The sequence below is a fragment of the Sceloporus occidentalis genome, unplaced genomic scaffold, assembly GCF_023333645.1.
Source record: "Sceloporus occidentalis isolate IW3139 unplaced genomic scaffold, rSceOcc1.0.p SCAF_2, whole genome shotgun sequence".
Lineage (NCBI taxonomy): Eukaryota > Metazoa > Chordata > Lepidosauria > Squamata > Phrynosomatidae > Sceloporus > Sceloporus occidentalis.
The window spans coordinates 161,628,383-161,772,561 of record NW_028316982.1 but is presented as its reverse complement, the minus strand read 5'-3'; the positions used below and the strand labels follow the sequence as shown (position 1 = coordinate 161,772,561).

At 40.1% G+C, this 144,179-nt stretch overlaps 2 protein-coding genes across 5 annotated transcripts; both read left to right on the top strand.

The window, feature by feature from the left end:
* Positions 1-59,203: 59,203 nt before the first annotated feature.
* Positions 59,204-68,439, top strand: LOC149319201 (arginine and glutamate-rich protein 1-like). 3 transcript variants are annotated; one of them, XR_016280159.1, is made up of 5 exons: positions 59,212-59,735; positions 63,166-63,391; positions 65,194-65,251; positions 65,682-65,765; positions 67,648-67,739. XR_016280159.1 is itself a non-coding variant. In XM_089511255.1 (4 exons), exons 1-3 carry the CDS (start codon positions 59,356-59,358, stop codon positions 65,278-65,280), a joined length of 693 nt encoding a protein of 230 aa, XP_089367381.1. In that variant the 5' UTR covers positions 59,204-59,355; the 3' UTR covers positions 65,281-65,305; positions 65,682-65,766. The 3 variants fall into 3 exon arrangements, 2 of the variants coding, with proteins under 2 accessions (XP_089367381.1, XP_089367380.1); XM_089511255.1 differs by lacking the exon at positions 67,648-67,739 and having other exon boundaries at positions 59,204-59,735; positions 65,194-65,305; positions 65,682-65,766; XM_089511254.1 differs by lacking the exon at positions 65,194-65,251 and having other exon boundaries at positions 59,264-59,735; positions 67,648-68,439.
* An 8,998-nt stretch (positions 68,440-77,437) lies between these two features.
* On the top strand, positions 77,438-141,494 carry LOC149319200 (ephrin-B2-like). Of its 2 annotated transcripts, XM_089511252.1 has the most exons (5): positions 77,438-78,165; positions 111,063-111,346; positions 135,189-135,281; positions 136,092-136,205; positions 137,717-141,494. In XM_089511252.1, exons 1-5 carry the CDS (start codon positions 78,011-78,013, stop codon positions 138,097-138,099), a joined length of 1,029 nt encoding a protein of 342 aa, XP_089367378.1. In that variant the 5' UTR covers positions 77,438-78,010; the 3' UTR covers positions 138,100-141,494. The 2 variants fall into 2 exon arrangements, with proteins under 2 accessions (XP_089367378.1, XP_089367379.1); XM_089511253.1 differs by lacking the exon at positions 136,092-136,205.
* The last annotated feature ends 2,685 nt before the right edge of the window (positions 141,495-144,179 follow it).

Below are 144,179 nucleotides of genomic sequence, written 5' to 3'. Positions count from 1 at the left end.
GGTCCGGAATAGATCCCCCACATAAGGGAAGGGCGCCTTGTACAGCCTCTTTGACTGGATAAGATTATAACAGTGCTCTTAACTCTGCAAACCAATTCACTGGCTACCAGTTCATTTCCAAACATAATTCATAATGTTTGCTGTGTTCTATGACATCCTATAAACCTTGGATCCAGATGATGTAAAAGACAGTGTCTTGCAATATGAGTCTAGCTGAGTTTTAAGATCCTTGGAGGAGGGATTTTCTCAGCCCCACCATCACCACATTTGCTTTCCTTTCTGTTTATCCTCATCTCTGAGTGTTAATTAGGATGTATGTGTTGTGTGTTTATCATCATCATCATCATCATCATCAATTAACGGCTTTTGGAAAACTTTTTAACACTGCTGGCTAGGATCCACTTGGGCAGCTATTTGTGACTGATTCATATTCATGAACCTCACGTATTCACTAGTTTAGGGGATGTGGAGAGACCGTGAAATTCCCCCCAATCCCTACTTACCACTGCAAGCAACCGGGTCCGTTGCTATCAACTGGGAAGCAGCAAAACTGTAAAGCTTACTTACTGGAGACAGGGGCTGGGTGAATGAACACATCGTGAACAATACTGACCTTCTCAATCATTTCCAAGGTCCTGAAGACCCTTTTCTCTATGTCTGCTCTAGCTGCTGTAGCCAGCTTGACCATGCAAATGCTGTCTATTATCTATTTGTATAATAATAATAATAATAATAATAAGTTTTATTTATATTGTCCCACCTCTCGCAACGGATCGAAGCGGGATTACAGTCAAATTATGCAATCAACAATAATTCTAATAACAATTATTTAAAATCACAATATAAACCATATGCTATCTAAAAACATTTAATACAGTATAAAATCTCATTGACAACCTGAGGTAGACTCCTGATCAGGAGGTAGTATTTTTCTGAGGTCTATAAAAGATCAGGGGGAAATACTTTGGGATCAAGAATATATCCAGTTTTATTTTTGTGACAGAAGCATCAAAATATTTCTGCTGCTGAGGTATAAAGATCTTTCACATATATTTGCACTGCTGATTCTTTGATAAACACTGTATAATACAGCCTCGGAAAATCAAAAGATTCAATTGGAATAAAGCAAAAATAAATGCAAATAATGTTGTCACCTCACACCATCTTTAAACAAGAATATGTCTGAAATCACAAAGAGTGTGGCGCACCAAAGACAATGCCCTTTGCTAGCTACAGCCTAACTATTTCCTTCCTGAGGCCCCATTTCCTTTCTGACACCAGAGTTCTTTCTCAGAGTCCTGATTGGATTTTGCAGACTGTCATGTACTGAATTCTCATGTCACTGAACTTTGTTTTGCATCTCCTGGTTCACAGACCATTTATGAAACTCCATCATATTGAAATGCTCACTGGAAAACAGGAAGGCTAAAGTTCATTTTGAAATCTTAGCTGTTGCAGTGTTCTTTATGCTCACATGCTCATATAGATTTAAGATGTGCAGTAGTAACTTTCCATGTTCTGTCCACTACTGTTGATAAGGAAGTAGATAGACAAAAGGCATGTCTAAAATACTACATTTGATCATAGGCTAACAGAAATGGTGATTTGTGTAACACAGAATGTACTTGACTGATCTTTTCAGTGTTGTAAACAGCATCCATGGTAAAACACAAGGCTAATCCAGATTCCTTTCCATTCTCTTTGTATTTTTAATTTCCTTGTATTTCACTTCCAAATGTAACGTATCAGTACAGAAATCTTGCAGAGAATTTCATATTCATTATATTACCTGTACCAAGTTTTGATTCCTCCTCCAACCTCTCTTTTCCAGTTCACCTTCTGCCCTCTTAATTATTATTTTGCATTTGATGGAAGAAATAATCTATGGGAATGCACCACTGCATGTTTCCTCTCCAGTACTATACCTAGGGGAGTTTTTTACCATCAAAGGTCCCGGGAACTCCACTTGCAGGGACTGGTCCCAGTTTCACATCAAAGAAAATTCCAGCAGTGCTAGATTTGATTTACAAGCAATCTCAGATGAGGCATCTTTTGTCCCACACTCCAGGATCAGTAACAGCTTCACTCTGATATTCCATCTCTTTGTATCCTTCTATCACCTGCCCATCCATGCCTCAGATTCATTAGCTATGTTTTGGTGTGATGTGTAAATTGAGCCATTTACTTATTTTAACCTTATTAGTTTACAGTTTCCAACTTTCACGTGGATTCTTTGAGCAGAGTTAAATTTGCCACATGTACCGCATTTGTTTATAAGCTATTTATGGACACTGTTTAATCTATATATGGTTTGGGGAATAACCAGAGGAAGAACTTCATCAGCTGAAAAAGATAATCCAGGATGTTGCTGCCCTTGGCAGTGACCCAAGGAAATCCTTTCGCCTCAGCCCACAGACTTTCTCCAGTAAGAGACCAAATCAGGAAAGATCATTTGATTTGTTTCCCATTGTAGTTCTTTTTAATAAAATAAAACAAAACAGAGCTATTTAATTCATTTTTAAATTTAATAATTTGATATTATTTTAATACTATATTTAATATTAGATTATTATATCCCATAGTTATGTAAATATATTATTTAAATAAACAGCCTGGCTTGGTTGATAGTTCTCATAAAACAGCCTTTACAGAGTGCCTTGCAATGCTCAATACCATCTTAAAAATGCTTATTAATGTTTGCAACAGCCCCATTAAATTGGTCAGTTTTAGGGTCAAACTAGATGATGTGTTTAGTGCATGTTTGGAAGGAACGCTTTTTCATGTGGCAAAAGACACTATTATCTAGTTATTACCCTTATATTGGGTGTGCTGTGGTTGAAGTATCTGGCTTGAGGCCACCTTGTAGTTTAAGTGTAATTTGAATCATTTCCCCCATTAACATTACTCAACAATAAACTGGTGTATTTGTGTTCTGATCAGTCAATATGTTTGGAATTCCTAGATTTATTGCAATGTGATTGAAAAAAGCATTCTAAAATGTCTGCAATTTGCCTATGGATTTGGGGATTAAATATTAATATGGATTCCCGCCAGATTGTATTTTACCTTATATTTCTGCATTTATAATTATATGTTCTGTAATATAAAGGGATGTGGTGGCTCAGTGATTAAAATGCTGACTTTGCAAGATCAGCAGGTTGGCAGTTCAAGGCCCAAGTGCCGTGTGACAGAATGATCTCTTGTCACTAGTCCTAGCTTCTGCCAACCTAGTAGTTTGAAAGCATGTAAAAGTGCAAGCAGATAAATGGGTACCACTTAGGTGGGAAGGTAACAGAGTTCTGTGCACTCATGCTGGCCACATGACAGTGCTGGCTCTTCGGCTTAGTAACAGAGATGAGCATTGTCCCCTACACTCAGACCCGACTAGACAACCTTGTGAAAGGGGAAACCTTTACCTTTATCTTTATTCTGTAACTTTACTTTTATGGAAACAAATGGAATTGTATAATATAATATTTTATAATATTCATTTACTTTTTAACGTCCTGTTGCAAATCAAAAGACTGTAGATTATGTGCAATAAAATTTGGTTTTAGTTGTTAAAATACAGTAATGTGTGGGTGTTGCTCACCTAGCTTCATTGGCTACCACTAGGAATGAATCTGTGGATTTTCTTGAATCAGAAATTAAGGCTCAGTAACTTTACAAAGAATCTGTTTCTGGTGATAGTGATAAAGTGTCTATTCTTTACAATTGTGCTATAAAGTAACACAATTGCCCTAAAATCTGTTACTAGCATTTTCAATGGCACACTGTGTGCTCATGCTGTTTCAGAGCTCTTCACATTTGTAACTCACTCTCTTGCACTCAGTTGAATTCAGAGGGTAACCTACAAGGGTCCCAGCACATATGCATTGCCATCTGCTAGTTCACCATTTGTTAACAGTCAGCTGATCCAAGTAAAGACAGCTGTTGCCTTTTTAGTTTCTCTTTGAAGCCCTGATTATAAAGTTTGCCATGATGAACCTCTGCACTTCAATTTTCACCACTACACCACTCTCCATGATGCTACTTAATTTACTTAGTGGCTACGTAGCCATGTGGCATAAATTGCAATTTGGAAAGGTAACCACAATCCTCTCACAACTCCCTCTCTTCATATCCACACAGGGAGGGGGTTACCTCGCATCTGCATCTGATCCAGCATGAAAGAAAATCAGATTTACAGAGAGGGAATGTTAACAGCTCCTCTTTATAGAACTGTTCCACCCCTATGAGCTTAGGAAAATTACTTTTGGGACTACAGCTCTAGGAATCTCCCAGCCAACATGGCCACTAGCTATGGTAGTTAGAAAGAATTCTAGGAACTGTAGTCCAAAAAGTATCTTATCCAATATCTGCTCCCTAGCACTTCAAGCCCTTAGGCAGGTATGTGCAGTTTTTGTATGGGTATTTTGTTGTTTTGCTTTTTAAACAGAAAGGGTGGACATATTTAAAGGTCTTTATGTACACATATAGATAAATACTAAAGATAATGTAATAGTGTACTTTTTCTTTTAAACATTCAGGTGTGTGGTAAAGATTATCAGAAGCCAAAATATGTTTTGAATCCAAGGCCCAGTTTATATTCAGACATCAAACAGAAGCAGAGAGCTCAGTCCTTTCTTGTGGTCACCTCTATATCCCTACCATATTATGTGCAGTTATAATGGTTGTCACACTGACAAAGAAAAACAAACTGCATGAGAAGTGTTTAGCTGTTGCAAACGCATACCTGTCTTCCCAAGCACATTAATATTGGTTCATCCAAAGGTGAGTATCCTTTGAAAAATAGCTTTGGGAAACAGCAGCAGTTAAACAAAGGAAGGAAGGAAGGAAGGAAGGAAGGAAGAAAGAAAGAAAGAAAGAAAGAAGAGAGAGAGATGACTACTGCAAGCAGCCAATGCAAAAAAATGGAATAAAGTAGAATATGTTAAAAGAAAAAAGTTGGATTCCTTGAGAAGCTATTCATTTTATTAAAGCAATTGCCATAAGGACTGTAAGTGAAAGATAGAACGGGAAGATGTACTACTACACATGTAGTTCCTGCCAACTAAAATTGTGGGTCAAACCTGAATAAAAAATCTGTTTTCTACAGGACTAAGAAGATGACAGATGAGAATAAATTGGGTTCAAAGGAGACTACTATGACTTTGTAAAGTGACAATTTGTCAACATGCATGTCTCATAAATCTGTTAAAAACAGGAAAACGGTGTTGCAATAAATTAATTACTACAGGAGATGAATGTTTTGACTATCTAAAACCACAGTCATACAAAACAATTATTTAGAAATTTTGAAAAACAAATTTTCAGAAGATGATACAGCTTACATCACCTTCACCCCTTTTGAATTGTGGACTGTTCATTCCTTTTTCCTCCCCCCAAATCCTGAGAGTAAATCTTCTGTTTTTCAATGAACTGGAAACACATTATCACCAGAATACTGTTAGGCTCAACTCGAAAAGACCCATTGATTCAATTGTTGAATGATGAGTCAATACATAGGCAAATCCAATTGATTCAATTTGATCTACCATTTCAGGACTAACAAATGGGATTTAGACCTACTTCTGTCCTAATATCCATATACAGATATGCCTGATTTCTTTGACTCGAACAAGGTCAGCATTTCCATCATATTAAGATAATGCATTATTAGCACTAGACTGGAGTTAGAATGGTATAATACTAATATTATATTTATCATCTTTTCCATGCTACATGGAGCCCATGGTGATCTGTAGCACAATCTTATATCCATCTATTCAGAAATAAGTCCCATTGAGTTCATTGGGACTTATCACCAGGCAAAATAAATATAACTTACAGCCTAAAGGTTCCAAGATCTCCACCACCCAGTCTCTAAGTAAAAATGTTTCCCCACAATTTCCCATCTTATTTGCTGACTTTAGATTTTAACAAATACTAGATTTAGATTTTACTAAATACTGTGTGGTAGGTAAAATTCCCCAACAGTTTGAAGAAACATGGGGGAATGGGGAGACCTCACCATTACATCATCTCCTTTTCTCCCCTCAATATTTCTTTGTTTATTCCCCCCCCCCCCAAAAAAAAAACCCAGTAATCTTTTATCCCCCCCTCAGTGCTCCAGAACTAGTGTTGTTTTGGGGCACTTTGGAAAAGTGGATGATAAGAACCTTGAAAATGGAAGATAATACTAAGCAAAATTGTCCTTGAGAAGAAGGAAGGGCATTCTCAAATGAAAGGATGCCACTGCCCAAATGTATTCTCTCTAAGAAATCTCTTCTAAGAAATATTTGTTCAGGCAATAACATGACACTGCTGTATCACAAGATGACTACTTCCCTTCAGATCATGACCTGAAAGTGTACTGAAAAGGCACATTTACAATGGAAATATAAAAGTCTGCTATGGCAGCATCTGCATGGCAGGAAAAAAAATATGAAGTTTGACACTGTTTTATCTGTCATGGCTCCATCCTATGGAATTTGAGATGTGTAGTTTGTTGTGGCACCAGAGCTCTCTGACAGACAAGGCTAAATATCCCAGAAATCCATAGCATTTAGCCATGGCAGGTAAAGCAATGACAAACTGCATTATTTCTGCAATGCAGATGCAGCCTAAGTCTACTGAGAGGCCTGTGTAATTGAAGTTAACAGCACTTACTCACAAGTAAGTATGTCTAGGATTGCACTCTTAAGAATGGCATGGCTAATCTCAATGGTGACACCTTCTCCTTGAAAATCTTTTTTTACTTAGCATTCTTTCACCTGGAAATTCTTTGCTGGAAGAAATGAGATGTAGTCTGTGAGATGGTCAGGTGAAAGCCAAGAGGTCTTCGTAAACAAGTGGTTTGGAGAAAGCAGGTGGACTGCTGCGTGCCTTGAAAACAACCAACTGGTCCAATTTCATTTGAACAATGTTTGTATTTTTCTCCCTATTGAGATGGCTGGAGGTACAGCTGCCCTGTATTTGTTTCCTTGCACCCAGCTTTTGGTAAAGTTGACCCTAACAAATAACACATGAAGCAAGCCGTATACTGAGTGCTTTTAAAAGGGAGGGAAAATTATATACCGGGGCTAAATGGAACAATAATCTTTCCTAATGCCATGTGCTCTGGGCCTGCTATTGTCCGTCTGGGAAGACCACAGCTGCAGAGCATAAAGCTTTGCTCCCTCCTCAGTGTGAGGTGGATTCCAGCAGCTGTGCCAGCCACTAACTGGGACTGAAGGAAATAGAGACCCGAGCACTAACAATGCAAGAACTGCAAGGCAACCCATTGCATTAGCATGAGAATGGAGGGTGCCAAACTCAGAGTATATATCTTCTTTTGACGGACTGACTATAAAGTTGCTCAAGAATTTTATTTGTCAAGTGGAGTCGAATTGCCAGAGCAGCATGTTTCCTTAGACAAATATTGACTGGAGCCCTTTGGGGAGGTTTTTTGAGGGGAATTTTCTCTTGCTGCAATATGGTAATAACCTCCTTGGTACTTTTTCACACATTTGTTCTCACTGTTGGCACTGGGAAGCCCTCATTGTTTTTGTCAGTGCCATGGGAGTGATGACATGGATTGCTCCCCCCTCCCCTCGCTTTTATAAACTGACAGGGTGTACTTCCTTGCTTAAAAGTTCTCATGAAAAGGGTTTTTATGTCTACAGAATTCTTGGACTTCCCTTCGCCCCTTCATTGTTTTCTAGTGTGTGAATTCAGGGCCTAATCCTTCTTGGTTTAAAACATATCCAAGACTTGCATTTTGCAAATGTTTTGCTACCTAAAGAACGAACTAAATGGCAACACACTACAAAGTAAGCCCTAAATATCCTCACCACTACTAACACCATCCTGATGCTGGAGCCCATACTTTAGAAAGTCTTGCTGCACCAGTCAGACACCAATTTCCTAACTTCAGCTAATAAGCTTATTGTGCAGATCATTTTACCCTGCTGCTTGGCATGGTTGACTCTCCATCTGGGCAACTACATGCCTCCCTCTTTTATTCCCAATGATGGAAAATAGTGCCAAACTCCAGTTCTCATTAGCCCTCATATCATTGGCTTTGTTTCCTAGAGCTGATGAGAGCTGCAGTCTAACAAAATCTGTGGGGGGAGGGGGCTTGATTCCTACCTTTGCTTGTGACCCACTGACTGTAATGGCAAGAATTCAGGTAGCGAAAGAGGGTGTAGCTGCACAGTAGAACTGAAACAGTTTGACACCACTTTAACATCTGTGACTCTATTTTACAGAATCCTGGGATTTATAATTTGGTGAGGCACCAGAGCTCTCTGACAGGCCAGACTGAATACTTCACTAAACTATAAAGCCCTGGATTCTGTAGGATAAGTCATGGCAGTCAAAGTGGAATCAAACTGCTTTAAACATGCAGTGTGTCTGCGCCCATATTCAGTGGTAAGCTCACTTTCTGCTTGTGTAGAATTCAGAGTCATAGCTGTGTTAGTCTGGAATATCAGTATACAAAGGGATCTTGTAGCATCTTTGGGACCAAGTACATTATTACACAAAGCTTTTAAACTGTGATTACACTAGGAAAGAAGTCGCTTTGGTGAAATTTATCACATGACAATGCCTCTGATCCATAGCTGCTCTGTCCCCAACCCATCCCTTTTCATTGACAGGGAAAACCTGGCAAGCTCACAAGTCCACAGGTGCAAAATGTCATTCCCAGGGCAATTGTGTAATTGTCAATGACATGGTGTCAGTGTCCCCTCCTCTTCCCTGTTCCCCTCCCCTCACTATTCCCGGGCACCCTGATTATCTTCATTTATTTCTATTTCTTTTCTTTCTTTTAAAACTTTAATCATGGTAGCAGAGCTCCAGAATTGCACAAAAAAGTAGAAAATACAGTAATAATAAAAATAATCTAAAGGTGGGAGGCTGAGTTAAGGGAGTGTCAGGAAAAGAGCATGATGGAGGCACCAGCTCAGTCGTGTGATTGGGAAGAGGTGCAGTGATGGCTTCTCTATTTGGATATGTTCCCATGTTTTTAAAACTAGCAAAAACAGGACTGACAGGGGAGCTCTAGTGAAGTTTAGCATGATCTTATGCTATGCTCACCTATGCAGGATCTTAGGCAATGAGCTTTGTTGTTGTTGTTGTTGTTGTGTGCTATCAATTTGTTTCTCACATATGGTGACCCTAAAGGAAACCGATCATGGTATTTTCTTGGCAAGTTTCTTCAGAAGATGTTTGCCATTGCCATCCTCTGAGACTGAGAGAGTGTGACTTGCCCAGTAGGTTTACATGACTGAGCCAGGATTCGAACCCTGGTTTTCAGAGTCATAGTCCAGTGCTCAAACCACTACATCGTTCTGCCTTTGCAAATGAAATGTACATCAAAGTAAACCTGTAAAGGATAATTTTGCATTCATAAGCACAGACTTTTCAAATGGGAAAGGATGAGAGCAGAAAACAAAACAAAACAAAATTTATGTAATAAAGTAGCTCTAGGTTATTATTATTTTTTATAGTAAGCCCTTCTAAGACAGTGTGCAAGGTTTTTAAAAATGTGGATGAAAAAAGAGACACAAAATATTGCTTTCGAAAATATTACAGATAACAGCTAAGTAAGCAATTATTTGCACAGCATGGTGAATGCTCCTCTGGCTTTCCTTGTAACATTAGAGGCTATGATCTCTTTGGCTGCCATGGGGCTCTGAGATCACAAGAGGAACTGGTGAGACTTTGGATAGGCAGCTGAATGCTAAGATACCTGAGGGAAATTTCAAATTCTCTGCTCTTAGGTCTAAGAGCAGTGTTTGGCAAACTAAATAACTGGCAGATTTCAGAAAGATTAATTAAAAAGGAAAAAAATATATCTAGTAGATAGTTTTATTGCAAAATTTCAACATTTTAAAGATTTCCTTGAACAATTATAATGTGATGTTCTACAAAGCCACTTGTTTTTATATTGTTTACAATCTTTCAGAATTTCATATCTTTTCTTTAACAGGAAAATATAATTCCAAATATTCTATTTCAGACATCTGATCTCTATGTCCTCTGCAGCAGGTTTTAAATCATAACAACTTGTAAGATTAGATTTTTTTGGTTTCATAACTTTGCTAGTTTTAAACACTCCATAAAAATGTTGAAACAGCAGCTCCTATTACCCCACAAGTCTAGATGGTCAACACTAGAAGTAACCAAGGCATGTTTAGGAGAGATCCTTGCTGAGGCACTGCACTCTCACTGACTTGTGTTGCAGTGTAACAGTAGCTTTTCTTTTGAAGTAGAAAAGCTGTAAACTTATTTAAACATGTGCATCACTTATGGAATTTACATGGTACTCAAGTAGAACATAAAAGGAAAGAGGAGGAAAAAACAGGAATACACCAAGCTGTGATTTTATAATGCATTTGTGGCTTTTTATTTCATCAGTAAAGGATAAGTGCAGAAACCTGAACACAATGCAAAATAGTTATACTTTTTAAAGGAACATGGGTGCAGGCTTTTGTATAGAGCTGTTGGGAATGTTTCCTACTCTGGGGAATGTTAAATCTTCTGGAATATGTTTTTGTATTATAAAGGTCCATAAACATATGCATTTTCTAAACACAAGTAGACTTTGTGCAAGACAAGGAGAGGTAAATTGTGATCCTCCAGATTTTATGGGAATGCAACTCCCATCAATCCAAGCTAGCATAGCCAACAATGAGAGGTCATGGGAGTTGCTGTCAAATATCTGAAGGCCTACTCTTAGTATAAGAAGTTATGTAAATGCCATACATAGTTGTCAACTTTGTGAACCACAGACATTAGTATTTCACATTGCACTTCTGTTATGTTCCAGGCCCCAACAACTGCAATTTCCTAGATGGCATCCCTGCAGTGAAATAGTGCCAATTCATTGTGTCAAAAACCCTTCTCCACTCACTTCACCCTCAGTAACCATGGCCTATAAATCCACATGGAGATCACTATCCTGTGATACAGACAGTTTCCAGGCAATGATTATAGTAATCGCAACCATTCTGTGGAGAAACTAATTTAATGAAGAAACTGAACTTTAGATGCATATGTCTTTTGACATATATGGCTACATAGACATTGACCTATATGGCATTTTCTACACAGGAAAAAAAGAGATTCTCATAGGAAATTCATGCTGAGTCTCTTATTGTGCTAGCATCTGAAGCTTGGAAAAGTTAGTTTAACTGCAGAATTTGATTTTGCAAGCTTTAGATTGTTCAAGATACTCTGTCCAAAATTATAGCACTATAAACACTTAAACACATTAATCAATGTGGACTTTGGTGCAGAAAGATACATTACCACTGACTGGATTTGTGTTCTTTCACTCTCCTTTAGTATGACACATATTTACCTGTTCTGTAATAACACTGCATCATACCTTTATCCTTGTCATTGGATGCTGGCCATTAAGAGAGAGACTTGGCATGGATGAAATTCATACTTTTGGTGGCAGCCTTTTTTTAAGCACTACAACTAGAGAGCTAGAGTGGTATAGTAGTGAATGTCAGATTGGATTCACAGAAAGCCATGTTTGATTTCTTGTTCAACTGGCAACCTCATAGATAACCTTACCATAGTTGCAATCTTTCAGCCACACTTACCTCACAAGGTCAATGCAAGAATAAAATAGCAGAAGATAAAATAGGTGTTAGGCTCCATGGAAAAAGAGTGAGATAAAATGTCGTTGCCAAAAAGACAAATAAATGGGTCCTAGAACAGATCAGGCCTGGACTCTCTCTGGAAGTAAAGAGGACAAAACAGAGGCTGCCATATTTTGGCCATACTTAGGCATGACTCATTAGAAAATAACAATAATGCTAGGAAAGTTAGAAAGCAATAGAAAGAGAAGAAGACTTCATGTCAGATGGATAAACTCAATCAGGGAGGACAAGAGCCTTAATTTGCAGGACCTAAGCAAAGCAGTGGAGTATTGGATTTTTTGGAGATGTCTCATATGCCATGAGTTGGGGTCAACTTGAGGGCAGCTAACAACAACAACAAAATAATGAAATAAAAACATAGTTGTGCTGTCAGTGACAGGCAATTTCACATGAGAGAACCAAACACATTCATAGGAAGAGAATTCACACAATGAATAACTTGATAAGTGCTTGTGTATGCACTTTAACAAGCAAGTATATGAGTTAAAGTTCTGTTCCCATTTTTATTAACAATGAAAAATATTCCCCATCTCAGTTCAGTACATGAAAGATCACTTAAAATCACTAATTCTGAACACTTTGATCTCTATTATTTTTAAATCTTTGCATTAGAATTGTATTTTCAGAAAATCAATATATAGAAGGGCCTTCATGTTACCAACAATGAGCTGTGAAGGAAAAGTTTTACTGGCATGACATTTGCTCTCAACAGCAATTTGAGGTACTAAGGGGTAAAAGAACAAAGATCTGCTATGTCTTTTATCAAAAAGCTATTTTGAAGGTTGATATAAAGTTGAAATTTTTTTAGGCCATATAATCATTAAGTTGAAATATTTAGTGGCATTATATTTGGGTTATCTTTTGATAGGAACTTGCAATGTCTCAGAGGTGACAGGTGCTGCAGAATTCAGTCAATAATTAAAAAGTTATTTCTCATTTTTCAGGAAAAAAGGTCAAAAAGTGATAACTTTTATTAACATTCAACTGATTAAGCAATATGGAGGTTGTAATTTAACATCCTGTCCAAATGCTTTAAGGGTTTAACAATTGCAGTATGTTGAATCTTTTACCATTCAGCCCTTGAAACACTTAATCTGTAACTAACAAATGATCAGAAATGTTCCCTATACCAATGAATTGAATGAATCTTTGTCCTATAGACAAAGTAAATTACCCTTTTTATTGGACTATGATGCTCCATAGCAATAATAGTGTCACTAATTATTGCTACTGCTAATACGTTTCTGTCTTTCCCATAGAATCGTTGCAAGTAGAATGAAGGTTGAAGGGAGAAGACAGGCTGATAACTACTACTTTACACTTTTTCAGATTAATATCACTAATATTTAATGTTGAATGTTTAATATTTGAGATTACATTTCTACAGCTAGCCTAACTGTCCAAAAGCAGTTATGTATCACAAAAGAATATGGTGTTGAACATACAAAACTATGTTGGACCACTTTTTGGCCATTTGATACTTTGAAAGTTGTAACTAACCAGATTAGTGGGTTCACTGTCTAAAACATTACACAATGCTGGATTTGGAACAGAAGAATCAGGGTGGGATAATAATGGATTGGTGAAAATGTCCCATTTTTCCTTTAGAAATCTAGAGATGTTATGACTTTTCTATCCCTTGTGGATTACCATTTTGATGCAGATATTTTTATTTTATGCAGATGTTGTTATCCCGCCCATACCAATAACATCCAGGGAAAGGATACAGTGTGGATGTATCCCATTGTTATCTCCCTTGGGTATTATCTCAATTATGGAAGGCTTTGTACTACAGTGCAGAAGTGTAAAGGAACTAGAGAGCCAGCAAAGATGTCCTTCGAACTGACGCTTCCATAGGAACAAGAGTCCCCCCCCCCCTTCCTGGTTTTCAGACAGCCCTTGATCTGACCAACGACTTTCATGCACTTTACCTTCTTCCAGATGAGCAGCTAGCCAGGCACTTGATTGATAGCCCTGATAACACCATCTCTGACTTTAGCATAGTCCTCTACAGTACAGTCCTGAGGATAATGTCTGAGAACTAGCCAGAAATCCAGGTAATTACTGTTAATAGTTCCAGTACTGGTGCTAAAGTCTCTACTGCACATTAACATTCAAAACATGGGATCCATTCACACTACACAGTTATAGTGCTATTGTTCCACTTTAATGGCCATGGGACAATATCACACTACTCTGTTATAGTGCTATTATTCCACCTTAACCGCTATGGTTGCCTCCTGTGGAATCCTGGGATTTGCAGTTTAAGAAAGGGCATTTAGAATTCTCAGCCAGAGAGCTCTTAGGTTTCAGTAAACTACAATCCCCAAAATTCCATTGGAGGCAGCCATACCAGTTAAAGTGGAATAGTAGCACTGTAATAATTCCATCCTATGGAATCCTGGGATTGGGTGTTTAAGGAGAGGCTAGTACTATGATTCCTCTAACTGCCATGGCTACATCCTGTGGAATCCTGAGGTTTGAAGTTTGAAGAGGTATTTGAGTGCCCTGGCTGAAAATCCAAAATTATAAAATCATGTATTATGAATGGGCCCATGGTGTTCAGGCTTTAGGATGAAAAAGCTCTGCCATTAATCAAAATAAAGCAACAAATCAGGCAGAGACAGGGAATAGTAGGAGAAACATAGCCTGAGCCGGGGGGACCTAGAAACAGTGGTACACGCTCTGGTAACCTCTCGGTTGGATTTATGCAATGCGCTCTACATGGGGCAACCCTTGTACCATACCCGGAAGCTGCAATTAGTGCAAAATATGGCAGCAAGACTGGTCACTAACATACCTAGGACCAGTCATATAACACCGGTCTTAAAAGACCTACATTGGCTGCCTATTCGCTTCCGGGCGCAATACAAGGTGTTGGTTATAACCTATAAAGCCCTAAATGGCGTGGGCCCAGAGTACTTAAAGGACCGCCCCTCTCCGTACAATCAGATCCACCGGGCAGCACTTGTTAAGAGTTCCAGAGGCTAGATTAGTTAATACCACCAGAAGGGTCTTTTCCACCTCGGCCCCTACCCTCTGGAACTCGCTGCCCATTGAGCTCCGTTCAGCAACCTCCCTGGTCCAATTTTAGAAGGGGCTGAAAACATTCTTCTTCAAACAGGCTTACCCCTGATTCTTTGCCCTGAGAGCCCCCTCTCCCCCCCCCCCCTCTGTTAGTAGTTTGTGATTTGGCACAAGTTCTTTTATTGTTTTAATTGCATTGTTTTTAATCTATATTGGATGTATGTTGTTATTGTTGTTAACCGCCCTGATGTTTCGAAGGGCGGTATATAAATAAAGTTTTATTATTATTATTATTATTATTATTATTATTTATTGTTCTACAGAGCCCACTAGCCATTCCCTTATCTTGAAGGATAAGGCTTGTCTGTCCTGTTCATACCCATCCAACCCTACTGCAATTAGTGTGTTGTCTTTAGATGTGGTGGAGAAGCCTATCGCATTGCCAATTGTCACTTCAGCTGTAGATGGAGTGGAAGGGAGAGACATCTAGCCTTTGCTTCAGGCAGCATAATGTCTAGGACTACCTTTGGCAGGAAATACTAGTGTGATAATGAAAAACATTATTACTCAATGAAGTATGAAAAACTATTCTCAGAGGTGGCTTTAGTTCTGTCAACCTGACTGCTTCAAGCATTAAAAAAAACAACCTGATACAGTCTTCTTATGGGTTCAATACTGTAAAACTGGCACAGTCCTCTCATGATGGATGAAGTAGCCATCTAATACAGCATGAATTATTTGCAAACATATATGCATATGTATATATGTGTTTTCGTATATGAACAGGGTACTGCTAGAACAGAATATAAAGAAAGAGAATGGTTTCCAATTGTCAAAGGGGTCAGACAAGGCTGCATTCTATCACTCCACTTGTTCAGCTTGTATGCATAAAACATGATATGGAGAGCAGGTTTAGATTTAGGGGAAGGTGGAGTGAAGACTGGAGAAAGGAATATCAGCAATCTAAGATATGTGGATGACACTATACTACTAGCAGAACAATTACTAAAGAAAGTCAAAGAGGAAAAGTGCTAAGGCAGGCTTAATACTGAACATTAAGAAACCAGAAATAATGACAGTGGAAATTTTACATAAATTCAATTTGATGAAGATGTTGAAGAAATCAAAATAGTAAAAGAGTTCCTATACCTTGAATCAATTGTTGATCAGAATAGAGATTGCAGTCAAGAAATCAGATGAAGACCAAGACTAGGAGGAGCAGCTATGAAACAAGACATAAAACTGAACACTAAAGTTAAGATATTACAGGCAATTGTATTTCTCATTAACATGTATGGATGTGAGAGGCGAATGGTGAAAAAGGCTATCAACTCATTCGAGATGTACTGCTGAAGAAGAGTGCTGAGGATACCATGGGTAGCCAAAAAGATAAACAAACGGGTCTTTAAACAGATCAAGCCTGAATTCTCACTGGAAGCCAAGACTAAATTGAGACTGTCATACTTTGGACACATCATGAGAAGACAAGACACACTAGAAAAGGCAATAATGCTAAGGAAAATGGAGAGTGGTAGAAAGAGAGGAAGACCTCATGCAAGCTGGATAGACTCAATCAAGGAAGCCACAGCCTTAAGCCTGCAGGACCTGAGCAGAGCAGTTGATGATGGGGGTCTTAGAGGTATTTCTCTCACAGGGTCACGAGTCAAAGTCGACTCAAAGACAATTAACAATAAATATATGTTTGCTTGTGTATATGTGTGTGTGTATTTGCATACTCACATACAAATATATGTGTCTATGTGTATATATATATATATGCCATACATTTATAATGGATTCACACTGTATTACATGGCTACCTTGTTTGCCACAAGAGGACAGTACCAGGTCTACTTGAGAAGGCTGTTCCAGTTTTTCTTTTGGAATGCTTGACACACATAATCTCATATATATATATATATATATATATATATATATATATATGATTCAGACTGTATTACATGGCTATTTTGTTCATCACAAGAGTACCATACCAGTTCTATCTGTGATGTAAAATAAAAGCCATCAAATTTGAATTACAAATCCTTCTTTCTCCATTTCTGTTCCCAATTAACAATAGTCACATATTCATATCAATTATGCAGGAGAAATTGTGCAGATGATTTTAGCTTCATGGGTGCAAAATGGTCCAAACTATTAGAGCAAGTTGAAAATGTCCTTTATGCTCTTCAAATAGAAAGCACAATATTTCATGTAGATAGATTCAGGGAGGTTTTTTTTAAAAAATATTGTGTTGCACGATAAATGAGAACCAATATCTCTATCTTGCTAAGAAGCCAAAGCTCCATAATAGGTTCTTGATGTTGTACATGCCATAATTCAGATTGACTCAGCAGTATTTTGACTGCAATAAATATTCAGGAAAAACTGCTTGCGGCTTTATAAAAGGATACAGATTGACTTTGTCTAGACACTGGGAACACAGTTACAAAGCATGGCAGTGGCAGACTTTGTTAACCTGGCTGGATTTCCACCGTAATATTATAAATTTTAAATTGTTTTAATTTTATTGACAGTTTGTTTTTTGTTTTTTAAAAAATAATTTTCATATATATAGTAATTTTTTCCAATCTGCATTAGTGTTAATATTTGTAAGCCACCTTGAGTCCCAATCTTGGGAAGAGGAAGAGGAGGAGGCGGAATGAGCAGACAGTGCTCACAAATCCATTTTTTTTCTCCTCAGTAGCATCAAGCTAATTGTTAGACTTGCTGAAAACATAAGGAGACTGAACATTCTGCCACGTAAAAAAATTCTTTATTTATTATTACCACCTTTCCAATTAAGTTGCAAAATTATGTTAAATCCTTCTGTAGAAAAGACCCAACCCACCTACAATTAACTATGGGGTAGCAGAATAATATTGTTTCTATTATTGAATCTTTGGCAAGTAAGGCTGGATAGTCACATCTAGCAGAACAAAGTAATAGAATTTTGCAGAACCCACTGGACAGTAAAAGGGGAAACGCCATTTCTGTTTAATGGTCCACAATGGGCCTTGGGCTTTTTTTTTTAACCTCATTATAGAAGGTTAGCACACCAGAGAGAGCACTGACACGATTATTTTCCATTTGGAGGAGTTTTTATTATTTGTTTGTTTGTTTTTAATGTAGAAGAACACTCAAAATTGGTACGTCTCTTGACTGTAGTCCTGTTGCGTTGCATGTGCAGATATGCCCAAAGCTTGAGCATTTGAATGTACACAGTTAGAAAAAGGAATACATTTTAACACTTTTAAACATCTGTTTTCAAGTGAAATAAAGAAGCTAAATTGAATTTAATAATCCCTCTTCCTTCCTCTTCTTTTGAACAGATTAGACAATACAACAGGACATGTGGTTCTGATCTTGCTTGGTATTTCAAAATGCAGACAAATTCATTATCTGTGGTTCAGGTTCCTGAATAAATCATACTTACTCATTGTGGTGTATGTGTGTGTGTTGGGGGGGATCTGTCAAAACATCTCCATATTATAGTTAAGATTGACATGAATATAATATGTAAAAACAACAGGAACAAAAAAAACCTAAATAAATTTTGATAATTTGAAAATTCAGTACTGACTGACCAAACTTGGAGCATTCTAAAGTCCTATCTCAGACAGAACTGGTCCTTTTGGATATGATATACCCAATATTTTTATTGTTTGTTTGTTTGTTTGTTTACTATGAATAGAAGTTGGTTCTTGATTTACACCTTGAAATGGAGTTTTACAAAGTAGTCTGGTACCTAAAAATCAAAAGCAACCATACTGGTCTATTTTTAAAAAAGAAAAAAGAATGCAAAATCCATAACTTAACAATATCTTTATTAAGATCAGTAAAAGTAGCAAACTTTGATGAATCTTGATGAATCTGATTACTTCATGAAGATCAATAGGCAGTTAAATTGCACTCAAACTTACAAAAAAAGTTAGATAGGGATCCTACCCCCTCAGTTAAAATCATTACTAAAATCATGATTCGGGAAGCCAAATTGTTGGGTTATGTGAATTCACGAGTAGCTGATTTTCTTTGGAATCCTTTCCCATAGATACCATTTTTAAAAAAAATATCCTTGCAAAGTTTCATAAACTGGATTTTCCTCCCCCCAGGATACCAATAGTTTCAGGATTAGCTTCCATATTAGAACCAATAGCATTTTATTTGGGTTCATTTTTAACTCCAATTGTCCCATCTTTGCTCTCACACATTAAAGATATCAGACAATTCATTCAGAGTACTGAAAATTTACAAAAAGATGATAAGACATGTCTTGTTACTCTGTGAATGCCTTATGCACTTTTATTCCATATATGGAAGTGAGATCAGTTATAGAAATATTCTTGAAGCCTGATCAGATCCTCATCCACCCACACATTTCTTGTTAGATTGGTTAGATATCATTTTGGAGAAAAATATTTTCAATTTGTCTCAGACTTTTGTTTTACAAATTAAAGGGATAGCAATGGACAATCTGGTCATACCAAGTATAGCTAAGTTATACATGAAAAATTTGGAAGATTCTGTTCTCCTCAATTCAGCTACAAATCTCTTTAAATGGGTTTTTAAGTATACTGGGCCCTTTGTATCCAATGGTGTTTGGTTCTAGGATCTAGGTTCTAGGATTTCTTTGAGAACTCCTGGAGTCCCAGCAGACCAAAGAGGGTCAATGCTGTCCCCATCTTCAAAAAGGGAGAAATAAGAGACCCCATACAATTACTGCCCTGTCAGCCTGACATCAAGACCAGGAAAGATTCTAGAACAGTTCATTAAACAGAAGGTCTGTAAGCATATAGAAAGGAATGCCATAATCGCAAAACCTCAACATGTTTTTTCCCAAAAACAAGTCATGCCAGATTCAACTTGCCAAATTCTCTCTCTCTCTCTCTTTCTCTTTCTCTCTCGGTAAAATTACCAACTTGGTAGATGAAGGGAATGCTGTGGATCTAGCATATCTTGATTTTAGGAAGGCCTTCATCAGCTTCCCTCACAATATTCTGACAAACAAGCTTGTAAAATGTGGGCTAGGCAGCTGTTAGGTGGATTTATAATTAGTTTGACTGGCCAAATCCAGAGAGTGATCAGCAATGGGTCCTTTTCATCCTAGAGAGAGTCTCTTCCAGCTCTGTAATTTAATGATTCTATGACTCTGTCTCCTGTGGATCTCAAAATCCAAGGATGATCAAATTCCATTATATACAGTGGTATAGTAAAATGGTGTCCCTTAAATAAAATGGCAAAATCAAGGCTTCCTTTTTGGATTTAAATGCATATATATATTGCCATGCTGTTGATAGTTGAATCCATGGATTCAACCATTGACAATATTTTTCCTGTGGGACTTAAATATGCATGAGCCTCTATTTTCATGTGTGTGTGTGGAGGGGGGGGGGTCCAGAATGGGTCTCCCATGAAAACGGAGAGCCAACTGTAGTTGCAAATACAATGGATCACATATTATGTCAATTTTTTTTAATAAAAAGAAAATATATTATCATGCACCCATAGGTCACATCACAAGCACAAAGGCAGTGCTGGGGTGAGGTGGGGGAGAAATGGCTGATTTTCCAAAAACTAATGAAGGATGGTAACCCCCTCTCTGCCATCCCCCTCGGCCACAGTCCCTCTCCTCCAGAAAGATGCGATTCAGATCCTTCATTCCCACTTGTTGAACACACTTCAGAATCGATTCTTTTCAAAAGAAACTGCAAAGAACTAGTGTCATGAAAGAGGAGTTTTTTGCGTTTGCCTCGCTTCATCACGATTGAAGCCGATCTCAGTAGGATCGAAACTGGTTTCAAGTGGGAGTCAGGCACATATAGCCCTATCAGAAATTCACTTTAAAATCATAATGGGTATGAGCCCCTGATTTCTTAACTCTTGTCAGCTGTTTGCCTCAGATTAGGCCACAACTGCAGTATTTATGCATCCACATAAAACCATTCCAGTTTCAAGCAGTTCCCCATAAGACTTACTAACTATCCTCTTTCCTGCCATCTTCATATTGTTTACATAAGGTTTACTTTGCCATTCAGGATCTTATACCCACTACCTATGTAACTCAGAAACTTCATTTGGACCAACACATGGGATGAAAAAGAAACTTTGTGACATAAACACTAAGCGAGCCCACTAACTTTCCACCTAAATCACTTCATTCTATACTAAGCACCAGGCAACAATACCTTTTCTCCCTTATTCAGACCAGAACTGTGTTTAATTAGGCATTTAGAAAGAGACTTAATTTCAAAGTGCTTTGTACAAATGTGTTTTCTGGCAGCTCAGTGATCTGAAACACCAATTAGTTTCAATTCACAGCCATTATCTACCCTTCATTAAGAGTGTTCAATTTGGATGCCTAGTTTTCTTCCATGTCAGGCAAGGGCAACAGGGAATTCCCTCCCACTCTCTCATTCTCAGAAACCCTTGGTAATGTAGGTTAATCTTGCCTTCCCCTACCTGATGGTGGAATTTTACAATATGTCCTTTGATCTTGGCCATTATACTTCCTGTTGTCTGTTTTATATCTTTAAAAGAGGGAGATCCCTGAGTACTTTCTCTGCATTAAACAGGGCTGAAGTCCAAAGAGCTTGGGAAAGTTTCCTCTTGAGATGACTGCTTCCAGAATCCATAGCCAGTGTGGACACTGGTTATCTTCTACTTGCCAATAGTTTGCTTACTTTGTAATCTGCTTTCCTGACTAGTCCTATGTAATGCAGTGTTTGGTAAATTGACCATAATGTACTTTCATGAGAAGAGGGGAGAAAGAATATTTCAGTTCACATTGGTTCTAGTTGTGCATGATTATAGAAAAAGCTGCTACCTGAATGTATTCAGCAATGTTTATTATCCCCATAATTAGTTATAAGGGATATGAAAATGGATTACTGCAGTGTTTATCCAATAATAAATTTATTTTTATTTGTTTTTTTAAAGCCATTTCCAAAAATGAAGGCAAATAGGGTAAATTGGTATATAACACTGAAGTGCTTGTCTCTGTTGGCGGACTGAGGAAAATAAAGATGGGTTAGCTTTTTTCACTGTGAGGTGGTTTCTTGTGCTGCCATTATAAGGTTGTTTTCCAAACTGTATACAGTGGCTAATGAATGCATAATGAAAAATCAGCATATGTTTTGTATGATACAGTAAAGCTCTTGACTGCATTGATCATGAAAAGCTGTGGAACTCTCTCAAAGATGCAAGAGTGCCACTACACTTGATAGTTCTGATGAGAAAGCTATACTCAAGAGGCCACCATTAGAACAGAATATGAAGAAACAGAATGGTTTCCAATTGGCAAGAAGGTCGGGTAAGACTGCATCTTATCACTCTACTTGTTCAACATGTACACAGAAAACATCATATGAAAAATGAGACCACCTGTCTCGCCAGGATGGCCTGGTTGCCATGAGGGAGGCTTGCCGGTCACGCTGTCCATGGCTCGAGAAGCACCAGAAAACCATGTGCGGGGCGGCCCAAGCCAGGATTGGCCAGCGGTGGATAAAAGGGAGGGACTTCCACCCCTGCTGGTAGGGATTACATGCCCCAGAAGGCAGCGGGGACAGAAGTACCTCACAATTGGGCAGTGTCATCACTGTGCGCCGCTCGGGATTGGTGGGGAGGCCAGGAGGCGGGTCCTCTGCCCTATCCCATCAATCAGGGGTTGATGGATGACAGATCCAGACCTCATGCATGGTAGCCAACCCTACGCTTTGGTTGTTGTGTTAAATAAAGTTGTGGCCTTTTCCCTTCCAATTGCTGTGTGTTGTATTTATTCTGCAGCGATTCCCCTCTAAGGCAAGCAGGATTAGACTTAGAAAAAGGAAGAATGAAGATAGGAGGAAGAACCATCAACAATCTAAGATATGCAGATGACACCACATTACTAGCAGAAAATATCATGGACTTGGAACATTTCTGAGAAAGGTCAAAGAAGAAAGTACAAAGGCAGGCTTGACACTGAACATAAAGAAAATAAAAACAATGACCACAGAGGCCTTACATAAATTCAAACTAGACAATGAGGAAATCAAAATAGTTAAATATTTCTTGTACCTTGCATCAAACACTGAGCCAAACAGAGTCTACAGTCAAGAGATAAGAAGACTAGATATGGGAAGGGCAGCCATGAAAGAGCTACACAAAATCCTAAAGAGTAAAGATACACAACTGAGCACTAAAGTTGGAATAGACCAGGACATCATATTCCCCATCACTATATATGGATATGAGAGCTGGACAGTGAAAAAAGCAGATAAAAAGAAAATCAACTCATTTGAGATGTGATGCTGGAGAAGAGTGCTGAGGATACCGTGGACAGCCAAAAAATAAAATAAAATAAAATCCTTGAACAGATCAAGCTTGAAATATCCCTAGAAGCCAAGATGATCAAATTGAGGCTGTCATACTTTGGCCACATCATGAGAAATCACAACTAATTAGAAAAGACAATAATGCTGGGAAAGGCTGAGGGTACTAGAAAGAGAAAAAGACCACATGGTAGGTAAATAGACTCAATTAGGGAGGGCATGGGCATGAGTCCACAAAACTTAAGCAGCACAGTGGAGGACAGAGGGTCTTGGAAATGTTTCAAGCACATGCCGCAATATTGATTCAAGGGCTGTTAAAAACAAGAGCAATGCATGCATCTTTTGGCTTTGTGAGAAATTTTGTAGCAGTCAACAATTTTATACTTTGCTTTTACCCATCATGTCATTAGATTATTTTTGTAAGTTTTTTAGCTTTTTATTGTTCTCTTAACAGTAGCATGTGTAAAAAAGAAATATTCAGTTTCAGAAATAAAGGCATGAAAAAGTGTTCTCTCATCTCCTGGTGTTACTGGATTTCAAGTATCCTAGGATGGAATCAGCTCCACATAGCATAGCCAAGGTTTAAGGCTAATGTGAGTCTAACATTATCTGAAAGGCCACACGTTTCATAACACTCTAATTTAGAGTTAACTTTTGGAGTGCGGTCTTTAGATAGGAATCTTTATTACCTTGGCTTTAACTTATCTTTGAAATTCAGTGTTTATTTAAAAAAAAAATATTGCAGTTCCAGAATTTTAAAAGATTGTACAATTATTTCATGCTGGGCAATGACTATTCTGCCTTGTGAAAATTAAGCACGTGGCTATTGCAGGTTCAAGGGTCTGATCATCTTTGAAGGCATTTTAAGGCTAGGCTTCACAAACCTCTGACACCACCAGAATAACTCAAGCTTATCAGCTACTGTCTTCAGCAAAGGGTTGTCAGCAAAAGGCCACAATCGTGCCACAGAGCCAATATTGTTTTGAAATATCTGTATCCATATTGCCAAAGTAAATGTGGCCTGTTGCATTTTTTTCCTAAAAACATATGAGAAAGAAATAACTGTGTCTAGTCAAAACTGTTTACAAGACAAACAAACCATTTACTGCTTTCCACATGATGCAAAACACATCAGTGTCTGGTTCTGATATGAACAATACATGGAGGAAGTTAATGGAACTGGAACAAGGAAATTACTACAACTCAGCACTTCATAAAAAGTGTAATTTATCACTAATTAAAAAATGGAAACTTTTCTGATAAGTGAACAAAAGGAAACATAGACCTTGAATTGCTGCATCAGGATAAATCAGTTCTGTCAGGTTAATATAGCTCCAAAAGCCAAACCTTCTAAAATTACAGGAGCTGTAATTTCACTCTGCATTTTTGCCTGGAACACAACCAGTAAGAGTCTCGTTCTTTAATGGGCCCTGACAAGACAAGCATGACATCACCTCTTAAAGTGACAGCTTTATTCATTTTACCATTGTATAGTATCGATTTCACATCCAGAAAGTAGGCCACTGAACACTTTACATGCACCACACAGAGAAAGCACTTTCCAAAGATGGAATTATCTTTTCCCCCTTTCATACCTATTCCCTATATCTCAATAACAGAGCATTCCATATTTTCAAGTGTAAAAAAACCCAACATCGCACACAAATGAAAATCAACAGCATTCTGTTTTTCCAAAACATACACTACAATCAACCTGTGAGGATAGTCATATGAACATCATCAGGGGTTCAGCGAAGCTACTGTGGGTTTCAGAGGACTGCTGAAGGTGTATGAGCCTATCCTCAGAATAGGTGCAGAACCTTGATTTGCATCTTTGAAGTCTAGAATAAAACTTAATGAGATTTCATCTTAGCCCTGATTTAGAAGTTACTGGGTACCATTGCAAAGGGGAGGTGATATCTTCAGTGGCGTCACTAGGATTGGCATCACCTGGTGTGGCATCACATGGTGTCACCCCACAACACCAACTTCCTCCCATACTATACCATACAAAATCCTTAGTAATGTTTTGTGTATTAATGTTACTCATAAATTGTAATTTCTGTATATGACTGAATGTAATGGCAACAGGTACATAGTTTTATATGAGTGAAAATTTGGTAAGAGGAGGTTTTTTTTAAAGAGAATTTTAAAAGATCAAAAAAGTGGAACTTCAAGTTACTCAAGGGGTGGCAATGTGCACAAAACCAAAGCAACACACCTGTAGGTGCATGCCACCATTGAATAATATGGGGTGTGGCAATCTGTAGATGGTCCAATCTGCAGATCATTGCCTGCTTACACAGTAGAACTGTTTACAATTTTTTCAGACTGCATGATTAAACCCTTAAATGCTACCAGAGGTAAGTAACAGCTGCAATATCTTTGACAGGAGCTGACCCCAGAAATTTGGGGAGCTGATGAACATTATGAACAATTGATGAACAGTATGATAACAAAAATCTCAAAGAAAGATTGGATTAATGATAATGAGAAATGTTTTAAAAGTTTCGAAGTCAAGAGCTTGGATGTTTTTGTGGCATTTTATTTGGTCCTAATAATGGTATTGACCAACTGTGGAGTTTTCTTCTGTTTTATTTTTTAGGCTTGGGGCTATATTATACATACTTCCATTTACTTAAGGTATAGATAATAGATTTTGACTTTATAGCACAGGTAATCTCTTCATTCCATGTGAAATCATTAGTGTGCATTTCTCCTTTAAACACATATGACCATTAGTGCCAAGGCAAATGTAGAAAAATTAATACAAATTCAAAAAACACTAAGCATATAGCCCCAAAGCAACCCGTAGGCTTTAAAATGAAGACATTTCCAATTCTGCCATCCTCCCAGTCAAGTGTGGTCAAGATGGCCAATGTTCTTAATGAGAAAGAACAATCAAACACAAAACATAGAAACTGCAACAGAAACTGCTTTTCTCTTAACCTACTGGAAAGGACAAGACTCAACCACCTCTTCTCTTCTCCCTGCTAAGTTAATGGAGTGCAGGCTGCTTTGACCTCAATTAGTACTCATGGATGTAAACCTAGGACAAACGATGAAAGTGAGAAGAGAAGAAAGAAACTGGGACATTTTTAAAGCAGATGAAATAATGTGATGACAGGGAATTAATACCGACTGTCCCTGTCAAATCAGGACATTTGGAAGGTGTGCTATGGGATGAAATGGACTGCCCCTTTGTGCTCGCTCGGGGGCAGCATCAGAGCATGACATTTAGGCGCTGCACACTCTGATGCCAACCCCAAGCTGGTGTCATGCCACCTGCCCAACCAGACAGTGGGCAGCTTTGCAACACTCCGGTAGCAGGGCATTTATACGCCGTATGTCACAGGAGTGCATAAGTAAATCTGCGGCAGCAGCAGAAAAGGCTGCTTTTTGCGAGCTCAAAAAGGAGAGGCAATTTGCTGCCTCTTTTTGGGCCAGCAAAAGGCAGATCGGGGCCAAGGTGCAGTTGCTATGGGCTTGAAGCTGCCCCTTCAGGGCCATCTGTTTCGGCCCTAAATTTCAAGAACAAGAAATCTGTCTACACTATGTGTAAATTCACTGCATTGATGCATGTTGGAGGAAAGATGATAAAGGGGTTGAACAAATGGGCATGAAGGGGTGGCTTGAAGCCACCCTGCCCAAGATGCCTTGGGGTTGTGGCAAGCACACACCGCAGCCCCAATCTGCCGGGAACCTGGCCCAAATAGGAGCAGAAAACATCTGGTCCTATTTGGGCTGGGTTTAAGGCACCCCAATGCAGCTCAAGGGTGGCTTCTGGTTGACTGGGCAGCTTCAAGAATTCTTGGGGGTGTGTAGTGTCTAAACACCACACCCCCAAGCCACAGGGAAGCCAGCTTTTAGAGCTAGCCTGTGCCAGCCCAAAGAAACATTGTGTTCAGATTATATAAATGTTTTTAATGGATCTATAAAGAAATAATAGCAGTGATTACCACTATATGCATCACTGTGATTCATCTAGAACGTGGGTGGGCAACCTCAAGCAGTCTGTGAGGTGTTGCTCAAAAGATCCATTCTGACCCAAACCTAAGCCTGGAGATCTGGCCACAACAAACAATAACAATAGAATCCACTTCTGTTTTTGCTTTTTCAACTTAAGATTTGGTTGCAGAGCAGGGGAATCCAGCATGCTGTAGCAGTTTGAGTGTTGGACTGTGAATCTTGGGATCAGGGTTCAAATACCTGGTGAGCTATGAAAACCCACTGGGTGGATTTTGGCAAGTCATACCCTCTCAGCCTCAGATGAAGGCAAAAGCAAACCCCCTCTGAATAAATCTTGCTATGAAAAGTCTGTGATAGGTTCACCTTAAGATCACCATAACTTTGGGATGACTTGAAGGCACACAACAACAACAGTAGAGCAAGAGTGATGTCCTCCACCAGATTTGAAGTGAAAAATATGGTGGAGAAATTCATTTGTTTCAAATGATATTTTGGGAGGTTATGGGGGGCCACTGGGGGAGTACAGCCATAAAAGCTTGAGGGTGCATGCTAGGGATTTAATTCTTCACTGAGGGGCAGTGCACACCAGCCTTAAAGGCCAGGCTGGGGACAGAGTTGGGGCATGGTGTCCACATGATGCATACCCAAACTCTTTCCCTAGGACAGGGTGTCTGGCACTGCGTCTGCATGACGCAGCACCAAAAGAGCCATGGCTATCATGCCCTTTCCAGGACACAAAAAGGAGCCCGTTTTAGTAGCTCCTTTTCGCACTCTGCAAAGGCCAGATTGGGACTGTAGTGTGCAATTGCCACAGCCCCTACACAGAGAAAATGGAGGCAGCTGCAGGCTGCCCCTTAGGAGCAGTCTGCACAGCCCCTGAGTGTCTTCTCAAGGGAAGCAATGACTAATTTTTATAATTTTCTTCTTGTTGTTAGAATATCTCTGAACCTACACAGTTTTTGAAGCCTATTCACTTTTTTTTTTTGGGGGGGGGGGTGTTCTGTGCAAAATTCACACGTGGTTCTGCTCATTTTCTGCCCAGGAAGCAGCAGTTTTGTGCAAAACAACCTCATGCAAATTTTGCACAGAGTAAGTTCCAAACTGCGGTGAGGGAGGAAGGGGACACCCGCCTAGCCAGCCAGATCAGCCGAATCAACCCTGGCGATCAATGGGGTGACAGATGTCTCAGCCAGATCGCCCTCACATCCATTGAAGGATGTGTACCGTTCTTCAGTCAAGGGTAAAATTGTGATGTGTATATTTGTTATGTGGAACTAGATTCTGAAAAATGGTCACAATGCCAACTGGAGGAATATGCTATGGGAATGAGGAAAACTAATATATGCAGTGTGTCACATCACTTACTTTTACATTTAAAAGGTTTAAGTAAAAGAAGAACTCAGAGTCATCTTTGCAGTAATGTAATTTAAATATTCTTTAAGTAGCATGTGTTTAAGTAAAGATAAATAAATCATGGAATTGACAAAATGGTTACTTTACTAGCACAACTGAGTCCTCAGTTTTCTTTTCAGTTACTTAAAAAATCTAAATGGAATCACAAGGAGGGAATGGTGAGGGAACAGTTCTTAAATAGAAGTGAGTGAGTACCAAACTGTTATTCCAGATTTTAATAATCCTTTACAATGCAGCTCTCAGAGCAACGGAGGCAGTTTCCTGAGAATGGTACATCTATGCAGCTGCTGCCAGTATATCTTTCACTCACATCTAATGAGTCTATGTGATGTACCTCCCGCATGTGGGTGGGATGGGGGCAGGGGTGGGACAACACATTTCAATGCATCTTGGATCGTGTTTGATGCTCATTTTTAAAATGGCTTTTAAGTTTCCCCTTCTTTACAAATACTTGTGTTGCTATAGTTTCTTGACCCTTACTCAACAGAACAGCCTTTTCCACTCTTCCTTACCAGGATGCAAAACATTTGATCTCCTTTGCCTCCTTGCTTGCTCATAGTCTAAAAAATTGCAGACACAATCAAGAAATGTCTTCTCAAGTGTTTTGTTAAACTGAAGAGCTGAGCACAAAACTTTCTGTTCACTTAAGGAAAGGAATCAATTGGTGTGGGCTCCTGGGCTATGTGCCTTTGTAAAGCATTTGAAGTGCCCTGTCCTCCAGTGTGTGCTTTCGCAAAATGTGTTTCTTTTCTGAAACCAATAAGCACATACTAAGGATGTGAACCAGAGCCTGAAAAATTTCTTTGTTACTGCTATAATCCCAGTAGTCTTGGGCATGCTAGCTAGGGGATTCTGGAGTCCCTAGTCTAAAAAGCTAACTCTTCCAAGCTCTGGTGTGAACATCAGGTCAGTCTGGAAATAGCTGGCTCAAGGAAGTAACTAGTAGGAGCAGCCGCGTAAACACCAGATCATCAAACAAATGAAGTGCATAACTTAGTAACAGCCCAATGGACTGAAAACTGAAAATGAGAAATTAATTGAGTTTCTCCCTTCACAATGAAATAATCTTGCAACCAAACTAAATTAGAGTAAGAAAAAACGCTTGTAATTGCTAGTGTGATCTGACATTTCCTTATTTCTCCCTTTTCAGCGGTGGTGGAAGCTTCTCTGATTTCTGATGCATATTTACTCTTTCACAGTCACTTCATTAAAGTACACTTGTCCCTCCGCATTCACTGATAGACATTGATCACAGAATTGTGCTGGAGGAGATACAAATGCCTAGTGGAGTGTTTTCTCTAGGAATCTCTAGGTCCTTCAGTGTGACTTTTGGTTAAAGCTGACCATAGAGTTGCACTGGGGGACCTAGATATTCCTAAAGAGAACATATAATAAAATCCATGAATAATCATATCTGTAAAAGTCAAAGCTGCAAATGTGGAGGGACAAATGTATTTTAAATCCAGCAGGGACTACGGCTGGAAAAGGACAGATATGGGAGCTATTTTCAGAAACTATCCCTTCTTCCTCAAGCTTTGTCACTCTCACTCTTTTCCAGAGGCCACAGGGCAAAGATAAAGGATAATGTGGTATCCCTCTACCCCTTTTCCAAGTATAGATGCCAGCATGATTGCTAGCTTCATCTTACTTTAACAGGTTTGTCCATACTAGTGTTAGAAAAGTGTGGTCTGAAGCTGCATGTAGTCCCCAAGGCCATGTTTAGCCCTTCAGAGCCCTCCAGCAGCCAAAAAATAAAAATTTTAAAATTTTAAAAATGGGGAAGAGCAGGGTGCTGGCAAGCCCAGTTCCCCTGGCAGAACAATATAGTCCCCTAACTCCCAACAGTTGCCCATCCCTGGCCTGAACATTCTCATACATGATGACTGGCATTGTGTGTTTGGGATGGAAAAATATTCAAAGATGTTCACAAATCTGTTGAAAAACATGGGTTTTGACTGTTAAGGAACCCTTATGAGAAGACTCCTGTACTGAAGAAAACCTTTGCCGTTCATGACTTATTGTGCACAAAATTTGCATGTGGTTATTTTATTTTATTTTATTTTATATTACTGAAAAGAGAAGGTTGGGGGCAGTAAAGGGCATTTCTGCATAACAGGCAGAACTAGTATTGCCTGTACAGAAAATACTTTCCCTAAGAATATCGGTGATAAAGATTAACATTCTTCCAAAAATGCTTCCTCTGTTCCCAAATATGCCAGTACTAACAAAAGATAAACCATTTAAAGACTAGCAGAGAGATCTATTAAAATATATATGGCAAGTAAAAAGTGTGTGAGAATGACACTAAAAAGGGACCTCAAACTTTGGATACAACATTGAGTTAAGGACTTGGGGGAAGGGGGGAATGTAGCAAAAAGTTTTGAAATTTACATTGTCTAATAATCTAAAGGAAAACTTTTATAAAATAATGTTTAGATGGCATTTGACATCAGAGAAATTATTGTTGTAAAAATATAATTATTGTTATAGAAATATAACAATTTTCTATAGCAATTTCTGAGATATATGCAAGAAAAGGGAGAAATGAAAACATTGCTAGGTTTTGAAATTTAAAAGTTTCTGTATATTTAGGAGTACAGGAACAAACCAATTTGGATATTTAAGTTAAGTGGGAAAGTAACTAAATGATACACATAAGCCAAAGGCTAGGAAGTGAGAAGTCAGTTTTAAATTTTATGTGTGCTTTTGGTGTTTTGTTTTTGTTTTGTTTTGCTTACAGGACAGGAAGAGTTGCTAGAGGTTTGGGCATGTGTGTAGATGAACTACATACTATCACCCTCAGGGAAAGGCTATGGCAAGCTGCCCTGTACAAAGCTTATTAAGGAAACCTCCATGATAGGTTCACCTTAGGGTTGCCATAAATCAGAAATGACTTGAAGGCACATAACACACACACACACACACATACACTGGATATGTGTGCAGTTATATTTTTGCATATGTTTTTGTCTTCTGCATTGTATACATCGTTGATTCATACGTGAAAATTAATAAATAGACTAAAGCTAATAATTTTTTAAAGAAAAATAAGAAAATGCTTTTCCTGCACAGAAAATGTTTTCTATGCAATTCCACCATGTGTAAATTGTGTGCACAATACCCCCCCCCCCCCAATTATAGCATTTTCTGCTCGGGAAACAGCATTTTCTCCACAGGAAATAATGCTTCCGCATAGAAATGTTATTTTCTGTACAGAAAATGGTGTTTTCTGAGCAAAACAATCATGTGCGGATTTTGTGTAGAATAAGCCCTGAACTGCAAATAGGTTTCATTTTTTTTTCCCTTTAGGGTGGGTGTACAGTCAACACTCCGTGCATCTGATGAAGTGGTTTGCAGTTCACAAAAGCTGGTGCTAAATAACACTTGTTAATGTTTAAGGGTAGATATTGTTATTTTTGCTGCAATAGACTAAGGCGCGTTACAGACGCGCCTATAGTGCGTGTTAGGGTTAGGAAGGGGCATATTAGGGTTCAAAAGGAGCGTCACTTCCTGATGCCCCTAACCCTAGTACGGACTGAGTCCATACAAAATGGTGGCACCCTATGCACACGGACGCCACCATGAGGATGTCACCACCGTGCCGCCTCCAAATGGGGTGGCACGGAAGTGACGTCCTCGCACCGTGCAAGGGTGCCTGGGGTGCTCTTTCGGCAGCCCCAGAAGGAGCTCCATTTCGGAGCTCCTTCCACAATTTGCATCGCTGGCGCAGCCTGTACACAGCTGCACCAGCGACGCAAATGAGAAAGGGGCCAATTGGCCCCTTTTTCCGTGTCCCCGCCGCAGTCGGGTGTCCTTGGGGCATGAAGCCCCAAGGACACCCCTTTCCAGGCTGTGGGGAAGCGGCCTTTTGCCGCTTCCCTGCAGCCTGGAAAGTGGCAGATCGGGGCCTCAGAGGCTGCCTCTGTGGCAGCTGAGGCCCCGATCCATCGGGGAAAGGGCCGGATACAAGCTGCCCCAAACGGGCGGTCTGTAATGCACCTAACACAGCTACCTCCTCGAAAACTTTGAAATGTATTGCTTGGGGTAAGAAAAAAAAATCAAATGAAGACCCAATCCAATATGAAGATGAATTATTCCCCTCTCCTTGAACACCATGCTTGCACCGCTATTTGACATAAATTGTTTTTACATCTTCACTCTTTTAGCTTCTGTTTTATTTCCTTGTTAAAGAGTTTACACTGTAGAGGTATTTCTCTCTTATGTACATTTAATCTGTGTAACATTTGTCGACCTCACCAAAGCCTTCGACACTGTGAGTAGAAAAGGTCTGTGGCAGATCCTGGAATGACTAGGATGCCCCCCCCCCAAAAAAAAAAAAAATTCCTCAAAACGATCATCCTGCTACATGAAGGCCAGCAAGCTCAAATCAGATATGGCGATGCTCTCTCAGAGCCCTTTCTAATAACTAACGGTGTGAAACAAGGTTGTGTTCTCACTCCAACTCTATTTACAATCTTCTTCAGCATGATGCTCCAAAGGGCTACGGCAGATCTCAAAGAAGAAGATGGCAGTTATATACGCTACCATACTGATGGTAGGCTGTTTAACTTAAGCCGCCTGAGGGCCCGCACTAAGACTCTAAACTAACTAGTCCATGAGCAGCTTTTTGCTGACAATGCTGCCCTCGTTGCCCATATGGAAGCAGCTCTGCAGCGCCTCACATCTTGCTTTGCTACTTCTGCAGAGCTCTTTGGACTGGAAGTCAGTCTGAAGAAAACGGAAGTCCTCTACCAGCCAGCACCACAGGAAGAACACTACCATCCCCACATCACTGTAGGAACATCTGTGCTTAAGTCCATCCAGCAGTTCACCTACCTGGGAAGCATCATCTCCTCAGATGCCAAGATTGATAAAGAGATCGATCACAGATTAGCAAAGACATATAGTGCATTTGGAAGGCTTCACAAAAGAGTCTGGAGTAACAAACACTTGAGGCGAAGCACAAAAATCAGTGTGTATAGAGACATTGTACTGTCTAGTCTCCTCTATTGGTCTGAAACATGGCTCACCTATCGCCAGCACCTACGACTCCTTGAACGCTTTCATCAGCGCTGTTTACGCACAATTCTAAATATACACTGGACTGACTATGTGACAAATGTTGCTGTCCTTGAGCAAGCAGGGATCACCAGCATTGAGGCCATGCTACTGAAGACACAGCTGCGCTGGGCAGGACACGTTTCTAGGATGAAGGACCATCGCCTCCCAAAAATAGTATTCTACTGTGAACTCGCCACGGGCCAGTGTAAGAGGAGCACCCCAAAGAAGAGATACAAGGACTCCCTGAAACAACATCTCAGGCTTGGCCAAATTGATCACCAACAATGGTCTGCCCTGGCCTCGCATCGGGAGGCATGGAGAGGCATTATCCATGATGCTGCAGCTTTTTTCGAAAGCTCCCGCCGAACGAGTCTCAAAGAGAAATGACAACGCAGAAAGAACCGCAACCCAGAAACATCACCCAAAGAGACTTTCCGCTGTGCTTTCTGCAACCGGACCTGTTTGTCCCAGATTGGCCTTTTTAGTCACCAACGCGCTTGTACAAAGCACGGGATGAGTCCTTCCTGAATCTTCGTTTGCGAAGCAAAGCCAGAGAGAGAGAGAGAGAGACATTTAATTTTGTAGGACATGCATGTGAGTAGAATGCTCAAATGTCTGTACCCCACTTCCAAGAAAACTAAAAATGAGGTTAGACCATCAAAAAACACTTTGTCTTTTCTTTCTCATTGTTTGGATCCATTTCATAAAGGTGTCAAATTTCACAACAAGCACCTATCTTAATAAGCTTCTATCTTCTTATCGTAGTAGTATGTAAAGATCATTTTAAAATCTTCCCTCCTAAAAAGACTCTGGCCCGTTACACATGGGCTAAAAGGTACACGCGGAGCGCGTACTAGGGTTAAGGCGGGGTGGTGCTTCCGCACTGCCCTAACCCTAGTGTGCGCTGCGCGCACACAAAATGACAGCGGCCATTCCGCACGGCCGCCACCATTGATACGTCACGACCGCGCCGCCTCCAAACGAGGCGGTGCGGTTGTGACGTATTGGGGTCGCAGCAGGGCGCCTAGGGTGCCCTTTCCGCAACCCCGGAAGGAGCTCCTTCAGACGGCTGCGCCCAGCAGACCAAAGGAGAAAGGGGCCAAACGGCCCCTTTCTCCTTCTCCCCACTGCCGCAGGGTGTCCTTGGGGACACCCCTTTCTAGGCTGCGGGGAAGGGGCCTTTTGCCACTTCCCCGCAGCCCGGAAAGCGGCGGATCGGGGCCTCAGCGACTGCCGCTCTGGCCACTGAGGCCCCGATCCGGCGGGGAAAGATGCACCTACAGGCCGCCCCAAAGGGGCGGTCTGTAACGCGCCTCTGGTACTGTTTGTACTTCAATTTTTTTAAAGGGAGGTGGAAGCTGCCTTAAGTGAAATAGAAAAGAAGAAAACACAAAACACCAGGAACAGATGATATTCCAATTGAACTGCTGCAATCCATTGTTTTCCCTATTACAATATATGGATGTGAGAGCTGGACATTTAAGAAAGAAGAAAGGAAGAAATTCAATTCATTTGAGATGTGGTGCTTGAGAAGAGCACAAAGGATTCTGTGGACAGCCAAAAAGACAAACCAATGGGCAGATCAAGCCAGAGAAGGGAAGACTTATTGGAAAAAAACAATGCTAGGAAAGGTGAGGGGAAGCAGAAAGAGAGGAAGATCACATGCTAGATGGATGGATTTTCTCATTTAGGCCTGTTCTTGCATTACAATCCCCTGCTTAGATCAGCGAGGCTTTGGGATATAGAGCTATTAATTTTGATGGATGGACTTTATTTATTATTTTATTTATTAGGGAGATCATGAGTATGAGTTTGCAGGATCTGAGCAGAGCAGTGGAGGACAGGGAGTCTTGGAGATGTCTCATTCACAGGGATGCCATAGGTCGAAATAACTTGAAGGCAGTGAACAACAAACTCTTTGCAAAATTTATTTATTTATTTATTGAGGAAAGACAGATAGGTCCTTTCCCCTTTAAAAACAAAACATAAAATCTCTCCTGGACAAAGGTTGAGGGTTTTTGGTGCTAGGGGCAGGAGTGTCAAAACATTTCTTTTTTTTGGACTATAGGTCCCAGAATCCATTGTGACTAGGGGATTCTGGAAGTTGTAGTCCAAAAAAGCACCTTTTCTCAACTCTGAATGTAATGTGTGACTTTCAAGCTAGTGTGCAGAGAAGTACCATGTTAATCTTATCAAAAATCTCCTTTTGAAAAAATCTGGGAATGCTTGGGTTAAAGCACATGCTTACTGATAAGGTGCCATACAGGATGATTAATATAACTCACCTAAAATGATGTGGGGCCACTCCATCAGTTATTATTTTCTAATTAATTTTGCAGATGTCATCCGTGATTTCCTATGTATTTTTCCTGCCAACCTTTCTGTTAGCAGATCAGTTAGATGAACTGCTTTGTTCAGTGCAATCTGAAAATACGTAACACTTAAGTGCACTCATTTATTATTGGTGCCTCTCTTGGCAAGTTAGACATAATGAAGTTATGCTGAAAGTGAATGTGAGGTCACTCCAAACTGTATTGTTCTTGATAAACTAAGGATGATTACTCAAAGGGCACTCTTCCAACCTTCTCCTGTCATGGCTTCAGGGAGCTTGAAATTTTAATAACTAGAAAGGAGATACCTTTATTTATTTATTTATTTATTTATTTATTTATTTATTTATTCATTCAGGCATAGTTTGTTCTATATACTGGCATACTTCCACATGGACTTTCATCATGCATGTCACATGTCGCGGCTTGCATCCTTCTGAGGTCGCTAAAATGAGTACCCAGACTGTTGGGGGCAAATTAGCTTACTTGCTAATTAGCTTACTTGCTGTTCACTGCTATGATCTTTGGAATAGCGGTATATAAATAAAAAAAAACAAAACAACAACAACAAACAGTAGTCTAAAAGGTGTGAACAGCAATCCAGTAGATTGCTGAGCTGAATGCACTGTGCCAGCCTTACTTGGCGTAACGATGGGCCCGAACAGACAGGCCAAAGTAAAGCTGCTTCAGGTCACTTTGGAGGTATGCTGTTTAAATGACACATGCATCTTAAGAGGCCAGAAGCTGTGCTCCAGTCCTTAGGACTGCAGCGTGGCTTTGGCGTGGCTTCTGGCCTCTTAGGACACATGCATCATTTAAACAGCATACCTCCAAAGTGGCCCAAAGCAGCTTTATTTTGGCCTGTTTGTTCAGGCCTAGTGTTGCCTTTGTACCTGCTCTATTATGTGTTGTGGGAAAGGTAAACTCATGCAAGGGGACACAAACAGACAAATCCTGATCACCAGACTGGCAATCTAGACAAGCTTTTTCACTTTATCAGTCCACTGAGCATAGTGTAGTGTATGGCGCTGGAGGAGAATTAAAAGAATTCCAATAAAAGATACTGAAAGAACACAGGCATAATTGGGAAGCTAACCCAAATCTGAAAGCATAGCTCAGTAAACTGCATGCAATTAAGGAGTATGTAAAATTAGTAGGACCTGCAAGAATGTGTTGCCCTGTGGGGACTAGCTGTTCAGTGGTCTAACCACCAAATACCTTCTTCCCAGATGTCATTCCTTCTACTGGGTTCCCATTCCCTCCCCTAAGCAATCAGTTACCATTCATTGGCCACTAAGCACACTCCATTTTTCTTTCTCAGTAGATCACAAGATAGCACCTGCTTCTCTGTAATGAATGGTAGATAGGTAGATAGGTAGATAGGTAGAGAGAGAGAGAGAGAGAGAGAGAGAGAGAGAGATCTCACAAACAATGAAAAAAGCCTATAATGTTACATTGAGAAGTATTCCTGTTCAGTTTTTCAGCCACACAGTCAGCCAGCCCAGCCCATTTCAGGATACTTCTTTCCATTCACTACTGAGCTACACCAACGAGATCTGCAATAAATGTTTCAGTGTGGAATGCCAGCTAGCCAGTTAAAGGTTCCACTCAACCAATCAGTCATTCCTTATTCTATTACATCCCCTCCCATTGTTGCCCCAAAAGTGTCAGTGTCAGTGCCAGTAGTGTCAGTGTCTTCTTTGGATGTTGGGGAATTAATTCATTCAAAAGGAGGAATGTGAGTGGTGAGTATCTTACTAGGTATTTTTAGACCTATTTATACCAGCACTGACTGCAAGAATCTTCACTTCTGAGTAAATTAGATATTTTTATTTAGAAATGTGCAATGGAGTACTCAAACACACAAGAGCTGGTTCAGAAATAAGACGCACATAAGGCTACAGAAAGGGAAGGCTGTAAAATGGCTAGATTAAGGAAGATTGAGGGTTAAGGAGGGAGCATATTTACTAATCTAGAAGAGAGAGGGCCACTAGAGATTCAGAGAGTAAGTGAGGGTACATCGGGAAAATTGAACAATATGGCTAAGAGTTGAGGGGGTTTATACCCCAAAACCTGCCCTCAGAGTATGTGTAACAAGAGCTTTTATTATCTTCCCAAGGAATGGACAAACTGGTCCAAAAAAAACGTAAGAATTTTTAGCACCAAGGGGTTAATGCATCAATGTGATCCAAAACAATCCTTTGATGATCAGATAGGCAGGGAATATGTAAGGGTTTCACAGAAAGAAAAAAAGGTATAGTCTCTGTCTGTTTTGATGAATGTTTTCCTTTTCTGTGGGAAATAGAAAATAGGCAGGTAGGAGGAATGTGTCATGTATAGCGTAACCCATGGTGCTTGTTTTTTGTTCTTATCTAGGTTGGGCATGCCCTAAATCAAGTGACCCTGACACTGATGCATTTTAGGTTACTTGGCTTATTGTGATTCCCAAAAACGCATATCGTGTCATTGTGACTTTCAGTCCTGCTCCACTCTATATATTAATTATGAAAACCCAATTTCATCTTGAGGGATGATAGAGTATGCTAACACCACCCCAACAATCAGTCATCATTCTGTGCCTAATAAGCCTACTAGTCCTCTATCGGGCTATTTTTGTGCCTTTACTCCAGTATATTATTCTAAAGATTTTTGTACTTCCACAAGATTTGGGTTTGGCTCTTGAGTGTGTGGGTGCTGCCATTTTGACTACACAAGAATCCCCATTTAGAGAATTTGTCTATTAAAAGTAGAGGCTGAGCAATTAATAACCTATATGTTCCTAACTGTATTGCAATACAATATAATATCAGTGCTCCTCATCTCTCACACACATATAGAAAACCCACATGCTGAAAAATCCTGCTATTCTAAACTTCTTAACCTCCCATTTCTCTCTTTATCAAATTACAGGGTGCGCCAACTTCCTCTCAGACATGCTCTTACAAGACAATTACTCTAGTCTACCACTGAAGTAATTCTTGGTTCTGAGTGAGTGGAGAAAAGAATAGGGGACCAGATGCCCAGATTTTTGTGTGACATGCCAATCACACTTTTGGCCTCATACCAGTGCCTGTAGCTATAGCTGTGCTGAATTTGGGGGTGTTTGTTACCATGTTAGGAAAATGTGTTTGCTGGATTCAGCTGCAAACTGCCAATTTCCAAACCTTACATGGAAAGTCACAGATATTTTCTACAGATTAGCCTCCCTAAAACATTTTGTGATAGACTCTCAGCCGGTTTAAATCAACATAAGTAACATTATTCTGAACAAAACAACCCTCATTTCACTATAGATAAAATCTGGCCTTTTGAATTGCTTGGTTTTACAGGCCCAGTGGGCCTTGTACCCAAGATTTTTCTTAATGTTTTCCTTCCAGAAGGTGGCCCTATAGAACCCACAAACTGCTACTTTAGATTCCCCAGAATTTTAAATGCTGTTTGAGTATTTGGCATAACAACTATGGAAAGATGAAACTCAGACATTTGCCTAGTTTGATATGTGTTGCTTAAAAGGAGACAGTATAAACTCAGTGATGAATATACATATGAGTTTAATTGGAACAAAAGAAATGCTTAGCCTTTATGTATCAATTTATTTTCAAAGTGCAGTCTAAGGACTTTAGCTTAATAATCCGGTTTACTGTGCCTGGTTTGAATTGTCTTCTGGGATGCAACAGGATATTATCATATGCATTTTGCCACCGATGCCGCCTCCTAATAAAACCTGGCTTCCAGACACGCTCAGCCGGCCGGTTTGCAAAGTTGAGAGCTTCCGAACTTTGCAAATTGACTGGCTGAGCTCGGATTCTAGCCGTGATTTAGGCAGGTTTTAGGCGGTAGGCAGCATCAGCAGCAAAATGCATATGATAATATCTGGCTGCATCCCGGAAGAAGATTCAAACTGGGAAAGGTAAACCAGATTATTTAGCTGTGCGCTAAACTACTAAGACTGAGTCTCCCTGCTCCTCCAAGCCACCTGAATTAAGGGTGCTTTGGAAGACATTGCTTCTGAAGTATTCATTCATTCTAGTTCCAGCATGCAGTCTGAATTGTTCATAAAATGAGACCAAAAGTTACACAGGGAATCATGAAGATTTGGAGACAATTTGGAGACTGGAAGCTTTTCTCCAGCCACTTTGGACTCTCTTAAATATTCTCATTTGTTTCTAGCACTGAGTAGATAAAGTAGATAGGTCAGTACTGTTATTAGACCCAAATGCAAACAAGAAGGTAAAAAGGAGAGGTTTGCATATCCCTGTCTGACTTGAACCAGACTATTCAGACACTAGAGTCGGCAGATGGAGGCATCAGGGGCCCCATGTCCCTCTAGCACCAAAAGTACCACTTTTTGAAATTGTGTGTATGTATGTATACATTTTTCACTTATACTATAAGCCAGTGCTACTGAAAGTGGTGGTCTCTGGATCAGTGCCAACCTCTGAGCCAACAGCTGCCAATCCATGGCAAGTTTCCAAGAAGGAAACAAATGTACACAATGGGCACAATTTTAGTGTCAGTCCCTGACACACTGAGAAAAATAATAATTGCCCACCCTATACATCACACTGCCTGAAAAACACTGCTGAAAGATGTGTTGGGATCTGTATTTGCAGAAAGGCAGGATATACTTAAATAAAATAAAATAAAAAATAAAAAATAAATAAATACAGAAGTTACTGGTGGTCTTTCCCAATTTCTCCAGCCATTCCCTCTGCAAAGAAGGGAGGAGAATTACACTACTTGGGCAGCATACCTTAACCACTCTTGCACTTGTGTTTAGTGTCTTAGACCCTGACCCACTTTAGCTGAAGCTTCTCAGAGAGATACATTCTTACAATATCATCATACACACAGAAGATCTTCAGTTTTCTTTACAAAATTTCTGAAGGCTATGTTCTCAGTTGATATGTGCAGGACAGGTCAAAATAAAATACTTCAACTCATGCTAATGTCCACAGCATATGCCATTCACTGGTGAAACACAACAATCAAACAGGCTGCATCCAAAACTGAACAAGAAGAGTTCCATTTATGAACAGGATTCCTCTTCTTCAACTTGTCAGAAATGAATCTGCCCTCTTTTGACCCTTGGACATTTTGGGAGCTATGTTGGGAGAGAGGTGCATGGAGAAAGGAATCTGTTCTGGTAGGAAATCTTTTGTCTGACAGATTAAACAGAGAAGAGCAGATCATTAAACAGAGAATCTGTGAACATCTAGAAGGCAATTCCATAATCACAAAAAGTCAAATTGGGTTTCAGAGAAACAAGTCATGCTAGACAAACCTGATCTCTCTTTTTTTATAAAATTACCAGCTTGTTAGATGAAGGGGATGCTGTGGATATAGTATATCTTGATTCTAGTAAGGCCTTTGACAAAGTTCCCCATGATATTCTTGCAAACAAGCTTGTAGAATGTGGGCTAGACAAGACAACTGTTACATGGATTTGTAATTGGTTGACTGGCCGAACCCAAAGGGCGCTCAACAATGGCTCCTTTTCATCCTGGAGAGAAGTGACCAGTGGGGTCCCACAGGGATCTGTCCTGGGCCCAGTGCTATTCAACATCTTTATCACTGACTTGGATGACAGAATTGGGAGCATACTTATCAAATTTGCAGATGACTCCAAATTAGGAGGAGTAGCTAATATCCCAGAGGACAGGATCAAAATTCAAAATGACCTGAATAGACTAGAAAACTGGGCCAAAGCTAACAAAATGAAATTCAACACGGAGAAATGTAAGGTACTGCACTTAGGGCAGAAAAATAAAATGCACAGAGATAGGATGGGGGAAACTTGGCTGAATGAGACTACATGTGAAAGGGATCTAGGAGTTCAAGTAGACCACAAGTTGAACATGAGTCAACAGTATGATGTGGCAGCTAACAAGGCCAATGCAATTTTAGGCTGCATCAATAGAAGTATAGTGTCTAGATCAAGGGAAGTAATAGTGCCACTCTATTCTGCTTTGGTCAGGCCTCACCTGGAATATTGTGTCCAGTTCTGGGAACCACAATTCAAAAAGGATGTGGAGAAACTGGAGCATGTCCAAAGGAGGACAAAGAAGATGGTGAAGGGTCTGGAAACCATGCCCTATGAGGAATGTCGGTAGGAGCTGGAGAAGGTTAAGAGGTGATATGATACCCCTGTTTAAATATTTGAAGGGATGTCATATTGAGAAGGGAGCAAGCTTGTTTTCTGCTGCTCCAGAGACTAGAATGTGGAACAATGGATGCAAACTGCAGGGAAAGAGATTCCATCTCAACATTAGGAGGAACTTCCTGACAGTAAGGACTGTTCGACAGTGGAACAAACTCCCTTGGAGTGTGATGGAGTCTCCTTCCTTAGAGATCTTTAAACAGAGGCTGGATGGCCATCTGTCGGGGATAATTTGATTGAGATTTTCTGCATGGCAGGGGGTTGGACTGGATGGCCTTGCGGTCTCTTCCAACTGTATGATTCTATGATTCTACAACATAATAATGTTTCCCCGAATGTTTAATCCTAAATCTTTTATCTTAGCCTAAGCCATTGAAATTTAGAAATAGTTATTTCAGCTCTGGCTGTTTGGTTTCACTCCTCTGCCAATGTCCTTTTTTGTATAACTAGTTGACTCTAATGTTACTTAAAAATGATTTTATACTATAAACATCTCTTGTCCAGTCACTTATGTTGTCATAATAATCAGGAATGGATAAATAACTTTTATGACAGGGTTGGACTACAACACTGGAGACTGGGGTTCAAATCCTGGTAATCTGTTTGCTGCATGTGGTCCCCAAGGGGCAGTGTGGCTCCTACAACCCAAATTAATGTTTTGTTAAAGTTCCTCACATCCTTCTACAGGCTGTGGATGACCGTTTCACTAATCTTTCCCTGCCAAGCTTTTTAAGGGGCTCAAGAGATGGTCCCTAAGGGGTGGCTCCATGCCTCTCCTTTTTGCACCGTATCGGGACCATGGCAACCCTATGTCATGGCCCCAATCTGGCCTTTCCATGGCGCAAAAAGTGGCTCCTTTTCGGGCCACGGAAATGGCACCCTAGCCACAGTAGTGGTGGTTTTTCAGTTCTCCTTTGGCACAGCACATTTAAACTCTGAGCCAATGGAGCACTGTGATGCCTCCTGCATGCGGCTGAGTGCGCAGCATGATGCCAGTGTGGGGGTGGTGTAGGGTTGGCCAGTGTGCATACACCACGCCCCCATAGTGCCCCCACACCGGTGTATAACGCTAGTCTGTACAGGCTCTTAGGCTCCAAATGAGAAGTGGTTTATGTTCTGTTCCAGAAAGAAAAAGGATAATACAAGCCAATTCTCTACCCCACACCATTTTCCTAAAAAATGAGTTCCCTTGCTTACTTTCGCTAGAAGGTCAATAGGGCATTCTGGGACTTCTAAAGTGATGCATAAGTGAAACAAGGTTTCAGTTCTTGAAAACTCTTCAAAAGGCCTCACAAAACAAAAATCAGAAGACAAAGAAAGTAAAAGTCCAACAAAAGAGAAGTTTTCCAGGTACTGCCAATTTTCTAGTTCGTGGGATGGAAAGAAACGATTAACTGTGTATTCTCAGGAAGCTAGAAACTTAAACTATCTGTTTTCATCACTGAGTCTACAGAGGTCATCTTACAGCAGCAGAGACACAGAGCAGCCAGTCCTCCAGGCCAGATTTTGAAGTGTTTTTTGTTTGTTTGTTTAATGTTTCCCTATCACTCAAGTCTTGTATTTTATGCCTGACAAAGAGTTCTGGATAAATTGAACATTCATACAGATTATTTTTGTAAAACATTTTGTTGTGGGTCTTCAAGTACTTTCTGACTTATGCTGACCCTAAGGTAAATGGGGTTTTCTCAACAAATGTGTGCAGTGGGCATTTGTCTTTGCCTTCCTCTGAGGCTAAGAGAGTGTCTTGCACAAAACCCAGGTGGTTTTCATGGTTAAGTGTGGATTTGAATCCTGGCCTCAAGAGACGTAATCCAGCATTCATACTACAGCATGCAGGCTCTCTTATAGCACATTAATAACCCTTCTTAAGCATTGCTGTATCTTGTTTTCACAAACAGGCCACATGGCTATTCACTTTAAAAATTACTTTGTCACAAAATCTATGTGATGAAATATTAATATTAGTAGCATTTTCAACTGTTTTAATTTACAGATATACATTAGAATAAACAACACAATTACTTGAACCAGGGACGTAGCCGGGGGGGGGGGGTTCTGGGGGTCCGGACCCCCCCCCCCCCTTTCCATTAGAAAAATGAATGGTGTGTGCTGCGCCGCCGCCGCACTCAAGCCCCATTATAATGGTGGCACTTAGTCTGGACCCCCCCCCTTCCTAAAATCCTAGCTACGTCCCTGCTTGAACAGTTCACTCTTCTGCATGTTTACTCCTAAATAAGTGCTAGTGAATTAAATGGATTTATTTCCAGGATTACTTCAAGTAGAATGCAGATGTATGCATTCACAGGGGCACCTACTTTTTTTTCTCAAGGGGATCTGGATCTCCGTGGTGATGCCATACCGGGTTGTTGTTCCCACCACATTTTCTGTTCCTGAATCTCTCCATGGCATTTTAGCCTTGTTGCCATTCACACTTGCCATCAGAGTGATTTAGAATTGAGGCACTTCCATTTTCAGGAGTGATGCAGTGCAATCTGAATCAATTCAGTAGTGTACTCACACTACTGAAGATACGAATCGTTGCTTCTCTTAAAAAATGTGGTAAAAAATCCTGTTATCAAATATAGCAGTTTAAGTGGGGTTATGTAGGTTTTCCAGCAGCCCCTCCCCTGACAAACTGCACCAAGTACAGTTGGGGCAAGTATGAATACCATGAAAATAACAGTTTAACACCATGTTATTTTCATAGTATGAATGGGACCTTAGACTGAAATCTTGACTTTTGATGCAGAGCTTGGAAAAATTACTTCTTTAGACTAACAACTCCAAATCCCCCTAATATTTCTGTCATTGTATTCTGGGAATGCTAGCCCAAAAAGCCACTTTTCCAAGTTCTGTTGGACAGTTTCTCCCTATAAGACACTTTCTTCTAAATAAGCAATCAGGCTTTATAAACAAAAATGCAAGCCTAAGTCTATTCCCAGAGAATTCTATGTAAAGTATTTCTAAAATATCCAGTTAGAATCATAGAATCATAGAATCATAGAATCATAGAGTTTGAAGAGACCGCAAGGGCCATCCAGTCCAACCCCCTGCCATGCAGGAAATCACAATCAAAGCATCCCCGACAGATGGCCATCCAGCCTCTGCTTGAAGGACAGGTGACCCAAGTGCTCTTTAATTGTTAGAGTTTACTCTCCAACAATCAGAGATGAAAACTGGGACACATGTGGCAATATGAGGGTGTGGTCAAGCTAGCAAAAGTTATTATTGAGGAAGAAGGAAAAAGCAGACTACTGCAGTCTGCTCTTGCCTAAGCGTACACAGAAGGGCAAGATTTTGTCCTCTCTTCTTCCTCCCTTCCACCTGAGTTAATTGAGTACAAACTACTACAATGGTCCCTCCACATTCGTTGGGGTTAGAAGTGAAGGGCCACAGTGAATGTGGAAAAACAGCAAATAAAAAACCACAATTCTTTTTACCGGAGAGAACACCTCTGTAGGAATCTCCAGATCCTCCAGTGCATCTCTGTAGTCAACATCTGCCACATGTTGATCACGGAATCAAGCTAGAGGACCTACAAATGCCTAGAGAAGTGTTTTCTCTAGGAACTTCTAGATTCTACAGCGCAACTCTATAGCCAACTGCCAGTAGAACTGCGCTAGAGGACTTAGAGATGCCTAGAGAGAATATATTAATCAAAACTGCAAATAATCAAAGCTGCAAAAGTCAAATTTGCAAATGTTGAGCTGCAGATGCAATTGTATTGCATTTTGAATTCAGCTTGTACCAATGGAAGCACAGCAAGGACAAAGGGGGAAAGTGAGTGGAGGAGAGAGAAACTGGGGTATTTCAAAGGCAGCTAAAACAGTGGGAGGATAGAGCATTAACTGAGATTGTTCCTGCCAATAGTATGTAAATAGGTATACTAAAAGTGGAAATAGCTTGAAGGCATACCACTACCTCAACAACAACAACAACAATATACTGTGACCAGGGATATATGAGGATTTTGTATGCTTCACATTTCAAAGTAAATCAACTAAATCCACACCTCATATCTCAGAATATCATTGTTCTCTAAATTTCATACTAAAGGATTTACTCTTTGTACTTTGTGATACAGTTCTTAGCTTAGAAAAAGTGGATATAAACATGTGTATTTTAGGACAAAATATTTTTAGAAATGTGTACTTTGAGAGACGATATGTTTAGAAATGCATATTTTGTGTGAAAGATATTCAAAACATATATTTAAGTACTAATTTTTGTGTATGTTTTGTTTTAAACCAGCAGATTGCTATAGAAACATGACAGGACAGGCTTAGAAATGAAGGTATGTGAAACTGACCAAGGCCAGAAATAGACTGATCTGTCCATCCCTAATTGTGTGACTACATTATAATTTTACTATCCTTGCGCATGTAGCTCTTCCTTGTGCCACCACAGTTTTACTTTTTAAATGGGATGTGAAGCAAGGTATCTGAAACTTATGCCCACCATGCCGTATGAAACTTTAAAATGGCTCAAATAATCTTTGTTCCAAAATTCATACAAAATAATTGGAATGAGGCTCTGCCAATGCCTTCTTGGGAAGAAACTGTAGAAGCTGTTAGTATATGGGGGGGGGGGGGAGGTTTCTAATGGAAATGCTGACAGACTGCTAACCATAAGTGCTGCCTAAACACAAACACATGCTCCAGCTTTGGGGAGAATACTGTGTAACCTTTAATATAAAATGTACAATCCCACAAGCCTTGCCATGCAGTTGAGGCAGACTCTGTAGCACAAGAGCAAGCTTGAATAAATGACAAGTTCTCTGTTACCTTAAAATAGCTGATAAATTGTTGTAGGGACAAAATACAAACCCTCCCAAATCAAGCCAAAAGTCCATAGAGTGCTGGGAAGTAAGGAGCCTACAGTCCTCCAGATGGAAGGACAACCTTCAAAAGGATCAGCTAGCCTGACCTATGGCAATGATCAAATATTATGACAGCTATAGTTCAACAAGATCTGAGTGCTGGACTGATCTAGCCCATCATACTATTGATTTATACTTATTCATTAATTCATTTCTATCTTTTCCTGTACCTGAAGATATCAGGATGTGGTACAAAGTGTAAAAGGAATTGTAAAACAACTGTAAAGCTGTTTATTCACAAAGCATCAGCTACCCTTTAAACAAGACCTCTGTGATTTGTGTGGCTGCTTGGGTGTGCTTGTCCATTTAGTAATTTTTTAAAAAATCTGTGTGGTTAGAGTTGTTCTCTTCTTTTCAGCACTTATTGAAAAATAAACTGCCTTGTTCCCCAGTGCTGAAATAGAATGACATTCTGAAAGTTTCCATCTGATAAGGCTAGAACCAGAATGGTCCCATCAGACTTGGTTTCCATTAGAACTTGGCAAAACATAGTCCTCTCATACTGAAAGATTAATCAGGGCTTGCCTACAGTAGCAGGCTAAAGCCAAGAGGAAATTCATAGTTATAAAGAATGGGCTGTTAAGAAAGCCACGGAGAGTCCATAGTATTCCTTAAAGTCTTGTGCCTGATTGGGACCATAGAAAATTTGATCTTCTTTTTAAATCATGGATCTCATTTTTTTCCTGGAAGTGGCTTCCAAAATATTAATCTTCATCAATGAAACCAAATCATTTCTTTTGGGAATAGTCTGCAGAGTCAAATCAAGCCACTCCAGCCACCATGTGGTTCTAAAAGGGGAAAAGCCTTTTTCAGGCAAATGTTGGTATATTTTCAAATATCGTCTTTATATCTGGCAAGGAATTAAAAATTCTTCTCATTCTCTTTCTATCTATCTGTAAACTTCTATCTCCAGAGAGATGCATAGATATAATTGTGTGGGCATATTAGCAGAAAGTTCAGTGAGACAATTCACAGTAGAATAGCATCACCACAATCAGACAGAAGCATAAGCATTTAACATGATTGATAAAGATCTTTGTTCATTTGGAATACAGGAGATAATCCACTAGCTGATGGTGTCTTATTTGTTCCAGTTGAATAAGATAACTAACAAAAGTGCCCCACAATCCATCCATCCCCACCATACCATGTAGAAAAAAGATTGGGTGATGAAAGCAAATGACAAAAAATGGGATGGGTGCTTAAGAGAGAGGATAGCAACCCCAATACATTCTATCTATATGTTTCTTCTAATTCCAAAATTCCTACTCCTATGACATTTTATACAAGTAAAATATCCCCCGCAAAAAAACCTGCACATTAAAACCATGTTACAATTTAGCAAACTCAGCAGTTAAAGGGTCAGCAAGATTTTATTTAAAAAATCTAACATTTAAAAATCTGCAAGAATAAAAAGGTCTTCACCTATAGGAAAGAAAATAATTTTGAGACTAGATGAACTTCTGCCTGGAGGGTGTTCTATAGGTGGGACACTGCTACCAAACAGACACAATCTTTGGTTGTTATCCACTTCACCCCAACCTGAAGAGGTCAGAGAGAAGGATCTTGGTTGATACAGAGATGGCCAGAAATGTGGTCCTGGGCTAAACACAGGTCCAGGCCAAGAAGACATCCTTTTTTTCATCCTTTTGGACTTGCCTGCCCATGAGAAGGCATTATCCATGTTCCCAACTGCATCTGTACTTCTCTGGGATGGTACAGAGGGACAAACTAAAAGTCTTGTATGTTGGGATGACTGAGACAGATTATACATTCAGGATGGCAGCAAGTTTGCTCATATTATTGTGAATCTGTTAGTTTTAAGGTGCAATACAACTCTTTGTTATTTAGATTATTGTTGAAAAAGTATCCAGTGCAAATTGTGTTGAACAGTACAAACATAGGCCTGTTACAGACTGCCAAAATAAAGCTGCTTCGGGTCTCTTTGGAAGTATGCTGTTTAAATGATGCATGCATCCTAAGAATACGGAAGCTGCACCAAAGCTACACTCCACTGCTTAGGAATGGAGTATGGCTTTGGCATGACCTCCAGACTCTTAGGACCCATGCATCATTTAAACAGCATACCTCCAAAGAGACCCGAAGCAGCTTTCTTTTGGCAGTCTGTAACAGGCCATACATTGCAATGACTGGATGTTATTGGATTTGCTATATGACCAACACAGCTACCCCTAGATGTTTTTTGGATTTTAAGATACCACATTTTAGCCATCACGGGGAAGAGAGAGCCAGTGTACTGGGACTTTGCTATCTGAGGTTTCTGCATCCAACAAAGGCAAGTCAATTTTTTAAATATTGGCACTGTTTGGCCAATATTACTGCTACACCACCTAAAGTTTTCCTGATGCAAAACATGAAGACTTTTGAGAAATTCAGTGTTCTCTAGCTACATAAGAGCCTGTGGCTTCACAAAGGAAGGAGACATGCTGGATTCCAAGGAAACATCTTCTTTGAATTGCAAGTCAACATTAAATTTCCTTGAATTTGAAAATCTACCAGTTACCACATGGACAAAAGGGGGAGATGCAAGCCTTCAGATAGCCCTCCCTACCATCTGAACTAAGACCAGAAACAGAAAATGCAGGCCTGTTTGCCTGATGAAGAAGCCAGTGTGACTTGGAAAGCTTGTAAGATGTAATTGTGCATTTTGCTTGGCCCAATAAAAATATCATTGTTTGGATGTTATTGGATTTGCAATGATCATGTTTGAATTGTCAGCGTTGCTTCAACTAAGTACACTGACGAAGTGTTTAAATTGTGTCTAAGTCCTTCTTTGTCACTCCATTCTGAAAGGTCCCATGGTACATGTTAAATAGGCACATGTTCCCTCCACATGATACTCAGAACATATGGACCAATGAGCAACATTCATAACATGCTACCCAATTAGGGTTGCCATAACCTGGCTTCAACCGGGTTTTTCCCAGTTTTGGCAGCACCTGCCTGGTCACGGCATGGGTGCAGCCAAAAACCGGGAAAAGCCCGGCTGCAGCGGGGTTGCTAGGCAACCCTGGGGCCTCGCTGCCCTCCTCCTCCTCCACTGCGCATGGCCGCGTGGAGGAAAAGGAGGGCAGCGAGGCCTGGGGCGGAGGAGGCTGCAGGGAGGCGGCGCCTCTTCGGCGCAGCCGCGCCAACCTCCCCGCCTCCCTGCAGCCTCCTCGCCTCCTTCCTGGTCTCCGCGGGGGCCAAGGAGGGAAAGCCCCGGCCATCGCCGGCGGCCTGCTTGCCTCCTTCCTGGTCTCCGCGGGGGCCAGGAACAAGGCGAGGCCCCGGCGATGCCCGGCGCTCTCCTCGCCTCCTTCCTGGTCTCCGCGGGGGCCAGGAACGAGGCGAGGCCCCGGCGATGGCCGGCGCTCTCCTCGCCTCCTTCCTGGTCTCCGCGGGGGCCAGGAACGAGGCGAGGCCCCAGCCACCGCCGGCGGCCTGTTAGCCTCCTTCCTGGTCTCCGCGGGGGCCAGGAACGAGGCGAGGCCCCGGCCATCGCCGGCGCTCTCCTTGCCTCCTTCCTGGTCTCCGTGGGGGCCAGGAACGAGGCGAGGCCCTGGCCATCGCCGGCGGCCTGCTCGCCTCCTTCCTGGTCTCCGCGGGGGCCAGGAACGAGGCGAGGCCCCAATCCTGGCCTCCAATCGCGGCGAGGCCCGGGGCTCAGGCGGGGAGGGAAAGCCTCCTTAAGTGGAGGCTTTCCCTCGCCGCTTGGCTTCCGCTCCCCACCGCGATCACGAGGGGAAATGTAGGACATAATTTTCCCCGGTTTGAAGGTCCGGCACTATGGCAACCCTATACCCAATGAACTAACCAGTAGTATAAACTGATGGGCACGCCATAGCCAGAACTTGAAACTGTTACTTTTTGGATTACAGCTTCCAAATTCCCATAGCTACCTAAGCCAGGGGAAGCTGTAACCCCCAAACTCTGAAAAGTGTAGTCAATGGCTTAAAATCCATTTGTCAGTCCCAACTAGAACAGAACTAAATCAATGGAGCTTATATCAGTGCTGATTTACTAAATTTCAAATGATTCGGTGAGTCTACCAATTGGTTTTAGGTCTCCAAAAGTAACTTTTTCAGACTGCTATAAACACAAACCTTGTCACAAGAATACAGACTGAGATACAATATATTTTAACACACAGAGTGGGTTATAGTTTTAATTCCAGTGATTCAAAAACAGATTAAAGGAGCAGACATTGTTCAGTGCTGGGTTTGGTTATCATCTGCCATGTATACCTGAAACTTCTCATAATATTCCATAGTATAGTCTAGTAGGATGTACTACAGTTGTACTTGGTTTTCAAGCAACTGCACAAGGTAAGAAAGAGAAAATTGAGAGCCTCTCCTATTACTGAGTGGCTCATATCAGAGACAGCAATAACAACCCAGAGAGCTTTCTCCTTATCAACAACCTTTTGATATGGATTTTCATCATTAAGATGAGATGTTACACTAAGATGTGACATTCTTTCCTTTTCTCGCTCACACACTCAAAGTTACAACAATGAACATACATCATACAGAAAAGTGGTACATCATGGTTTACTTTATTTACTTACTAAAATAACAGTGTAAGATGTTACTTCAATGTTATATAAAATTTAGAGACATAATCCACTTCTGGCCAATTTCTGTGTTAGGAGGAGCAATCCACTAGTCACCAAGCTTTTTAGCTCTCTTACCAAAGTGGATATCAAGAGAGGTGGGGGCAGGTGAAGGTTGCTTGATGCTGAAGCCACAGTCTTGGAGCCTTATCACATGAGAAAAGCAAGCTAAAACAGAGTGATAGAGTATTGGCTTTCTCCATGCCTCTTTGCAAGACATCATAGCACTTCTGTTCTCTTCTCTATTCTCTGAGATGGTTGTAAAAGCATGTTTTTTTCATGCTGGAAAATTATTCCAACAAAAGGCATTCTTTTACGACTGTCTCACTTGGGAAGAAAACGAAAGCACTGCAATGGCATGCAGAGAGGCACAGAAAAGGCTACTGTTTATATTGACAAAAACAATAACAAAGATATGCATGGGACTAGTTATTTCCTTCTTCATCTGTTAAATACTTCTGTTGAAATTAACTCCTCCTGAATATACACTCTCTATATATTTATATAGAAAGTGTACACACACACACACATACACAGAGTATACTACAGTATTAAAATGGAGTGTAGAAGGTGATATATGTGTCTTCTGAGAAGTAAATACCAATTATTTCCTCCCAAGTAACTGCATATAAGTAGTAGTTGACCAACTATTTGCAACCCACTTGCCTCAGAGGAAACCTAATTAAATACTGTGGAAATTACTTCTTTGTAAAAATGTATAATATTTGCGCTGTTAATCTATTAGGTCTCCCATTACAGAGGGAGTGATTAATATTTCAGCTTCACCTTCCTTTAAGGCAACTGGCTGTGCTTACTGTTACGGAAGTGTAATGGTGCTATCAGCCTTCAAATTATGTATCTGTGATTGATTGCATCGCACAATTCAATTTTACCACTCAATATTTTCTCCTTTTCAACTGTACCTCATTAGCAGTAAAACTAAAATTGTCCCTTCTTGGTGTAAAAGTTCATTTCTTCAAGTCATCCAGATTCTTCAAGCTATACAAGTACAATGCCCAAAGTTGTACTTGACATGACTTTCCCCCTAACCTCTGATGAAGCATTTCTGCCTTTTCCAATGAGTCTTCAAGCAGTGTAATGCCCTTTGAGTATTTTCTCAATATGTCATCAAAGATAAAATGACTGCTTCCTACATCACCACCTGTTCTGAATGTCTGCTGAAAATGTTACCCAGATGCTCCCCTGATCTCACAGATGTTAGGATTCTCTTGAGTCTGTGGAGAAGGCAATCAACATATTCATTGCCCCAAATGTAAAGCAGCTGCAAGAAAATAAAACATACCTTCAGCAACAGTTATGGAATTAGAAAATGCAAAAATATTAGGAACATACTAAGGAAGAAGTAGTTGGGCTCCCTTATGGTTTTACTTGGAAGGAGGTCTTACTGTATTGCTTAGACAGAACTGCAGGCTTCGTGTAACATACACAAAGCATCATATACCACTTACTGCAATGCTACATTAAATAACATATATATTCAGCTATAGGTTGACCTCATGTATAGGTCAAGACCAGGTTTTGAGCTAAAATTATGGATTTTAATATGGCATTCCTTTGAGGGGTAGTGCCAAAAGCTGCCACCACCATCATTTTCCCACCCAGACATTCAAAACATTCAGAAGCTGCTGCACTATGACAGAGAGCAGAAGGGATTGGTGCTTCTTTTAGGTGCTCCTGGTATTGACTAAGCTCTCATCCGTCGCCACTCTACTCAGAGAAAGCGATGGTTCATTTTTTGATAAAGGTTCAAGTACAGTACTTACATGGACCCATGGGTAAGTCAACCCACATTTTTTGGGTTAATTTTTTTTAGTAAAATGTCTAGACTTATAAACAAGTATATATAGTACAGCGCGCCCGCGTCATACGCGGGTGCGCTTTACACGGCTTGAGCATATGCGCTCAAGCCACGGGGCGCACGCAGGGCAGAAGGGGCGGCGTGTCTCATTCAATTGAATGGGCGTGCGTGCCCGTTGCGCCCTGCGCACCACCGTGCACGAGCCCCATTGTTTCCAATGGGGCTTGAGCATAGGTGGAAATCACCTTACGCAGAGGGATCCGAAACGGATCCCCGCGTAAGGCGAGGACCCACTGTATATATTTTAAGAGCATTTCTTGTAAATTAGAGAAACTATGGCCTTGTGGATATTATTGGATTCCATTTTGCATCATCTCCAGCCTACATGGCCAATGCAAAGAGATTATGGAGTTGCAATTCATCAGTGACAGGAAAGTCACAGATTTGCTACCACTGGTGTAACTTTTTTTTAAAGGAGTAATGCATTTTAAACTATTATTTCCCCAGTAGTCTCAATAGGAAGCACAGCTAGCTCATAGACTAAGTGGGAAAGGGTACCTCCACCCCTCATTTTGGGAAGAGGTGCAAGCCCCTGCTTAATCCACAACCCCCACTGATACTGAGCAGGCAAATTCTACCTGCCCAGTTTTCATGTATTTTAATTAATATGGAAGGCACTATAGTGCAGTTGTCCACGATGCTGATGTAATTTTCCAGTATAAGAATCAAATGAGATGTGTCTTGAAAATGCATAATTATGGCCAAGGGGTTGATCGCTGTGTTAGCTAAGAGAAAAATAAATCAAAAACCTGCATTAGGACTATACCTTCATCATGCCATTCTAAAGAACACAAATAGCAGGTGAGAACTCTCCAGAACTCTTCAACAGGTTATAAACAAACCAAGCATGGGGGAATGAAAATACTGTAGTCTTGGACTTATTGAAAGCAGACTAAACTATTCTAGATTGTCCCTGAGATGGTTGGAATGAGAAAAAAAACTAACAATAGCTGATTTTCCATTTCAATTCTTTTTTTCTTAGAATTTTATTTGACTTTGAAACAATTTGTTTGTTTATGTTCCACCATTTTCCTTCATGAGTTCCAAGGCGGTGAACCAGGATCCAACACACAGCAGGTGTTTGCAAATACATCCTTGGATACCAGGCTCTGGAGGCTGGTTTTGAGGCTATAGGCTGAATCTCCACTGTAGAAATAATCAGGTTTGATATCACTTTAATTGCTAAGGCTGATTGGTATGGAATTTTGGGAATTGTAGTTTGTGAGAGATTTATTCTTCTCTGTCAGAGAGCTCTGATGCCACAACAAACTACAAACCCCAGAATTCCACAGCATTGATCCAGGGCAGTTAAAGTGCTGTCAAACTAGATTATTTCTACAGTGTAGATCCAGCCATAGATCTCTCCAGATAGCCCTCTTTTTGGCCAAAAAACAGGGTAAGTTGTCTCTCCTTGAAGCCTTTGGGAGTTGCAATTCACCATTTTAAAAGGTTGCCAGACTCCCACCCTCACCCCGTGCTGCTTAACATCTAAAAATGCTCGCTTTTTAAAATGAGAACTGGACTTCTGGCCACTTCCATATTCTAATTCTTCTTTCTGAAGAATTCTAATTCTAATTCTTCTTTCTGAAGTCCCTGGAGAATCCTGGAGGCAGGGAACTGGCCCCTGGAAGCTCTGCCATTGCCCACCCTGAAATTCAAGAACAAATAGGAAACTTATAATAAACATATAACTGTACTTTGGAGGAACATTTCAGAAATCGGTAAAGTGAGCTTTAAAGCTTCCCAATGCACACTGGTAATATAAAATACATGGACATGTGACACCAAATAAGCACATTCCTCAAATGTGTACTTTTTCACAGGAAAGCCAGTGTGGAGTAATGGTTTGAATGTTGGATCAGGAGCACAGGAGAGAATGCAAACACATATTTAGGAATCCCACTGAGTGACTTTCGGCATGTCACTGTCTCTCAGACATAGAAAAAAGCTAATAAATCATGCCATGAAAACTCTATTGAAAGTTTGCTGTAACTCAGAATTGACTTGAAGACTTATAACAAAATTTTCCAGAGTAAAACATGTTCATATCCTTCAATTGTCTGATTTGACAGGAACAGTCCTGTCATTTCATTTTTTCAGCTGCTTTTAAAATGTACTAGTTTCTTTCTACCACTCCCCGCCTTTGTTCTTGACTAACCACTATAGGTGCCAACTGAGCTCAAAATATAGTTTGAGCTCAATTAACTCAGTGAGGAGGGGAAAGGAGGTAGGCAGATTCTTTCTCTTGTTAGTAGACTTGGCTAAAAGTAAACTGCTGCAGCCTCTCCCGAGTAATGTGTTCTTCCTCATTAATAGCTTCTACCATCTTTACCACATTCTGACATTGCTTGGCCAAAGGTCTTGTATTTCATCTGTGAAATGTTGGGTATTGCCATAAGTTGCCATGAGAGTTCAGCTTCTAAAAATGACATTGTAGCATTTAAAGTTCTCTTCCTGTGGGAGACAGTCATCAAAGTGAGTCTTTTGTCAAACTGATTTTTTCCAGTTGGAAAAAAAAAGACTTCCTTTGGCTACTGTTTTCCACGGGAAGAGAACAGGAGCACTACAACATCATGCAGTAAGACCACTACTCTCCAGATCCCTTTCAGCTTTCTTTTCTTATGCAATATAGCTCTGAGCAATGTTTGCATCCTATTTGCAACTTTTTCATTTTTTTGAACCAGTCCATTTCCAGGCAAAATTCAAAGTGCTGGTTTTGACCTACACAGCTTGGGTCCAGACTATCTATAAGGCTGCATCTCTTTATATAAGCCAGCACGTGCTTTAAGATCTGCAGAAGAGGGTTTTCTCACAGTCTCACTGCCTTTGCAGGTGTGGTTGGTGCAGGGTGACCAAATGCTGTCATATTCCCAGACATGTCTGACATTTTGATTTTTTATCCAGAGGTCCGGGGGAAATCCCAGTGTCCTCCATGCAAGTGGCTAAGTCAGCTGAAGCAAAAGATCCCTGCATTCCTCCCTCTTAAACTGCAGGAATGATAGAATTATAGAGTTGGAAGAGATCCCAAGGGCCCTCCAGTCCAACCCTTTATCAACTCACAATCAAAGCACCCTCAATAGATGGTGGCCTCTGTTTAAAAACCTCCAAGGAAGGAGACTCCACCACCCCCTGAGGGAGTGTGTTCCACTGTCGAACAGCTCTTACTGTCAGAGAGTTCCTTCAAATGTTTAGGTGGAACCTCTTTTCTTGTACCTTGCATCCATTGTTCCAGATCCTGTTCTGTGGAGCAGCAGAAAACAAGTTTGCTCCATCCCCAATATGACATCTCTTCAAATATATAGGGCTATCATATCATCTCTTAGAGGCTGTGCAGAATGTCCCTGAAGGAGCAGCCTGCAGCCACCTCCATGTTCCCCAAATCGGGGCTGCGGCAACTGCATGCCGCGACCCTGATCTGGCCTTTCCAGGCTGCAAAAAGGAGCCACTTGCAGCTTTAAGGTGCTCCTTTGGCACTGCGTCATGTGAAGCGCTGTAGTGCTGCACGCCGTGTGGTGTGGCGCATGGTGTCACGCCAGCCTGGGGGCAGAGCCAGGGCATGCATCATATGGACGACACACCCCAACTCTGCCTCCAGGTTGGCTTTCTCTGCTGGTCTGCACAGCCTCTTAATCTTCTCTTTTCCCGGCTAAACATACCCAGCTCCCTAAATCTGTCCTCATAGAGCATGGCTTCCAGACACTTCACCATTTTGGTGGCCCTCCTCTGAACACACTCCAACTTATCAACATCCTTTTTGAACTGTGATGCCCAGAACTAGACACAGTATTCCAGGTGGGGCTCGACCAAAGAAGAATTGACTCCCCTCAATCTAGCACTATACTTCTGTTGATGCATCCTAGAATTAAAGGTCAGCAGTCCCTAGAAGATTCAGGCAGGGAAGATGTTCTCAGTATGGAGGCTGCTGCTGGAGCTAAATTAGCTTTAGGCATCCAGTAGACCTCTTCATCCTTTCAGTCATCCTCCCCTTTCCCCACACCAAACAGTACAATATCCAGCAAATAGATGCTGTCTTTATAGTCTCTCCTACTGGAAGGCAGTTTAAGTTAACAACATGTGTCTTGCTCGAGAGTTCTATGAGTATGTTGTAAGTCAGCAAGGCATTTTAACCAAGATACGTTCATCTGAAAAGTAAAATACAGTATATGTAATATAGCTGTAAATAAACCACATGAAATGGATTTTAATTTGGATCGTCCTCCATTTTTGGGTTCCTTGTCCTCCTCTGCGGTGAGGAGGACCTCTGGCCACCTTGGGTTGGTGAAGACTCATGAGAGAGCCTTCTCTGCAGCTGCTCCCAGGCGTTGGAAATCCCTCCCATGGGAGGCCCGGTTGGCTCCTTCCCTCTTCTCTTCCCGCCAACAGGAGAGGCATTTTTATTTAGGCAGGTTTTTAAATTTTAATTATGTAGCTGGATTTTTTAAAAGAATCTTTTATGGTTACAATTTTTAAATTATGCTTTAAGTGTTTTTAGCGATCTTAAGTCCAAAACACATTGCAGAAATAATCCAGTTTGAGACTGCGTCAACTGCCTTGGCTCAATGCTAGGGAATCCTGGGGATTGTAGTTTATTGCTACACCAGAGCTCTCTAACAGAGAAGGATAAATGCCTCACAAAACTACAGTTCCCAGAATGCCATAGCATTGAGCCGGGGCAGTTAAAGTGGTCTTAAGCTATTTCTGCAGTGTGTTTTGGACCTTAATCGTGTTTTTTTAAATATTTAATTCTTTTAAACGTTTTTAAATTAATGTTTTAACTGGATTAATGCTTTATTAATTTATTGTAAGCTGCCTTCGAACCTCATTTTAGGAAAAAGGCAGGCTACAAATAAAGTAAATAACATTTTGAGTGTATGCTGTGTTGATGTTTTGGGGAAGGGAGGGAATAATTGGGATATTGGATATTGTACTCCGTCAAATCTACTTTATACCATTCTAGTAAGATAGTACCTGTACTGCATAAATAATCCAGTTTGAGACCGCTTTAACTGCCATGGCTCATTGCTAGGGAATTCTGGGTACTGTAGTTTGGTGAGGCATTTCGCCATCTCTGTCAGACAGAGAGCTCTGCTGCCACAACAAACTACAAATCCCAGGATTCCATAGCTCTGACCCATGGCTGTTGAAGGGGCGTCAAACGGCATTATTTCTTCAGCGCAAACGCAGCCATAATAGACTCCTAGGTTTCCATTGCGAATGCGCCTTTTTGGTACACCTTCACTCAGCCGTGGCAGTTAAGGTGGCGTCAAACTGGGTTAACTCTGCAGTGCGGATGTCCGTTATGTGGGACTTCTCTTTGGCTGAGGTAGTATTTCATGTGTGTGGGCCAACATGATGCTTCCGAACATAACGAAACTATCAGGGCTGCCTCTCACTTTATAGTAAGCACATTTCTATGCCGCTTATCAGTGCACTTAAGCACTCCCTCAGCGGGAAACAAAGCGGGAGGATGCAAGCCTGAGTCAAGCTTGAGCCCTTCTGCTGTGATTGAACTCGCAACCTTATGGTTCGCGAGAGAGTAGCTGCAGTGCAGGCATTTAAGCACTGCGCCGCCGGGGCTCCCTTCTCTGGCCTTCTCCTATGCTCTATTTTACTACTCGTTTCCTAATGCTGCCTTCGGCTATTTCCGTAGACACCTCGGTTGCCACGAAGCCGCTCGGCCGTTGGCCGCTAAGGGACGTCGCCACGCCCCTTTTTATTTTTTCATTCGAGTGTTTCCGGAAAGTGCCGCTAGAACGTCTTCGGACGCTCTCGGCGTGCACTGCGGCGCTTCGTGCATTTCCGTAGACGCCTCGGTTGCCACGAAGCCGCTCGGGACGTCGCCACGCCCCCTTTTCATTCCCCCCCACCTCGGGTGTTTCCGGAAAGGGCCGCTAGAACGTCTTCGGGCGCTCCCGGAGTGGGACTGCGGCGCTTCCCTTTTCCTCCAACGTCCGCCGCGCGGTGCATTGTGGGCGCCGTTGCGCGGTGCATTGTGGTTCGGGGGCAGTCCGTCCGCCATCTTGCGCGTGAGGCCTTGCCGTTGGTTGCGCGGATGCGGGAGCCGCGCTGAGGCGATGGGCCGCTCCCGGTCGCGGAGCTCGTCGCACTCCAAGCGGGTGAAGGGCTCCAAGCACAACAAGAAGAACCGGAGCCGCTCCCGGTCCCGCTCGCGGGAGAAAGAGCGGGCCAGGAAGCGCTCCAAGTCGCGGGAGAGCAAGCGGAGCCGGCGGAGGGAGTCCCGCTCGCGGTCGCGCTCCAACACCGCCCCGTCCTCCCGCCGGGAGCGCGAGAGGGAGCGCGAGAGGGAGCGCGAGAGGGAGCGGGAGCGCGCCTCCTCCCCGCCCGACCGCATCGACATCTTCGGCCGCACCGTCAGCAAGCGCAGCAGCCTGGACGAGAAGCAGAAGCGCGAGGAGGAGGAGAAGAAGGCCGAGTTCGAGCGGCAGAGGAAAATGTGAGAGGCGGGGCGGGGCTTGGAGGAGGCCTCTCCCTCCCTCTCTCTCTCTCTCTCCGAAGGGGTTCAGGAGGGGACAGCGAGGGAGGCTGAGAGAGTGTGACTACAGGGAGAGCAGGGGAATAGGCTCTCAGCGCAAAACGGAGGGCGAGACCCAATCAAAGCCTTCCTGAAAGGAAGAGCCACTCCAATTCGTGCTGCTTATTCAGGCTCCAAATTGGAGGACATTTTGAAATTCCTCCTGGATATCTGGTTGAAATGGAGGACAGGTCCTAGAAAAGGAGGGCTTCTGGACACCGAAGACAAGGCGCTGCCAAACGTTGGGCATCCAGGCCAAGATGGAAGGCGTTACACAGTGAAAGCTAAAAAATATGTAAACATAAACGCAAGTGTCGTAGGCATGCACCAAATGGAGGACATTTTTTAATTCCTCCTGCTCAGAAGGCTGGGATGGAGGACAGGTCCTAGAAAAGGAGGACCTCTGGAGGAGCCAGGAGGAGGGATGGGGAGCAGGGATGCTTTGCTTGGAGCGATCCTTGGCAAAGAGACTTTTTGGGGAGAGGTGGCACTGGGGATGGGAAGGTTCCTGCGTTTGCTGGCAGGGCTCCAGTGTCACACATGTCCTGCATCTGGTTGGCCCTCCCAAATGTGCCCACCTCCTGCAGCCATCTTGGCCCAGGGTCACCAGACCCAGGCCTCTTTTTCCAGAGCCTGTCCTACATTTCAACTTCCTGTCCAGGCCCTCCAGTTGGAGCAGGAGGAAGAAGCCTGTTGGGTAGCAGCACCTTCAAGAAGTAATGCAGAATTTACAATAGAGTTGAAAATTAACCATATGAAACAAATTTCCGTTTACGCGAGTGCTTTTAGCCTTTATTTTGCAGTGCTCTATTTTCCTTGAATGTCCTACATTTTTCGCAGTGCCTTGTCCTCCTTTGCAGTCAGGCCCTTTGGTCACCCTGCCTTAACCTCATGGGAGGCCAGCCCCCTTTTGGTGGGGCTCCACCCAGCCTCCTCTGCTGGTAGAAGTCAAGTGCAGGCCTCACGTATGCTTTGGAAACCAGAGCTGATTGGGATGCTGCTTTTGCCAAGAGCGTCAAGTCCAGTTTTCCCCATTCTTAGGACTCATTCTCATCTTCTTCTTTCTGGTTCCTTGCTGGTAGAATTCAAAATCTCCTCTGCCATAGTCACCCTGTGTGAAATTTGTTGCTGTGGTGGTTGTGTGCCTTCAAGTCGCTACCAACTTGCAGCAACCCTACCATGGGGTTTTCTTGAAAGGGGGCTTGTCAGTGCCATCGTCTGAGGCTGAGAGAGTGCGACATGCTGAATGGCCTTACATAAACAAGCCAGGATTTGGAACCTGGTCTCCAGAGTCCTAGAACAATCGTCAAACCACTGCTACATATGCTACTTGAAGCACTTACTTCTTCTTGGCGTGACAAGGCACTCAGAGACACAGCCATGTTAGTCTGGAAAATAAGTGTGCATTCTGTGCTGCTTAATATGCTTACACTGAAAGGTCACTGGGTATCTAATTTTAATGAGAAGTATAACATTTCATCTATGACTCACACTGAAATGTGGAATTTGCAGTTGATTGGGTTTGTCTGTTGCTTTATTGTTGTGTGCCTCCCAAGTCATTTCCTATGGCGACTCCTAAGGAGGAGCGATTTCCCCAAAGCAACCCAGTGGGTTTCCATGCCAAGTGGAGAATCAAACCCTACTCTTGATATTGAGAAGAGTTGTAGCTAGTGATAGAGATTATGCATAGCACTTGAAGAGCAATACACTTCAGTATTGGACTAGAAGAGTTCCCATGTCCAGCCTCTGTCATGTCATTTTTTTTTAAAAAAGGTTTAATTTTCCTGAAAGCTTTAAGGATTACTATGAACCAAAGTGGGCACCATGCATCTTTAAACATGTGGTGATCCTTCTTGTCTTTATACTTGAATTTCTAACCATTGAAATGTATTTGCCTATGTCATTTTCACATTCTCTGAAGATGCCAGCCGCAGATGCTGACGAAACGTCAGGAAGAAACTCTTCTAGAACGTGGCCACATAGCCCGAAAAACCCACAAAAAAAACTCATTTTCACAACTTTTTAAGTTCTGCTACAAGTATTGGAAGGCTATATTGGGAATAGCTCACTATAACCTAAAGGCCAGAAATGCAAAGTCCTGTGCTTGGTGTAGTTCTGTAAATTCACATAATGTAGGAAACATACTGAACAAGTTTGAAATGCTCAGTTCTCATAAGGTAGACAGCGCTCCAATAGTGATCCTAGTCTGCACAGGAGATGCCAGAATAGGTCATAAGCATTGCAGTGCATGTGATGGCAGGAAGAATCTTTGCACCGCACTGTACATTTTCCAAATGCTCCATGTGCACTTTAAATTAGTGATGAGAGACTCTGCTGATAGTGTGAGAAACTCCTGTGGGGCTCCTATATGAGGTGTTCTCTTCAAATTCTAACACTAAATTTGAATTTGGCACAATATCCAGCAGAAGTTCATCACATTTAACTATTAATTTTAATAGACAGGATTTAGGCTTATGCTTCTCTTCCAATAAAATCCATAGGAGCTAAGTGCGAAACTTTGGAATGGTGCCTAGTGTTTCTGGCCCTCATGGTTTCATGGAAAGAGGATAAAAATATGATGAAGCTGTTACTTGATAAGATTTGGACAAGTAATTAACAAACGTTTTTCTAGATTAGGATCTACACTAGATTAAGGTAAATGTTCCGAATTCCTGCTCCATCATACCAGTTTGAAATATCCATCTTATGGTAGCTGAACATATGCTAGAATCAGAGAAATGGCATGCAAATTACATTACACTGTTCAAATAGGCAAACATTGTGCCTCTGGCTTGTGATGTACTTTTTGTGCTGCTGCTGTTTAATCCATTGTAGCCAGAAGCTTTTTCAGCAAATCTGTATTTTTATCCACTTGCGTAGGCTTTCTTATGCATTGACCTTAATGAAAGGTTTGTGCTTTTACAATTGCTTGAAATTAGCTCTCTGTTGAATTGCTGTAAAACTGTTAGAACCTACAGTTTGAGAGGGTTCAATATTGTAATTCAAATACATCTAATTAATTTTAATGAAATTCATTAATAATCTTTATTCTATAAGGTAATGAAGGCACGGTAAAACATTCATGAGGTTAGATTGTATGTTATGCAGAAACAGAACTTTATGTTTTCATAGCATTTTGTATTAATAACATTTTTGGGGGGAATTTGCTCCCTTAAAGATTCATGCAGCTGAAGGCACCAACAATTGACATCAAATATAAAATTATTTCTGCTCTACATAACCTATATAGACAGGCATATTCACATGTTGATGTATAAATGTAATTAAGACATTTTTCATTTACTTGTTTGAAGAGACCAAAATCAGTGACCTAGTATTTCTGTGTTTTCAGCCGACAGCAAGAAATAGAAGAGAAGCTTATTGAAGAAGAGACAGCCAGAAGAGTGGAGGAGCTTGTAGCAAAGCGAGTGGAAGAAGAACTGGAGAAACGGAAAGATGAGATTGAGCGGGAAGTTCTCCGCAGGGTGGAGGAGGCTAAGCGCATCATGGAAAAACAGTTGCTCGAAGAACTCGAGCGACAGCGCCAAGCTGAACTAGCAGCACAAAAGGCCAGAGAGGTAACGCTCGGTCGTTTGGAAAGTAGAAACAGTCCATGGCAAAACTTTCAGTGTTGGGTTGTGCCTCCTGTTGCGTTCAGAAGGAGATGGAATACAGCAAATCTAATTCCTTTCTTGTATAAACTTGCATTGCTGCGAAACTTAATTTCTAACCTATTCAGAGGAACTCACTGATACCTAAAACAGTTACTCTTCTAAAACCTGTACAAGGATACTTGAATTTTAATGGAACTGACTTACATATTTGAGAACTGTTTGAAACTTTTGCCATGGCTGCAGGATATATCCACAGTCCTTTCTTACTGGGGGAATGGGTTAAACAATTTGTGACTATGTATCCTTCATTTGTTTTGTTTTACCTAGACTGTAAGAGGCTTTATGCCTTCAGTCAGGGGGAGAAATTAAAAGCAGGGTCCAGCACTAAGTTGTAGTAACTTTTAAAAAAGAAACAGATTTTGTTGTTCTCCCTTTAAGGCAATCATGCATTCTTGCTGAAAACATAGTGGACTAATTCTGGGACTCTGATCCTGTTCACTTTCTTCACAAAAGGCTTATGCCAGATTCATGAGATCCATTTTTTTTTCAGTGACTACTAACAACTCCTTCTTTTTCTCTAGACTAGAGAGTTATAAAAGAGCAGGTTGTCCTTGTCTGAAGTTGAGCTAAACATGTGACTTCTTCTGTCAGCAGCTGGAGCAGACGCTGAAAATGTCTTTCTGTGAGACAGTAACTTGCTACTGGAGGTTTTAATGCTTGCCAGCACTAATCACTCCAGGATCTTAAAATTCTGAAGTTGCACTCCTTTTAAATTTAAAGAAAATAGCCGTTAGACTATTCCGACAACCCACTCCTTTTTTTGGGGATCTGACCGAGTCGGTTTAGTTGATTAATCGGAGAGAAGCTTCAGTAAGATCATTTTCCCCTTCAGAATTTTTGTTATGATACAGCATGCTTAAAATAAAAAGTAATTGCATGTGCTGTAAAAACATCAGATTAATTTTTGGCAAATTAAAATAATTTGGCTTAAACAACTACTCAATTATTGAAGATGATAATTCTTTTTTTAAAAAAAAAAATCTTAGTGCATTGGATTTTGGCTGAAATGATGGCCTAATCTCCCCTCACCCTTCCTATAGAATTCATAATAAAACAGCAGCTGGTAAACATCATAGTGAATTATTTCCTTAGGACTTTTACTACACAGCATAATCCTGAATTCCTGGAGTGAAGGGTGCCAACCTATAGCTGGTGACTAGACATAGCAAGAAGTATTTCCTACACATGTTGTTCCTATTAAACTATATTTTTGTGCAAACCTCTGGCTAATTATAACAATCTCCAAATAATAATTTGAGTATTCATCATGGTTACTGAAATTACTCTTGAATCATTTTGCTTATGGTTTGCATAACAACATTTCCTTAAACTTATAAAGGAAACTCAGTTTCAGATTCTATTTCTATATTAGATTTTCCCTGGACTCCTGAATTCCAGTTTAAATAATAGAAAGACAGTTTGATACTGTCTTTAAGCTTGTCACGCTATAGGGTGTTCAGTCCATTTGCCCACGAAGGAAGGCCATAGTTCCACGGAATATGGATTACCATTTGTACTTTTTGCTAACAGTAAATGTATTTTTTTCTTATTAATTGTTTGCTTAGGAATGTTTTGCATATTTTTGTTCCTTCTTACCGTAAACATCTGCATTCCTCAGCTCAGCCTTCCTTGTATGTTGTTTCTTTATAAATGGTTGAGCTGCTGATGCAGGCATTGCCAAGCTAACAGTACAAATCATTTTAAAGAGGAAGCTGGCGCGTATGGCAGCCGAGGAGCACACTCTGCAGGACACTGGACAAGACAGTAAATATTCAACTTTTAATGCTGATTAAAGGAGTATAGGTAAAGAATACGTAGGTATACTTGATTGGTGAGACAAACTATTCACTTTATTTATATTTTATATATTACTCTTTTAATTTGGTAAATACTATCCAGTTTTTGTAGTTGTCCTTGTTGATTTGTGTGATATTAAAATAATAATAATAACTGGCTAGGAGTCTCTGATTAGGGAGGGTTTAGTTGGTTGCTGTTTGGACTGGGAGGGATGATTTAAATTTAGAGCTAGAGACCAATTTTAGTGGCTGCACAGTTTGCTGTTTGAAAGACAAAGATGGTGGCTATAAAGCTGCCCCTTTAAGTCAGTTCACAGAAGGAATTCCTAGGAAGACTAGTGCAGATGGGTGAGTAAGTATTTTACTTTTCTAACATCTTACCCTGTCCTCCCCTTTAGGAGGAAGAGCGTGCAAAGCGTGAGGAGCTAGAACGAATCCTAGAAGAGAATAATCGAAAAATTGCAGAAGCACAAGCTAAATTGGTAAGTAGAAGAAATATTTGAGATCCAGCGTGGTGTAGCAGTTTAAGTGTTGGAATGTGTCTTTGGAAATCAGGGTATAGTTCTTCACTTTGCCATGGAAACCCACCGGGTGACCTTGGGTGAGTCACACACTTTGCCCTAGAAAACCCCATGATAGGGTCACCATAATTTGGAAACAACTTGAAGGCATACAGCAGCAACAAAAATACCATATATGTGTGTTGACTATGTGTTGACTACTCATTTATATGTTGAGGGCAGGTTTTGTGGTCAAAATTAAGGATTTTGATAGCACCTGTGGATAAGTCAAGGGTAAAACTAGAGGCATGTAACAAAAGGATGTAAAGGACAAAGCAAAAGGAAACGATGCCAAAGAACTTAGAAAATTCCAGCAGGTATCTGTTTATACCTACCCTAAAGATATATGTTAAAGTACAGTACAGTCAGCCCTCCATATCCATGGATTCAACCACCCATGGCTTGAAAATTCTCAAGAAAATGTGAATTTCAAAAAGTAACCCTTGATTTTTCATTTTCTGCAAGGGACACCATTTTATTACTTCATTGTATATAATAGGACTTGAGCATCCATGGATTTTAATATCCACAGGGGATCCTAGAATCATACCTTAGCAGACACCAAGGGCCCACAGTATTTAAACTGACCCATGGATATGTTGATCTAGGGGTTTTTTTTTGGGGGGGGGGTCAGTGTTTTTGACTAAAATTTCCAGACTTATACATGAGTATATACAGTATTTACTTGGTGAAAAAATTACAGGATACAACCTGTCATGGTGCTGAGCATTCTTTAGCCAATTGTAACCAACATATTTAAGAGTATCTTACTATCCTGAATTTGTGGGTTGTTGGGGTGGAGGTCATAAGTGGCCACAGTAGCTTTGTATGGGCAGTGGAACAGATCAAGCAGCACTTCTGTTCCACGTACAAAACTAATATCACATTTGAAGATGAAGAGTCTGATTTCTATTTTTTAAAACACAAATTGAACCTTCTACAATACTGTGGGTGAACATATTGATCTTAAAAAAATAAGCTTTTAACTCAGTGCCCAAAATGCCAATCTAAACTGAGTGATTAGATTTTGATTTATTCAGAAGAAAATGTAAACTATGGTTAAATAAACAACGAGACTACTACATGTGAAATACAGTTACCTTCTGCCACATTTCAAACTGTACTGGCTGAGCAGTGGCTTGTGACTCCTCACTCACAAACATAAACCACTCTTTGCTGCACCCCCCTGAAATTCCATCTCACACCCCTTGTGTGTGCAGGGACCCTAGGTTGGGAACCCCTGATTAGGTCTTGTTCAATATTGAACTAGTTTCTAAGATCTTAGCTATTTGTATTTCAGATTCTAGTAAATACTGATTCTCTGTATAATTTCTGTGGGAAGACACTGCTTAATTAACTTCTCAGTCACTTTGCTGATTTTGTCATGTGTATTCTATTGCTATGAACATTAGCTTTTTAGAACAACTAATGCCTTGGATTTGTAATGGGAAGAACTTGAAACTTACTTATTTGTTTCCTTAGAACAAAATTGGAAAGTGTGCAAAATCACTTCCATCCAGAATGGCAACTGTGACAGCATAGTAGCTCAACAAGAGATTGAATGGTTTAGTCTTGAGCTTTGGGTTTTAGGATTTCATAGCATGGATTTAATCTCCAGTTATAAAAATAATCTCATCCATACTTTTTTTAGCTACTGATAAATAATTTAGTGATGTATCATATGGATTTCTTAACAAATATGTATTACAATATCGTATCATTGAGTATTGATATTGGAACAACGAAATATATGTGGTGTTGTATGGAAATGCATTATCTAAATTCTACTACTTTCATATTATAGGCTGAAGAACAATTGAAAATTGTTGAAGAGCAAAGAAAAATTCATGAGGAAAGGATGAAACTAGAACAAGAAAGACAACGTCAGCAAAAGGAAGAGCAAAAAATGATCCTAGGCAAGGGAAAATCTAGGCCCAAACTATCATTCTCATTAAAGAGTCAGGATTAAATTTCACCTCTGAACTCTCATGGAAAATGAAACAAACTCTGTATAGTAGCTTCATGTTGAAGTGTTTTTTATTTTCTTTTGTGATTTTCTTTCTTTTTGGACATCTGAAAAGTTAGCTTGTTCTAATAGGGGCTGTGCTCTGCATCTCTTATTTTAACTTCAGTTGAGTTAAATCCTTATCAGATCATTGACTTCCTAAATAATCTATTCTCATCTGTTTTGGTTTTCTGATAAAGTGGCTTGATGTAGATCAGGTCACTTTATAAATTATGTATGGTCTGATAAGGTTTTTACTGACCCTCTGATTTCAGAGTTATACTCTGATGTTAACTATTAATGCTGGTTTTGCTGAATTTTTAAAATTTTGGCAAAAGTTTTGGTAAATTCCCACAGTGTACTGGATCTTCAGTGGTTTGTTATATCGGTGTCTAATGATACTATCCCACTATTGTGCTTGATGTTCCTGATACAGGTAAGGAAAAAGTTGGTCAGTGTTTCTGAAGATGTGTAAAGGGAGTTCAGTATTGTCTCTGCTAGAATTGTTTTTATTCCACTGATAAAACTCAACCAGCATTCCCAATTGTGTAAATAAATCAATTTGCCGAATAAAGTGAAGTCTTAAATTCATATGTTTAAGTAATTTTTTTTAGTGCATGTATGTTTATGTTATGAACAGAAACTTATTTTCTACCATTTGAACGCATACTTGTATGAAGGTCACCAGTATTATTTTCATACTTTGAATGCCAGGCTGTCACAAACATTTGCAGCTCTTACAGTTGTGTGGCTAAGTGGCTGTTGTTGGCTCAGTGATGGTTTCAAGTTGATGGAGCCTTTATTTCATCTCCAGTCTTTTGTTTTGTTTTGTTTTTCTATTTTGCTTATTTTTTGGTTGGGAACTAAAGAATTAGTTTCAGGTTTGCCCAGACGTATTGGTGACTCATGTTATGCCTGTGACTTGGGACTGCCCTTAATTTTAAAAGCAGTTTTCTGGCATTCTCTACTTTGAGAACAACTCTAAATTCCCTTGAGTTTTTAATTTCATAGTTCTTCACTCTTCACCTTTTTTTCTTTCCCTCCCCCTCAGAAACCCATAGATAATTACTCTGTGATCCTGAAAATCCTCTCTGCCGTAGTCACTGTATGTCGTATTAGACCAGTACAATTGAAATATGCTATTTGAAGCACTTACTTCTTCTTCTTGGCATGACAAGAATTCAAAGACATAGCTGTTTTAGTCTGGAAAATCAGTATGCAAAGGGAACTTGTAGCACCTTTAAAATTAACTGAAAGAAAGACACTTGCAGCATGAGCTTTCATAGACTTTTCAGACTTTTAGTTAGTCCCAAAGGTGCTACAAGATCCTTTTGCATATTGGCATGACAAGTCTTACAGTTCAGTCTTTACAATAATTTTGTAATGAGAGCAGTTTTGGGCAATACTGTAATGGTGAACACAAATGAAGGTTACACTGAAAATAAGTGTTACATGCTAGTAGTTTCAGACATAGACCTTTTGGATCATGCTTGGTTTGCCAATCCAGTTTAACAGTTAACCCATCTAACACAATTGTTTGTATGGAGTTTTGCTCGGCTGTCATGTACTTTTTCTGCTAGATCTGCAGCATTCATAGTTTATTTTTAATGTCTTATTTCAGTATTTGAAGCAAAATGGTTCAGATAATGATGGTACCCTTCTGGTTTTGCAAATATGTAATATATGTTGTGTCAGGTTTCCAGTATGTGGCTCAGATCAGCTGGCAGCTTCCTGTTTTGCTTGCCCAGAATACAGGATGAAAAGATAATGATGAAATACACCATTGAACAGTCAGTATCTTTGAGAATGTTTGTAATAAATTAATACTGCTGTAAGCATTGTGCTGTTCTTACTTCCACCTGCATTTATTTAAATTCTAGCCATACATTCCAGGAAATATCAAGCTATTTCAAGTCTCAGTAGTTTGCTTTAATTATACTGATATGGATTAAATGAAAAATATGGTTGAATTATTGGGAAGGGATAGTGATTTGTTTAAAAGTTATATAGACTCATTAACATCTTCAGTGCATTTGATGGCTTAATTAATAATAATTAATTATTATTATTAATTATTATTATTATTTGATGGCTTAGATCTGGAATTTGTTTGTACCAGTGGAAGTATTCCCTGAGTTCTATCTACTGCCTAGATGGTCTGGAGAAGAGTAATTTTTGCAGAATCCCTCTTCCCTCCTCCACCATTTCCCAGATTTTCAGGGAGTATAAGGGATTGTTGCAAGGCAAGGGAATAATCTGCAAAAATCACCTCCATTCCATAAGGAGAAATTTCCACTGGATCAGAAACCCAGTGAGCAGTCTTTCTGTTCACAGGAAGGTATGGCATGGATCCAATAAAATACATTTTTTCTTCCTAGAATATCAAAAGGAAAAACACTACGTTTTTCTTTCTAGAATACCCAAGGATAAACACTATTATAATGGGTTTCTGATTAAACAGAAGGTGTCAACATATCAAAAACCTCTAACAGTGAAACTTCCACAACAGCAGCTAGTACACAAAGATTGTGACTGTTCTAGGAAGTGGTGCCACACTGGAAGGCAAGTCTCACTGGCAGCTTCTGCTACTAAGAGAAGCAAGCCTTTGTTATTTATTTCATTCTTTATTTATTTATTGCATAGTGCTTCTTTGAGCTTGAAACAATACAAAAACACAGACAAGAGCCTACAGTGCTTTTATGGTTCCCCATGAATGAAAATACTTTGAACACAAATTCAACTGCCTGTTCAAGAAAGAAAAGTATGCAGTGCTTTGTACTCTGTGTGTCAGTTGTTACAGTTTCTTAGGACAGTATGTCAAAATACCTTCAGATCCCCAAGTATATGAAGATATAGGGAGAATATGGTCTTGGAGCCAGCATAGTATAGTGGTTTGAGTACTGAAGTACAAACAACTCTGGTACATCAGAGTTCAAAGCTCTGCTCTGCTCCAAAAACCAACTGGGTGACTATGGTGAAGTCACACCCTCTGAACCACAGAGGAAGGCAGTGCTAAACCTCCTCTGAACAAATCTTGCCAAGAAAATCCTGTAATCGTTGCCATAAGTCGGAAATAAGAACACCAGCAATTAGATAAATGGACCTAATTGTCTTGGCCTGTAGCACTGGGAGGACTCCTAACATTACGACAGAAAAGGTCTTTTACCTAGTCCAATGAAGATCTTCTGATCTTGAAGGCTAAGCAGGGTCAGCCCTGGTTAGTACTTGCATGAGAGATCACCAATGAATATTAGGTGCTTTAGGCTATATTTCAGAGGAAAGGATTAGCAAGACCACCTCTTAACTAGCAAAATTCATCGGGTGATCAAAAGTTGACAGGTGACTTGAAGGGGTGTGCATGCACTTACACAATGAAATATATGTTGAGTATCCTTTATCCGAAATGCTTGGGACCAGAAGTGTACCGTATTTCAGATTTTCTTGGATTTTTGAAATGCTTGTATTTATATAGTGAACCTGGAGAGACAGGGTCTGTGAAATGGAGGAAATCAAAGTGGAATGCTTGGCTGGTACATGGCTAAAAAAGTTTTGGGTTTTGTCATTCTGGATAAGGGAAACAGCTTTCACACACACAGGACAGCAAAGTGATCCAGTCTCTGATGTGCTTTCTTGAGACAAGGATATGTGGATTTTCCTCATCAAATGGCTTTTCTTGCTACAAGGAGAGACACTTTGGAAAATGTTTGAGGCTGTTGTGAAGTACATTAATATGTGTACCTTCCAGGGGTAGACTTTACCCCCAAGAAAGCATCCTTGCCAAGAAAACTGAAAGGGTCACCATATATTAGAACTGACATGAACATGCATAACAATAACAGTTTGGAAACGGATGGCATGATAATTCCTCTTTGGTTTTCCGGTACTCTGCTGTAGTTTGAGAAGAGCATTTTTGACAAGTGATCCATCCTTCCATTGTATTTTAAAATGCCGAGGAAGAATTGCTCCTAAATTGCCTGCTGCTTCTTTTCCTGTTGTATCCTTGTGGTTAGGCTGATATGGAAGAGCGAGTAGCTGTGCTAATAGCATTGCCTGGTTTTCCTAGAAATGTATCAAAATAATATGGACCTGTGCCCTGGTGCCTTAAGATTGCTGCAGTCCTTCCCAGACAAGGAAACAGTTGCCCCTGAACAGTAAGGCAGAGTTAATGTTAGTCTGCTTGCTCCTCTGGTTCTACTGACTACAGACGGAAGAGGGTGAATGAGGAAGAAAGCAGTGACTAAAAGTTGATGGGAGAAAAGGTTGAATGAGAAAGGAGCATATTTTTATTTATATTTTGACTTTTTAGCTGCTGACCACATCTGTTTCCTACGTTTCCTTATGGGCCTTCTCAGCAGCAGCTGCCTTCCTTCAACGCTCCTCCCAAAGACTATGGATCTTTCCTAGGCCTGTGCAGAGGCTTTAACCCATTTTCTCTCTCTCTCTTATGTGTGTGTTTTGTTTTTTAAGCTGAAATCCATTCCTTGCTTGGTTCTGCCGCTAAAGGATCATTCTGCTTCAGCTCAGGCAGCACTGATCCCGACAACAACGGATGAGTTGGTGCATTTTTCTCCATTAGGGTCGGGTTGCTCCCTCTGGGGCCTGGCAAAGGCTCCTGGCTCTCTGGGTGTCCCCTTGCCAATGCCTAATGCCAAGCCCAGTTCTTAAAGCAGGCTTGGGAAAAAGCAGGTTGTCATTTCAGGCTGAAGTGCTATTCACACTACTTGGGAGCAAAAGTTTCACTGAACACAGAATGGTTCATGAGTAAACAGCAACAATGATGCACAGTATTTGCATGTCATCTTATTTTCACAGGGGAAACTTGCTGAAGGTGGGTTGCAGGTTGATGTTAAAAGGAGAGACACTGAAAGCGAAAGGTTTGTTCTCCTCAATAGGATCTATGTAGGACCCATCCTTTCTCCTGGGAATCCAGAACAAATGAGAAGCTTGTCAGTTTCCCAAAGCAGAACAGAAGTAGTTCTGGAAAGGAAATGGCATGCGTTAGGTGTGGTGTTCATTGGGCCCAATCCTATTTCCACTGACACGATCAAAAAAGAGCATGGAGTTAATCCCAGGGGTTGTGTTCAAACCACAACTGCAACACCTTTTTTATTTAAAAAAGGTAAAAGGTTACACATCTGCTTTATTTGATCTTGAAATGTAAGTGAAAAAACAATTAGGGGCTGTAGAACTAGGATACACACTTAAGCTGGGAGTCTGTTGAAATAGATTTAGTGGGATATACAATTGATATAAACAAGCCCCATTTAAAAAAACCCAGAAGCCTAGATACCCTAAAGGCACCAGATCCTATCTGATAGTGGAAGCTAACCAGGGACATCTCTGGTTAGTACTTGGAAGGGAGACCAAAGAATACCAGGAACTGTAGGCTATCTTTCAAAAAGCATTCAAGTATTATTATTATTATTATTATTATTATTATTATTATTATTATCACTATTATCACTGTCTGAGGCTGAGAGAGCTCAACTTGCCCAAGAAGTGGCACAACCACCCTCTTGAGTATTCCTTGCCTCAGGAAACTCTGTGACATGCATGGGTTCGCCATACATTGACATGAAGGCACACATCAGCCTCTTGAGTTTGGGCGCATACAGGAGTCCTAGAGTTGGAAGAGACCCCCAAGGGCCACCCATGGCTCTGCTGTTGGCCCAAATTAAACTACAACTCCCAGAATTCCATAGCATTGAACCAAGGCAATTCAAGTGGTGTCAAGATAGATTATTTCCTCAGTGTGGATGCAACCTAAATTCCAAGTTAATGTGTCCACAGGGGGCGCTAGGATTTCTAATAATAATAATAATAATAATAATAGCAACAGCAACAATAACAATAATATTTTAACACCAACAACCCCAAAGCGATATAATTTAGGGAAGTCAAACAGAAGACGAGCTCAGACCAACCATTTTAGAGGGAAAGTGATGCCAAGAGCAGTATCTGAGAAGAGAAACAGTTCGATGAAGCCACGAATAGCCTCCTCCACCAGATCTCTCTTTTCTCCAACCAGTTCTTTGGAAACTTTCCCATCTCCCACTTTTCCCAAGGTGAGAAAAGAGGGAGGCAAGAAGAAGGGGCAAAAATTGCCCCAGGGATGATGGATTTGATGGGTCGGTTTCCTTTCTATTATAAGCCGCCTTTTTCCTTTCCCAAGGCGGCTTCCAAATGTATCGCTTCTGAGCAAAATGAGGGTTTTCCAGAACACAGTTTGGGCTTGAAAAAGACGGAGGTTTTGTTGGGTTTTGCTGGGTCCTTCCCAAGGAGTCTATCCCATGAAGCCTTCTCCTGACAGCAGCCATCAGTCGGAAGAAACAACTTGAAGGCACACAACAACAACAACAACAACCACCACCACCAAGCCTCCACCGGGAGCAAAGTCATCCCCCGAAAAAAGACAGGGAAAAGCTTCACCTGGAAAGTTTCTGCCTGTTTTTTGCGCAGCAAAGCAAGGCTTGATCCACCGGAGAGGAGGTCCAGAATCGGGCCCTTCCCACCCCCCACCCCCCACCCCCAAAATCCTTTAGATCCTTTAAAAAACCCTGGCCAAGAGTCTCTAGAAAATACTTTTAAAAAATGCATATTTGTAAACAAAGTCTTGGCAGTCTCCTTCCCAGGTCCCTTCTCACACCTTTCGCTTTGTTCAGACGCTTTGCCCCATCCGAACTCTTTTCTTTCTGAACATATATATATATATATATATTGGCACCGACTTTCTGGCTTCCGAAAGGAACTCCCCTCTTTTGTCTTTGCAGAAGCAACAAATAAAAATCCCTACAAAACTATCATGCAAATTTCACGTTTTATTTTGCCGGGAAATGAAGTCCCCCCCCCCTCTCTCTCTCTCTCTCGATCTCTGATTTACTCATGTAGTATCTCACCGGCGAGGAAATCTTCCTTCCTCCTCCTTGGAGTAGCCATCTGTTTGGAGGAGCTTCATCCAAGCAGGTAGCAAGGCCAGGCTGCGGTTCTTTCCTCCAGCAAAGGAGCCCAGAGAAGCGGCCTCGGCTTCCCGACGAGCGCAGCAGCTCCGCAGAAAGCGCTGCCCTTTGGAAAGAGGCCCCTCTTTGAAGCATCTGGATTCAAAAAAGAAATGCCCCCCAGAGTTACAGCCCCGTCTCTGGTCAGGTCCCTTTTAGAGAAGGCATCCCTTTCGGATATCAAAGCAATAGCTATTTATTATTATTATTATTATTATTATTATTATTATTATTATGCTTTATTTATATAGCGCTGTAGATTTGCACCGCGCTCTACATATCCATCCATCCATCCATCCATCCATCCATTTATCTATCATCAATCATATCTATCTATCTATCTATCTATCTATCTATCTATCTATCTATCATATATATGTATATGTGTATGTATATGTATGTATTTGGCAATATAATCTTTTTAACGATAACCCCGAGTCCCTCTACTCCTCAGTTGCTCGACCCCCCTTCAATTAAAACGGGTTGTAATTCGCAGCAGATGCGCATGATAGTTTCTAGGCTTCCTTTCGCCTTCATTTTGGCTGGCGGACCATTCGGTTAGAGGAGATCGAAGGCTCCTCATCCTCCTCCCGAGGCCATTCATTCAAGATCGAAGAAGGAAAAAGGGATCCAGAGGGAAAGAAAAGTTGCAAAGAGGAGCAAGAGTTTGCCAAGCGGCTGCGCTTCCCGGAGCGGGCGCTAGTGGGCGCTGTGGGTCCACGGAATGGCTGCAAAGGCGGCAAAGGCAGGCCAGGCCCCAGGCTTCCCTTGGCTCAGGGCCCCCTCCCTCCCTCCTCCCTTTGGCTGGAAGAGGCAGTCTAGACCTGAGAGTGGCTCTAGCTTTGCTTTGGCCATGTCCTACATTTTATTCCAGCCTATAAATATCTACATGTCTGAGGAGGGTGTTTCCAGCTCTTCCTTGCTCATGTCCCCCGTTTTTCTTGAAGAGGTCATGCATAGGTTCCAGAGAGTGTCTCCAACTTTGCTTTTGGTCATGTCCTACATTTTATTGGAATATATATGTATATATGTGAGTGTGTTTCTAGCTTTTCTTTGGTCATGTCCTACATTTTTCTTTCATATATATATATATATATATATATATATTTCATATATATATGGTCATGTCCTGCATTTTATTGGAATAGATAGATAGATATGAGGGAGTGTTTCTTGCTTTTCTTTTGGTCATGTCACACATTTTATTGGAATATATATATATATATATATATCCTCCATTGTTCTTGCTCTTTGGCCCTGCTCCAAATGGAGGACCCTTTGGAATTCCTCCTGGAAAAGCAGGTGGAGATGGAGGACCTGTCCTGGAAAAGGAGGACAATCATTCCCTCTGGTTTGAGGGTGAAGCCAAGCAAGCTGCCCCCAAGTCCTCTCCTTTCCCCCAAAAAGGGTGACCATAAAGAAGGTTGAAAAGCCAGAGGTAATAATCCAAACCCAAAGGGAGGGCAGTCTTTCTGAGGCCTGGTGGTCCTCCTTTTCCAGGGCATGTCCTCCATTTTGACCTTTCTGTCCAGGAAGGATTCCAGAATGGCCTCCCTTTGGATCAGGGCGAGGAGACATCGACTTACATCTATAGGGGAAAAGGGTGGCACTTTATAAGATAGACTTCCATGGGAAGGGAGGCTTCTCCGCCTCTTTCCCGGACGCACAGCCCCCTCCAGCTCCGGGACCATAATGGCCCACACCCCCAAGGAGGACAAAAATGGAGGACATGGTCAATGAAAAAGCTTTTTTTGAAAAGCACTCCTATAAAGAGAGAGACCCATGCTCCGAATGGAGGACATTCTGGACCTCCTCCCGGACAGAAGGTGGAAATTGGAGGACATGGCAAAACAGAAGCTAAAAACACTCATATCAAGATAACTTCACGGTTCTTAATCATGAGCTCCCAATGGAGGACATTTGGGAATCTCTCCCGGGTAGAAAGTGGAAATGGAGGACTGAGGGGAAAAAAAGGAGGACTTGTCTGGCCACCTGCCTTTAGTTAGAGACAAGAAATGGATCTATGCAGGGAGGCCAGATGCCGGAACCGAAAAGGAGGACAAGGCACCCCAAAATGTAGGATCGTCCGGGGAGGGAATGGAGGACACATGACCAACGAAAAAGCCAGGAAACATCCCTGGAGACATGAAATCCGTCCATCTTAGTCTTGCTCCAGATGGAGGACATTGAAGGAAAAATGGAGGACACTCCTATAAATATACAACTCTAATATAAATATAAATACACAGCTCTAATCTACATATAAACCCATGCTTCTTAGCCCTGCTCCAAACGGAGGAGGTTGTGAAACCCTTCAGGGACAGAAGGCTGAAATGGAGGACCTGTCCTGGAAAAGGAGGACGCAGCAGGTCTCCCAGTTACCTGCCTAGAGGCACCTTTCTCTCTCTCTCTCCCCCCCCCCCTTTTCAATAAACCCCGCCTCCTTCCCAAAGTGAGTGACTGGTGGGTGGGCGAGGTGTTTGCGGAGTGACAGCTCCGCCAGCCAATCAGCGTCGGCGTTGCCAGGGAAGGGGGGTGGCTGGGTATAAAAGGCAGGAGGAGGACGCTGGAGCCCGGACTCGGCGCCAGGCGGAGGAAGGAGAAGGAGGAGGAGGCAGCAGCCGAAGCAGGGAAGGGGAGCTGGGGATAGAGCTTGCCTCCTTGAGCCGGGCGCTGGCAGCCCGACTGAGCCGCCTGCATCTCCTCCTTCTCCATCACCCTTTGGAGGAAGAAGAAGAAGAAGGGCTGTTGGGACGCCTGCTTTCTCTCCTCCTTTTTGGGGACCCAGGAGGGCGATGGAGCCCCCAAGGAAAGGACCCTGGGACCCTCGCCTGCCTCTCCTTCCTCTCCAGGTGGATTTATAGAAGAGAAAGGAGACATAGTCCGGGAGAAGCCAAGGGCCAGCAAAGGGACTCCTGTACTACTACTTGACTACTACTCCTTCTCTACTCTTGGATCGTGATTTCCTCCATGTCGGCAGCAGCGTCGAAGCCCCGGACTCCTTAAGCCTGGAGAAGGGCCCTAGCTTCCCGGGGGATCTTGGCTGCTTCTTGGGGATAATAATAATAATAGTAATACTCCTCCTGCTGCTACTCCTCCCTTGCCTTCCTGCTGGTCCTCCTGGGCGGCGTTGGCGCTGCTCGGGGTCCGGAGCGGGGCCCAGGACCATGGGAGCCCGCCGGGGCCCCTCTCTCCTCCCGCCGCCGCCGCTGCCGCTGGGCCGCCGGTGCTGCTGCTGGGGCCTCTGGGTGCTCCTCTGCCGGACGGCGCTGGCCAGCTCCCTGGTGCTGGAGCCCATCTACTGGAACTCCTCCAACTCCAAGTAAGTCAGGGGCCAGGGGCAGCACCCCAGGAGAAAAAGCAGGACCATGGAGATTAGATCTACCTTTATTTGTAGCCCGCCTTTCTCTCGGGGCGGCTTACAACAGTTGAGACACACACACCATACAGTTGCCTGGATGTCTCCCTCCCAGGAAACCGGGGGGCATTTGTGTGTGATGATGATGATGATGATCCTATTTCTTTATACCCCGCTTTTCTCTCAGGGCGGCTTACAACATTAAACACACACACACCCCACACCCCTGGATGTCTCCCTCCCAGGAAATACGCGCATTTGCCTGGTGTATTTGTGTGTGTGCCTATTAATATCCTTATACCTATATTTCTTTAGATCCCGCCTTTCTTTCAGGGCGGCTTACGGCATTACAAAAATACACACAGAGACACCATTCTGTTGACTGGCTGCCTCCTTTTTCTTCTTCATAGATCGGGAGGGCGCTTGGGGTTTCGGCCTCTCCTCGTCCTCCTCCAGGCCGAGGATGCGGGATCATCCCGGTTCTGGGGCGCGAAAGGGGAGAAAAAGAAAGAAAGAAAGAAAGAAAGAAAGAAAGAAAGAAAGCGGGGATGGTGAATTCGACACACGCAGTCTGAGAGAGGGACCTCTGCACCGATCCTGACCCTGCTCTCTTTAGAAGGGGGCTTTGTTTCCTAAATAGGGGGGAAGACCAGCCTTCAAGGAGAGAAGGAAGGACCCACTCTCCAGGGAACATGGCAATAAATGTCATTGATGGCCCCATGAAGTTGGGAGTGTGGAGGAATAATGGCCTCCTTTCCAGGGGAAAGCATTTGGGCCGATGTCTATTTTGGGGAGGAGGCAGAGTTAGGAGAGAGTGGCTTTGGAGATGGCAGCCCTGAGCCAAGTGGAGAGAGAGCTTCGGGGGCAACGGATCGGCCCTGGATCTCCCACTTTGGAGAGCAGGGCCCTGAGAAATGTCTAGAAGAGGAGGAGGAGGAGGAGGAGGACTCCTTGGTCGATTGACCACTGGAGCAAGTTGGGAGGCTTTGGGGAGTGAGGAACCTGGCGGCTGAGTCATGACAGCCTTGGCCAGGAGAAGACTTTCCCATGCCTTGCCCTCTTTTCTTTTCTTCCTTGGCAAGTCCGGGCAGAAGAAGGCTGGCCTGGATCCCCCGAAAGGGCCAGGGCCCAGCTCTGCTATACAGAAGTAGGCTGAGAGAGACAGGAGACTGGAGACATAACCCTCTGGGCCCCACAACAAACTCCAACTCCCAGAATTCCACAGCCTTGAGCCAGACATAAGAGGTAAAGCGGTGCCAAACTGGGTTATCTCTCCAGTGTGGATGCAGCCAGAGAGATCTATGTAGGGCAAGGTTGTGTGGTTTAGTGGGCACAGGCAAGAGGAAGAAAAGTCATGCGGAGTGGAGAGGTTAATGGAAAACTTAGAAGAAAGGAAGACCTCAGAGAGAGGGAGAGCTCTTGGTTTTTCTCCTCTTTTGGAAAAGAATAGAAAATAATCTTGGAAATGGAGGAAAAGTTCATCACACAGAGAGAGAGAGAGAGAGAGAGAGTTTGCTTCTCTTCTCCTTTGGGGAAAAAAAGGTTTTGCCACAATAAAATAATCTTGGCAATGGAGGAAACACTCCTCAAAGGAGGATTTCTTTCTGTGTGTGTGTTTATAAATCAGTGTAGGTCTCTCCACAATACCCCCAGAGGAAATAATATATATATATAGATATATTTTAAAGAGCCATGATCACAGTGTCTTTATTTTTTAATGATTTGGTAGGAAATAGTTTGTGGGAAATGAGCACCTCAAATTGTCCATAAAACCTGAGCAAGCCTGTTTGGATGTGAACCGAGCAGAAGCTCTCCCATAAAACGCAGTTGAACGGTTGTTAAAATACCTTTAAGTGAACAACGCATTGGGGAAATGCCCTGTCTCACAAGTGTGAAATGGCTCTTCAGAGCTAGGCAGACTGTATGTTACTCACAGGCTCCACACAATCCAGCTGAAATGACAGACGTTTCGCATTTGTACCTAGAAGATTTAAGAAATCTTCATCTGACGCCATCATTTATCCTTTGGTTCCATTATTGCTTTATTTTCTTGCCCGCTCCCAAGGAAAAGGAGGCTTGCAGGCAGGGCTGAGGCCCATCATAGCAAGTGCTAGTTTTTAATGAAGAAAAGCAAAAGGAGATACATCAGTTTTCATTTTAAAAAGTGAGAACCTGGCTAATTTTTCTCAGGATCATGGCAGTCTTGCTCAGTTCAGTGGTGCTTTCCTCCTTAGACAGCAATACAAAGGAATTGCTGCTGCTATGTAGAAACAGCCTTTACTTGCAGTATTTCTCCCACGGTGGATTGAAGCTGATTATAGCATTCCTTTCAACCCAAAAAAAGTCTGGATGTTAAATTTGTGTCTTAAACATATAGAACAAGCTCTGTTTCAAAGGAGCAGTATAATTTCTTCTCTCTGTGTGCGCTGGTTTGGGGGAAAGCGTAGTGTTGTACAGTTGATAGCATTAAGCTTGGCTCTGGAGAAGAAAGGTATTTTTGCTTGCTGCTGCAGTCTAGTGATAGCTTTATTCCTACAGAGGTCACTCTTCCAATGCGTAACAGTCTCTCCCATGCGCTGGTCATTTCTTCTCCTTCCTTCCAAGGCCTAACCTGCTTTCACTCCTTGCCTCCGCATTAACCCAAAGTGTCCATTTTCAGCCTTGGAGGGCTTGCCTGAATTACAGCTTAAGGCTTTGTCCCTAAAGTAGTGGGCCTGTGTTACTGTTTCCTCCTGTTGTGTGAATTAATTTGGGTAAAATACAACAGCGACAGCAACCCACCGCACAATATTATCTATAGCAAGTTTAACTATGAGTTAGCGACAAAACCTCACTCCTCCTCAATTTAAATATATCCTTTCCCACACATGCAGTGCTTCTTGAGGCGATGCAAACTTTTTTGGATTCATCAGTTCAAACACAACTCATTCCTCTGCTGTGGTCTGCCAGCAACTTTTGTGTAAATTTGTAAATAAATGAGTGCTATTGCTTTATGGGTGTGTGTGTGTGTGTCTTCACTTTTTAGAGTAACATAGTTTATTTCCAAATTCATCACTGTAAATGATCTTGTAGTGGAGGAAAACTAGACTATCTTCTGGAGATTGACTCCCTTCCTCACTTTTCAAGAGACCTTGCGGAGGATTGATACAAGGGAGTAAGTCCCATGCAACACAATATGAGTTTCTTCTTAGTAAGCAAAGCAATGGGATTGAGCTGTGAGACCCTTCCATTGTAAGAAGAGATCCCTACCATGATTGTCACGAACCATTTCATGTATTTACTGGAGATAAATAATTATTCACATATCCACTGGTAATGAAATAAGAATTTTAGTAGGCTCATGATGCATATGTGAAAATGTAGACTGAAATGATGCAAGTTCTTTTAGTCTTGGGCCTGTTGTGGCCTACTCTACTAAATGAAAACTATTCTGTGAGTCACTGTAGTGACTTTAAGTTTTAGCAGGTGTCAGGAAAGGAAAGCAAGACAGCGACAGATTCCATTTATATGAGTCTGAAGCTATATGACTTACTAAGTCTTTCGCCGAAATGTTCTGTTAACATTATTTCACAAGGGCTGTGATCATAAAATTAGGTGGGGAAAAATATTTTACTCTGATATCTCTCTTGTGGTTTTTCTTCTAGAAAACTAGATACAAGGAAAGCCTAGTAAAACAAACTCTTGTGTAACTGCAGTGACACCTACCAGTCAAGGGTATTTCCCATCTCCATTCCTATCAATTAGAAGAGATTACCTCACATACTTTGTTGCTTGTCCTCTGGAACCAACACAATAAGAGCTACCCAACTCTCAATACCGCAACCCCCAAGTTGCAGTTTGTTAGGTTTAAGCATGAAGGACATGAAGCTCTACTTATCAACAATGTTGTGTAATCTAAGGTTGCCTTCCTTAGCATGGAGTTGCCCTGTCAGCTAACATTTTTTCTTTCCTCACCCACAGTGGGGCCTTTTTCCTTAAGGAAATGTACTTTGACTAAGGGAAAGCAAACAAATAGCTTAGTAATATCTCCAGTGATAACCTATTACACATGAAATCAGCCACAGTTAGCCTGAATAAACACTAACCTGTCAGAGACTGATAAAATAGCCTACAATTGATGGCCCTGTTTGAGCTGCCTTTTTGGTGGCATAAGCCAGCCTGCCTCTCATTGTTTGTTTGTGAAATTCTTATTCTCTTCTTTTTGTAGGCAAACAAATGCACATTCACTGCCAAATGAATAGCCCCTTGAACTGTGCTCTGCAATGTGCGTTTGGGTTAATCTTGTCGGTTTTAATGTAGAAAAGAGGGGAACAAAGCACCAGGGGTGGAATTGTTAGTGCCGTCACATCCCCATTCCTACCATTTTGTCAGGATGATAAACTATAACTAATGGACAGTCTTGTTTCACAAGAAAACTGAAGCTACTGGAGCGTAAAGAGTCTGCTGAAATGCTATCTTGCAACATATTTACTATCTCTCCTTGTCGGCAAGGATTTATTTTGGAATCCTGGAGCTTTACTCTTTAATCCTAACTTCTATAGACTTAATGTTAGACGAATATAATATATATTCTATATGAAGATTTTTGGGGCTGATTCTCTCACTAGATACCAGTGAGAATGGTTGGGTGCTTCCCTGTGTGCTAGAAGATCTATAAAAAGAATAATTGTATCTCCTTCTTATACTGGGAAAATATGTATCATGCCCCAAAATGTACTTTTCCAACATGATCTACACAACAGGAGCTTCATAATCAGTTCCCTCACTGATTTTGCCTCAGAGAAGAGAGGCCTAAAGTACTCTAAGCCAAGCCAAGATACTTTGCTATAACAACTACGAATATATCCTGGAATTTGTTACAGGCAAGATGAACTCAATATAAACCTGAAACACTTCTTTTCAGATTTAATACAAAATATACTTTTTGCTAGGTGCTTTTCAAAGCAAACAGCTTATGCAACACAGTTCTACACATTTTTTTACTCAGACGCAAGTTTCTCTGTGTTGAATTGGGATTGCTCTTTGGTAGATGTGTATGAACCTACAGCCTTTCATTGCTTTCTACTCCAGAAAAGTTTCTTTTGCAAGACGTCAAGGCCTAAAACCAATAACTAGTCACATCTAGAGTAGGACCATAGAATCTGTTGCTTAATGGTGGACTAACATACAAATTCCATTGATTTAGTGAGTAAACTCCAGTTGAGAAGAGCAGCCATTGGATAAAAACCTAACCTAGATTATTTGTTTTTACCCTTTTTAGATCTGAACCTTACTGCCAACAAAAACATGAATTTTAAATTAATTCATTTATTTTATAGTCCATTGCTCAGTCATCAGTTGGGAGCATAATTGCTATATTTATACCAATTATCTCAAGGTCTCTTATCTTCGTGCCTTATAAAGTAAAGCAACTCTTAGTTCAGTAATTGCTGTTAGACAGGCAGTGTCTGAGTCAAGCTGAAATTAGAAAGATTTTCCTTTCTCTCCTTTCAATACGACAGTCATAATATACTCTCAGCTCATAAAAATTTTCTTTTAGTATGATTTTGGTTTGCAGATGACCAAAGGAGAAATCTCCATAATGTGATGCCATGATATTTAGGGAATCTTTTAAAAAAACAAAAAAATAAAATAAAATTGGGCAAGGATCTGTGCTTAAATAACCAAGGCTAATTACATCTTAACTGATGCAAACAATTAAGATATCTCTCAGAAGATAAAAAAGTAATCAAAACATACTCGTTCTTTCCACTGAATTTAAACACACTGTTTTATCCTCCCCTGCAGAACTTATCCTTTGGTGCTAGGGAGATGTTAAATGAAGGAGCAGGATTATTACCTGGTTAAAATATTTTGATTAAAGTGTGAGGATCTTGATAAATATACTTACTAGGCTGGAGACCTAATACTTGTTCATATTTCCAAGTTGTATATTTCTGTAATTTGTATATGGCAAAGGTAAAGTGGACAGGAGGGGGGTGATGGCCAAAGACAGTGTTAAGAACTCCTTGGGAACAAAACTCCTGCAGCTTCATTGTCTTTGTATAAAGCTGGTGCATACAAAGACATAACACTATTCAGCTCTTCAGCCATGATGGAAAATGTAAACCGTTGACATCGTTCCCCTTGTTTAACTTGTTTAATTCTCATTTTAAATTCAGTAGTATAGCGGCCGTGTGAACTCTGAAGATTTCTTTAGTAATCCATTTTGTAGTTCCAAATCAAAAACAAAGTGAAAAGGTCTGACACAATTTGCTTTTATTTTTAGGCAAATCAACCCTGTTCCTAGTTAATAAGGGGATTACAACCCAGACTAGGCCTTTACAGATGTAATGTAAATCAAGGGCAGGGTATAAAGAAAGTGATCCCTTTTGATTGAAGTATGGTAAAAAGGCATAGAGAAACTAGCAGCGGTAATCTGATTGTATGGCAATAAAACCACCATTTTCTGTCTTTCAGATAAAAATAATGTGGTAAATCCATGCAGCTCATAAGATGTAAAGGCAGATAAATGGGGATACCATGGCAACATATAGATTAGCTTGATGTTAGAAATGACACGTCTATGAAAGGGATGTAGAAACTAAGGGCCTTGCTTCAGGGCTGCAAGGTATTATGTGAGAACTGAAAACCCAACTTGGGGGCTGGGATTAGGAAGTATGAAAGGCCTACTTGTGGCCAGGCTGGTTAAAGCAGTAAAGAAAAGCTGCTCAGTTCTTGCTCATTGGTGAAGTATAATATGGTAAAGGTAGATTTCATTTACTGCCTTTTTTATTGCTGAGATTTGGCCTGATTAAAACTCCGGATCACTGCAATTGTTCAGATGTAGAAGATTTTCCTTTTTAACTCCTGGTCTCAGCGACATCCATTCTGTAGGATTAGCTGCACTTGGGAGTTTGTTTCCTTAATCTATTTGGGATTCAGGCAGGGCCATGCTGGCAAAGAACAGAGGGTGGAGGGTTAGGTAGGGCTGAGGTTATCTGAAAAGAAAAGAGGAGGCTTTTGATTTCAGCCATCTTTCAGAGAGCGCTCTCGATCTTACACTCCACAGGAGAAGCTAAAATAAACATTCCATATTATCCTCTTTCCTTGGCTAGATGATTTTAGAGAATTATTTTTTGTTATTTCACTGTTTCTGGGGGGGGGGGGGGGGAAGGAAAAAATGGTAAAATCCATCTTTGCACATACCCACACCCACACACAACAAATAAACTTGAGCTTAGTCCAGCTGGCAGTTTATTTCCCAGAGGCTGAAATTCAGAGCTGGATGCCATGATGGATCTGCTTCATGTTCAAACAGTTGGACAAGATTCTGTTGAAAAAATGTCAACGGAATTAGAACCATCTTAAAGGAAGATTACCACTGCTGTTTTTCCAAATAGTATTAGTTCCTATTTGTTGTTGACTTATGACAACCCTAAAGCCAGTCTGTCACAGGGTTTTCTTGCCAAGATTTGTTCAGAGAGGGGTTGCTTTTGACTTCATCTGAGGCTGAGAGAATGTGACTTGCCCAGAGTCCAAGTGGGGATTTGATCCATGTCTCCATAGTCCAAAGCTCAGTGCTTAAACCACATCATCACACAAGTCTTATAGCACTTGTGAAAGTAAGAAAAGAAAACATTCAAAGCCATGTGTATTTTTCAGTCCATCTGCTTTCTTCATAAAATAACTTAGTCTTATACTTGGTAGACTCTTCCCAGTTTGTACAAGAGCCCAAAAAGGAAAAAGAAGCCACAAGCTATTATTGAACAATGAGTTAGTCTAAAACAGAAAAGAACTGCCAAGTTTATCACCAGGCTGTATGCATGACAGACTAAGTGTGTTGAATTGTAAAGCAACATGTAAGGGAATCCAGGTTCTTAGTGGAGATCATGGGGTAAGCTTGGCAAAAATCCACATGTTGACACTTCCAGACTAGATGTAATCTGTTATTCTTGTGTTTTGAGTTTTGGTATAGTCTGAACAAGACAACTGGTAAATTCTCCAAATTGCCTTGTATGTTTTCCCTTCTGCCAAGGCTCTTTAAAACAGTTTTTGACCCATAACTGTATTTCCAAACCCAAGTTGAGAAGCTGTTCCAAGTTACTACGGTTTTAACAAATGCACTGCAGAGAGCTGAATATATTTGTGTAAGTGTATGAAGTCTTAAAATGCTGCTATGTTTTCCATTGTCCCAGCTTAACCTTCAGAAATCTATAGCAAAAGATCCATTTTGGCTGTAGATAGTATGCAAAGCTCAGGGCAGCGTCCTCTACTTTACAGGCTGGTCACATCCAAGCACCTTGCATTCTGTATTTGACAATGATTGCTAATGGGCTATTCAGCTAAAGTATTTGCTTGTTCACAGGGAACAGGGCATGATAAATGTCCAGCAAGCTTGCGGCCTCCTTCAGCTTTTGAAATGCAGACTGGTGCATATTTATGGAAGGCAAATCACAAAAGAAGCAGCTGAATTATTCTGGCCTTATGCTTTCTGTTGCAACAAGGGTTAAAGTGATTAAAGAAATAATATAAAAACCAGTGTCATTTATTTGCTAACCATTATCCAACATTTAGCTTTCTGAACTTACCTGTCATGTCACATTTCAAAAATGTTGCAGATAAGGCTGAGTACATTTTGATACAGCAGAAAGGAAGAGGCAATTATTCAGTATTTTCCCATGCAACTATTGTCAAGTGTACGTCTTTATGTTGTCCCCCCTGAAAGCAACAGTAGATGCAAATCTTAAAACTGGATTTACATGTGTGCATTATTCAGATTAGGACTTGTGGTATGCAGGATGAAGTGGGTGTTGTATCTTCTCTCTCTCTGCCAAGAATTGGTCACACAAATGAGGCCATTAGCACTTGACATTGCTCTAGGTATTTTGCCTCTTCAAATAGTGCAAGGCAAATACTAATCTAAGGAACAACATTGGGGTACAGGCCAGTCCTGATTATAATTTATATGCCATCGGTTATCCTTCTTTGAAGCCTACCTTTAACCCGGTTTGTGCCACTAAAGATGGTGAGTAATATCCTGTGTTAGTTCCAAGTTGGGTAGACCCATTGAATCAATAGGATTTTACATAACTGTAGTTTACCCAGGTCCCTCTGATAGGATGCACATTAATTTGAAAATATTGATTGGATTTACCCCAGTAGATTGTAGCATTCATCTTTAGAACTACAAATGTTTTGTAAGGTATAATAGCAGCCACCTCTCTCTGTGCTGGATCGGGGCTGCAGCCCCGATCTTACCTTTCTGCACTGCGAAAAGGGCACCGTAGCTGCTGGCGCTGTGGCTTTTCTGCGCTCCTTTGGCACTGCATCTAGACTCAGCACCAGAGGAGCGCTGTGATGCCGCACGCTGTACAGTGCAGCACGCGATGTCACACCGGCCTGGGGGCAGAGTCGGGGCATCTACATTCCACCCCCAGACTGGCCTTAATGGTCAATCTGTTCAGCCTCTAAGTCCTCAAGTTAGCTCTCATTAGAATAATTGGAAATACATTAACAATTGTTTTTTAAATGTTAGATCAGCTCTTAAAGTTTTAAGGAGTGGAAACTTATCTTACTTTCTTGCTGAATCACTGTGGTCATGGTGAACTTTACTGTAGTCATGACAAATATATGGTATAACTTTTATTGTACGAAGTAGCCAGTTTAACAAGGTAATTAGGTAGCTGTAAAATGGTACAGAAGAGGTACAGGCTGTCCACAGCAGAATTATGAAAGAAGAACCACAGTTTGCTACAGATGTCCCTTTTTTGCTTACTTTACAAAATAAATAGCCCACATGACCTGAAGACTTTTCACCTGTATCTAATGATGGTTGCTGCCAGTGCAGGATAGTGGAGTGGGATGGTGTTGGCGTTTGTGCTGCACTTAACAGTCGCCATCCAAGTATATCTGTGGTGCTAACTTCAATGCCCTTTACAGTGCAATATAAATATAACATTCAAATGTAGCAGGCCTGGCTGCTTAAAGTTGCATAATGCCATATTTTAAATTTTGACATAGTTTCTTTATGTTTCTTTGTAAAGACAAGAATGAACTGTGAGGGCTGATAGGTTAACAGTTCCTGAAGTGTTTCTAGAAGATGTATATTAAACTATAGAGGTGTCAAAGGGAACAGCTGAGGATGAACATAAGGGTGACATCTTCTAGAATTTTTCTGTCTTGGAGTTATTAAACATGTATTAATAGATCATTGTGGACCAATGAACATTTTCTAGAAGCAGCAGGGGGAAAGAGTCAGGTAACAGCCACTTTGAGCTATATGTTCCCTGTGTGTTCCCTTTAGAAGCAGAAGTGTGCAGCCACACAGCATTCTTTATTGGACATGGAAGTTGTCAGGTCATAGCCAATGAAAGCAGAATATCCAGTCCTGTATATAGAAGAGAAAGCTTGCCCAGAATTCCTTATAGTAATGAAGTTTCAGCAAAATCCAGTGCTTAAGAAGTGGGGCAAGGCCATTCTGGTACCCCTGTGAAATGGGAATGGGGATTATAAATAGGGATGGGGCCTATTTATTATTTATGTGGCAATGCACAAAGTAACATTTGTTTATGTAAAATATATCTCTGCTGCTTGAGACTGCTTAAATATTTTGTGAAATTATGTGTAATGCAAAGTCATTTGTTAACTTGGTTTCAGTATGAAACACAATAGGGAGGAATGAAGGCGGGAAAGAAGCAATGAAAACACTGGGGGAGCATTCACAAACACAGTCATTATTTGCGATCTCCAGGAGTCCTTCACCTTCCCAGTCCTCTTCTGGCATGTACAGAAAACTCTGAGAGGATGGAAACATCTTTCAGTTCTGCTCTTGCTACTGCACATTTGGAAACATCTCAGCTGATCAGAGCTTGCAAATATTATCACTAACATGTTAATGTTGAATCACCAGAGAAATTTAATTTGTTAGTGTTGAAACATTAGGAGGCTATCAGAAAAGTAAATAGATTCAAGAACTCAGTTAAAATTACTTCTATAAAGAAAGTAGTAGTAAACAAAAGTAACGAGAAACATTGGTTGGCATTCAGTTCATGAATTATCATGGTATTAGTTTGATTCACACCATCACAATTCACATTTACAGTTGTGCAGAGTGGGGGTATGAGAACCAATGTGTCCAGATCTTTTCTTGGAGCTCAGCATGCTGCAACAGTGTGTCCCCACTCATTCTCTCACTTTCTGGTAACATGGAAATGACCCTGGAGAGGCTGCTAAGGCATTAGATGCTAAGAGGTGCTAAATGACAGTATGGTGTTAAGAGGACAAAGTTGTGTCATCTATGTGGCAGAAAGATACTGCTCTGTGTCCCAAGGTGAGGTAAGCTCTATCTGTCATTCTAGTTGGCTCTTGTACATAAGAGTGTGTGGGGGCAGGAGAGTGCTACCTTTTCCTTAATCTCGGACAGCTGGCCCTGGAGTTAGCTCACCATGCCAGCATGATGTCATGGAACATCATGTGTTGATCCAGGGGCTGAGGCACCTAGATGGTATGAAAGTGGAGGCACAGCTAGAAGCCCACCTCTCCTTTTGCAATAAGCTACCCCTTTTGCTCTTGAGTGATAAAACTGTCACTGAAACTTTCCTAGTTATTGATAGGTGGCCAGTGTGGGAGGTAGAGAATCTGGGTCTCTGAGAATCATGTAGGTAATTCTGTACACCGATGTAATGCTGACTCTCAAGTGGGTAATCTTTGCTGCAGGTCTGCTTCTGCTGGAGTTTGCCATCTGCTTAAACTGGTGCCCAAGCATCCATCGATTTGTACGCTTGATTGGATAAAAGTGCCATTTGAAATTAGGAACACCTTGGCTCCTTTGAATGGCTCTGCTGTCCTTTTTCATCTTCTGTCTGCACTCCAGTTGTTTTCTTCACATTTACAGTAATTAATCTTTTATTTTAAGAACAGTTTGGTTTAACTCTTCTGCAGTGCTTAACCTTTGCTACCTCTCATGTTCTATTTTTCTTTCCCAAGATAGCTCTAGATTTTATTGGAGATGAGCAGGGAAATTCAGGCATCATGATAGCCAACTGTTACTATGCAATTCTAGCCATTTGTACTCAAAGTAAGTCCCATTATCTCAGTTGAGGCTTACTGCCAGAAAACCATGTTTAGGACTGGATTCCAAGGTTTTTTTGTTTGTTTGTTTTTAAACAGATACATGTGATGTTCAATAATTCCATATGTCAAAGCCTACACAATATATGTGATTCATATGATTTCGTTAAAGGATCGCAAGAAAAAATCCTTACTTATTTGTGGTCATTAAAATATTGGCACTGCATTAATTCTTGTAGTCCTGGTATTTAGGGAAGATGTTAAAATAATGTAATTGCAATGTGCTGAAAGCTGAGGCTGTGTTTAGGTCTCTTGCTGAAGTTGAGCTACAGGAAAGGGCTTTTTGTCAAAGTAAAAATAAAATGCATGGGTGTCTGCTTCCAGTAAGCCCATGGCATAAAAACTGAGCAGGTGTTCCATCTTGAAACTATTGTTGTAATTAGTACTGGGTGGTGTGGAAAGATAAGTAAAAGGTGTAGTAAATTAATAAAGTTTGTTTGTCCATTGGATAATTGTATTGGGCATGTCACTGCACGCCCATGCTTTTCTTAAATATTTAAAATAGATATGTGAAAATATGGTTGTAAAGAAAATAAGGGAAAAAGAATGAGACAGAAAAAAAAGGGAAGAGTACCTTGGATATGAGCAAGGGCTAGCCATATACAGTGATACAAGTACGGTTGGTCCTTCGTACCCATGGATCTTTAATCCATGGATTCATGCACTAATGACTTGAAAATATTTAAATATATATATAAATTCCAAAAAGCAAACCTTGATTTTGTTATTTTATATAAAGTACACTATTTCACTATGCCATTGTATTTAATCGGACTGGGGCATATACAGTTTTCGGTATCCATGGAGAACCAACCCCAGCAGATACCAAGAATCAATGTTTCCCCAAAATGCCATATTTCCAAAAATCCATTTTCTTGGAGATGACACCCATAAGATATATGTTCATACTTCAGTACAGCAGCAAGATCTAACCATCTAATGACGGATGTTGAATGTACAGTATATCTTTCTAACTGTGGAGTATTTTTGCAACAGTAAAAGCACGCAGGATCTAACAATACTAACTGACTAACCAAAGTTAAATTCCACATCACAAAAGTATAATTCTTTTAAAATGTGCATCTACAAATGTCAAATATTTTTCTCAGTGTTAATATGTTAGAATGCTTCCAACAAAAAAGTAGCAACCGCTGAACACACCCACATCATAGCCACCATATGCCATATTGTGTTTTATGATGACAGCATCTATGTTTAAGTATGTGGCTTCAAAGCACCATCGCACTGTAGACTTTTGCCCTGGTCTTCAGATATTGCAGACTCAGCTTTATCATTTGTTCTTGGCTTCCAACTCTAACAGTTTAGTGTGTTCTGGGTGTTAATGTACCTTTTAACAAAGATGGACAATTTAAATGTTTTACACACCTAAAAATGTGTAGTGTTAGTATAGCCCAAAAACAGGCTTGTTCTTGAGCATGCATCACACAGGTAGTCTTGGGAAAGTTGAATTAACTACTACTTCCTCATAAGTATATGCATGAATCATGATGACAGATGCACCTTTGCATTACTGTAGTGTGTGAAACAGATCTTCAGGTTACAAAATGAGCTAACTGTGTATATAGAGATTAAGTTTTGAGTGGGAATACAGGCTGAATCTTCCACCTTATCTGAAATCATGATTTGGTTGTGTTTTGTCTCTGTATCAATGCCTAACCCGCCTCTGTAAGATCCATACTGTAAAGTCTTACAGTTCTAACAACATTGGGGTGAGGGGCACAATAGTATTGAGGCAGAGTTGTTCTGCACCATATGTTTGGGGTTTTTTAACATATATTTTTCTTGTATTTTGCAATATTTTTCATACTACATGAGTTTAAAATATGTAAATAAACAGAAAACAGGTCATGGCTAAATTTTTTGAATTCCTTTTCTTTTTGATACTTTTCTAACAAATCATGGTTGCTTTTTACAAAATGAGTTAAATGTATATATAGAGATTAAGTTTTGAGTGGGAATACAGGCTGAATCTTCCAAGTTATCTGAAATGGTTTTGACCAAGAATGTTTGGAGTTCAGATTTTGTTTTGGATTTTGGAATATTTGCATATATATAAAATGAGCTATCTTGGAGCTGGAACCCAAGTCTAAACATGACATTCAGTTATGTTTCATATACATCTTAGATAAATAACCTGAAGGTAATTTTATACATAATATTTTAAAAATGATTTTGTGCATGAAACAAAGTTTGTGTACACTGAACCATTAGAAAGCAAAAGTGTCACTGTTTTGACCACCCATGTGCACAATTTTGGAATATTTTGGATTTCAGAATTCTGGATAAGGGAGATTCAACCCGTACTTTGGTCCAAAGTTGCTGGGGAGCAGGAACTTCAGATATAAATTCTAAAATTCACAATGTGGTGCTGCTTCATGCAGTTTCTATGTACAGTAATCCTTCTTCCAAGGTGGTAAATCAACTCCATCCTTATTTTCCCCATTTTAAATGGAACAAGAAGTATCAAATTAGGATTTTAAACTGTCAATTGGTATATTAGATAAAATTTGATTTTATATTTTAAGTTTTTAGTACAGTTGGCCCTTATACACTGATTTTTTATACACGGATTCAAGCACCCACAGTTTGAAAATGTTCAAATAAAGTACAATATAAATTTCAAACATCAAACCTTGATTTTCCATTTTTTATAAGGGACACCATTTTGCTATGTCATATATTTAATGGGACTTGAGCATCCATGGATTTTGTTATCCATGGGGAATCTTGGAACCAAACCCCAGCGTCTAACAAGGGTCCACTGTACATCTTTAATTACCCTCTGCAATCTGTATAGGTGTTTTTTGGGGGTGCAAAGCAACCTTAATTAGTATACAGTATGCATCTTGCAATTTTAATTTGCTAGTGTTTGCTACTTTGTCATTAAAGCATGTGATAAATAAGAATTCTGTTTCAATAACGAGATAGAAATAACAAAAGGGTTTCACACTGGAGAGAAAGGATTCAAGTACAGAAAGCAGTATCTGCCACTTAAATGTATCTATATCCCCCATTTAAATGTAGGCCTATGTACACTAGACCTGTTCACAGGATTGCCATCATGATGGTGCAGTCATGGAATGGTGGCCTAAAAATAAATATATACTGTATAAAGTTTTCAGAGGAGGAAAGTTTTGGGATGAACTGGCTTCAGCTATTCACACTGACAGTGTGAAGAAATTGTTGCAATCCATTCCGGCTTGAAAACATCATTCTTTAGGAAGCTTCTCTGCCCTAATTCAAGCAGTCCAAACTTTTTATCTGAGGGAGGAGGGAAACTAGATTCTCCTGTATTGTAAGGCACATTTGTGGCTTTAACATTCTAGACAAACAGCAAGACAATCCCCACCCTTTTTTGTTCCTGCTGTATGACTCAGAACAAGACTGTGCAGGTGCTGACAAATTGTAATTAAAAGGAAGGAGTCTCAGAACTTTAATGCTCCCTCCTTACACTTTGGCTGACAAAAGGATTTCTGAGTGCGGGAGACTGGCAGTCCAGCAGTAGACTCATCTTGTTGTGTTGTCTCAACCAGCTTCAGTGTGTGATTTACTGTGCCCTTTAAAAAGCAAACTCGTGGACAGATGCCAGCCAGCCTCTGTTAGCTCAGTTAGAGATGAAATTTCTTTGTCTTCAGAAAAACCACTAGGTTCACTCCGACTTTTTCTTGCATTATGTACTGAATCCCTGTATCATTTCAAGGAAGGGATTTGTCCTGCTTTCCAGATGGTAACACTGAAGTAATGTTACTCCAAGTCAACCAGTGTTTGTGATAAACATGGTAAAGAACTTTTTTTGTAAGGCAAAATGATTTTTTTTGATGTATAGACACTTTGGAATGCTCTATGTTGTATAGTTTGAGGACGCACGCACACACACACACACACACACACATACACAGAGGTTTAATACAGCACAAGATTTTTCTGTATTTCTTGGCTACAAACTAGAACACCAATCTTTATATCAAAGGGAGTTGGCTTTTATTACAGCAAAGGTTCAATTGCACAGTGCTGTAGGCAGTGAAATTTAATATTATTGTGACTCGTTTAGTAATTTTAGGATGACAGAGGGAAATGGATTAAGTTTAAATATAAAGGTGCACAGCACATGGGTTTTGTCAAATGGAATCTGTGGTTACTTAGGGGCGGTAGTGTCTTTCTTTCTTATTGTCCAAGTGAATTAGTAGTTTGTAAATAATCATCTAGTAGACAGTAGATTTATTGCGTTTAAGAAGGAAAAGAAGTATACAAAAATATGGTCATGCATACAACAGTACTAGTGCAGCTGCAGTAAAGAACTGTCAAACTGGTTTTTTGCCCTATGGCCATGCAAGGGCATTTGAATTAGTTTGGACTTTTCTTTTTATGGTTTTATTTTTGGTATATTATTCTGTAAAATATCAGATTTTAAAGACATCCGTGCCCATTTAAGTTCCTGCACATGCTGACACCACAGCATTCACATGGTACACAGTCTCTTTATTGTTCCTTTCTTTCCCAGAAACTGGCAGTATATTTTGCCTTTACAAAAGTACAAAAAGAAGGGCTGTACAAAATAACAGGAAAGATCTCCATGTGTGAATGTGCTTGTAAAAATACAGAGATCTTAGTTTAACTCTCCATTACTGAGTTTGTTCCATAGCTACATGAAATAATTTACCCATCACACTTATTTATATCCTCTGTAATTACTATAATGCTTCAAAACGCATAGTTTGACTGTCTGTAAACCAATGGCTTTGTTCTTCTCCTTGGTTATCTCACTGGGATTTACAACAGCATGTTCATGCTCAAACCTGTTCTGATGTTAAAAGTGCAAAAGGGGGCAGTAAAGTGCTATCCAGAAAAATGCTATCTTTTCAAGAGCATTTTTAAAAATAAAATGTAGATACTCATTTTAATCTCGATTTGTTATCTCAATTATTCATTGGTTTGTTATTTTAGGTGACTCTTTCCTGCATTTAATTTTTTTTAAAAAAAGTGAGTGTGTTGTTTCTGTGCATATGCGACTTGCCACTTTGAACAATAAGAGCGGTAAATGATGTTGCGATGGAATACGGCTTTCTCTTCTGGGGTCGTTTAGCCCCAGTGTGAAGTCTCTGCTCTTTCTTTCTTTGAAGCAGAATTCTTCCTTATTCACAGACTTTATGACAAAGTACTTTTCCAGGACCCTAATTTAGTAGAGGTTATTTTGCCTTCAGTATTAACAGTGTATTCTTGTGAAAACAATGCCAAAAGAAAAAAAGAGGGAAAGGAGAGGACTTTGAGGCTAGCAACTGAGATCTGGAGTAGTAAAATGTGGAGTGGGGTCATGGGGTCAAGAGTTGGGCTCTCATCCAGAGGCACATGCATGATTCATCAAGAAGTAGCTGGAATGAACATCTAATTGCATTGCATCTACCCATGGCTTTCTTCTTTCCTATTAGTAGGCTAGTTTCTTTCTATACAAACACACTCCTACTTTTACTACAGTTACTTTTCATTCACTCCCCCCAACCCCAAGAGCAGTTGAACAAAATATTATCCGATGACAGTGACATATGGGGAATGTAGTTGCCTGATTTTTAGGTTGGTGGCTTTTCTAGTGGTGATGGAAATCTAATGCAGTCAATGAGATTCTGCATGCTGACGAGGTTCTGAAATGTTACAGGAGTGATAATAGAATTCTAAAAGAGAAGACTCGCATCCATAGAGTAGACAAAAACAAAACAAAACGCTGCCACACATTAGCTGTTGCTTTATCTAGGTGGGGAGCTGATACAGGAAATGGATCCAAATTTTCTAGTGCTTCCAGTACTTGCTGTGTTTTGGTATCTGCATCATTTTGCATATTGACCCTTCTTTTTTTTAAAAAAAATAGGCAGTCCTTTGGGTTTCAACTTGCAGCAGCAGATGGAGGTTTTAATGGAGTGTATCGTGCTTGTATTTTAGTTTGCATTAAAGGTGTTTTTTCAACTTGTTTTAAATGCCACTCTGATAGCCATTAGGGCTGAAGGGCAGGGTATAAATACCATAAATAAATAAAATAATAATAAATAAATAAAATGTGTGTTTTTTCAAACAGAATTAGAACTTAATTGTTTTTAAACTGTTGTATTAACATTTTTTTAACTTATAGTTTGTTTTAATGATTGATATGCTACCTTGAAGCTTATGTTAGGGGAATGTGGGATATTAAGTAAATAAATTAAATACAATTAATATGCATTGCCCTATAAGGAGGTCAATTTATGAAAATAGCATTGGTAGTCTGTCATTTTCAGCAAAACCAGCCTGCTTTTCCCATGTAAGAATGTGTGACTCTTCCACAGACTTTTCAGCTCACATTCTGCTCTGTCAAACTTTATCTGTCCTACATACAGCAGCCATGGTGTCTATGTGGGGAGAATACAGGTACAGCTGGTTTCTATATCTAATTTCTTTTTGGAAAAACTCCCAACAGATGAACTGTTGCAATAGGATATGATACATAACTGCTAGCCACTGGACTCAAATTTATTTATGAAAGTTCTGAAACCCATGTTTGAAATGTAGTCCATCCCAGTGCCACTATACTAAACAACTGAGAGTATGAGGCTGCATCTGCACTGCAGAAATAATCCAGTTTGACACCAGTTTAACTGCCATGGCTCAATTGTACAGAATTCTGAAAATTGTAGTTTGTTGTGAGACCAGAGTGCTTTGTCAGAGAAGGCTAAATATCTCACAAATCCCAGATTCAGGGTCAAAGTGGATTTATTTCTACAGTGTGGATGCAGCCTGAGTTTGCCTGGCAGTTGTAGCATTTTGGAATCAGGTGAACTGTTGGGGAAAATTCATTTAAGTATATTGTTGGTGGAAAAGTTGTCAAAAATCATGTTACTGCTTTATAGTCAGGGTCACAGGCTTGTGAAGGCACCTTAATGTCCTTTTGTATAGGGCTCCTGGAGAAGATGGAAAGAAACAGATGTTATTTTCATATATGACACTAAAAGTGTCTTTGAAAACACCTCAGCTAGTTTCTGTATCCATCTGAATGTTGTTAAAAGAACAATTTTATCTTTGTGGGAAAAAGCACAGATCTTGAAATGGAATGTTGTGTTCCAGCCAATGGTCAGTAGTACATTTTCATTACAGATGTGGGGGACAAAACAAACCAACCAACAAAACCTGTTCATTGTCTTTTGAAAATACTGATAGAAGGAAACAGGTCTACTAGCTGCAGTTACTATGGGAACTAGAAAAAAGTGAAAGAGACCAAGTGAAATCTGCCTAACACATAGTGATTTTACAGTCAGTTGGAAGAGGCATTATAGTTCAATTGTAGCTTACATTTGATGGTACATTTTTAGAATCTCCTAAGCAGTCAGCTTCCTGTTGTACTTCATAATGGATCCCACCATCTTCCTCGGTTACTTGTTTTGTCCTAATAAGCTGCTTGAGATGTTCATGGTGTGCAGCAGTACCATTTCTTCCTGCTATCACACAGATGATATAACATATGGAATAAAGATTTCAAACTGCATACACATTTTCAAAGGTAAGGGATAATCTAATGGGAACCTTTCTGTTTTATTGCTCACAAAGGGCCTTGTCTTTCACACATCATATTTCAAAAGTTCCTAATGAATACACTATAAGCTGTACGTATAAAATATGAATTCACACATATGTATTAAACTACATAATAAAATTGAATAGTACATTAAATGATACTATTAAAATGCCATTAAAACAATTTAGTAACAGGACTCTGATTTTTTTTTTAAATCCAGGAATTAGATTATTAAATCCAGCTCATACACAGATATGGATGTGCTTGACTTGTTAATCCTCTAATTTCTGTTTTTCAAATTCATTTATTAGGAATATTAGGAACGAAGTGAGTCTAAACTGTATTGGAAGGGAGTTCCTTAATCCAGCTACTGACAAGGCCTCCTCTTGTGTCCAGTATTGTGAATAGTGTCCAGAAATAGACAGGAAGCCAGTCGAATTGATATAATAGGAAAGCTATGTTCCTGTAAGCATTCTGGCTCTAGCATTTTGAACTAGCTGCAGTTTCCAAATACTGTTAGAAGGCATCCCCTTGTAGAGTGTATCATGGTAATCTAAATGGAAATGTAAGTAAGCCATGTGTGAATATGGCCAGATCTGACATCTCAAGGAAGGGATGCAGCTGGCACACCAGTTTTAGTGGTGCAAAAGCACTTGTCGCTACAGATGAAACCTGTGCATTTATACTTAAATCTGAGTTCAGGAGTATGCCCAACCTGTGAACCTGAGATTTCAGGTAGAGTGTAACCGTATCCAGCATAGATGGAATCTTTAATGTGCCTTCCAACTCACCAGGAACATTTGTTTGGATAAAGCTTCAGTTTGTTCATTCTTATCCAGCCAATTCCTTATACCAGGCACTGGCTTAACACTGAAACTAGCTTTTTGCATATGGATGGAAAGGAGAAATAGAGTTGGGTGTCATCAGCATATTGGTGACACCAACCCCCAAATCTGAACAGTATCTGTAAGATTAAGGGCATGTAATATGCCGCTACCACTTCAGAGTCCCATGTAACCCATGAGCTACTACTGCTCGTGAAACCTGTTTGCCAGAGTAGAAGATACAAGGCCATCATTTTCTTGGACTAAATATTGTTACACATTTTTGTCCTGTTGTGAGGCATTTTATTGTGTAAGAGAGCTGTATTCAGTCATAAGTGGCTTTTGTAATCTTATATGTATAGTCAGCCCTCTGTATCCACATACTGTATTCTTGATCCAGGGATTCAACAATCGACAGCTTGAAAATATTCAAAAAATATAAATAAATTCCAAAAAGCAAACTGTGAATTTCCCATTTTATGTAAGGGACACCATTTTAGTAGTCAATTGTGTTTAACAGGACTTGTGCAACATGGATTTTGGTATCCACAGGGAGTCCTAGAACCATAGAATCAACCAAATGCCAGCAGATATCAAGTGCCCAGTGTACATTGTCCATTGCTGAGGAGGATGGAATGAATCAAGAGTTGTAGTTCTGCAAGGGGACTAACTGGCAAACTAACAACTCTGGAACCTTTTGGCACACAAAATGTCAACTGGATTGCCTAGAAGTTACTGTGGCAATCCCTTGTTAATAATAGATGTTTTTATTAAATCTGCCAGATGATGTCATTGACAAGCATATCTTTAAGGATACATGGCTGAATATCAGTTCACTCGTGTGTGTGTGTGTGCATGTGCATCTATGTGCCTTCAACTCACCTTTTGACTTATAGCAACTCCATGAATTTCATATGGTTTTCATAGGCAAGGAGGACCCAGAAATGGTTTTGCAAGTTCCTTCCTACGGCAAAGGGCACTCTCATCCAAGTTCTCTCCAGCGTTGATCATGCTAAGCTTACAAGATCAGACATGAACTACTGTAGTGCCTTCATGCAGAGTTAACTTCTTTTTTTTTACAAGTCTGTCTTCCATCTCTTTATACTCAATACAAAGCCAAAATCACTAATATGCGGTAGGTACTGGGAACCATTTTCAGTAGTTGTAAACTCCACACAGCCTGCACTGTGCTGCTATGGATGACCAGATGTAACGTTATGTCACTCTCATTTTTGAGGCAATTTTGGGTCCTTTTTTGCCTCTGTATGTGTGGGCACCAAGAATTCTAAAGCAAGATCTGCCCCCATTTTGGTTGTTTTACAGGGAATGTTAGCGATAGTGACAGCTAAGGATTGTGACTGGAGAACAAGTGTTTCATGATTCTCAGCCCTGCCTTAATATTTTATTTCATTTGAGAGTGAATGGCTAGAGCGCACTGTGAAACCAGAGAATGGGCAATGAAAGAGCTTTAAGAAACAAGTACTACATTCAGGCTGGCATCTGGCAACAGTATTCCAGTGATTCTGGAGAATAGAAAACACGTCTGTCAGAGAAATAGTACAGTAAAGCCAGAGAATAATTGAAGAACTGCTTCAACTACTTATTCTTTGAGAGGTTTTCAGAATGCGGGGGTGAATATAACATACTACTTGGGAAGTGCTGTTCATGTCTCCAGTGGTGGGCCTTGTTGTGAGTGACAGTCATACAGCTGTAACCTTGATCAGTCTGACCTGCTTACTAGCATCCAAAATCATCCATAATTAGCAACACATCTTCAAGTGATGTGTTTCATTAAGAACATATGGCATCTTGACTATGTAGTCACTGAAGGTGTAAAGTAGTCAAGGAGAGAATTTTTTTAGCAACCCGATATTCACTTTGATATTGGTTTACATTCCATAAAGGAAGATCTTCCTGATGTAGTTTAACATCAGAGAGTGTGGCAGATGTATAAATGCTTGTACTGTTATTCTGATATCAGCATTTTCAAATGGAGTAATTCCCTGGATCTGATTCTCTTTTAATGTAACCGTAGGCTTGCCATATCCCGCCTGGGGGCGGGACTTTCCTGGTTTGGGGCAGGGCCACACAGTCCCGCCCCAATTTAGCCCCTCCCCGGGACCTCCCCCCCAGCAAGGCCCTGGAGGCAGCTCCACCCCTCCCCATGGCTGTGTGCCACCCTCCCCGCCTCCCTGCCTGGCTTAGCCTAGAGAGCAGGTCTTCAAGACATCTGCCACTCAGAGCTATTGCCAGCCCACTTGGTATATATACCCTGCAAAAGGCATTACTTTCAGGTTACAGTGAGCAAAGAAAAAAAGGCCATCAATCGTTCCTGTTTCACTGGGAGTCTAAATGCCTCATCTTTTAAATGTCTACCACTCAGTATTGTTGTAATTCTTTATCACAGGATTGTTTTTGAGGCCCTGAACACCTTTCCTTGTAATATGCAAATTTTTCCCGAAGCTGACCAATGAGAAAGAAGCAATCAGCCCTCCATTTGGGTTGGTTTTCAATGGCTTGGTGAAGGAAGAGATTTTGCCTTGCAAGTTGCTGGTAAATAATAGAAGGCTTTGGGGTAGCAAAGGCTGCAGAAATAGTTTGACCCCCCCCCTTAAACATCCATGGCTCAGTGCTATGGGATTCTGGGAATTGTAGTTTCTTGTGGCACCAGAGCTCTTTTGACAAAAGGAAGCTGAATGGTCCACAGAGGAGGTGGGGGCAGAGCCTCTTGCCAACAGTCTTCGATGGAAGAGAGGAGGCTGATGGTCCTGGCCACTTCCCTTGGCTCCCTCCCTCCTCCTCCTCCTCCTCCTCCTCCTCCTCCTCCTCCTCCTCCTCTCAGAGCTCATTCACTCTCCCTGGCTTTTCTCTCCCCCCCCCTCTGCACTTTGAGACCCCTTTAACTGCCAAAGCTCAATGCCACAATAAACTACAATTCCCAGGATTCCATAGCACTGAGCCCTGGCAGTCCAAGCAGTGTGTTTTGGACACAGAGATCCTCCAAATGAATCCAGTCCCTAGCTTTTATATCTCTCACACACTCTGCAGGAAAATTAACCCACTTTGAGACTGCTTTAACTCAGTGCTAGGGAATCCTGGGAATGCGAGTGTTTGGGAGACATTGAGACTTCTCTGTCAGTGATGGCTCTGAGGCCACAATAGACTACAATTCCCAGGATTCCCCAGCACTGAGCAGTCTCAAACTGGACCATTTCCTCAGTGTGGATGCACCTGGGGAGGAATTCTGGGCACTGCAGTTCAACTACGTTTGGAGGGTTATGGGACTCCCTGTCAGAGATAGCTCTGGGGCCACAATGTACCACAGTTCCCAGCATTCCCAGCACTAACCCAGGACAGTTAAGTCACTCTCAAACTGGATTATTTCCTCAGTGTGGATGCAGCTTTGGTGAGGAACTCTGGGCATTTCAGTCCAGCATTGTTTTATTTCTGCAGTGTATTTTGGACCAGAGACAAGGTGACCAGGCATCCTCCTCCTTTTCCAGGACATGTCCTCTTCTGTCACATTTCAAAATGTCCTCCATTTGGATCATGGCTAAGAAGCATGGATTTATAATTACATGGGTGTTTTTAGCTTTTATTTTTGGCCATGTCCTACATATTTTTGCTTGGGTGCCCTACATTTTGGGGTGAGGGCATTGGTCACCTTGGTCAGAGAGCTTTCCAGGGGTTTAACTGCCATTCTGCTGTGGTGCTGGAACAAACCACCATTCCCAGAATTCCATAGCATTCAGCCAAGACAGTTAAAGTGGTCTCAAACCAGATTATTTCTCCAGTGTAGATGCAGCCCAAGCCTTTTGCCTCTCTTATGCCTGAGATTTCAAAGCCCAGCCTTGGCACCACAACAAACTACAAATCCCAGGATTCCATAGGATGGAGTGATGAGAGTGAAAGCAGTGTGGCAGCAGCCTAAGTGTGCTTAATGCAGTTCTTAACATGGTGCACTTCTTGCCTACAGAGTCTCGCAAGACTTTTTTGTTTAACAACTTGTACCCATTAACTCCATTTCATGTCTCCTTTATTTAGTGGGGAGGAATACAGACAAAACAAGTCAAAATGAAGAAAAACCAAAGTCCCTTGACCAAAGGGTTTGGTTGTGGAATAAGCCTCTGAAATATGCAAGAGGCAATGTTAAAATAAAGCCATGTTCAATGCTCAAATGTGCTGTTTGGAATGGGGAGAGGGGGGTGGCCAGAAAGGGAAGTACATTTCCGTGATCTGTCTACGAATAATGTCAAAATGTCCTCCATTTTGATCATGCCTAAGAAACATGCATTTATATTAACATTTCAAAAAAAGCCTCAATTTTTTGAGTGTCCTCCATTTTTATAAAATGTGTCCTACATCTGAAAATGTTGTCCTGCATTTGTCCTACATTTGTCCCGGTTTGGAGGTCCTCACTTATGGCAACCCTATGTAACCGTTCAGGAACTTTGTTCTCTGCTCCCATAGAAATACATTCAGTTCCTCTATCAAACCGAGGGGGGGGGGGGTAAAAACAAACAAAATAACAAAGCATAACAATGCAATGAATCAATGAACATCTAATATGGAATTAGGAATAAGTCATCCCCCTTCCTGCCATGATCATAATGTGGCATTAGTCTTTGAAGATTCCTGTGTGCCTTGTCTTACATAGAATCATAGAGTGGAAAGGATCTCAAAGCCCAGCTAGTGCAGGAGTAGAAACTAGAGGGCTGCATTAGCCCCTGAGGGGACTTTGAGGGGTCTCAGATTAAAAAATCTGGAAATACATTCTTTTTTAATAAAAAGGCCTCTCTGAGGCTTAAAATGTCCCCCAAACATGGCAAAATTCTCGCATGCCCTTCAGAGGGCATTTAAGTTCATTTGGGGCATTTAAAATGACCCTGTGATCCACACCTCAGGCCTAGGCAAAGCCCACTGTCAGTAGAGGAATCCACTGCTAAAGCACCCCTGACAATTGACCACTACTAACTCGGTTTAAAAATCTTCAACAGAGAAAAGTCCACCACCCTCTGAGACACACTCTTCCAATGTAGAACAGTCTTTTAATATTTAACTGGAATCTCCTTTCTTTTTATTTGAATCACTTGGTTTGTGTCTTGTCTTTAAATAGATCCTTAAATGTTGTAACAAGATTAAATATCTTTTTCATGAACCACAGTGCTGTGTCAGGCAGAACAAAACCAGTTTGGACTGGGATTTTCCTCTTTCCCTAGGTTCTCCCTAAAACAGTGAGGACTAAAATGTTGTTGTTGTTGTTGAATGCCTTCAAGTTGTTTCCCACACTTGCCCAGACCTGTACACTCATGTTTACTTCCCATTATGTTATTGCTTCATTTTCTAAACTCAATCATATGTCAACATTTCAATGAATTCTTTAACCTTCCATGGTAATCCTCTCCATATACATACTAAATTAAAACCTAAAATTATAGCATAGATGTAGTATGAAGCCAAAATCTATTTTTTTTACTTTTATTTTTTATTTTAACCAATATATAGACACTTACATATTTCATGTCATTTATAACATATCTTAACAAACATAACCCTCCCTTCCCCCCCCTCTTCCCCTCCCCCCCATACCCGATATAAATACATTTCTCTCTCTCCACTTCATTCTTCATTGTACATTAACAGACATAAACCTGGGTACTTTCTCTCTTTCCCTTCATGATTCACTCTGATTCTATACTTTTCCAATATTATATAACTATGTTCCAGTCTTCTTCTTCTTCCTCCTCCTCCTCCCTTTCTTCTTTGAACTTTCTGGATAATTTATCTGATTCTCTCATATCCAATACTCTTTTAAACCATTCTTCCATTGTGGGCATCTAGTTCACCTTCCATCTTTGGGCATATAGCACTTAGCTGTTGTGATCATGTATAGTATTATTTTCCAGGTTTTTTTTTCAATTTCACTTCCTATTTTACATGTCATGTTTAACAAGTACAATTCTGGTTTCTTTGGAAAGTTCATTGCTAAAATTTCCTTTATAACAGAGTGTATTTTATCCCAGAATTGCTTCGCCTTCCTGCAAGACCACCACATATGGTAAAATGTTCCTTCTGCCTTCCCACATTTCCAACATGTTTTATTTACATTCTTATATATTTTTGATAATTTAACCGGGGTCAAATACCATAAATAAAACATTTTATAATAAATCTCCTTTAAAGTTTGTGCCAGTGTGAATTTATTAGTTTTTAACCACGATTTGTCCCATTCTTCCAAACTTATATTATGTCCTATCATCTGGCTCCATTTAATCATATTATCCTTTATACCTTCTTCTTCCAAATCCCTTTTTAACAACTCTTTATAATATTTTGATATCTTCTTCTTTTTCTGTTTTTCACAAATTATAACGTCCCATTCATTTTTTCCTCTTTCTATTCCTTCTTCTTTCCAATCTTTCTTAAATCTTTCCTCTAGTTGTTTGTATGGGAACCAGTCTATTTTTATCCTCTCTTTTTCTAATTTCTCTCTAGATTTCATTTTCAGAGTTGCTCCCTCTCCTTCTTCCAAGATCTTTTCATATGTAATCCATTGTTCTTGTGTCTTTTTAAATCTTCCAAAGTGTGCCTCTTGTGGTGAAGTCCACTTTGGTATTTTATTGTAAAAAATTTTCTTACCATGCTCCCAGATTCTCAACAAACCTTTTCTTGCTACATGATCTTTAAACTCCTTGTCCTCTTTCCATTTTTTATATACTAAATATGCATGCCACCCATGCTTAATGTTATGACCTTCCAAATTCAACCATCTCCCATTTTTCAAATTAATCCAACCCTCTACCCATAACATTCCGCATGCATAATAATACTTTTGTAAGTCCAGTGTTCCCAAGCCTCCTCTCCTTTTGTCATCTATTATATTATTCCACTTTATCCGTGCTTTTCGACCGGCCCAAATAAACTTAAAATTATAGCATAGATGTAGTATGAAGCCAAAATCTATTTTCTATGTTCAAGTTACCAACCTCCGACACTGGCAGGGTTCTTGGGGAGGAGGGATGAAAAAAAGAGAGACAGAATTCAGGAAGCAAACCTTTCCAGGAGTTGATTTAGTACCAGTGAAAGGAGCAAGAATTCAGGGAAGGATCCAACTATGGTGGCACATTTGGGGTGAGAAAAAAAGGGGGATGAGAGGAGAAAAAGGACAAAGAAAGAGATGAGCAGCCATGTAACAATTAAATTTGATTAGGAAACAATAACAAGAATCTTGGCCTCAAAAAACAAACAAGCAAACTTTGAAATAAGAGGGGTATATACTCCTCCCCACATTAAATGACTATGAGGAAGGAGTGGGTTTGTGCCCCATGACCACATTGCCTAATGCAGCGGTTCTCAACCTGTGGGTCGTGACCCTTTTAGTGGTTGAACGACCCTTTCACAGGGCTCGCCTAAGACCATCGGAAAACACACATTTCCGATGGTCTTAGGAACCGAGACACCACTCCTCTATGGTTGGGGTTCAGCACAACATGAGGAACTGTATTAAAGGGTCACAGAATTAGGAAGGTTGAGAACCACTGGCCTAATGCAATACTTCCTAGTACCCATGCAGTGTTGTCTAAAAGGGATTATGGGGCTGGAATAGGAATTTAGATTATTTGGATTGGATGAGGGCAAACAAATTGAAACTTAACCCAGACAAGACAGAGGTGCTCCTTGTCAGTTGTAAGGCAGATCAGGGGACAGGGATATTGCCTGTGCTGGGTGGGGTGACACTCCCCCTGAAATCTCAGGCTTGCAGCTTGGGTGTGCTCCTGGATTGTACTCTGAGCCTGGATGCCCAGGTTTCAGCAGTGGCCAGGAGTGCATTTGCCAGCTGTGCCCATTCCTTGAGACGTCAGACACATGCCTTGATTACATTCCATTTGGACTACTGCAGTGCACTGTACATGGGGCTGCCATTGGAAACTGTTCAGAAACTTGAGCATGTGCAAAACACCTCTGCCAGAATGCTGACTGGGTCCAATTATAGGGACCACATAACTCCCTTCCTGAAACAGCTTTACTGGCTGTCCGGGCACAATTCAAAGTGTTGATTATGACTTATAAAGCCCTACACGGCTTCGGTCCAGATTATTTGAGAGGCCGTATCTCCCTATACAAACCTGCTAGAACCCTAAGATCTTCCGGGGAAGGCTTTCTCTTGGTCCCCCCACCATCACAGGTGAGGACACGAGCAAGAGCCTTCTCAGTGGCTGCTCCTTCCCTCTGGAATGCCCTTCCACGAGAAGCAAGGCTGGCCCCCTCCTTGCTGGTCTTTCATTGGCAGGTTTTGGTCAGGCAGGCTTTTAACGTGTAGTTATGGGATGGGTTTTACATGGAATGGGTATTGTGATTTTATTGTGATTTTAATATTTGTAATTTTATATTGTTTTTAGCTGATGTTTTAATTTTTTTATTGCAATATGTTTTTAAAATTGTTATTGTGAGGACCTTGAGTCCCTTCAGGGAGAAAGGTGGAATAGAAAATAAATAAATAAATAAATAAATAAATAAATAAATAAATAAGTTACATTTATACCTTACCTTTTCTCCATGGAACTGAACATGGTGCTTGAGATGATAATAATAATAATAATAATAATAATAATAATAATAATAATAATTTATTTATATACTTCTATTCCTTTTTTAGATCATAGCGGTGTACATACACATTAAAAACAATATAAAAACATGCTAGGTGCCCTCATTCTACCCATACATATGGAGACATTCAGCGAGCAACATGGAAAGCTTAGCATGGCTATGTGGCTATGTTCATTGTGTGATGCTGTAGTCCTAAAACATAACTTTTCCAATCTCTATGATGAGGCACTGATTATTGGTACATATGGAAGGGGAAACTTTGCTGGAAGGGGAAGCTAGGACCCTTTTCTCACTAAATCCAGTAGCATGCCTTCCAGCGGAAATACAGTCCATCCCCCCATGTTGACTGAGTACATAATGTGGATTATGTATATGAGTACTCCCATAATGAAGCCTTCATGAATTACAACAGCGATGAGCCATGTTTTCAGTTGAAGTATTAAACATGGATGTAGAGCCTAGTTAAAAGACTCATATGCCTTTTCAGGCTTAGAAAGACGTTGAAAAAAATCTGTTCCAGGAGCTTGTGTATTCCATGTTCAAATGCTTACCCCTGTATTTCTGTATAAAAGCTGACTATACTTAGGCAAAAGGTGCCATTAGGCTGTGCCTATTGGCTGCTGGAATGGATCCTAGTAACCATATGCAGCTCCATATTTTCTCTCTCGGCAGCCACAAGAAGGGCAAATAAGGCAGACAATGGGAGATTAAAACCAATTTTCTTCATCAACTCCATCTGGTCGGGTACGCCTGCCCTAAAAGTAATATGTTCTCTGTCTGAGACTGTCTCCCTTATAGTGCATGTGTGTGCTTGTGTTTCACAAAGCAGCATTTGCTTGTTTTGTTCCCTGCTTAATTTCAGTGGTTTCTCATTTGAATAAAAATCCGTGGTGAGTCAAAGTGAACAGTAAAGCAGCTGGAGTGCAGCTTTTTATAGCTCCAGGTTTTTGCATTTGGATTTGGCGCTTAGTATCGGCATACCTTTGCTCTCGAAGATACCCGACTGCTACAGACATAATTAACCTCCCCTAGCTGTGAAGCTTCAAGCAGAACTCTTTAAAGGACATGGCCTTGGCATTGCTGGTTTGGCACCAGCCGTGGGATTCGGGAGACTTTTGATCCTGCGTATTAGTTACGTTTCTGTTTGAATCAAAGTTTTTTAATTAGCTTAAAGGCTGCCGTCTTACATACACCTTTCAAAGTATGGCCAGAGAGCATGACTAGATTATGGATACTTAAAAGATCCAACCCCCCTCCCCACCCAGGATGGTGTAAGCGCATCCAGAAGATTCAATTTCATGAATACAAAACTTCATACTGCTTATCTAGCACAATAAAGCATTGTCAGAGAATTTGGTTTTAAGATGAATCTGTATTTTGCAGTCAGAGAAAACCCCTAAGCATGTAAAATTTTCTTGCTTCTTAATGTGGAATAGATACACCTTCCTTGTTTCTAAACTCACTTTAAAAGTTTGGACAGCCAACTCTTGTCCCTATAAATGTGCCTTGTGGATGAATAAATTATTTGAAAGTAGTTTTTGAAGTAAATTAAAAACACCAGAGCAGAATAATATGAGAATGCATATTTTATCTGTTTTCCTTTCTATAGCTTTTAAAGAATGAACTTGGAATTATTTATTTTACTTTTTTCTTTCTTTTTTGTGTGTGAAGCAAGCAGAAATTATTGCTATATACCAAGTGAGACCTTAAACCTTCTGGTGCTTTCAGCTAGAAAAAATCTATTGAATCAATACCTGGACAATAAATCAACATTTCTGTATAAGCCAGTTGTTTATTCTAGTTGGGAACTAGCAATTGGATTGAGGCCTAAAGCTGCATCTGCAGTGCAAAAGTAATCCAGGTTGACACCACTTTAACTGTCATGGCTCAATGCTATGGTATTCTGGGAACTGTAGTTTGGTGAGACATGTAGCATTATTTGTCAGAGAACTCTGCTGCCATAACAAACTACAGTTCCCAGAATGCCATAGCACTGAGCCATGGCAATTAAAGTAGTGTCAACCTGGATTATTCCTGCAGTGTGAATGCCTCAGTCACTTGCTGCCTTTTCCATTTATTTATTATTTATTATTATGGTATTTATACCCTGCCCTTCATCCCTAAAGGCTCTCAGAGCAGCTTACAATTATTATTTTTAATTAGACGGTTCCCTGCCCTCAGGCTTACAACCTAAAAGACAAAAGGAGAAGGGAATGGTGGTGGGAAAGGGGATGAGGTCCAGTGGTTCTTCTCTCTCTCTGACCTGGACCATGGCAGATGGACTGGAAGGAGGGCTCTTCTTCTTAAGGATAGGCTCAATAGCATTGGGTCTGTCTTTTCACTCCCTCCTAGGCCAGATGGAGACATGGAGGGAGGGTGATTTCCCATGTATACAGCCTACATAGCTAATGGGCTACTCTAATCAGAGGTTATAGGTATCACTCATTTAAAGTTTTATTATGAAGTTTTCATATCTGAGTGAGTTATGTGTAAGTGCTTCTATGAGCAAATGAAAGTGGGAGATTAATAATAGCTGCTGGGCAGGGCCTTTCATTAGGAAGCTATTGTTTCATTGTACAGAGACATTTTCTGTTATGGAAAAATCTTTACAGCAACATGGCTGGCAAGGAAGACTGAGTAAAAAAAAAGCTTTCAGCTGTAGGTATTAGAGGGATATTGTATCCGTAGCTCTGAAGATGGGCATCCAGGCATTAATTGGAACAAATACATCTTGGGGGGGGGGGGGGAGATTACAGTGTCCTTTGTTGCTTACAAGCATGTGTCTTCATTTTGTGGTTAAATCAATATTAAAAGCAATTATTTTCATTTTGAAACATTAATTTCATTAAAAGTCATTACATTAAAATTAGGCTAGTTGCTTGGCAGGGTAATTTGAAATATTTTAGGTGTTTCCTTGATTCCAGACAGTGATTTATGTAGAATTGCTTGTGGTTTGAAGAGATGGTAAAGTGTGTGAGAGAGAGAGATTGAGAGAGAAACGAGAGAAAGATAAGTTGAGGCTGTGCAGAAGGATCAGCTAGCAGAAAAAGGAGGTCAGATCTAGTGCCTGGGGAGGAGGGAAAAAAGACTGCAGCTGCTGTTGGTTCCCCTTCTGCCCATATGGCAGGAGGGATCAACCCAATACCTGTACTGCAGTTGAAATTGCTGTGTGTCAAATAACTCAACAGCTGTCACACGTATTGGATAGTGCCTGTGACATTATCAAAAAGTGATGTATTCTCCATCCCTAAAGTGGGCCACATCATTCTGGAGAGAGTGAAATACTTCTGTGATTCTTAATTTCCATCATACTCCATAAACACATCAGTGATCCCAAAGCTTTCTACCATCTCCTTGTAACTTTTCTTCCCAAAGAGTGTTCACATGTTAATATGGAGGATGCTTCCATAATCCTGTCTTTCTTTCAAAAGGAGTTGGGAAAGATCTGTTTCCCCCCACTGCATATGGCAAAGTTTTCTTCCTAGGCATCACTCCTACCATCCTGTCTCCTTTATTTTTCCATTGTCTGGTAGCTAGGCCCTAGATTTACATTGACAGCCTGTCATCAAAGAAAGTGTGTAGGTGTGGGTGTGGTTCATCCCAACACTGTGACAAAATGCCAGTGTGCTAGACTGTATGTTGGTTTGTTTAAGATTGTGTATGTTTCTGTTTTGTCTCCCCTCTCCCTTTTTAAGTGACATTTTTTAAACAGATCTCTTTATCAAATGTCTCACCTTTGCCCTTTCTCCTGATTCTTATAGATTCCATCCTGGACAAGGACTGGTACTGTACCCAAAGATAGGAGACAAACTGGATATTATATGCCCAAAGGTGGACTCTAAAACTGGTGGCCAGTATGAGTACTATAAGGTCTATATGGTTGAGAAAGACCAAGCAGATAGCTGCACTATTAAAAAGGACAACACACCTCTACTCAACTGTGCCAAGCCTGATCAAGATGTTAAGTTTACCATCAAGTTTCAAGAATTCAGCCCTAATCTCTGGGGCCTGGAATTTCAGAGAAACAAAGATTATTACATCATATGTAAGTGAACAATGATTTTTGTTTCCTTTCTTTCTGTCTTGCTGTTTCTTAATTTATTCATTGTATTCAATCAAGTAAGAAGCTTAAAGGATTTGTAGTGTTTTCTTTTAAAGTATTTTCATGGCAGCTTATTATTAACCACCTTCCCTACTGTTTTAGATCCTGTTTTTTTATTTCCAGGTTTTCATAGAACCGATGTGGGCTCTGTAATTGTGGAAGTGATGCTAGTAATGCAATTTGTGGAAAACATGAGTATCTTAATTGGGTTCAAAACAATATATGCAAGAAGAAAGCTGCTTGTGTGCTAGTGCTACAGTTTAGTAGTACGGTACTGTATTCCACAGGCCAAACTTATGTAAAACTTTAAACACACAGTGTATGTATGTATGTGTGTGTGTGTGTGTGTGTGTGTGTGTATATGTTGCAGTGTTACAGTATCACCCTCCTGACATAGGCTATCTATCAATAAATGCTTGCTAAACACCAAGCACTAGCAGTCCTATATTATCTCTTTTAAAACTCTTTTAAAACACAGGGAAATTATCAAAAAGTGAAATGATATAGCTGCATAAGAAAATAAGAGAGCCCTTAAGTTAAAATTAATTGACGGATTAGTCTTGTGTATAAAAAAAGTGGTTTTAGTTATTACTTGGGCAGTTCTAGGTGCTGAAGAACCCTTGCACGAATTCCCTCTAAAGTTGCAGAAAAGTAGAGTCACTTCGACCACACTGTTGATTGAATGAATTCTTGCTCTGCCTTTATACTTTTAGAAACCCCCCGTGTGGTGGTAGAAACTCATATTAGACTAAATTTTGTATTAACAGAGGGCAGAAAATGGGGTGTGTTAGGGGAAGGTGTGGTTATGTCATCCAAGCCTTTGTTTCCCTAATATGCTTATAGAAATGACACAGTCTTGTGCCAGCCCTGGTAATGCTGTAGTTAGTCTATTCCTTCCCATTTGTTTATATATTATTTATTTACTTTATTTATACACCACACCGCCTTCCTCCCAGGTTGGGACCCAAGGCAGCTTCCAGAGATGATAAATTAAAAACATTTACAATAAAGTTTCAAAAACAATTAAAATCCACACATAAAACACTATAAAATCATTTAAAATCATATAAAAGATAAAAGCAGATAAAACATACATCTAAATAATAAGTGTCTCTGCTTAACTATTAAAAGCTTTCTTGAATGAAAATGTCTTTGCTTGCTGGTGAAAGGAATGTGTATGCTAACTTCACAGATTTTGATAGATCATTTGCAGTTCAGTAGCAAAGAGATGTATTATGGTATGTTGCTTTTTTTTTACCCAGGTTGTCTTGCATGGTTGCTGGACCTATGCTTGATATGAAACAAATCTCAAAACATTTTCTCCCTTTCAACTGCTGTAATTCATTTAAAATGGATACAGCTAATATTTAAAATCATTTTTTTAAAAAAATTGAGCCATATTGAAAAAAATGGCAATAAAGGTAATAGCTCTTTTAATATTATGTTCATTCTGCTTGTTTCTGGTAAATTCATTATAAATAAAATAAGTAACAGTAAAATAGTCTAGCAATTTCAGTGTAATTAAGCCATGCAACAATAAGAGAACTGATGAAATAGCAAATGTGGGGGTGTTTGAAAATGCAATTTGCTGATTGTAAGATTATTTTTTAAAATACTGCTGTCTTGGTAGGCATAAAAGGCAGAACAGTTCAGTGCTATAGCTTGTGACTTTTGAGGAAAGTGTAACAGTGAATTTTATTTTGCTTGATTATAAAGTGCAATGTTGAAACCAAAGACAGTTGCCAAGCAGGCCTGATGAAAAAGTGCAACATAAAAACGTCTGTCTGTGCTCAAATAGCTGGTTCTGAGGATGAAATATTTCAGTTATCTAATGCTATGGGGATTAATTCTCCACAGTAGGCCAGCTGTGACATAAATGGCACCATTTTAATTATTACTTGAGAGTTATGGACACAAATGGAACTTCATGGTAGACTGTCAGCTTTGCCGTATCTCTGTCGGTAATCCCTCTGAGTAAATCCATAAGTAGGACTCATTTTCTTCATTTTTGTATAATTATTTCATTATGGCAATAAGGTATAATAGATGTTACATTTCCGGGAGGATTAGAGCATTCTTTTGAGGTTATAGAATTCGCTGTCCCTTCAGCCTGGTGCCTCGGAAATGGTGCTAGACTTATCGTAATGCTTCAGAAAAATTATTGCTTAGAATAGGAACGCCATGATGGAAGTCTCTATAATTGGTGGATGTTGGTGCCTTAAAAGGTCTGATTTCAGATCACCTGAGACTATACATTCCCGGACTGAAACCCAGTTGAGATATCTATTTTCTTCATAAAAGGCAGGCATTCGATAGCAGAAATTCCACCCTCCCTGCATGCCCAGTTTTAACTTCTCAAATGTCTACTTATGATCTTTTTTGTGGTATATAATATGTAAAAAAAAAGCACAAAAAAGCTTTAATATTTAGGTTATAAATCCTAATGTTTCTTGTCAATAAAGGTATATTACTGGAAGAATGGCAATTATTGTTCCCCTTACCAGAAACAAGCCATGCACTTGGACAAAAATAGCTATTATTTATGTGCAAGTTTTTCAGCATTTCTAGCCGCAACATTTTGAAATATATTTTTGTCATTACTGAATTGGTGAATAAATTAAGTTATATATACATTTTAAAAAATCGCTATATCAGACAACTAGACTGCAGTTGGTAGTGTAGGTGCAGCAGCAACTGTAAAATGGCTGTGGATGCTGTGATGGCCTGGGAGGGGGGTCGGATATGAAGTTGTCTCTGAAGAGCAAAAGGTGGCCTCTTGGTTTCTGAGCAGCTTTCCCTGTCAGTGATATTTTGTGGCCTTCTTGTCATTGCATACCACTGTGAAAAAAAAGCAAAAAGCAAAAAGCCTTATACTGTATGAATGGAGCATTACAACAAATTACTAGCAAATACTAGCTGGGAATTAATTATTCCTAAAATCCACAAACAGATAGGAATTCAAGGGACATTGCCATGCCATTTAATGTGGAATGTAGCATTATAATTGTGCAGTGTGACTGGACAGAGTAAAGACAGAGAACTTTATCGCATGGGCCCTGGAACGGGCCCATTGCGTTCTAAAAAGGGGTCGTTCTGGGGATGGAATGGGCCCCAGAACGCATCTTACCACACTCTGGAATGCCACCACTGCCGCCGGACGTTCCAATCGCGGCCCACATCCGTTCCAGGGGGTCCAGTTTCTGAGAACTGTTCCAAAGCGTTCTCGGAAATCGCGCCCCCTGGAACGGATGTGGGCCGCGATTGGGACGTCCATCGGCAGCAGCGGTGTTCCAGAGTGCGGTAAGATGCGTTCTGGGGCCCATTCCGTCCCCAGAACTACCCCTTTTTAGAATGCAAACAGGCCTGTTCCAGGGACCATGTGATAAAGTTCAGAGAGAGAATCAAAGGGGACAGAGGGCTCAGCAGTACTAGTCCACACTGTTTCTTCTTTCTCCTACCTTCCTCCTTTATAGCAATAGCAAGTACATTTCTACACTGCTTATCAGGGCACCTATGCCGTTTTCAATGTGTAAACTAATTGCTCCCAACAAGCTGGGTACTCAGTTTAGCAACCTACAAAAGGATGCAAGGCTGAGTGGATCCTGGAGCCTGGCCTGAGTTTGAACTCACAATCTTGTGGCTGTGAATGGCTACAGTGCTGGCATTTAACCACTGCGCCACAAGGGCTCCTTAAATTCTTTAGCCTGTGAAATGTTCACCTCGGGGGTCACCATAAATTGGAAATGACTTGAAGGCACTCAGCAACAACAAATGTTAATAGGGACAGAGATGTAGAGGAAGGGAGGATGTTATATGAGGAAAAGGAGAATATGTATGTATATATGTATGTAAAAAGCAGGAACTGTGGATGAAACATTGAGTTCCAGGATGTGGAAAACATAGAACTTTATCGCATTGGCTCCTTCCGTTCCGTTTTGAGCACGGAACGGAAGGAGCAGGGACAAGTGAGGAACGAGTAGGGGACGGATTTTACCGCACGCACCCGTCCCTCATTCGTTCCGTTCCCCCTCTCTTCCGTTCTTAATCTGTTCCAGAGGGGGAAATTTTTGAGAACTGTTCTGAACAGTTCTCAAAAAGTGTTCCCTCTGGAACGGAAAGGGCAGGGAAGAGAGGGGGAACGGATCGAGTGAGGGACGGGTGTGTGCGGTAAAATCCGTCCCCCACTCGTTTCCGTTTCCTGCCAGGCCGGGCCGAGAACCCGGTGCGATAAACTTCAGGGTTGCAGGTTAAGGGTGACAAGAGACCGTGAAATGATTTTTGGGAGACTTGGGTATGATTGAGGAGTGGGAGCATTGAAACAAAATATCTTCTGAACAGACTGTATCTGCATCATCATATCCTAACTAAAATTGGAGACAGGAGTATTTCACAACTCAAGACGAAAACAATGCAAACTATTTTAGTCCAGTGGTGTTTGTGTTCACCAGGCATCTTAAGAACCACATGTCCAGTGATCAAATGAGTATTTTTCTTCCTATCTGGGCAAGGCTTGTAACAGAAATAGAAACAGGCAACCCACCCAGGGCAAAACAATCGCTAGATCAGTTTTGCTTCCTTTTGGATGTTGTCACTATATCAGGGGACCTGTAGTTCTTGAAGGCAAGTAGCTTACCCCATGTTGTGCCTTCTGAATGCTAACATTTGCTTTTTCATTTTAAAATAATGAATCTAAACTGGAAGGTTCAACACTTCTGTTGCCAAGGGCAAATGGTAATCAAAAAAGATAGTTTCTGATATTGACAGATACTTATAATCTGCTTGCATCTGAAGATTTCAAGGCAATATAAAATAGTAATAAAATGTACAAAGTATTTAACTTGTTAATGAAATCAATGGTGGGTTGGATTACACAAGAAAACTAATCCTGTCCCTGAGATAAAAATAAAATAAAATGTTTCCTAATTCTAAATAAGTTAGTCTATCCATTTTGTGGCTTAATAACAAAGAAAAGTCACAGATACACTTTTGCTAATACATATACTATATATTCTAAAAATGTATTTCTACACATTTATAAATAATATTTATAAAGAATAGCAGCACCTGTATTAATATTAATATAAAGATTTTTTCTTTACTATTCTGCTTTATTAAGGTTGCTAATACGATATTTATTTCATGAGTCATATAAGCAAACCAATAAATAAATTAAAAAACATATTTGTAATAAATGTCTAGAGAATTGGATAAATGGATGAAAATTATTTTGAAACACACACACACACACACACACACACACACACACACACACACACACACACAAAATCCTCCAATATAAATCTTCCAATCAAACACTTGAGATATGTGTTATTGACATCTTAGACAAAAACTGAGCTATATGCAGAGAAATTTAAAGTAGAGAACATTTAGTTAGGGGGGAAATACAAGCACTGCTCTAGGTTTGGAAGTCACTATTTTATTTATTGAATATTTGTTTGTATTTGTATTGTCATCTTTGTTATGTCAACGTTCTGTTAAATTGTTTATGTAATTATTGTATTTTAAGATGAAATCTCAATAAAAATTATTATTATTTAAAAAAAGAACAGCAGCACCATGTCTAGGTTGCAAAGACAGAATGTTTGCCTAAACCCATGTCTATTTCTCCTGATTCTTTTTATTTTTCATTTTTAGTCTTAGTATGCTTTCCGTGCTTTATCATGTTTTGATACAGGAACATTCTTTATTTTTGTATCTTTTGTTTTAAATAAATGAAGTTTAACTTATAAAAATTGTAGATTTTTGGCTTTAACTTGCATTTCTTTCAGCAAGCAATTTTTTGCTGACCATAGGCAAAATACATTCTTTGTCCTTTTCCTCACTGTGTCCTCAGAAAGCTAAACAAATTACCCTCAATTCCTTTTATTCTAAGAAGATATGGGAAGTTCTATCACAGAATCTTTTAAAGAGACTCTTGTTTGCAGTTCATCTTTTTGAAATAAATATAAATCATACAAATAAAAGGATTGAAATGGGGGAGAAAACGGCATTTACTGAGCTTATGATTCTTGTCTGTGTACAGAGTTGGTAGAGCTAATGGGGTTTCAGTTCACTGGGGTGTTTTTCCCTAGTCCACATGGGACTTGTAAACTCACTAATATGGCTATTGGAAATGGTCTTTGTTCATATTCAGTGCCATTACCTAGGCAATGTTGGCAGTTGATCTCATTTAAAACTAGGCAAAAAGGTACTACATCAGGAAATCTGAGTACCAATTCTTTATTCTCGAGGGTAGCAAATGAGAGCTTAAGATGGCTTTCCTTTATAATGGGTGGGAGCTAGTGAGCAAAATGGGAAGGTTTCCTCCCTGGTGTGTACTAGACTTGAAAATAGAGAGGAAAAGAGAAGTGATTACTTAAAAGAGAAGAGGAATTGTTTAGGAATTGCTCAGATTGAAATGATTTAAATATTTTATAATGTGAAGCTGAATATTTCCAGCTCCTGTTTATTTATAGCATTCCACTTTCCCCAACTCGTTTTCTACACACACACACAGTTATGCACACAGTCTGCTCTGTAAATGATTTAACAATACCAAGTGAAAAAAATACCATAAAGAAAAGCCATTTCTCTGTTAAAGGAGCTTTTATATATTCATTATGCAGATTAACATTAAATGAACTAAAATGCTTTAAACATAATAAATAACTTAAGCCACTGTGTTACAAAGGCTTACACCCAGAGGTTTAATTTTATGTATATAAAGCATCTCTGTGACTTAAGTAGGACTACTCCCATGTGTAAAGTTAACTACTAGTGTAAAACTCTGCAAAATGAGTGCCCCAAGGCCCTTTTCCTCTTGCTGTGGGATTTGAAGAACTCTCATTAAATCAAAGGGAGTCATTTGCATCCTGCTGAAAATAGGCCCATTAAAGAAGAGACAGAATAAATTTAAATGAGTAGTATAATATATTTTGGAAAAGTGCTTAATTTTTCCTCTATAGATACAAGTAGGCAAAAGGCAAATATATATTTAATGGTACAGATGGGATGACCGCATGTACACCATAAGCATAAGAGCAAACCTCATCTATAGTTTCTGCAGTTTTATATTTACTTCACTACCGATTCATTTCATTTATGTTTCATATTGTACAGTGACTAAAGCAAGTTTTATTCCAAGAGTAAGGGAAATTACTGGATGCTGTGTCCCGTCCCCCCGCCCCCGAGCCACTTTTTCAGAACTAACCCTGACATAAGAACTGGGGATGTATACTTTGTTTTTCTCTGCATTTCTACACCATAATAGAAATGGTTGAAAAATTGGGAAGAGTGCCACTGATCATTTTTACTTCAAATACATACTCTGCTATTGTGTGCAAATTGCTTTCTTCCTATATTTCTGGTGCATATGTTGGCATTACTGTATTATATAACCTTAGTTTATGTTTGTATAGCCTGAAGTGCAAAGGAATAAATGGTGTCTTGTGCGCAAGGAAATGTGTATGTAACAATATCTAATTTGTCCCACAGCAAATTATTTTCAATATCCATTTTGATAGTGCCAATTGTTTGAGAGAGATGGAGAGGCATATGTCCACTTTCCCCTTAAACAGAGGAAAGATGTTCCCATTGAGTCCCCACTTTCCCAATTGCATGATTGATTTTCATGAAATTTTGACCATGCTGTTGACACATTTGTCATTGCACATGTTACTCATAGCTCAGTCTGGGAAAGTGTTTCTAAGGCTCCAGTGGTGGATCAAGAAATCAGCAAAGGAAACTACATACAGTGGACCCTTGTTATAAACTGGGGTTTGGTTCCAAGATCCCCTGTGGATAACAAAATCCGTGCATGCTCAAGTCCCATTAAATATAATGACATAGCAAAATGGTGTCAGTTATAAAAAATGGAAAATCAAGGTTTGATATTTGAAATGCATACTTTTTTTGAACATTTTCAAACTGTGGATTCTTGAATCCATGTATAAAAAATCCATGTATAAGAAGGGCCGATTGTATGTAGTATATGTTGAAATTTTAGTGAGTAAATGGCTGTGGAGATTATCACACTGGCTGTCTTTTCCCGAACTGGGCACTGGCTGAGACCGGGCTGGGACACCATGTCTTATCACAGAGCTCTGTGCTCAGATTGTTACCATCCCATGCCAGATCGGGACTTCTCCCGTACTTAGCTAAAATGTTTCTTTTCCATTCTTAGCAAAATAATGGGAGATGTTCCGATCGGGTGCGGGATGGTTCTGATCTGGGCACGAAGTTGTGTGATAACACATGGTCCTAGACCAGCCCCTGCCCAGATTGGAGAAAAAGCAATGCAATAATCTCTTATGCTTCTTCTTTCACTTTATCTTCTTTGCATAGAGTTGCCCTCTCTCTATTGGGAGATATCACTTTTGCAAAGAGCTCAAAGTGTTAGCATGTATTCTTGATACATTTTATTGGGGGTTAGAGTGCCTATTATTCTGATCCCCAAGGTAAAGATATCTACATATTATGACGATATGGATTATATGACAATCAACATTGTTTGTGTAATGGGCAAAATCAATATGAAATATCCATAGGTTGTGTTATGTGTATGTAACTTAAAGTTTATCGAAACTGTCTTGCGTGTGAATTATGGCTTAGGAAAGTTACTTTTTTGGAGGCTGTACCTCCTAGCTTTGGTAGGAAATATCTTGAAGATTTGACTGTGTGAGAATGAAGGCCTTATGTTCATAACTGACTTATATATTCAGGAAAGTTTGCTTTGGTTGTGTATATGTATGTGCTTTCAAATCACTTGTTGACTTGTGGCAACCCATGAATTTCATACACTTATCTAAGGCAATAAATACCCAGAAGTAGTTTTGCCAGTTCCTTTGCCTTGGTTACCACACTGTTTATTTTGCCAGGGCTTTGAGGCTTTTAAAACAGTATGTTTTTACTCAGTAATCCTTATACCAACTCATAAGCTATCAGTGTGTTGAAGAACTGGGGTTGGTCTTCTTGCCTGCTAGGATGGGAAAGAGTGGTCAATTTTTTTTCATTTAAAAACAACTGGTAACTCAGACATCCGTGGTTTAGCAAGATTCCCATTAGCAAACCTGGATCTTAATATAATTATGTGTATTACTTTGGATGTAAACAACAGTATATTAAAATAATAATGATGTTAAAACTTCCTATAGGCTTTGTATCTGATCTGGAGATTTAAAATGCCGAATAATTTTTGTAATAGACAATGGCAAATAGCTTTGTGTGTTGTTCAATAAAGCATACTTCTGTTTGTGTTAAAAGTAAAAAGAGGAGATGAAGGTATTCTTTTATTGAAGCAAACATGTGGAAAATTGCACAGGATTGTTATAGTAGAGACTGTCTCCCCTGAAAGAAATGAGGTTCATCTGTAGGGCAAATCCTGACTGTGTCACTTCATTGGGGTTACCGTTGCACTCTCTGCGGTCACAGCAAATAACATCATGTCCATCTAAGCCATTAGAGCTGTGTGAGTGGCACATTTTCTCGTCTGTAGTGTTATATTCTAAAATGTCACTAGGCATTAACTCAGTCAATGGTGATGTCCTACCACCTAGAGATGAACCCTGCCTCAAGATGATGTTTTCCACTTCAGTGCCACTCTTATAGCAATTACTGGGTCATTAATATCATTGCATGCAATTAGTGACAGTAGACTGCACAAGGAGTTTGTTATATTTTCCCATCCCCAGTAGGAATTTTAAATTCTAACCTTTCTCAAACAAGGGACTGAGTAACAAATGGTAAGAATGTTTGAGATGGCAGACAGAAATTATTAGGCTGTATCTCTAAGTCAATGGACAATATCTTCCTGTGTTATGTTGTGGTAGACATTTTTCTATGACAAGAACACATGCAAATCAAATGCTAATCTATTTTGTTTGGTTGAATGTTTAAGGGGAAAAATACTGAAGATACTGGGAAATGTTTTCCCCATCTTTTTGGAACTCTTTCTCCATGTTTTTCCATACATGCCTCACAGCCAATATCTGTGTGACTAGTTGGGTTCCTTCCTTCCTTCCTTTGTTCTGTACAGGTTTACTTGTATCCAAAACCACTGTAGAAACAGCAAACTTGAGTGTTAACTGTCATGGGAGTTGTGCAGCACTATCTTTCATTGTTAACACATTTCTGCTTTTTCTTCCTTCTGTATCTTGAAAAGCTATTCTTTTTTTTTTTTTTAAAAAATGCTATGACCAATACAGTGCACCCTTTCTTTACATGGGGATCCGTTCTGCCCGCCCCATCCCCTGCATAAAGAAAAAACGCGTATGTTGGAGCCCCATTAGAAGCAATGGGGCTTGTGCCCGTGGCACACCGCAGGGCACACCCCCCATTACTTCTTCCGAGCGTGCCCAGGCTTCTTCTGGTACAGGCTTCCAGTGTATGCTGGAAGCCGTGTATGGCGCGCCCATGTATAATGCGGACGCACTGTACTTGGTGGGGAGAACACGCTAACTCAGTGCTGCAGAAAGTTCTCAGCCATAATGAAACATTTGCATAGTTAAGTTGCCTAAAAGAGTCTGTCTTTTAGCAATTTAAGATCATATTGAATAAAGAGGGCATTTAGGATACCATGGGCCATGCAAGAGAAAAGGTGGCAGGGAGCCTTAAGCAACAAGCTCCATTGCTTTTGCAGTCTCCAATTAATATTTGTTGTCTTTGCATGTGGTTATTGTTCTTTTATAGAAATAGTCGTGCAGGAGCACTGTGTCTTTGTAGGCTGTGCCCTAGGTAATTTATCATCTATTATGCTTTACTGTAATACATAGAAAGGAAGCATGTCCCTTTTACTGTGGAGGGGCTGAATTCCAGGGTTCCAAAAAAAAAAAAAAAAAGGTTGGATTCATGCATGATTGTTCTATGTGCAGTGGAAACCTAATCGCTGGCATAAATGAATATAACTTGTTCCTTCTCCTTGCATGTGGTGACTTCCTCATCACCTTGGCCAACCTCATTTTTTCTTCATACCGCTTCCTTGTGTATTTCTTTTTTAAAATGTCAACCTACAGTCAGGATTTACTGTTTTAAATATTTAATCCGTAGAATGGTTCAGTATTTTATATACATGTATTTATTCCAAAATAAAAGCCTGCTGCTGTCTGCTGCTGAATGAAGAAGAGGGAGTTTGAAGGCAGAAAATCTACCAGAAGTGACTGAAAGAGATTCTGTGTTGGCCTTCTTCCAGTGAATGTTCCATGTGTTCCTGTTCTATTTTGGTCATATATGAGTTCTGTGTATTTCAAGTGAAGGGTCTAGTCCAGAGTTTCTCAACCAGAGTTAACCAGAACCTTAAGCTTCCTTGGGATTTCTAGTGTTCAGTGAGGGATTGTGATTTTTAAAAAACACCATTTTTTTTGAGTTATAGATAACAAATTTATGCGGAAGGTTACTGAGATCTGAAAATTACTGTATTTCCAGGGTTACTATGGGGCTGTGTTGCAAACCCATAGCACATGTGCCCTTTCTGGCACGTGAAGCCACTGTCCAAACCTCCCCAGTTTTGCCAAACTCTGAAACTGCCCCCCACCCCCCAATTTAGCTGCAATGCATTGAAGCTGGGGTAGGGCTTCGGCTGGTGCAACCCTATGTTCCCACTATGTTGAGAGTGAATGTGTGGAGCGGTTGCAAGAAGCAGGCTCATGAGTTTATTTTCACATGTCCATGCTGGCAAAGTCAAGGGAAGGATGTGCAACATTTACCCCTCAAAACGTAGGTAGGCTTTTATTCTGGAATAAATGCGTGCATATAAAATACTGAACCTTTCTACAGATTAAATATTTAAAGTGGTATATCCTGACTGTAGGTTGACATTTTAAAAAAGAAGAAAGAAATACACAAGGAAAAGGAATGAAGAAAAAAGAGGTTGGCAGATGCAGAGGTAGTGAGGAAATAATTAGCTTTGGCTGGGTTCTGCTATAATGAAAGGATTCTGGCCTCGAAAACTTGATGGCTTGTCCATACTGCATGGAAGTTGCTAGGGAATAGGAAGCCTTCTGAGCTGCTGGGGTGGTTGCAAAATAACCTCATCAAGTGGCAGTACAGTGGGCCCTTCACATTTGCTGGGATTAGGGACACAGGATCACCATGAAAGTGGGAAAACTGCAAATAAAAAAAACACCTTTCTTTTTTTTACCTGAGAGAACATCTCTCTAGGGCCTACAGTGCAACTCTTTGGTCAACATCTGCTGGATATTGAATTCTCCTGGGGGACCTACTGTATTTACTCGTGAAAGGGAGAAATATCACTTCTGTCCCTTCTCCTTCTCTGGACCTCTCCCAACTGATTCCAAGGTGCTGCAGGAGAGATTTTAACATTGGATTGAGAAAGGAAGCAAGTGGATTTAAATGGAGAGTTGTTTCCATAGGAAGCAAGGTATTGCAAAGGGGACTGGAGAGATGGTTTTAAATTGAGAGGTTTTTTTTTTTTTTATAGGAAGCCAGGTCTTGCAAAAGGGACCAGGGAGAGAAGCAAGTGGGTTTAAATGAAGAGTTCTTCCCATATGATGCAAGGGATTGCAAAACAGACTAGAGAAAAAAGCAAGTGTATTTAAATGGGGAGTTTTTTTCCATAGGAAGCCAGGGCTCGCAAAACGGACCAGAGAGAGAAGCAAGTGGAACTAAATGGAGAGGTTTTTCCATAGGAAGCCAGGGCTTGCAAAATGGACCAGAGATTGAAGCAAGTGGATTTAAATGGGGAGTTTTTCCGATAGGAAGCAAAGGCTTGCAAAATGGACCAGAGAGAGAGAAGCGTTTTTAAATGGGGAGTTTTCCCAATAGGAAGCAAAGGCTTGCAAAACAGACTGGAGGGGTAAGGAATTGGTGTTCAGTGGAGATTGGGGCACCAGGCTTGCTTGCTTTAGGACCTTTCTAAGCACTACTGATGTATTGACCCTTATATAAGTCTACTCAAAAATTTAGGATCAATTTTGGGGCATAAATTTCAACTTATAGTCAAGTATATACGGTACTAATGCTTAAAGAAGTGTTCTCTCTGGGAATCTCTAGAATGATTCAGTGTGACTTTTGGTGGAAGTTGACCATAGAGTCATACTGGAGGACCTAGATATTCTAGTCAAAATGTATTAATCAAATCCACAAAAGTCAAACCCACAAATATGGAGGGCTGGCAGTAGTTAAATCAAAAATAGATACACATTTCAGGGCTGATATTTGGATTACTTACTCTCTCTAACATTGCAAATCTCCATAAATCACGTATTAGTGATCATTTAAAAGGGATTTTGTTGTTTCCTCCCCACTTTCTCCTCCTTGTTAGTTAAAAGAATATGAATAAATTCCCAGAGTAAATTTGTCACAGATCAACAAGTCTAGTAACAGTGGGGCTTCTGTGCTTTGAACCTTCCATGAGAGGTTCTTCTACATATTCCAAACTCTTGAAGCTCTGTGATCAGGGGCTTCATGTGTAAAATACCAAATTTAATACCATTTAATTAAAGCACTTGCTTAGATCACCACAGCTGCTTTATGTGCAGTTTCTAGCTGTTCCAGAAACAAGCACCTTGATTTGTGGGTTTCTTTCCTGTGGGTCTGGGTGTTTTTAAAAGCTGTCTTGTAAAATTAGATAACATATTTGTAAGGAGTAGTAATTACTTAACGCTTTACCAAGGAAGGCATTTAATGAAGGCAGAAACAACTGGCAGGAGCCACAGAACAGACATGCAATCCTGTGGCAAGCACATTTCCTTCTATTTTTTTTTAAAGGCCATGTACTCGATAATCCTGTGAATTCACATTAGATCAAACACAGCTTTGCATCAAGAATAGTTATTACTGCTATTGCTGGATCTAAAGCTTTAGCTATTTCTCCCCAACCCCCCAACCACATATACTTTACTTTTAGGATTTTTTTTTTTTTGGTTGCTTATCTGTCTTTTAAGGAGAGTATTTGGAGAAAGTTGAATAATAGCTCACATTTGCAGGCTTCTTAACTTTTAAGAACCTTAATTTCTGAAAGTAGAGCTTCCAGTAATGAGCTTTACTGTTTCCGAAGGAGTCCTGGGATGGGCTTGACAGTTCTCTGCATACCAGTTTGTTGTAATCCCACTGAAGGCAATGAGGCGAAGTGAGTGGAGGATGGCAGCCTGCCTGTCTCTATGCTTGATCACCCAAGAGGAGACATTTGACCTTGCTGCAGCTCCTTTGATTTCATAGTATCCATCCTTACTGACCAATGCAAACTAACCTCAGGGAAGACTTAGCCTCTGCAAAACTATTGAAAAAATAAGAACTGCTTGTGATATGTACACTCACTTTACTTCTGCCTCTTCTCTAGTTTTCAAAAGCCTGTTTGTTCAGCAATAGTAGTAGAATAAAGGAATAGTACATGTGAACATAGAAAGCTTCCATAATACCTAGTTAGACTTGGTTGTGGTGGTGGTGTGCCTTCAGTTTGTTTTTTACTTACAGTGATCGTATCATGGGGGTTTTCTTGGCAAGTTTCTTCAGAGAGGGGCAGTGGAGTCACTAGGGTTGGTGTTACCCAGTGCAGTGACTCATGGTGTCACCCTATCCATTGATCTTTTCCCATTTCACGCTAAACAGAATCCTTAGCGATGCTTTTTTGCACTAATGTTACTTATAAACCATAATTCCCATATACTGCTGAATGAAATGCTATTAGTTGTGACATAAACAACCAGCAAAATTAAAATTATAACTTTAAATTACAATATCACACACAACCTGAATGTATTTACAGATACATAGTGAAGATTTGGTTAAAATGTGATGTTTTTAAAGAAAATAGTTTCTCCCAAAAGGTAGGTGTTTGAGGAGCAGTGGTGTCATCCCTCCTTAGGTTGTCACCTGGTGTGGTTTGCACCCCCCCCCCCCTTGTGACACCACTGCAGAAGGGGTTTGCCATTGCTTTCCTCTCAGGCTGAGAGTGTGTAACTTGCCCAAAATCACCCAGTGGGTTTCCATGGCATAGCCAGTATTCAAACCCTGGTTTCCAGGGTCTAGTCCAACACTCAAACCACCCACAGTGGAAACAGAGTATTGGTCCTTTTATCCTAGCATATTAAACTCTGGCTGTGAGAAAATCTCCAGGATTCTGCCCTAATCCTACCTGGAGATTCTTGATATTACCTGTGCCGCATCCAAGTATTTGTCAGATCTGATCTTCAGAAATCAGACAGAATGAGTTCAGGATAGCATGATGATTGGACCATGGAGAACTCTTTACAAGTACCTTTTTCCTCTCTTAAAAATGAATGCATACTACTAGCCTTACTTCCTGAGTCTTGTAACTATGGAGATTATCACACAGAACTATTCTAATGGGATAGATGCATGTTTAACCTGTCAGTGATGGATCTTACCTCATTCCCTGTAGACAGCCTGTATACAACCCAGGCTTATCCCATGGCTTTTCAAGAAAATTCCGCTCTTGAGAAACTGGGATAAGCCTGGGTTGAATATGGGCTGCATGTGGGCCACATATGGGCTGCCTACAGGGAATGCAATAATATCTGTCATTGACGGGTTAAACGCACATCTAACACATCGGGATATCATGTATATAATCTCCTGTGGTTTTATATGTGTGACCCTCAGTTTGTGTAGTCCTCCCTTCCCTTCCCTTCCCTCCTTGGACGTAGTCACGAAGAGGTGATCAGCATTTTATTTTTTTTTACATTTATCATTATGTCCAAAACTATGGTTTGAAACAAAACAATGGTTCCCTTTCGTTTCCTAGCTATCATGACATTCTGAGTAGGAAGTCTGAAGCCTTTAGTTCTTTATTCCAGTTAGCTACAATTTATCATTGGGTATATAACTGTGGTTTCTAGAAACAAGCCAAGATTGTAAACCATGGTTCAAAATAGGCTTCTGTCTCTAAACCAGGTTACCTGGATAAAAAGGAGGAAGGAAAGAGGTGGGGGGGGGGGGGAAGAAATGTACTAATTGCTGTTAGTTTAAAACGGAAGAGAAGTGTCCACTTTTCTTGCAGCTGTGCTATGGGAGAAAGGAAAACCTATGAATTAGAGCTCCATAACAATGATTTATAATTTAGGATTATACCCAAATTGGGGTGTTCTCTATATTCCAGAGTTTACTGAAGGTAATAACTTCTCAGAAATGAGATTACCAAGTTCTCTCTTTCAGAACTATATAACATTTCATAGCCACAGGAATTAGAAATGAAAGGAGCAGTGAAGGAGAATTTAAAACTAACTGTGCCAAATGTTTATAATTATGTTCACTCCACATCTCTGTGCAGTGAAAACTTCTAGAGTGCAGTATGGCTTCCTTTAAAAGAAAGTGACTGGTTTATTGGTATAGTTGTTGTTGTTTTTTGTATATTTGTTGCTGTTGTTGTTTTGTTGGTGGTAGTATGCAAATACCAGAATATAGGTAGAGATTAGGTGAGGAACACCACAGTGAGCAATCCAGTCTGCTGTCTCATGTCATATGTTTAGAGAAGCAAACTGCCCTTGGGCCCATTACTTCCTGCACTCAGTCTTGGCTTTTTCTTCCATAGTGTCTTATTTAAACTACAGTTTTTGTTGTTTCTTCTCATACTTACCAAACCTAAATTAACCAGGAGTGTGTGGAGGATAAAGGCATGCCATGTCTTCTAGCCTTTTCTTTGGTACAGAGACTAGTTTTCTATCCCAGCATCTTCTGGGAGCCACATAAATGGTTAAAATACATTAAAAAGAAAAAAAAAACAACAACTCACAAGTGATAGGAACTCAACTATTGTCAGAAACTGGGTATTTTTAATAGTGAATGGGGAGGCAATTTGTATGTGTGCCTTTGACTCACATGTCAATTTATGGTGATCCCATGAATTTCATAGGGTTTTCTTAAGCAAGGAAAACTTAGAAGTGGTTTAGCCAGTACCTTCCTCTGAAATATAGTCGTTCATCTCCCTTTTTGCCAGCAAAAAGAGCAACATGGGGAATCAGGAGGGCCCCAGGACTTTGCCTGTCCCCATTTTAGCCACCCAGAAGATATAAGGAAGATCTACTGTTGAGAACTATTGACCAATCCTAACAGAAAATTCATGTGGCAATTTTTCAGGATTGCTAGTGGACTTTCTAGTGGCACTTCTGTCTCTCCTTAACCACCTCCTGTACAAATTCCTCTCCATTTCATTTTGGATAATATTAAGTGAAAGGTCCATCACATATTTGGTAATAGAAAATATACTGGATTAGTTAGAATAATAATAATAATAATTTATATTCTGCTTTTTCACAAAGGAATCAAAGCGGATTCCAACATCAAACAATTAAAAGAGTTCAAAGCTGGCCTTTCCCCATACCAGGCAATCCTGTCTTTCCAGGAAACACAGAGAAGCTTTCCAGTATTCGCTTTTGCCCATTTCTACATACCCTCTTTGAGTTATTCAGAACATAGAGTGGATCATATATTCATGTTTAGTGCAAATTGAACAGATTATTTGAATTATTTGGAGTTGTGGTTGAAGTGGGCATTTGCATCAGGAACCTCAAACAGTAGCTTATAACTGATTGTTTATCTGTTTGGTTTCATTCCAGTGACATTTCCATGCTTTTAAAATGTATTTGGTTTAGAAGGGGGGATGATTTTTGGAGAAAGTGTATGTCTGTGTGTTTGTCTTCATTTTTAATCTCTTTGTGAATGAAAGGCTCTATCTAGGCACAAATCCAACAGCTTAATTCTCCATCTGATTAGAGCAATGTGACTAACTTGATAGGTTGAAAACAGCCAAGATTCAGGCAGTGGCTTAGCCTCCTGGGAGGCAGAGTAATAACAATCAAATGAAGATGTATTAATGTAATATTACTTCCACTCCACAGGGACTGTATAAAAATCATAACCCAGAAACTCTTTTTGTCTGTCTCACTGATTCTTTTCCTCTGAATTTAGAGTGAAATTCATTTCACTCTATGAACAGAAGAAGTTGCCCAGTTTTTGAAGGATATAAATGTGACAAATCAAATGCTGATTTATGGGATTTCTGCTGCTTTTAAAGTATGATTTTCTATCTAAGGTAAAACATATACTGGATATTTTAGCCAAGTAAATCTAGCAGATCTCTTAAGAGACAATCCATGTTTAAAATATACTTTATGATTATTTCAATCTTGCTTTATTTTCAGAATTATAATTCCAGTAATTTAGGGTTAATGTTGGGTTAGGACACTGAGATAATATAAAACCTCAGTGATAAGAACATGTTACATAGATTAGACCTTCACAATATCTGACTCATCATGCTGACCACAGACCAACAGCTAAGTGTGTAGGTGTTTCCCATTCTTATATAGCCAGCAAAACTGAAAGTTTATAGGACTCCCTATGGGCTGGGATTCATACATAGATTTAAAATAAATATCCTGACTTCCTTCTTTAATATGAAGCACTGAAGGCAGCATATAAACCATCCAAAATACTAAAATAATAATAAAAAATACAGAGCACATTGAAAGCACTTTAAAAAGCAGTTTAGTATCACATCAATATTAAGTTACTTTTGGCCTGATGAGTCACAAGTTGTGTAGTACAGGTTGAGCATTCCTATGAAATATGAAATATGAAATGCTCCAAAATCTGAAACGTTCATAGGTAGATGAGATAGTGGCATCTTTGCTTTCTGATGTTTCAGTGTATACAGTGTACATTTGATTGATTCACAAAATTATTAAAAATATTTTTTAAAATTACCTTCAGGCTATGTGTATAAGGTGTATATGAAACATAAATGCATTTCTTTTTTAGACTTGGGGCCTGTCTGCAAGATGTAGGTCTCTTTCATCTGGTTCTGGTTGGATCTTGAGATTTTATTTAAAAAAAATAAAAAATAAGAGTAGATCCAACCAAGCCAAAGTGTGCTTGAAGATCACCGCTGTTCTAAGCCTTCCATTGCAATATCTGAGAGAGAATGAATTGTCCAAGGCCACGCAGGTGATCCATGGCTTTGGAGGACTTTGATGTTGGACCGCATCTTTTTAAAGATAAACCTATATTCTTTATTAAAGGATAAACACTGAAGAATATGGTGAGGTTGCAAATCATATACTGAGAGATGCAGAATATGTTGTACTTGATTTCTTGTTTGATGTTTGCATACTCATGTTTTAGCAACAATCAGGGGCGTATGAAAAAGCTCATTCTGACTTCTAGTTCACTGATAATCAAGTGAGAAAACCAAAATTGTTCCCCTGTATCTGGTAAAAGATAGCCAGGATGTCGTAGTGGTTTGAGTGTGATTATGACCCTGAATGTGACTATGACTCTGGAGACCAGGATTTGATTCCCATCTCTGCCACGAAACCCACTTGGGCTAGTCACATGTTCTCAGCCTCAGGAGAAGGTAATGGCAAACCTCCTTTAAACTAACCTTGCCAAAAAAACAACAACCCTACAATAGGTTTGCCTTGGTGTCGCCATAAGTCGGAAACTACTTGAAGGCACATAACACACACACACACACACACCCCTGGTAAAAATAAATAAGCAAAGTATCCTTCCCTGGTACGGAATATGCTAAAGGGGCAGCACCATAAAATTAAAATTAATGAGGAATCCAACCAATTCAGGAGATTATCAGTATTGTTAGTCTAAAAATCCCAAATCTAAAAAAAAAAGAAAGAAAAAAGAAAAGAAAGAAAGAAAAGGGGTACTTTAACAGGAACAAAAAAAGCCAGATTTCTGTGATGGCATCTGAGAAAACTGGCTCCAGAAGGAGGTGCTGACTCCTCTAGTGGAGAAGTTTTATTGGCCAGTTGTTGGCAGAAGGGATTTTCATAGCAAAATTAATTGCCAAAACTTCACGATTATTCCAATCATAGTGTTTCTCCATTGTAAATTATATTGAAATGTTTTAGCAGCTATTTCTGCAATACCAGCATTAAAACTTTGATTCTAAGAAAGCAAGGCTGGTTGAGATCCTTACAGAATGCAGTGGTATAATAACACTTCTATATTCTTTCAGCCAGAGTCATTTTGGGTTCCTTGTTCAGCTGTCTTTGCTGTCATACAGAAATTACGCTGTGGCTTGTTTAGGCTGCATTCCTATTGCGTGCAAGTTATTTTATTTTATTTTTGCACAGCAGAATGACATTGGCTGCACTCTGACGCTATTACATTTTAATCAGAGAAAGGTAGCTGAAGGAAGGTGAATTTCTGTAGTTCAGCACTAAGAAGACCAAAATGGTCACTGTTTATTAGCTGTCTTCTTTACTGAAGTTCACTTTTGCTATTTCTGTATACTGTTAGCCAGTGTTCAGGCACAAGGGCAGAAGCAAAGAGGTCATAAAGAACACAGCAAAAAAGGTGCATTTGATTTATGTCCAAAACTGCATCTTAGTATTGATTTTCTTTTCTCTGGGGGAGGGAGAAACAGGTGTCAACAAAACAAAACTATACATCTCCATTATTTTCTCAGTGTTACAGTGCAGATATACACGCTGGATCTATTTTTTTCACTAAATTAACCCAAAAAAGGACAGACACAAAGTTGGAGAATGAAGAGGTGAAATTTGTCTGACAACTTTTCTACGAGATGGAGAAACAGAGTTGGTGGTGTAAACCTTTCGGTTTAAGCTAAATACAGGGGGAGCCACAAGAAGGGAAATTCATGTAGTGAGGAATTATGTTACACCCAGAAGGAGGGAGAAGTAGAACAAAAGCAAGAAGTAGATCAAAGGGAAGGAAAAAGTTCATAGTTTTTGCAGCTAGTGAGAAGATTAGAGAAAGAAAAATATCAACATGGGGTTGGGAAGACACAGTGAAAATAGAGAGTACAGGCGGTTGAAGGAAATAGGAAATGTATGTAAGGTACATTTTAAAAAAACTCCCGAAGGAAAGATGTGGAATAACTAAAGAAAGAGAAAACTTATGGGCCCCTATCTACATTAGATGAAAAGGAGATTCTTCTTGCTGCCAGAAGTGCCATTTAATTGCTTTTTCTCCATGGGAACCCTTCATGGTCTTTCTTTTTTTGTCTAATATTTTAGTAAATGACCAGATGTTGTAAATGTGCTTTGAAAGACAGAAAGACTTAACAGTGAGGGAGAACATTTAAATATGTTAACATCAAATTTAATAGGGCTATAATCAATTGCCAATACAGTATTAAGGTTGTCTTGACATTCTTTTTGTTAAATATCAGTACCATTATTTTTGTGCAGTGTGTGAAAGGTGGCTTACAAATTCAAAATTCTTGCAGCAGATTCTAAATACCAAGAACTAAGTTGATGGGCTGCATGTTCCATGGCCTTTACAGTATCTCCCTGCTTTGCAGTTGGTGATTAAATTGCCAGGAGCAATTTCCCAAGTCTTCCTTTCTATCAGCTTTCCTTTCCAGTTATTTCTCAGATGATCCTCATGTATTCCCTGCTATTTGGGGGTATATTTTGGAGGTTGGGGGATTGGGATCATGATGGTGATCAGACTGGGGAACTGTAGTAACAAGCATAATTTGGAAATATGTGTGTTGGTCACCACTTAAACAAATCATTAAATAAACTTCATTAGTTAATGTAAAACTTTAAGATTTTTTTAAAATGTAAAATTCATAGTTTTTTGTGGGTTTTTTGGGCCATGTGGCCATGTTCTAGAAGAGTTTCTTCCTGATGTTTCACCAGCATCTGTGGCTGGCAAGTTCTCAGTTTGGGAGTATTCCTTGGCCCATCATTACAGTTATCATCCTATGTGGATATGTTGGCCAGGAGTGGTTGGTACCAACTTTGGCTGATACGCCAACTGTGTCCCTACCTGGACCAAAAGGACCTTAAAGCAGTGGTACACGCACTGGTAATCTCTCATTTAAATTTCTGTAATGCGCTGTACATGGGGCTACTTATGTACCAAGTTCAGAAGCTTCAAATGGTGCAAAATGCGGCAGCCAGATTGGTCACTGGAACATCTAGATCAGACCACATAACACCAATATTAAAATCTCTTCACTGGCTTCCCATTAGCTTCTGGGCGCAGTACAAAGTGTTGGTTTTTCCCTTTAAAGCCCTACATGGCTTACGCCTGAGTTACTTAAGGGAACGCCTCTCCCTACACAGTCCGCCACACACTCTCCGAACAACCGGGAAGAACTTATTAGAGTATGTAAAAACCAGGTTAACAACAACTTCCCACAGGGCATTTACTGCTGTAGCTCCTAAATTATGGAATGGCTTGCCAGAGGAGATCTGTCTCATTACCACCTTAGATGTCTTTAAGAAGGCACTTAAAATGGATCTCTTCTGGCAGGCCTATCCACCCAATCTGCTATAAGAGATTTAGAAATACCCCACCTCTATTTGTAAAGATATGTATTTTAAATTATGATTTAGTCTATGTATTGTATTGATAGCGGTTTTATTGTTTTATTGAGTGTACTTTATATGAAATTGTAATTTTTTAAAACTTGTAATGTTGTTTTTATTGTTGTAATCCAGTCTCGATCTGCAGGGAGAGGTGGGAAATATAAATAAAAATTATTATTATTATTATTATTATTATTATTATTATTGATGGGTAAACAACAATGATTTGTATTGAAAGATAGAGGGAACTACAGCTAACAAAATTATACTTTGCTGTAACAACTAAAAAAAGTATATATTTATATATACTGTAGATGAGTAAGAAAGTTGGAGAAAGAACTAAAGATAGCAGGAGATGCTGAGGAATGAATGTGGTAAAATAATATTTAGGAAGAAAGGTTAAGAAGGAATTAAAGTTGTTGTTGTGTTGTTATTTTTTGGTTGTTACTAATGAGGTGGAAGGATTGGAAGATTGAGGATGTTATCAGAAGGTTTAGCATGTTGTAGAAGACAAGAGAAAGTAGCTGAAGATATGTGCATGTTGTAGGTAGAAAGAAGGAAGGGGTAGAGGTAGAAGGAAGGTGTAAGAGAGGGGTGAGAGTGTAATGAGAGAGAAACTAAAAGGAAATAAGTGGGTAAGGTAAGATATTTTTGGATAGAAAGGAACAGAATAGAGTTAATCGGGGGGGGGGGGGGAATGAAGCTACTAATCCTTCAAGGGTAATTTAGTAAATACATGTATAGTAACATAGTAAATATTAGTATAGCAAATATATGTTTTAAATATATGTTAATTAAAGGTTGTTTATGTTAATTTACTTTCTTTTTTCATATTTTCTATGTGTGTCTTATATATGAGTGTATATAGATATTGATATATATGTATATGTATGTCTTTTTATGTTTAATAATAATAAAAAAATTAGGATTATGTCAGTTGCAGTCCAACAGGTAGAGAGGGCACCCACATGGGTTTAAATCACTGATATACTGGTAGATATTGAAATGTATCAGTGAAGAGCTGGAAATGCACCTTTGCTAGTTTAATCTGTAGACCTCTAGCTTGGAGAGGAGAAGGAGGAGGAAGCAAGTTTCTGGCTCTGTTGAGTCTAGCAAGACTCCCCCCTCTTTTTTTGTTTTGTTTTGGGTTTTTTCCCAGCCAACTCCCAGTTTTTAGGGGAGTGGAAGTGTGAGTGCAGGGAATGTCTGCTCTTTCAGCTAGTGGCACAATAACAAGATGGTTGTTCATGAAAGAAAAGTGCCTGGATAAATTTGCAACCTGAGAATATGTTCCAGCGTTAGGTATATTAACACAGCTTGATTTACGTAGCTTTGTATTTGTTCTCTTGGCTGTCAACAATTTGCAGCTTTTTTCTGGCCAAACCTGAACAACAGGAGAGAATTTGGACAGATTACATCAGTTTTCAGGTACTTTTTGTTTTGTGTGACTGCACCTGTTGGCATCCTGAAGTATTTCACTTGATGTTTTGTTTTTCTTTCTCAATCAGCAACCTCCAATGGATCCCTAGAAGGCTTGGATAACCAGGAGGGAGGGGTGTGCCAGACAAAAGCCATGAAGATCCTAATGAAAGTTGGACAAGGTAAAAACCATCTGTTTCTATTCCCCCTCCCCCCCCCCCCACTAAGCAACTTTGATGCGTCTCTGAGCCCCATTTGAGTGCCTCAGCTTCTGTAAATAAGGTGAAACAGTGTGAAATAGTGAAATCTATTACTTCATCATCCTTTTGATTCTAAAGACAAAGCCTATTTTCTTCATCTAAGTTCTTGACAGAGAGTTAATGCAATAAGATCTCTTCATTGATGAGCTCTTCTTGGAAGGAAAGGTCATCCATAAACAACATATACTCTGGTTGTTCTTTCTTGTATTCTGAATATTAATGTGCAGTTTCATAGCTCAAAATTATTCAAGACAAATGAAAAGGAGAGGGAGCTAACATTTCCATAGCTTGCTTGGAACAAAAACTTCAGTGAAAGAAGAAGGTTTTGTTCACTGGCCTTCTCTCATATACAGATAACCTATTGTCTAGATTTTTTTTTCTTTTGGAAAAAAAATATTTCTAATTAAGAGGTTGGTTTAGTAGTCTATCAGCTGGCTTGACTACATCGAAATGTCATCTGCAAAGGTTTTTTTTGCTAGTTTCAGAAATCCCCTTCATTTTCTGCTGATAGCTTTACAATTTAAATCTGTGAAATAACTACATACATAGTGTTTTGGGTGTTTGGGGTTGGGTTATTTTGGCTTGTTTTAAAGTAGAAAATTACATTCTCTTATCTCCTCCTCCTGCATAAAGGATCTACTGTTCAAAGCCATTCATGCCGCATGATAATTGATAACCGGCTTATAAAGCACATTATTGTTAGTTTGTAGTGAATCATTTGTGTTCTTTCAGTTCCCAATTCTGGTGGGTCCCCCAATAATGCTGATCCAACTAAACGCCCGGAACAGGAAGCTGGTACCAACGGGAAAAGCTCCACAACAAGTCCCTTTGTAAAGGATCATGCAGGTAAACAGGAGAGCTTTTAAATCTTGGATGAGGTTATTTACTAGGCTACTTCACATACATTTTGTTTAACAGAGCAATGGCCAGTTGGCGGGACGTGGGGCTGGGACTCTATGACAGATGAATGAGGATTTCCTAAGCACTTTAGGGCTTGTGCCACACATGGTGGAAAATGTGGCAGTGTGGCTTTTGTTCTTTTTGTCCTGTTTTGTGTCTCTCTTTTTTTCAAGCTTCCCCTGTATTGGTTTCAGTGGAAGGGATAGTGGGACCATTCCAGTCTTATAGCAGGCATAGTCCTTCTTCTTAGTTCCAGTGGTATTTGGAGGTTTGGGTTTGGGAAGCAGCGCTTCCTATCTTTAGTTAAGAGAAAACCTCCCCAGTGGTCTCCATCCTCTCCACCCATGGAGGGGGAGATCTGGAGTATCCTGGGGCATTTGCCCATGGACCCTGGGATTGCACACAAAGAGTTTATTCATTAATAAAAATAAACATTGATGTAGTGAGAGAAAACAAGTGAGCACTAATATGGGAGGTCAAAAATTATTACCTTTTTGCAAAAGCAAGCCCCTCTCTCTTCATTTGCATTTCATAGAAGCTTGATGGCTCCAAGTAAGAATATTATTGATTTGTTGGAAATAGGCTTTGCTCTAAATGTGTTTTCTAACTGTAAGAGCTAGCTTTCAGGAAAAGGTGGCTTAATGATCATTTATGGTTGTAATCCAGCACATAGTTAAGCATACTTAACCTTAGTTCTAGGGTACTTAACACAGTGGCACTGAATACATTCTTTCCTGTTTCCAAACTCTGGGTATGAGGTTAGCTAGGTTAGATTTACTGAAGCTTCTGAAAACATAAATTCTGAAGGATTAGACACAAAATAAATGAAATTAGGACAAAATCTGATACTCCATTTCATATTTAACCTGATCCATAATTTAAAAATATATCTTAAAAAAACAACAAAAGTGATATATACATAGCCCTCAAACGTGTTCTGTTCCTTCTCTTTTCCTCTAATTTCTTCTGATCTGTAACTAAAAGAGACTCTCTAGGAAGGGCAAGTACAAATATTGCTAAGAGTTTAATTCAACTTGGTCTCTGGACAAAAAAGAGAAAGAAAGAAAGTGGCAGGGCAATAGTGAGTCCTGAATTCCTATTTCATCCCCATTAGCTATCTTGAACTGAGCAACATCTGTTAAGAAGTAGTGTGTATCAAAGGGCTCCCTTGTCAATGCCAGTCCTTTCTGCTGATGGGTGATGATAGATGGAAAGAACACAGTGTGTTTTGGGAGCAACATAAAAAGAGAGAGCAACAGACGCACAGAATCTTGCTTAATAGGAATGGCTGGGCTTGACCGGCTGTGCTGTGCTATCTTGCAGGGTAATTGGTTTGCCAAAGTCAGCTTGACAGTTAAATCTTTCAGAACTACAAAGTGAAGATGGAACAGTGTTCATGTTGAACTTAGATCTGTTTTCTCTTTCTCCCTCTTGTCCCACCCCACTTTTAATTTTAGGTCCAAACTCAGATGGGAACAAAGCTGGACATTCCAGTATCCTTGGTTCAGAGGTGGCCTTATTTGCAGGGATAGCTTCAGGGTCCATTATATTCCTCATCATCATCATCACTCTGGTGGTTCTCTTGTTGAAGTATCGAAGGAGACACAGGAAGCATTCACCGCAGCACACGACAGCTCTGTCACTTAGTACATTAGCCACCCCAAAACGCAGTGGGAACAACAATGGGTCTGAACCCAGTGACATTATCATTCCTCTGAGGACTGCAGATAATGTTTTTTGCCCACATTATGAAAAAGTCAGTGGTGACTATGGACATCCAGTGTACATTGTTCAGGAGATGCCCCCCCAGAGTCCAGCAAACATTTATTACAAGGTCTGATGAACACTCAGTGGTGGTACCTTTGGAAACTCTCTCTCTCCTGTCAAATGTTATCCATGACATGGAGGGTGGGGTTTGGGGTGGTGAGCCCCTCTGCTATAACCACTGGACCACGGGTGCAGTGGAGAGAACAGCAAGTCCCACCCTGATGACAGAGAGCGATTTCAAGATGGACACCTTCTCTAGTCTGTAGAATTCCTGCCTCGGTGAACAAGCATTTCCTTGGAAGCTGGAAGAATTTACATAGAAGATCCCCATACCAATTGCTGTTCATCACCTTCTAAGCCATGTGCTGCAGGCGTTCAGGCACGTATAAAAAGCCCAGGGAAGATGGAGCAACTCACAGATGCTAATGGTTTTCGGCATTCTGGGAAAGAAGTCTTAAGTCATCAAGCTTGAAATGCAGCCCTGTGACTTTGTGTGTGCGCTTTTCTTGTAGCGCTTAAGGATTTGTTATACAGACCTTGGCTTTTAAGTAAGACTTTTGATCATTTTCTTGCTTTTAGTCAGTCCCTGTTGCATTTTACTTTAATTGGGTAGCACTCTGGCATCCTTCAATTCAGAATTCTTTCATGCCACATCCTGCATCACTGTTGGGAAGATTAAAATGTGTGTGTGTAGAGGGGGGGTTGTTTGTGTGGGCTTTTTTGTTTGTTTTGTTTTTGTTTACCATTTCATACTCCATCTGTTTACGATAGCAGCCTCACTTGAATGGTTAATGCTTTGGGAGAACCTGGGCTTGCTACAAAGGGAATCTTCTAGCCAAAAAAGCTAGCTTGTCAGTAAAGTCAAGAATATAAGGTAAAGGGTGCTCAGAGACAGAGAGGGAGGGGGGGAAAGGTCTGATAGAATGCTACAGCCTCTGGAGTATCAACTGGACAAAGCCAAACAGTTTAGGTAGCATATCACTTTGACATCTGGAGTTGTAAGCAGCATCTGAGACACAGCAACACAAGCAGCTGATTCAGGTCTGCACTGGAAGGATGCCAAGGTTATTCTCCAATAGTAACTTGCAAGAGAAAATAGTTTTTCTCTCTCTCAAAGTAGAACGAAGAGTATAAGTAGGTGAATGTGCCTAGAATACAAGACAGTAGAAGGCCAGTGGTGATATATTAGGGCAGGACTGCTGTGGTACTGTACCAGCAATAAGATGCACAGCTTTGATCTAGCTGTAGCAAAATCATTGTCTGCTTCAAATGACATTTGTTTTTTTTTTAAAAAAAAAGCAGATTCAGCTGCTATACTTATCACATTTATCTATTCACAGGGAAAATGTTTAAGGAAACAGTAGCATCTGACATGGAACAAAATCACAAGCTTAACAGTGAAGAGGGCTATGATTCCATCACTTATGCACACACGCACATACACACAAACACATATATACACACACACAGGCATTCACATCTCTAAAAACTGATCAGGATTTTCCTTTTTCCTCCAACCAAGCCTTTTAACACTCTGGTTTCTGGCAGTGCATTTTCGAGGTAAACGTGTCCTAGACACTGCTGCTACTAGGGTTGTCTCTTTCAGAGTTAAAGCACATAGGGTAAACTGCATGGTCCATAAAGATGCAACACATTTAGACACAAGAGTGGAGGAAGTAAGGTGTGACTTATTTATAATAGGTGTATAGAACCCAAGGGATATAAGTAGCAGATTTTGTTATGATTACTAATATATATCTATATATTGAGATTGCACAGAATCTATACCAGAAGATGTGAAATTCATCTGTGACAATGAAATCAATCCACAATTGTGTCAGCATTATTAAGCAAAACAACAGTGTAACTACTGGGTGGGTGGGGGAATAGCTTTGCTCCAAAAAGGACAATACAGAGAGGAAATGCAAAAATAACCAAGCCCTCTAAGCTGTCTTGCATAAGTAGTAGAATAGGAAATATGACCCCTTCCTCCGAATCATGAAGTCAGTGTAACTGTGTCATGTATTTTAGCAACAAAATATTCTGCTGTGGGTTTTTAGTTCTGTTTTTGTTTGTTTCTGCCTTTCTGTCCCTTGCCTTATGAGATGGCGTATTTGAGTTGGTGACAAGTAGGAGAGTTTCGATATCAAGTTTTCTGCTTGAAGTATGGTGGTTGTCCTGCCTCCAATCTCTCCATATCCCGGGGGGAATAAATCTACTTTTTTATGTGCTATGCAAAATAGATGTCTTTTCACATAGTCCCGTTCCCATAGCAACACTTCACTTTCTGGACTGGAAAGGACATGGAACTACAGCATTTTAAGGGTCTCAGGCTTCCACTGAGCACGTGCAAAGATGTACTGTCATAGAAATGATTACTCTCTGTATTTCCTGAACCTGAAAATGATGTTGGTCCAAGAAGGAGAGACGGAGGGGAGGGAAGGGGAGAGCGGAGAAGAAGCAAGGTTTATGTGGGAAGTTACCATGGTAACTAACTACAATACAGATGCAGTTCTTTCCTAAAGCCGCCTTCTCTGTGAATCCACCCATGCAAGGTTTTTCTTCTAAGTTATTAAGATTTTATTTGGGGGGAAGGGAAAAATAGATGGGCTTGATTCCCCCCTCTTTAGAATATTATTTAGTTGGTTGGTTACATTCTGATTATGTTCTAAACCTGGGAGAGAGGATAGTGGACAAATCAATGAAGAGCAGCCTAGAACTGATTGGGGAGGGGGGGAGAAGACCCCCGTGTATCTGTGTTGTGTCTTGTGCAGAATAATGACAATCTAACCAACTGTACCTTTAGTTGGTGTTTGGTTCAGCTTTGAAAAGTTACTGTAAATGCCTTGCTTGTGTTTACCCCTTGACCACCTAACTTTTTTGAAATTTTCACCATGATGTCTAAGAGAGAAGATGCTGTAAATACGTTCAGATTTACTGTATATGGATTTGGGGTGTTACAGTAGCCTTATTCACCTTTTTAAAATAAATATAAAATAAAAATACACATGGAAATGAGAATAAACATCTTTTCTTAACCGGATTGTGTATATAGAGCAACATTGGTTTTTTATAAAGTCTAAGCGAGATGTTTTGTATAAAATCTGACTTTTGCTATGTATTTAGCTACAGCTTGTTTAAAGGCCGTGTCATTCCCCTTTGCACAGTATCCAGGAAAAAAAAGGATAAGGTATAAAAAAGGTTGCCAAATTGCTGCATATTTGTGCTGTAATTGTGTACCATGAATATTTATTTAAGAATTCCTTTGTCCAGTTTGTAAGTAACACAGTATTATGTTTGAGTTATAAATAATTTTTCTTTCCTTTTTTTAAAAAAACTAGACTGTCATAGATTTTGAAATCTGCTTTTGTTCTACATTGCAGTTAGCCCCTTCCAGAAAATGAAATCTATGAAGATCACATTCCACTTCTGTTTCAAACTGAATTCATTCTTTTAAAAAAAAATAAAATATTTTTTTCCTATGGAAATGTTGCCTTCTATGGATGTTTCTTTCCCACCCCCAAACCATTCCTCTGTCCCTACTTCCATTTTTACTGTTTGTATCCAGGCGTTGAGGCTGTCACCTTCTCTGCCCACCCCAAACAAAGGTAAAAATCTATTCAGTGTTCAGGATGATGAGTTACATAGTTTTTCAGTTAAGATTTGGTAGAACAAGGGTCAGTGCCACAATGCGATATTGTATTTTAACCTACACTTAATCTCAAGGACATTTGTCAGCAGATAATGGCTCTGTTGCAGTTTTTCTTGTTCATTCTTTGGGGCACAGAGCAAAAAGCCTCTTGCTGGGTCAACTCAATCCAATAAGTAGAAAAAACAAAAAGAGACAAATTTGGCCATCATCTTTAGAATAACTAAATTTAGACCACTGAAGAACCACAGCCTTTTCCCCAGTCATAGAATTCAAAGATATAGCTGTGTTAGTCTATAGAATCAGTACATAGAGAGATCTTGTAGCACCTTTGAGACTAACGGAAAGAAAGAAATTGGCAGCATGAGCTTTTGTAGACTTCAGTCTACTTCCTCAGATGTATTTGACTTCCACTCCACCAAATGCATCTGAGGAAATAGACTGAAGTCTACGAAAGCTCATGCTGCCAATTTCTTTCTTTCCGTTAGTCTCAAAGGTGCTACAAGATCTCTTTATATAGCTCTTTCCCAGTTATATTTCACTTAGTATGTATCCTCCAAAGGTTTAGTCCCACCCATCCCCACTGCCACATCTTATAGATGCAGAATAATAATGCAAACTCATTTCTTTTTGCCCCAGCAACATAACTTCACCCATCCCTGGACTTACATAATCAAATGTTGGCTCACTAACAGAGAATCTAGACAAAAAAAAAAAGTGTTGACTCTCCATAATAGAAGCCATTTTAATGTACCCTGATCCAATTAATTTATGGAATTCCTTCTAAAGAGGACGGCATGGTGGCCTAATAATTTCTTCTGCTATTTGCAGAAAGGTCCCCTAATGGACATTTTTGTCTGACCAGGGCCACAGGGCACATGGTCCATGACTAGTCACTGGAATGGTAAATTAACTCTAGGTTTAGTCTGAACTTTAAAGAACATAGCTAAGAGATTTACAGTGGACCCTTGTTATACGCTGGGGTTTGGTTCCAAGATCTCCCGTGTATAACAAAATCCATGTATGCTCAAGCCCCATTACATATAATGACAAAGCAAGATGGTGTCCCTTATAAAAATGGAAAATCAAGGTAAATTTATACTTTTTTGGAACATTTTCAAACTGTGTATGCTTAAATCCGTGTATAAAAAATCCGTGTATAAGAAGGGCTGACTATAATCTACTTCCAAGAGATTCAATACATTGGATAGCTCCATTAATGTGTAGATGAAATCTGGGCAGATTCACCACCATACTGACATGCCAGCTGGTACTACCTTGGACAGATGGGTTGGTAGGCATAATTTGTCCCATCTGTTTTTGCCACTGAAGTTTAAAAAAGTGACAACAACCAAACAGAGAAGCTTTTGTTATATTTGCATTTCATTTTACTATTGGTGCAAGCCTCTGTGGGTAATATGTTCATAATTCCCTGTTGTTATGTGTCTTCAGGATAACTCCAACTTATGGCAACATTCTACAAGGGTTTTGTTAGCAAGATTTTTTTCAGAGGGGGTTTGCCATAGCTGAGAAGGGATTTGAACTTTCATCTCCCAGTGTGCCAGTCTAAAACTCAAACACAAATACTGCCATAGTACTCCATTATTATCCCAGGTAAAACCACCAACGGAACCAAATAAAAGCATTGTCCTCCCATAGCTAGCAGGGTTTTCAAAATTATAGCCATTTTATTTCATCTTTTTTTCATTGGAAATGGGTACTTAAGGCCATTTTGGAAAGGGCTTCCTCCACTCCATGTTGCTTTTCATTCACAATACTATTGTCAGGTGGTCCCCAACGTTGTAGCCAGAAGATCAGTATCTGAGGAAAACGCTATACAAACACTTTCACTGAAAAAAATGATGGCATGTACAGCATGGCCAAAGTCCAGCTAAAGAGGTGGAGCTCTTTCTTACACCTGTGCAACAAATTTTGTTTCATATAGAGTATCTCTAGAGTACACCCTGTCAGGGTCACTTCTGAAATAAATATCACAAATTTCAAAACAAAAAAATCAATAAACCTTCAATAACAGGAGCACAAACAAATCCAAACCAATCAAATGTACTAAAATATAATTAACAATTAACCATATAATATATCCGTCAATCCAATAAAATGTTTTTTGGAAAAGGGAATTGGAGGGGAAAGGCTGTATGTCCCTGTTAAAGATTTCATCAGGCAACTGGCATAATACTCAACAAATAGTGAAATTTAATGTATGAGTAATACTGTTGCAATTACTTTTTTCAGGTGTTTTTATTTCACTCATGTATACCTGATAACATCCGTGTTTTCAATTGTGTTATTATGGCTATGTTAATTATTGATCATATGAAATAAACCCACAACCTACCCTAGATATAATTTATGACATATTCATCAAATTTGTCATAGATCACACCATGGTAGCCACTTGTTGACACAGTAGCAAGTGTGGTGCTTCACGTTTAGTAAGAATGAACACAATCTATCTTTTGTTGAAATGGGAGAGGACACAACTT

Bases quoted from the DNA above. Each gene is read 5' to 3' on its own strand.
- LOC149319201 (XM_089511254.1), top strand. From the start codon at position 59,356: ATGGGCCGCTCCCGGTCGCGGAGCTCGTCGCACTCCAAGCGGGTGAAG. The intron at 59,736-63,165 runs GTGAGAGGCGGG...CTGTGTTTTCAG, and splicing joins TTCGAGCGGCAGAGGAAAAT to CCGACAGCAAGAAATAGAAG. The intron at 63,392-65,681 runs GTAACGCTCGGT...CCTCCCCTTTAG, and splicing joins CAGCACAAAAGGCCAGAGAG to GAGGAAGAGCGTGCAAAGCG.
- LOC149319200 (XM_089511252.1), top strand. From the start codon at position 78,011: ATGGGAGCCCGCCGGGGCCCCTCTCTCCTCCCGCCGCCGCCGCTGCCG. The intron at 111,347-135,188 runs GTAAGTGAACAA...TTTCTCAATCAG, and splicing joins CAAAGATTATTACATCATAT to CAACCTCCAATGGATCCCTA. The intron at 135,282-136,091 runs GTAAAAACCATC...GTGTTCTTTCAG, and splicing joins CCTAATGAAAGTTGGACAAG to TTCCCAATTCTGGTGGGTCC.